At 41.5% G+C, this 125,555-nt stretch overlaps 3 protein-coding genes and 1 pseudogene across 8 annotated transcripts; 3 read left to right on the forward strand and 1 right to left on the reverse strand.

Moving 5' to 3' along the window:
* Positions 1 to 22,647: 22,647 nt before the first annotated feature.
* LOC122737236 (zinc finger protein 664-like) lies at positions 22,648 to 43,218 on the reverse strand. 6 transcript variants are annotated; one of them, XM_043979705.1, is made up of 7 exons: positions 42,978 to 43,218; positions 42,473 to 42,611; positions 39,772 to 39,848; positions 34,616 to 34,742; positions 33,625 to 33,726; positions 31,932 to 32,045; positions 22,648 to 27,102 (listed from the first exon to the last, which is right to left on the reverse strand). In XM_043979705.1, the coding sequence occupies exons 3-7, from the start codon at positions 39,802 to 39,804 to the stop codon at positions 25,985 to 25,987; spliced, it is 1,494 nt and encodes a 497-aa protein (XP_043835640.1). In that variant the 5' UTR covers positions 39,805 to 39,848; positions 42,473 to 42,611; positions 42,978 to 43,218; the 3' UTR covers positions 22,648 to 25,984. The 6 variants fall into 6 exon arrangements, with proteins under 6 accessions (XP_043835640.1, XP_043835642.1, XP_043835639.1 ...); XM_043979707.1 differs by having other exon boundaries at positions 34,616 to 34,785; XM_043979704.1 differs by lacking the exon at positions 42,473 to 42,611.
* Positions 43,219 to 46,959: 3,741 nt separating this feature from the next.
* LOC122738283 lies at positions 46,960 to 48,486 on the forward strand (annotated as a pseudogene).
* A 14,155-nt stretch (positions 48,487 to 62,641) lies between these two features.
* On the forward strand, positions 62,642 to 66,731 carry LOC122734773 (7-alpha-hydroxycholest-4-en-3-one 12-alpha-hydroxylase-like). Its single transcript, XM_043975856.1, has one exon. The coding sequence runs from the start codon at positions 62,672 to 62,674 to the stop codon at positions 64,193 to 64,195; it is 1,524 nt and encodes a 507-aa protein (XP_043831791.1). The 5' UTR covers positions 62,642 to 62,671; the 3' UTR covers positions 64,196 to 66,731.
* A 20,475-nt stretch (positions 66,732 to 87,206) lies between these two features.
* On the forward strand, positions 87,207 to 91,149 carry LOC122737383 (7-alpha-hydroxycholest-4-en-3-one 12-alpha-hydroxylase-like). Its single transcript, XM_043979882.1, has one exon. The coding sequence runs from the start codon at positions 87,239 to 87,241 to the stop codon at positions 88,760 to 88,762; it is 1,524 nt and encodes a 507-aa protein (XP_043835817.1). The 5' UTR covers positions 87,207 to 87,238; the 3' UTR covers positions 88,763 to 91,149.
* Positions 91,150 to 125,555: the final 34,406 nt, after the last annotated feature.

Here is a 125,555-nt window from a genome sequence, read left to right on the forward strand (position 1 = left end):
AGCCCAACCCACCTTAAAGGGACAGGGAGAGAAAACATTCTGCATGACCCCTTTGGTGTATCCTTACAAATTTGGGAAAAGGAGAAAAAAATTGAGCATGGGTAAAAAGAAACAAATGGTTTATTTGCAAGGGAAAGATTTAAGGTAACAGATCTCCTGATTAGTCCCTACCAGAGTGGTTTGGTCAGGAAGAAGTAATGTCTTATGGCTGTTTGTTTGCTTGTCTGTATGTGGTCGCTAGTCTGCTTGCTGTCTTGTGCATTTATGTCTGTCAAATGTTGTAATTGTGTTGTACAATATGTGGGGAATTTTTGGTTGTACCCCTGTAGCCTTTCAGAGTGATGGCCAGGCTCTGAAAGTAGGGGGAAGGGAAGTCTCTGACTTCTGGATATATTTACAGGTGTATGTCTACTTAAGAGTTTGAATTTGGAATTGGGATGTAAATTCTTTGCTAGGCATTCATAGCCTTAGATGAACATTGTAAAAACTGGTTTAAAAAAAAAAGAAAATGCTGCTACTTGGAAATCTTTTGTAGTGGAATTATTAAAAATCAGGAACTATTTGTAATGTGTAAAACTTTTAATGAAAAATGATCTCTAGTTGAGCATGACTTGTTGCTATGCTGCAAGAGAGCAGTGAGTGAGAGAGAGAATGGTTAGAAAATCTTAAGAAACTGTCCAGAGTATTTTAAATAATTGGTAAAAGCAGACAGAAAGAAAGCTGTGCTGTTTTATACTGACAGTGCAAAGAATTTGGAATCCTGAGAAAAAGAAAAGAAAAGAAAAGAAAAGAAAAGAAAAGAAAAGAAAAGAAAAGAAAAGAAAAGAAAAGAAAAGAAAAGAAAAGAAAAGAAAAGAAAAGAAAAGAAAAGAAAAGAAAAGAAAAGGGGGAGTATATTTAAGGTGCACTGCCCCTTTAAGTGTTCACCTGCCATTTCAAGGTTTGTGAATTCTGGAAGAAACCAAAGAGTAATTGAGTTTGATTAGGAAACTAAAATGCTGTTAGAGTACTGCTAAGTTTTAAAGTTACTTTTAAATTGGTGTATGTGTGGTAAAATTGGAAAAGCAATGGATGGTTTTAACAAAAATAGGTATAGCTGTTGTTTCCTCTAAAAGAGAGGAAAGCACTGGTATTAAGCTGGTAAATCATTACACAGAAAAAGACCTTCTAGACTTTTTAAAATTTGCAAACTTGCCAGAAAAGAGCTTATTACAAGGAATGGTTTTGTTGAGGATTTAAAAGGCTACTTATTGTATAGAAGTAATTTCTAATGATTGATCTTTACACCAGGATAAAGTTTAAACCCGAGAAGAAGGAAGGAAAAACAAAGTAACATGTGTGTGTGTGTGTCCTGGTAAATCATTTTTGCTCATTGCAATTTCATGAGAGTAGAGGTTTGCTATTAAAGATAAAATACTTTGGGACTGTAATTAATATTGTTTTGAGTTTTGAATTCAGGTATAATTGTTTGGATGGTTAAGCCAGTAATCCAAGTACTAGAGAGAATGCCACAAATCAATGCCACAAGAGGGAACGTGCTGCTTACAGGTGGAGGTATCTGGGAAAAAGCCGAGAGGACAATTTTGGACTCAATCTGAGGTAGGCTCCTTCTGGCTCATTGTGTTCCTACTGAACAGGAAATGTTTCCCCACCTGGCTATCCCTGAATTTGGCTGGTACTGTATGACTGGTGGTCACTTGTAACCTTTTTTTTTTTTTTTTTTTTTTAGTGAGGCAATTGGGGTTAAGTGACTTGCCCAGGGTCACACAGCTAGTAAGTGTTAAGTATCTGAGGCCAGATTTGAACTCAGGTACTCCTGACTCCAGGGCCGGTGCTCTATCCACTGCGCCATCTAGCTGCCCCGGTCACTTGTAACTTACCAAATGATGTGGGATGGAATTTAGGGTCAAATTGATCGTGAATCGTCCCAAAAGATTACAAGACTCAGTGACTCAGTTTCCCAAGTTTTATTGCAATACTGTGGGTGACCACAGGGAGAGAACCAGAATAGAGGAAAGATATCTTTCCAATAAGGAAAGGAAAGACTATATTTTTATAGTATGGATAAATTGATTATCAGTCTCATTATAATAATCTCCACCTTGGGGAGGTACAGGGGAGGGCTTATCTTAATTTGGAGTTCCTGGGGTCCTAAGCCAACTCCCAAGGTGGGTACCTTTTTCAGTGGAGGTGTGTTTTGGGGGTTGACACATCATAAGGTGAATCTGGGTACAAATTTGGCCTTTTCTGTGCATGTCTCTTTCTGATTCCCATGCTTAGTTTCAAAACATCTTCATTTTTCATTAGAATTTCTATACCCTGTCTTGTGTCTTATTGTTATATGACCTGACCCTTTATGGTCCTGTTATGGGTACTGATCACTATGGGTATGATAACCTAACATCCTGACTTGTAAGTTATCCATTAACTGGAGTCTGAATCCCTTTTAGAGCTAATATCTGAATTAGAGCTTGGACCTTAGGTTTTTCTATTAACCCCTTTTTTTGCCTCCTACATCACATCTATCAGTTGTTCTAGAGAAGGGGTTCTTAATCTGGGGTTCATGTTTTTAAAAATTATTTTGTTAATTCCATTTCAACATAATTTTTTTCGCAACTGTACTGTATTTTATTTTATGTATTTGAAAACATTATACTAGAAAAGGTTCATAGGCTACGCCATATTGCCAAAGGAGTCTGTGACAGGAAAAAAAGTTAAGAACCTCTCTTTTAGAGAGTGAGCCCCACCCAATCCTTTTCTTATTAAAAGAGATGTAGGGGGCAGCTAGGTGGTACAATGGATAAAGCACCAGCCCTGGATTCAGGAGGACCTGAGTTCAAATCCAGCCTCAGACACTTGACACTTACTAGCTGTGTGACCCTGGGTAAGTCACTTAACCCTCATTGCCCCGCCAAAAAAAAAAAAAAGGAGAGATATAGTTCCTGTATATCCCAGATCCCTTTTTCCTATGCAGACTATCACAAATTAACAATAGCAGTTGGCTGCTGATTACAGGCTTTATACAAAGGTCTCAAGGAGGTTTGTTTATATATCAGAAGAAAACACCAACAATATCTCCCTAATTTCCAATGGAAAACATCATCCTAGGTCACTTTCTGACATCTACTTAGAAGATGGGGTAGAAGATGGAGCAAGGGATTTTTCAGTAAGGTGAAAGACACAAAGCAAATGAGACTTGATGTGAGATGGAATTAAGGTCAAATTGATTGTGAGTTGTCCCAAAAGAATTACAAGACTCAGTGACTCAGTTTCCCAAGTTTTATTGCACTACTGTGGGTGAACACAGGGAGAGAACCAGAAAAGTGGAAAGGCATCTCTTGAATAGTGAAGGAAAAGATAGTTATATTTATAGTATGGATAAATTGATTATCAATCTCATTATAATAATCTCCACCTTAGGGAGGTACAGGGTAGGGCCTATCCTAATTTGGAATTCCTGGGGTCCTAAGCCAACCCCCGAGGAGGGGACCTTTTTCTGTGGAGGTGTGTTTTGAGGGTTTACACGTCATAAGGTGAACCTGGGGACAACAAACTTGGTCTTTTTTGCGCATATCACCTTTTGATTCCCATGTCTAGTTTAAAAATATTTTCATTTATCAGTTTGAATTTCTATGCCCTGTCTGTGTATCATCGTTATAGTTAAAATCTCTATGACCTGCCTCTTTATGTTCTTGTTATGGGTGCTGATTAATGTGGGTAAGGAGAACCTAGGCCCTGACTTGTATTAATGAAGACTCAAGTCTTAAGTTATCCATTAACTGGGGTCTGAATCCCTCTTAGAGCTCAGATCTAAATTAGAGCTTGGGTCTTAGGTTTTTTTCTGTTAACCCCTTTTTTTGCCTCCCACATCAAGACTGAAAAAGAGAGAAGGGGTTATGAGCTTCTGTTCATCCCAGAAATAAGGGTAATGGGGTAGATAATAATGATTATGGGAACCAGGAGGTTTGGTAGTATGATGAAATAATGGGATTTAGCAGATACTCAAAGACCCACCTGGAGATTAATCTATACTGATTGAATCAAGTGAGAGTGATTGACTGCTGATTAAGCCTACTTCAAGTTAATTGGATTGTAATCACACCTGGCTATCCCTTAAGAGGATATTTTTCTCAGAAGCTAGACTGTGAACTCAACTTGAGAACACCTTCAAAACCAATGGATTTGGATGATGCCAACCAATCAGCTTGAAGCTTGAAGTGTAAGGACTGCCTCTGTTCCAGAACTATAAAAAGCTTCCACAGTCAGCTTGCTGGAGAGTTCCTGATTAAAGCAGGCTAATGGAGGAGGACTTGAAGAAGGACCCAACCAGGCTGGAACTCTAGGCTAGATAGACCTTTTCTTAACTTTCTGAACTCCATGTTAATACCTGTATGCTTTAATAAATGTTTAATGCCCAAAGACTGGTGCTGAAGCTTCTAATTTAAGGCGATCACACAATATATATTTTACACATCACAGTAGAACCCTGATTGCTTACTGTAGCACCAGGCCAAAAGAACCTCGAAAAATTTTGAGTTTTAAAAAATTGAAAGGATGAGGTCAAGAGAGCTGGTCTGTGCTCACTCACCTATGCAGACATCTCTCAGGTTTTCTTCCTCCAAAGTTCGCTGTGGATCAATAATCTATGGCTTTTCCCCTCTCTCTAACTGGGTGATCATATTAGGTTTGGGAAATGCAAATACTATTTGAAGGGAGTGAAATGGAACAGGATGGTTAATTAAATCCAGGCAGAACTGATCCTACTAGCCATCCCAGCCCTGTGTCTGCAGAGTCCAGACAAGGAGAAAAGAGAAATACCCAGTGAGAGACTATGTATGAGGAAAGCCCAGAGCTTCTAGGAAAATACAGGCAGGACAAAAAGTTGTTAATTTCATTTAAGAGGAAATATAACTTTCTTCCCTTTTCCTGAAATGTTAGGAATTATAAAGCTTACATGTATATATGAGGATGCTGGAAAATGGGCTAGAGTTTCATCCCAGGGAAGAGAACTGCATGGAAAAGCCAAGGTCTGATAGAATCCAGGAATGCTCAGACAAGACAAAATGTGCAGAGAGCAAAAGTCCTCAAGAGTAGGACTTTCACTAAGAAAAAGGCAAGACACAAAAGTTCTGCCCTGTTACCCACAGGGTTCCAAGTAATCCCTGATTGGGGCTGTGGGTTTAGGGACCTCAGAGCCAGTATTCTGCTACATAATATCAGAAACTCCAAATCCCCAGAGGTACCCCAAAATGTAGATTTGGAGTCACAGTGTGGAGAACAGGCTTTACCCAAGGAGATATATTGCTATAGTTCTCCAGCATCACATGCTTGTATAATGCCTGCGGAACAGGGGTGAGAGCTTCCCACTCCTTCTGGGTGAAGTACACTGCCACATCTTCAAAAGTCACCAATTACTGAAATATAGTCCTTCTGCCTCAGGGACTATGCAGGGTTTAGTCCCTGCACCAGGGGGAAAAGCTGGCCACATAATAGAACATGGTGGGGAAATGTATATACATCCATGAGGACAAGGGGATTACATGTGGAGATGGCACAGAATGAAATTATACCATTCCTCCTCCACCACCACTGCCCCAAGGGGAGTGAATTTAGTTTAAATTTCCATTTTGCATTGGAAACAGTTCTCTGCTCTGCCACTTAACAGTTGTGGGACCTTCAGTGAGTTACCTCATCTCTCTGGGTCTTTGCCTTCTTCTCTGTAAACAGAAGGGGTTTGACTAGAAAACCTAATATCCATTTTTAGCTCCTAATGCCTATGATCCCATGACCCTACAAGAAAAACCCAAATAAGATCACGTGAAGAGTCGGACACAATTGAAAAACAACCGAATGACAATGACTCTAGAGAACAGTAGGGCCTCTTGGATACATTAGGTGCCCCAGATCTCAAGGTGACTCTTGCCTTGCTCTCCACATACCATCAGTTCAACCTTCTGGGGTAAAGCAAAATAAGTCTTCATCTTGCTTCTTGTATTTCTGTAGAAGTGGAGAGTTTCTCAGCTGCTACCATGTTTCTCTCTTCTTTCCCTCAGTATCTATTTCTTTTGTTTAGTCTGAACTCTTGTATTGTAAAAGTTTGGGGATTTGTGAGGTATATAATAAGCATGCTCATACTTCTTCTGGAGTTGCAAGGCCTTTATTAATTATAGGAGCACAATAGGTTTTAGGAGCATAAAAATAAACAATAATACAATCAATAACAATTCCAATCTCAACTATAGTAATAGAGACATACATCATCAAATCAGGGAAGCACCAACCTCTGGATTGCTAGCTGGGGAATCCCAAGGTTACAGCTTCCAGAGCCCTGACTGGGAAATCCTAGGCAGAGCATCCTCTCCACAGGTAAGATTCCAAAGACCACTTTCCCAGTGAAGACTTAAAAGATTTTCTGACCAAGAAGACATTAAGCCAATTCCTTGCATGACTAGTACACTAGAACTATTCTTTTTTTGTTTTTTTTTTTTTTGTGGGGCAATGAGGGTTAAGTGACTTGCCCAGGGTCACACAGCTAGTAAGTCTCAAGTGTCTGAGGTTGGATTTGAATCCTGAGGCTGGTGCTTTATCCCCTGTGTCACCTAGCTGCCCCTGCATGACTAGTACAAATGTTTGCTTTCTTCCTCAAGGGCTAGCCAAGCCTAAGGGAGAAGGACATCCTACTTGGATCAAGATTACCTATGTGTCCTGGAGAAGTTATCCCATTCCTGGAAAACTGTCCAAGATCGGTGAGGACCTTCAGGGAGAAAATCATCTTAATTAAACACAGTTACTTCAAGTTTATGTTCTCATGAACAGGGAAGATCTTCCTAACTTCATAATTTACCCTTCATTTGGTCTTAAGATCTGACATGTTCATAGGATAGGCTGTCAAAACTTTAGGAGTAAATCCATTATATAACTTTTTCATTTTGATATACATATAATAATTACAGAAACATAATATCAAAACTATAGCAAAATTAACATAGGGTTAGCTAATGCAGAGACATATTTTTGCATGTTTATAGATTTGAACAAGAAATCATACCAATGGTGATTAGTATCAGATGCTACCATAGGAAACATATTGATTAGTTTATTGGCAACTATGTGAGTTCTAATTTTATGTTGATTTAAAAATTTTTGATTCTCATGTAATAACTCTGGAGTTTTTGTAGATCGAGTTAGAATATGCACGAAGGATTGCAAAGACAAATATACAGAAGGGAGAGACAAGGGTTTAAGTGTCCATTTAAGGATGCATCATTGATTTGGTCAGGGGAAGAGTAAAAAGCATCACCCTGACAATGGAGAAAGTTAATTCTGTTTAGACATCCAGAAAATGGAGGGGTTTGATTTATTGAATTTAAGTTGTTTTGATTATTGGTGGTGACACATATGTGTTATGGTTCTACTTCATACAGCATAGTAAAATTAGAAACAGGATACAAAGTTAAGTCACAAAGATTAGAGGAATGATTTAACATACAGGGCTCCATCTGTTGGGTCATCATTCCACACACTCTCCTTTTATCACATTGTGTACAGTCAGACAACAAATGTGTATTGTTATAATTATCTACATAATCTCCTACAATATGTGGTAACACAAAGTAAGAATATAGTGTGTCAAGATAATGGAATGTGAGGGGTAGCTAGGTGGTGCAGTGGATAGAGCACTGGCCCTGGATTCAGGAGTACCTGAGTTCAAATCCGACCTCAGACACTTAACACTTACTAGCTGTGTGACCCTGGGCAAGTCACTTAACCCTAATTGCCTCACTAGAAAAAAAAAAGGGAATGTGGTAGGTAAGGGGATTTAGTAGATACTCAAAGGCCCACCTGGAGATTAATCTAAAGGATTGAATTAAGTGAGAGTGATTGACTGCTGATTAGCCTATTTCAAGTTAACTAGATTGTAAGCACATCTGGCTAGACCTTAAGAAGGCATTGTTCTCAGAAGCTAAAAACTTTGAACTTAACTCGGGACCACCTTCAAGTCCAGTGAGCCAATGGATTTGAATGATGCTAGCCAATCAGCTTGAAGAACCTCCCATTTCTGGGAGGAGAACATGAAGGAGGAAGTTGACGCTGACGGAGGACTTCTTCCTCTTGGGTTCCAGATATTGGCTTGGTGGCAGGGCTTCAAGTGGGTGATTAGGAAGGCTAGGATTTCCATGCTATAAGGAATCTGATCTCAATCTTTCTCTCTCTTTACTATCTTATATCTTTTAATAAACCTGTAAAAGCCTAAACTCTTTGTGAATTTATCAGTGATTTTAGCCAGTTTCTCCCCAAAACTGGGGGGACAGATTAGAACCCACATTTAGAATTTTAAAATACACAATAGTATAAAAGGTATCGCATGGAAATGACACATTATGGAAGAGGAATATACCTCATAATGAACAATTGATCCCACACAATATTTTTCAGGACAAGTGGAGGAGGTGGTCTCCAAAGAGACCCAATGTTCTTTTGGTATGTATGAACGAAACAATCTCCTCCACGTTTGGTTGTCTCTAGTCGATAAAAGTCTTTGTACATTTTCCTTCTGTATCAAACTATAAATGTTTTGTAAGGAGCATATAGTCCAGCTGAACGATGCAGAAACGTTACCATCTATGTGTAGACTAGCTAATAATGAAGAATTAAACAAACTCAGAAAATCTTTTTCATAGTTTAATGTGTTTTGGTGAGGTAGGACCATAGTGGGTAAGCACTGAGCACTTATTCTCAAGGGTTGAGATACATCTTGTCCAGCACTGCGCAGTCTGCTAGCCAGGACCTCAAGGTCTACTGAATTTCTTATACCCAAACCTGTTCCTGCTCCACCAAGTCAAGTATCATACCATTCTCTTTTTCTCTGATTACATTCTTGCAAATTTGGGAAGGAGATATTATAATGTAATACATGTTTCCGAAAGTTTTGAGTCAAGTTAGCACATGATTTCAGTACTCTGACTATACTGGGTTCTTCAACATTTTTAGGAGTCACTGCCATTACTCTGACATAATCCATCCACCATTGTGAATGGTTAATCTCAGTAAGAGTTCATACAGAACATTATATATGGCAAAGTATCATTTGATGATATAGTAAAATTGAACCCTTTACCCCTAGGGCTCAAAGAGGTATTACAGTTGATTCGAATATATTGTACTTGAGATCTTACATTAATCATAGGTTGAAATATAGAATCTTCATAAAAGCAACATGTTATATTTATCTGAGATGAAATAGAGAAGGACAGGTTTGTTCCTTTGATGAAGTGTCTTTCATAAATAGCAGATTTTCCTATCCAGTGTGATACCATTTGTCCCATGACAGTTACTTTGATGGTAAAACAAAAACGTTCACTAGTACAACGATCATCTTTCCAATTTTTTGATTGTTTTGTCCCAATATAATAATGTTCTGCTGGAATAGTTGAATTCTGGGGGTCCAAGAGGATGTGTCACTTATTGTCAGCAGGAGGATTCCTATAATATACTTTTCACAAGCAAACGATTGGCTTAATGTTAAGATTTTTATTTCATCTCATCCACTAAAAAGCTACAGCTACAGTATTGTTATCCCCCTTCTGCAATAATCCCCGAGGCCTTAGATCTGTTAATAGCATTAATCTTCACCCAAACCTTAGATTCCACTTTCATGTTTGTAGAGCCAAATCCTCCCAACATAGGGGTAGGTTCTACTGGGTTTTCCATTTCCTCTCACATTCCAATCCGACAAGGCACAATGACTATCTGTGCAATTCGAGTGTGTTCAAAGAACTGCACTGGCTCTAATCCCAAATTTTGTAGTACTACTACAATATCTCCTATATAATCTGAATCAATCACTCCTCCCAACACATGCAATCCTCATAGAGCTAGACTGGACTATGGTAATATATGCCCAAAACGATTCTTTGGTGTCTGTATCCCAATTCCAATATAGACTCTTTTAATTTTTTTAGGGTCAATACAAAATTCTTCTATACAATATAAGTCATATCCAGCTGACCTTAAAGTGCCACGATATGGGGGTTTTGCCCTAAGATCAACAATCTGCCCTTTCAAAGTGTTCTGAGTTCGAACCTGGATGTTGTACTGCCTCCCAATGGTCAATTATTTAATTGTTGTAAGGCAGTGAACAAAATTGTCTTTCCAATGTACGTAAGAATTTCCTAATTTTCTCAAATGTTCTTTAAGCAAGCCATTCATTCTTTCTATAAGTTCTGCTGCCTGAGGATAGTAAGGTATATGATATATCCATTCTATGCTGTTAATATACAATACCTTTCAATTTCCTTCCCTTTGAAATGTGGCCTGTTATCACTTTGAATCTGCATAGGAGGCCCATAATATAAAGTAATAAGATCCAGTGTCCTTAAAGTATTGTTTTGAGTGACATTTTTGTAGGGGCAAGCTACTAAAACTCCAGAATATGTATCCACACAAGTACAAAGATATCTGTATCCTTTGTCCATGGGTAGAGGACCTATATAGTCAATCTGGGCAGGTATCAATCCTTGTGCTAATTCTCCAGTAACTGTCCTAGGCACCACTCTGTCCTGATCTAATTGGCATATATTACACCCTCCTCTAACTGTTCATTACTGATAGAGGCAAAGGAATTCCTTTATCTTGTGCCTACCTGTAGCTGGCTTGGATTCCTAGATGTCCTGTGTTGTTGTGTACCCATTTGGCTGGAGCATAATCTTTCTCTTCTATTGCCCGTGTTTCCCCTTGTACCGTGGTAATCTTAGCAAGTTGATCCACATGGGCATTATACTCATGTTCCATCGAATTCACTGAAGAACGAGCATGTACCTGAAAACCTGAAAGGTTAGTGTTTTGTGACAGTTCCCAAATTTCCTCCCATAATTCTTTTCCCCATACTTCTCACCCATGAATTTCCCAATTCTTTTCTTTCCATATAGGCATCCAAGTAGTTAATCCATTTGCCACCGCCCAGGAATCAGTAAAAATATGACATTGTTTTCCATTTTCCTATTTAATAGCCTTACTGCTACTAACTCTGCTAATTGGCTGCTCCCTTTTTCCCCTGTACTCTCTAAAGTCACCTTGGTTACAGGGTTGTAAGAAACAGTCTTCCAGTGCCTAACTTGTCCTAAATACCATCAGGAAACCAAGCATGTTTCTTCTGTTCCTCAGTAAGGGTTGTATATCCTTGATTCCACTGGAGAGTTGAAGGTAATCTTATTTGAGAGGGAGGGACACTCAATTGGTCCAAACTCAGTTGGGCTACCTTTTCATGTAGTCTAGATATTCCATTTTTACCTGGTTTAGCTCGATTTAAAATATACCATTTCCACTTAATTATACTAGATTCTTGGGCATGACCTATTTTGTGGGAAGCAGGGGTTCCCATCACCCAAGACATTATGGGAATGCCTGGATCTAAGTATCACTTCATAATTTATGGTTAATTGTTTAGTCTCTACCAAAGCCCAGTAAACAGCTAACAATTGTTGTTCAAAAGGAGTATAGTGTTCTCCCAAAGAAGGTAATTTCCTGGACCAGAATTCTAAGGGAATATTCCTCCCCTGTTGTTTTTGCCATAAGCTCCAATTAGCATATCCATCCTGGGTGGACACCTGCACTTCAAATAGACCATCTTGCATTGGCCATAAATCTAAAGCAGATTGTATAGTGGCTTTTGCTTCCTCAAATGCCTGGCTTTGTTCTTCTCCCCAGGAGAATTCATACTTCTTTCTGGTAACCTTATACAAGGGTCTAAGATTTGTCCTAAATGAGGTATATGAGCCCTCTAATATCCAAATAATCCTATAAACTTTTGAACTTCTTTTTTGTTAGTGAGAGTCATAAAGTCAGCTATCTTCTGTCTAACTTTTGGTAGCATTTCCCTGTGACCTTCATTCCAAAATATACCTAAAAACTTTAGTTTGTGAGGTCCTTGTATTTTGGCAGGATTAATTTCCCACCCTTTATATTTCATATGATCAATTAATTTCTGTAAAGTGTCTTCCACTGTCTTCATATCTTTTCCTTTATCATTATAGTATCTATGTAATGAGTAATCTGTATATCTCTAATAGAAAATCCATCTAGGTGCTTAGCCACTGTGCTATGACATATAGTAGGATTATGTAAATACCCTTGAGGCAACCTTGTTGTTGTTGTTGTTTTGTGAGGCGATTGGGGTTAAGTGACTTTCCCAGGGTCACACAGCTAGTAAGTGTCAAGCGTCTGAGGTCGGATTTGAACTCAGGTCCTCCTGAATCCAGGGCTGGTGCTCTATTCGCTGCACCTCCTTGCTGCCCCGAGGCAACCTTGTAAAAGTGTACTGGCTCCCTTGCTAAGTGAATGCAAATGGATTCCACTGAGCTGGGTCTAGAGGTATCAGCCAAATCAATAATTGTATACCAATGACCTGGAAATTTCTGTATTTTTTCTATCAAAGTAATTGTATCGGGCAGCTAGGTGGTACAGTGGATAAAGCACCAGCCCTGGATTCAGGAGGACCTGAGTTCAAATCCGGCCTCAGACACTTGACACTTACTAGCTGTGTGACCCTGGGCAGGTCACTTAACCCTTACTGCCCTGTGCAAAAAAAAAAAAAAAAGTAATTGTATCTGGGACTGCTGCAAACAATGGAGGAGTTACTTTATTTAGTTGTCTATAATCTACTGCCATTCTCCAGGAGTTGTCTGATTTTTGGACTTGCCATACTGAATTATTCCATAGTTAATGCTAGGGTTAGGGCTAAGATTGGGGCAATAATGAATATTGAGACTGAGTGGTGGTAGGAATTAATACTCCAGCACCCACATATTCCTTTATTGTAGCAGCTCTTTATTCTTGTCCCCCAGGTATTCTATACTGTTTTAGGATGATAATTCTGGTGGGTATGGGAAGTCACAGGGGTCATATATACTTTTCCCACTAAAACTATATGAATATCAACCCTTCTAACTGCAAATTGGTATTTTCCATCAGGAAGAGACAAAGACATCCCCCTGAGAATATCTGTTCCAATTATATATTCTGGAATGGGAACTATCACCACTGAATATTCTTTCTTTGGTAACTGTGTAATTTTTATCATTATTTTTACCTGTCTAGCTTGAATTTCATTGCCCCCTAATCCTGTAACAATCATAGTTATTCCTGTTTTAAACTTGTTAGGATTGCCATTTATCAAGGAGGTTTCTGTCCCAGTATCTATTAAAGCTTTGGCAACAGTAGTTGATCCATTTTTCCAACATATCACAATGCCCATATGAGGTCTATAGTCTCTTCTCTTGATTTCTCTAATAGGTACCAGAGTTTGGCCATTATCCTATTCTCCTTTTAAATGTTCCAGATTTGCTAATATTTTAAAATTTAATTTAATTTTGTTTTTTGGGTTTTTTTTGCAGGACAATTAAGTGACCTGCCCAGGGTCACAGAGCTAGTGAGTGTCAAGTGTCTGAGTCTGGATTTGAACTCAGGGCCTCCTGAATCCAGGGCCAGTGCTTTATCCACTGCACCATCTAGCTGCTCAAATGTTCCAGATTTAGATAGATTTGATTGGAAGGGCAAACAGCTGAATCTTTGTCTATCAATTTTGACTATCTCCCAACTTCTTACTCTTGTACATTTGGTATAACTCATTTGTGGGCATTCCATCAATTCTGTCTTTATTTACTCCTGCTTTTAGAAGGGTGGCAAATAAGTCCCTTCTGGACATTCTATTATTAGAAGAACAGTTGCCCCCTTTATTGTAATCTCTACCTTTGTTCTGTTCCCAATCTCCTAAATTTCCCAACTGTGAGATTTTGTCTTGCACTTTTGCCAAAGGCTTTCCTTTTCTCCCTGACAACAAGGTTAATATCAAATGCTTATAAGCAGGGGGAGCAGTTTTTACTAGGATGTTTCTATGTGGGGCTCCCATCAGAGTCATGTGGGAGGTGTCAGCATTCCCTATCATAATAGTGGTTTTCATTATTTCCTCCTTAAGTGTCTGCATTCCATTTTTCAATGAATACCAGGTTCTATCTTCCCTGGGCCACATGGAATCTGTGGGTTATTGCTTATTACATCCTTCTACAGCTAATGGTAACAAATTAGTAGAGCCATACCTATTAGGCCCTCCCATCATACTAAAATCTCTGAATGCTTGCTGCACAAAAGGATTTTGGCTAATTCCCACACATTTCATGCAATCTATCCTATCAAGCCATATTCTCCCAGCTCCACTCTCACTAATTCTGACCATCCATGCAGTCAAAGGCTCTCCAGGTCTCTGTGTGAACCTAGATATTATATCAGTCACTGCCTGTTGTGTGAAGTCCTCAGTTACCTCCTTAAATACCTTGTTCCCATTCTGACTTCCTTCCTTCCTTCTAATTATAGGGCAGACATCAAAACCATTGTCAGGATACTTCCTTTCATGCCCCTTCTCTACCTTCTCATCTAGAGTGACACCCTCATCAGTATCATGCCAGATATCTCCATCCCATCTGTCTAGGTCCCATTCCGCTGTGACATTAGCTATTATAGCATGCACCTTCTTTTTATTCACTTTCCCTTTTCTCTCTCTATACTTAAACTGAGCCACCCATACTGTGGCTTTTTCAGCCACACTTTGATAATTCTAAGCTTGGTCCCACAAAATAAAGTTTTGACACTGTAGCATGGACATTTTCCCCTGTAATTCTGCTAATTCTTTTTCCATGGCTACCTTTTCTTCTATTAATTGTTCTCTATTTTTACACATAATTCTGTAAGTGGAGAGCAAAACCCATCCTCTTCTACAGATTCCTATCATTTCTTTCCCTTTTTCCACAAGGATGTTTTGCAAACAACTTAAGACATCAAGGGAGTTCCCTTTCTTTAACTTGGGATCCCACTTTTCACATGCCTCTGTCTGGTTATCCCATTACATTGAGAGGGAGGAATAAGGCACATCTCCCCAGCCTGGCACTTCCAGATCTGGGTGGGGCCACATAGCCGGCTAGCGCTTTCTTATTAAAGAGTGGCATTATATTGAGCAAATCCTGTTCATGATGCCAATTTGTATTGTAAAAGTTTTGGGATTTGTGAGGTATATAATGAGTACACACACTTCTTCTGGAGTTGCAAGGCCTTTATTAATTATAGGAGCGTGAGTTAGACAAGAACAATAGGTTTCAGGAGCATAAAAATAAAGAAACAATAATACAATAACAATTTCAATCACAACCACAGTAAGAGACATACACCAGCAAATCAGGGAAGCACCAACCTCTGGATTTCTAGCTGGGGAATCCCAGGGTTACAGCTTCCAGAGCCCCAACTGGGAAAGTCTTGAGCAGAGCATCCTCTCCACAGGTAAGATTCCAGAGACTACTTTTCCAGTGAAGAATTAAATACATTTTCAGACCAAGAAGACATTAAGCCAACCACTTGTGTGACTAGTACAGATGTTTGCTTTCTTCCTCAAGGGCCAGTCAAGCCCATGAGGGAGAAGGACATCCATCTTGGGTCAGGATCACCTATGTGTCCTGGAACAGTTAATCCGTTCCTGGAAAGCAGTCCAAGAGTGAGGATGGCCTTCAGGGAGAAAAAGAAACCTCTCAATCACCTTAACTCAAAGGGTCACTGCAAGTTTATATTCTCATAAATAGGGAAGATCTACCTAATGTCATAATTAACCCTTCAACTCTTCCAGCAAGAACCCTTTGGATAAACGAACACTGTACGGAGATAACTTCAGCACTGGGCCCAGGATTGACCAAGATCTCCCTCTGGATCTTGCAAGTCTCTTTTAAAAACCAATTTGCTTAAGGAAGGACAGAAAAAAAGCAAAACTGACCTCAGACCTTGATGTAGGAGGCAAAAAAAAAGGGCTTAATAGAAAAACCTAAGACCCAAGCTTTAATTCAGATATTAGCTCCAAAAGGGAGTTAGACCCCAGTTAATGAATAACTTACAAGTCAGGATGCTAAGTTCTTTTACTCACAGAAATCAGTACCCATAACAGGAACAGAGGGAAAGAGGCCATGGTGACCTTAGATAAAATTGACAGGCTATAGAAACTTAGACTAGAAATAAAAGAAAAATGAAGATATTTTGAAACTAGTCATGGGAAACAGAAAGAGACATGTGCAGAAAAGGCCAAATTTGTCCCCAGATTCACCTTATGACGTGTAAATCCCCAAAACACACCTCCACTGAAAAAGGTACCCGCCTCCGGGGTTGGTTTAGGACCCCAGGAACTCCAAATTAGGATAAGCCCTCCCCTGTACCTCCCCAAGGTGGAGAATATTATAATGAGTAGGACAGGCCTTCCCTTGTACCTCCTCAAGGTGGGGATTATTATAATGAGGCTGATAATCAATTTATCAATACTATAAATATAACTGTCTTTCCTTTCCTTACTGGAGAGATAACTTTCCACTATTCTGGTTCTCTCCCTGTGGTCACTCACAGTATTGCAATAAAACTTGGGAAACTGAGTCACTGAGGCTTGTAATCTTTTCGGACGACTCACAATCAATTTGACCCTAATTCAGCCCACGTCAACCTGACAGCCAGAAGCATGTCCACCACTGGCCGGGCTTCTGGGCTTGAGGAAGGGTCTGTAAAAGAGAAAAGTCACCTGGGGTGAGCTGAGGCTTGCACCGCCATCCACCTTCACAGTTCAGGTGGACATAAAGAGAAGCCCTGACCCACCCAACGAGAGAGCCTCAAAGGTGAGATGGATGGCACGGGGCAGGAAATGACCGGGGTGATGAGAAACTGCCCCAACTGCCTCAAGCCGAGACATACAAAACAGTTTCGGTGTCTACAAGTTCTAAGGTTTACAAAGCATTTTGCTCAGGACGATCTTTTGGGGACGGGGCGGGGGGTGGGGGGCAGATATTGTTGGCTCTGTTTTACAGATGAGGAAACTGAGGCTCCGAGAGGGAGCGTGGCTTCCCCAAGATCCACAGAGAGCCCGGATTCAAACGCACTTCACCGGAACGCCAATCCTGGGCTCCTTCCACGGTGACACGAGGTGCCAGCAGGCGAGAGAGGGCACGGCCTGCCCGGCCCAAGAGGAGGGGGCGGGGGGGCGGGGAAGACGCTCTCCTGGCAGCCCTCGGGCCAGCCCCGGTCCTTCTAGGAAGAAGGGAGCCCAGATAACGAAACAATTAATAGGAACATCTAGGCGGAACTAGCTGAAAGACCGCTGGGTGCCGGAAGCGGGACAAGGGGATGATTTCCGGTCGTTCAGGTTCTTGTCTCCTCTCTAGGAAGCCTTGGAGGACCAAGCATCTGGTGTAGAGGACGCAGACCTTTGTGGGTGGAGCCAGAGGGAGAGGCAAGTCTTCCTGGGAGGAAACTTTGGGTGAAGGAGACGAGGTCAGATGGAAGGGCGAGTTCAGCCAATGAGCCGTGGAGTTTGAATGAAGCATCCTCCACAGAATGGCAGCCCAAAGGGAATCTGGAGGACCAGAGTCCTGGAAGGCAAATAAGAGGAGAGGGAGACAAAGAGAAGACCACCACTTAGTTGGGGGAGGACCCAGTCAATGTTACCATCTCCAACTAGAGTACCTCCGCCACCCCCTTCCCGCATCCCAGAGGGACCTTATCACTTGTAGGCTTCACCTGGATATTCCACTTTATAAACATCCAACCCGTGAGTAACCACGTGTTGGTTTTGACCAGAATTGTGTCTATCGATTCCCTTTGTACTCTTTCCCTTTGTACTTGATCTATTCCTCTCATTCCTTTCACCCCAAGTATTCCTTCATCCCTTTTCTCTATTCCCACCGCTCTGGGAACAAACCTTTTTTTTGGTAATTCAGTCATTTCAGACTCATCTCGTTGTGACCCCATTTAAGGTTTTCTTGACAAAGAAACTGGAATGGCTTGTCATTTCCTTCTCCAGGTCATTTTACAGATAAGGAAACTAAGGTAAGCAGGGTTAAGTGACTTACTCAGGATCACACAGCTAGTAAGTGTCTGAGGCCAGATTTGAACTCAGGAAGACTGACACCAGGCCCAGCAATCTATCTACTGTGCCACCCAGATCTGTACCTTTCTGCTGAATACTAAGGAAATTACAAATCTCAAGACATAGTTCCTGCCATGATGGACCCTAGAGTTTATCAGGGGAACATGACACAAACACAGATTACTGCTATAATACACACATAGTTGTCCCAACGGTCTTAGTGCAGTGTTAAAGCATTACTACCGCATAACTAACCATTCCATATCAACTGCACACTAGCATAGCCTCACCCTGCATTTTGTCATTACAAGACACTACTCTAGCTCTGTGATCTCTAATTTGACACAGGCTATTTTCTTCCTTTCTATTCCTGTTCATTTAACTATACTTCCTAGGTTCTTCCTTTTCAGATCACTGCTTTATTTGGACCATTTGTCAGGATAAAGGAGCTTGAATATTGCCTCTATAATTATCTCTATGCAGCTCTGAGATATACATATCTAGTCTTCATCTTTTTCCTGAGTTTCAGGCTCAGGATATCACTATCTAGCCATCCCCTAGGAATCTTTTTTCTTTCTTTTTTTTTTTTCGGCAGGGCAATGAGGGTTAAGTGACTTGCCCAGGGTCACACAGCTAGCAAGAATCAAGTGTCTGAGGCCAGATTTGAACTCAGATCCTCCTGAATCTAGGACCAGTGCTTTATCCACTGTGCCACCTAGCTGCCCCCAATCCCCTAGGTATCTTGAACATGTTTAAAACAGAACTCTACTATTTTCCCCACAAAGCATCCCTTTTTCTAAGTGCCATATTTTTTGTTGATCATATCACATTCATATTCCCATGACCCAAAGTCATTCTTAATCTCAGAGTCATCATCAACTCTTCCTATGTTCTCGCTCCCCATAACCAATAGGTTGTGAAATATTAATAATTCTTTCTTCACACTATCCCTCAAGTCTCTTCCCTTCTCTTTTCTCACATGGCCAATCAAGCATAAAAAAGAAAAACAATTAAGAAAAAATACCCCGTACAGTAAACAAGGAGGCAGCAGGTAGCCTGGGAATACTACCTGCTAGCTTTGGAGTTGAGGACCCTGGCTCCAGATCCTGGCTGTCTTCACTATCTGCATGGACACAGTAAATCATCACCTAAATGCTCCACTGTAGAATGAAAAGCTTGAATTGGTTTCACTCTATAGTCCTTCCAAGCTCTGTATCTCTGATCCTATGATTTCTATGAGATTATTTATTTATTTATTTATTTTGGGGTTTGTGGGTTTTTTTTTTTGGTGAGGTAATTGGGGTTAAGTGACTTGCCCAAGGTCACACAGCTAGTAACTGTTAAGTGTCTGAGGCCGCATTTGAACTCAAGTCCTCCTGAATCCAGGGCCAGTACTTTATCCACTGCGCCACCTAGCTGCTCTTCTATGAGATAATTTAAATGTATAAAAAATTCTTTCCTTATAGTACTGGACCTCTCTTCTGAGAGGAGGGCCACTTCCTCATTTCAAAGAAAATTGAACCACTAAGAAGTTAGGTGACTTGACCCAGGTCACACAGTGAGCAAGTCAGTAGTGGCAGAGGCACTGTAAGTGTCTGGGTTTATGATCACAGCAACTCTGGTGGACCATCCCCCAAATCTGAATCTGCAGAGCCAGAGGAAGCTAAGGAAGCTTCAAGGAGAGGGTGGGGGAATGTCTCCCAGCATCTCTTACTCTGATCCTGCCTGGATCAGTCCCTTCTTTCCTTCCCAAATCATTGCAACTCCACTGGAGGTCAGTGTTGCATCATGGAGCTGTCCAATAGAACGCAGTACTTCAATAGTGTCTTAGAAAGCACCAGTAGCTGCCAGCCATCAATGAGAACAGTGAGCTGGTTAGAAGGTAGCAAGTGGCCTGTGGTTGGCCTGGTCTTGGTGATACTCCAAGCTCCTCTAAGTAGCTGCTTGCCTTTGGGTGATGCTGCATGACCCAGACAGTGACAACTAAATGAGATCTCTCTGAAAAGAAAAACAAATGCAGCTCCCACTAGAAAAAATTACATCAAATTATTGTATTTTTAAAACAACCTATTTAGAAGAAACCCACTTATTTTACAAGTTTATAGTAACTCAGGATAGGCAGGAAAACCAGAATGAAAAACAAACATAGTAAATTTTAACTCTTTAAGCTGGAGAGGAATTTAATTCAGATGGTCACTTTCCCTTCCTCTTTTCTACTTTCTCTCCAATCTTAGCCTATTCCTGACTAAGTTGGCAACCACTCATTAGATTTTAAATAGTATAGCTAGAATTTTAGCCCTCAAATAATGGAAAGTATTGGATTTGGAGTCACAGGACCTGAGTTCGAATGTATTACTCAGTACCTATAAGTAATCTTGGGCAAGTTACCAGATCTCTCTGGGCCTCAGTTTCATCTATAAAAATGAGTGGTTGAGATTAGGTGACCTCCAAGGATCTATGATACTTAGCAATGAAAGCTTGGTTAGGTCACTTGCTTTGTATCTATTTGTATTTATTTACTTTATATTTGTACTTTGTATCTTTAGAAGTACTTTGTTTCCTCCATTAGAATGTCTGAGCTTTGGAAGGAGGGATTATTTTTCTTTATACTGGTATTCTCAGTCTAGCACAGTGCTTAACACATAGTAGGCACTTGATACTTATTAAACTAACTGCTCAAGGTCACACAACTTCCGGGAATTATCTATCTACATAGAAATTATAATTAAATTCATAATGATTGAGGTCATTATAATACTTCTAATTCTAGAAAGTCGGAAAAGGACAAATCTCCATCCTGTCACTTTACAGATGAGGGAAACTGAGGGCCATGTTAATGGGATTCTAGGAAACAAAGCTAAGGCAAAGCACCAGTGAGACAGTATACCAATCAAAATTTTCAGGGTATTTATTTGGTGTTACAATCCCATAGCTATCTAGTACAATGTCTTTGTACATTGTAGTCACTTTTTTTTTTTAATGCAGGGCAATGAGGATTAAGTGACTTGCCCAGGGTTACACAGCTAGTAAGTGTCAAGTGTCTGAGGCTAGGTTTGAACTCAGGTCTTCCTGAATCCAGAACCAGTGCTTTATCCACTGTGCCATCTAGCTGCCCCCACTTAATGTTTAACTGAATTTTACAACATAAACTCAAATCCATCCTTATAGTTTCCAAAGGTGTTCCAACTTCCTAGATTATTTTGAAGTTGAGGAATACAGTTTTGAATTTGATTTGTATTTAAAGGATTTCTGTCTTTCCATGCTGTTTCTGACATTCCTTCCCTAGTGCCCTCAGTGTCTTCAATTGATTTGCATTGTTTCACTGAATTCTAGAAACTTAATATTTATTTGTCTTGAGGAAGTTTTGCCTATTCCCTGCAAGCATGAGTCTTATCTTTAGGCATCTTTAGTAATTCTCTATTCACTCAGGTATATTTAGTCATGATTGGTTGTATACAAATATTTCCCCATTTTCCTCTAACAACTTTTTTGGTCCTCTAAGTCAGTTCCACATTAATTATAAAGTTCAGTTTTTATACTGTCTTGATTAGCATTCACAATGAACTTTGTTTAGGACTACAATTACCAATCTTTTTTATATTACTGCTGTTCCTAAATTTTAACTGTCACAGGTAGTGGTCAAACACCTAGTTAGGACCATAACTCACATCCCTTGATTCCTACCTAGTTTATTCTCTTTCCCCCCTCTCCCTTTGCAACATGATGCCTTCCTAAAGAAGGGAACAGAGTGGGAAGAAAAGGGTAAAGAGAAACAGAAGGATTCAATTACCACCATGTCAGCCACTTCTGAATACGTAACTTTTTGTATTTTAAAAGCTTTTACTTATTTCATGTTCTTTGCAACTTAAGAAGACAATTGTGAACTTTACAACTTGTAAATATAAATGTTTTCTCCACAGGAAGTAGGTGGGGAGATATTATTTCTACTTGACTGACACTGATAAATTACTAAACAGATTGTAAACATGTTGATTTATTTCATGCTTTCTTCTGTAGCATAGGGGGCAAAAAGTAACACCAAACAATGGACTTATTATCTTGATTCACCCTCTTATCTCCCGAGGTTGAGGGAGTTTATGAATCAACCTATTGAGAAGTGTTAATCTTCTCTATAAAAATAGCAGTCAGGCCAGACAGGGGCCTCCCTGTATCTGGATGGTCACTCAGGTGAGCAGGTCAAGTCAATGAACAAGTATTAACATGCCCAGAGTTCAGAAAGGCTAGGGATAGGGATTAGACTTGTGATTTTCCTGATGCAGGGACTCCCCTACTAATACAGGTTGGCACCTTGCAAGTTCTAGTGTGAATAATAAAAATTATTATCATCATCTTAGATTTGCCTAGAACACTGAGAAGTGACTTGCCCATGGCTATATGGCCAAGGCCAAAGCCAGCAGGTTTCAGAGGTGGGACTTGAGTTCTAGTCTTCTTGGATTTGAGCCATCTCTACCTACTACTACATACTGCCTCTTGTGTGGTTCAGAACTGTTTTTAGTACTTTTCATCTTGGGCAGGTGTAAATCTGCACAGATTCAGACTAACCTAAATCAAAAAGTTTTGCAAAGCAAATAACCCATCAATTAATAAAGACAGCAATAGTTGACAGACCTTACCACCAAACACTGGATTCTTACATTAAGGGAAAACCAAGTAAGATATTATCTTAATATATATTAGCACAAATAAAGGAGTTCGAACAAATTCAAATAAATGTTTATTGAATGGCTAGTTCAAATTAAGAACTATTTTGGGCACTGTAGGTTAAAAGATATAACACTAATTTCAAAGAACTTCCTATCATCCTGTAGTCAGTAAATACTCAAAAATCTTGTTTTAAATAAGGCAATAAATATTTAAATAACACAATGAGTGGTACAGATGTGCCCCAGGATTTCAGAAATGGGAGAAATCAAAAGGACAGGAAAAACAGGGGAAAGCCTCAGGATAAAAGAGGTTTATATGGGTAACGTAGGGGCTAGATTATGGAGTTGTGAAAGCCAGGAGGAGGATTTGGACATAATTGCAGGTGGAGACTCCTCTCTTTCACTGACTCAGTGAAAAGGGCTTTTTTGTTTGTTTTTTAGTGGGGAGGTGACAGGTTGAATACAGCAGTGTTTTCTCTGCTGAAAGGGTGTAAAATGGAATGAGTATTGTTTAGCATGAGAGAAACTAAAATCTCCAAGATGAGAAGCTATGCATTAATCAAGGTATGGATTTTAAAGGTCTAGACTAGGTGGTAATAATGAGAAAAGGATCAGTTACAACCATCCTAATATGACATTGATGTAAAGGGAGGAATCAAAAGTGACTTTTGAGTCATGATCCTAAATGACAAGGGAAGTCATGGTAATAAGGTCAAAGAGCTGATTTAAGGGAAAATTAACTCTCTATCTTAAGTTTAAGACATATTGAACTTGAGGTGACGGTGGAACATTCAAGTAGAAATATCTAGGAAGCAGCTGGAGAGCTGGAATTGTAGCTCACATGAGATCACGCCTAAAGAGGGAGTCATTGACTAAGAGGAGGAATTTGAAACAGTGGAATTGGTTTGGGTCTCCAAGGGCATAAACAGACCAGAGCAAGGGATAGATTATCTGACTGGTTATAATATAACAATTAGAAAGCAAAAGCCATGATTCATCAAATTTCAAAGTTAGGTCAATATACTATGACAGAAGTTAAAGAGTAGTCAGTAGTATCAAAGTCTAAAGTTATGAAAAAAGAAAACCTGGAAGGACTATTGAATTTAGCAAGGGATCAACAGTAAAACTGAATGATGTTTTCAGCAGTGCTGGAGACTGGAACGAAGCAAGGAACTAAGAAATGATGAGGAAATGGAAGCATTGGGTTGGATGGAATTAGAGATGCTATTATCTTAGGTGAGGGCATACCATTTGGCACCAACCACTATAAGGTTTTGCCTTGCTGGTAAACTAGGACACTTGTATCCTCCTCCAAAGTATCCCTTTCATGGTCATTACTGGAGATAAATAATCATTTTCTAACTTTTCCTCTAGCTTTCATGTTGAGCCATACAACTTTCTATCTCCAGATTGCTAACACTTTTGGTTATATGTTCACTCTCCTTGCTTCCTTCCTGAGTACATCTATTGATCTCTCTCTCCATATATATCTTTCTTTTGGGGGGGGCAGGGCAATGAGGGTTAAGTGACTTGCCCAGGGTCACACAGCTAGTTAAGTGTCAAGTGTCTGAGGCTGGATTTGAACTCAGGTCCTCCTGAATCCAAGGCCAGTGCTTTATCCACCTAGCTGCCCCTGTTCATATATATCTTAAGAATCTGAAGCTCTTTCCTTTCAATCTTTTTCAAAAGAACCTTTTGAACTCATTTGCATAGTCCATAATAGTTACCCATAAGACAGTGAGCTTCTGTAAATCACCTAGACTCATTCCATAACCAAATAACACCATCAGTTTTTTTCCAGGTAGGAAGTTTTGTTCCTCTCTTAGGAGATCTGGCCACATTCCAAGTCCTGTCTGTATCTACAAGCTTTCTCCTTTTGAGGTCATTTCCTGGATGTTGCTAATGAGCAAAGCTGTCAATTAAAAGGCAGATTGCAGGAGTCCAGTGGTAAGAGGGAACTACATGAATTAAAGATTTCTTTATGCTATTTCATCAGGGTTACCTTTTATTTCAGGGGAATAATAGCAGCAAGAGGCCTAGAAAACTCACTGCTCCTTAGCTCTCATGTCCCTGTTCTAGCCTATTTCCCCATGGGAAAAACACAAAGTTCAGAAACAAGATCTTATTCCTTCCCTTTACCACAAGGGACAAAGGGATTAAATGCTTACTCTTTAGAGCTTTTTATCTAGTCCAATGGCAGGACCACAGCCATATATTTTATCTTGGTCACTGTTCAAGTTTTCCCTTTTGTACTTTGAGAAAGAATAATTATATGTTATCCCTGAAGAATAAACAAAATCTTTGGTAGTTTAAGGGCCAATTGTCTCAAAACTCAACTTTCTTGTCCCATATATTGCCTTTTCAGTTTGGGCACTCTTCAGCTACAGGGACGACTAGTTGACACTCACCACCTCAAGTGGTACTTGCTCCAACACATGGAGGCCTTATAATTGCTTTTAGTTTACAGAAAAAGAGTCTTTTTTTTTTTAAATAAAGATTCAGTCTCCAAACTTTCCGTTAGCTCCCAGCGACCGCCCTTAGGCACCTTCACAGATACCTTTACTGGTGTGCCTGAGACTGACTCAGTGGAAATAAAGTTGGGGTTGAAAGACAATTTTTCTATGTATTTGATACAGGATTTTTTCTGCAGTCTTTGAACCTCTGTCAAAAAGACAACTTCCTAAATGAAAATGCTGCTTTTGCTGCTACCTGCAACTACCAGGCAAGGAGTTGTTCTTAATAGCTTGAGGTTTTATCCTGTGGAGCACCAAAACGTTAAAATAATTTTAATGGAAATGAAAGATAGATCACACAATTCTCTTCTACAGCACATAGGACATAATTTAGCCTCTTCTGAATGGCTTCAGGTAATTATGCAAAATGTTACTGAACTGTGCTGTGCTAGAACGAAGTCTACCCCCTACTCAAGTGTGTAAGCCAGAGGGTTATTTGTCCCTAGGTTAAATGGCCTGCGACTGTCTTGTGTGAATCCATGTTAATCTCTTAGTTTTGCTCCATCTTGTTGTCAGCCGTCACATCCAGCTACTGCCTGATGCATTCCTTCCTTTCCTTCTAACTCCCCCTTGCAATTGGCTGTTTCAAATCTGACATGGGCTTGGAAGCCAAATAACCAAGCTTCTTGGAACTGTGTGTAAAATAGGAGTATACAGATTCCAAATGAATCTCCCCAATGAGTAAAGATGCATGATCTTTGTGATATCTGTTGTGGTTATTTAAGAGTTTAGCTAGTCTCTTAGCTGTGTTCCAAACTACTAAAAGATGCTGAATAGCTGAGTTTCATTACATGAGGCATTTTTATATGAACAGGTTCCCATTATTGGAACAACTCCGGCTTGATATTAACTCTGGTTACGCACACATCTTATCAAGCTTTCTTTGCAGTCACTATATTCAAAGACTTATCTGCAATATGGATTCTTTGATGCCGAATAAGGTTTGAGTTCTGGCCGAACCCTTTCCCACACTCACTGCACTCATAAGGCTTCTCTCCGGTATGAATTCTCTGATGTCGGATAAAATGTGAGCTTTGACTAAATGCTTTGCCACAATCTTTACATTCATAAGGTTTCTCTCCACTGTGGATTTTTGAATGCTGAATAAAGCCTGAGTTTCGACTGAATGCCTTCCCACATTCCTTACATTCATAAGGTTTCTCTCCAGTGTGAATTCTCTGGTGTTGAATGAAGTCTGAACTATTGCTAAAGCCCCTCCCACACTCCTTACATTCATAGGGCTTCTCCCCAGTGTGGATTCTTTGATGGTGAATAAGGTTTGAATTACAACTGAAGGCTTTCCCACAGTCACTGCATTCATATGGTTTCTCTCTGGTATGAATTCTCTGATGAATAGTATAACCTGTACTTTCGCTAAAGGCTTTCCCACACTCATGACATTCATAGGGTTTTTCACCTGTGTGGATCCTCCGATGCCGAATAAAAGCTGAATTTTTTCTAAATACAATTTCACACTCCTGACATTTATACTGTTTTTCTCTGATGTGAAATCGTTGATGTCGAATAAGGCTTGTGCTCCACCTGAAAGCTTTCTCACACTCATTACATTTGTAGGGTTTTTCCCCTGTGTGGATTCTTTGATGTCGAAAAAAGTCTGAACTTCGATGAAAAATTTTATCACATTCTTTACATAGGTAGGATCTATGCCTTCCAGCAACCCTTTGATATATGTCAGGGTATGTGCTGACACTGATGTCCTTTTCCAGTTTCTTATTCTTCTTACTTCTTTCCTCTATGAGGATTCTTTCATCCTTCACTACCCTCTGTAGAAACTCTTGCCTCATTCTCTCCCCTGTGGTATCTTCTTGTTGCCTATCGAATCTAACCTCTAATCCACAGCCATCTTGAAAGGTAGAACCCAGGAGAATGTCCCTCTGAAGTCTGTCTGATATCACTGTGTGAGAGTTTGTTTCTTTGAAAATTTCTTGTTTTGGACTTGGTTCTTCATACTCTGTTCTAGTCTCACCATCTGACATAAGAAAGAGAAAACAAACATTTGTTGAATTGAATTTTCAATACAAACATTGCCTGTTACCAGTGTTGGTATGGAGTGGGGTTGTGGATGGAACAGGATCAAGTAACACTAAGAGATCCAGAAAGATAGACAGCACTTGTGTCTACAAAAAATGGCTTAGTGACCATAGAGAATGAGAAGAGACAAGGAAGAGAAGGTTTCAAAATTTAGTAAAGGAGGGGGTGGCTAGGTGGCGCAGTGGAGAAAGCACCGGCCCTGGATTCAGGATTACCTGAGTTCAAATCTGACCTCAGACACTTGACACTTACTAGCTGTATGACCCTGGGCAAGCCACTTAACCCCCATTGCCCCACAAAAAAAAAAAATATTCAGTAAAGGAGTTGAGGCTAGAAGGAAGGGAAAATAGTAGAGAATCACAGAATCAAAGTGGAAGTTATAGATCAGCCTCCCTCAAAGAGCAGCTATAGAATTCAAGTGAGAAGTTATATATTTAAGCATCTACCACAGGACAGACATTCCAAGAAACAATTGGTGAATAACTCAAGAAGCTAGAATAAACTCTCTCCTAATGCAATAGAGAACCCACAGCTTCTCAAAGCAGCACATTCTACTTTTACGTAGCTCTAATGTTAGGACTTTTCACCTCTTGGTGGGAAAAGGGAACAAGTATTTATTAAGTGCTGTGTGCCAGGCATTGTGCTAAGTGCTTTACAAATTTTATCTCATTTGATTCTCATAACAACTCTGTGAGGTGGGTGCTATTATTATGCCCATTTTGTATTTGAGGAAACTGAGGCAGACACAGATTAAGTGACTTGCCTAAGGTTACACAACTAGGAAGTGTCTGTGGCCAGACATGAACTCGTCTTTTTGACTCCAGATGCAGTGCTTTATCAAATGAGCCACCAAGATGCCCTTTACCTGCTGCACCCTAACACAGTAGATGACAGGATCCAAAAGGGTCTTGACAACCTAGAGGATGAAGCTGAATCTGTTAAGATGAAATTCAGCAGGGATAAACATAAAGTCTTGTACTTGGCTACAAAAACATCAGCTCCTCTAGTGTAAGATAGGAGAGGTGTGGGTGTAGCAGTTCTCAAAAAGACCTGGGGGTTTTAGTAGACAAACTCAATAGAAGTCTAAGAGTGATGTGGCAACCCAAGAGTTAATGCAGGGGGCAGCTAGGTGGCACAGCGGATAAGGCACTGGCCCTGGATTCAGGAGGACCTGAGTTCAAATCTGACCTCAGACACTTGATACTTCCTAGATGTGTGACTCTGGGCAAGTCACTTAACCCTCACTGCCCCACAAAAGAAAGAAAGAGGGAGGGAGGGAGGGAGGGAGGGAGAGAGGAAGGAAGGAAGGAAGGAAGGAAGGAAGGAAGGAAGGAAGGAAGGAAGGAAGAAAGAAAGAAAGAAAGAAAGAAAGAAAGAAAGAAAGAAAGGAAGGAAGAAAGAAAGAAAGAAAGAAAGAAAGAAAGAAAGAAAGAAAGAAAGAAGTTAATGCCATGTTGGGTGATATTAAGAGAGATAGACTAGAGAGGTGATTGATAGTTCCATTATATATTTTATTTTTATTTTTATTTTTTTAGTGAGGCAAATGGGGTTAAATGACTTGCCTAGGGTCACACAGCTAGTAAGTGTTAAGTGTCTGAGGCCGGATTTGAACTCAGGTACTCCTGAATCCAGGGCTGGTGCTTTATCCACTGTGCCACCTAGCTGCCCCAGTTCCATTATATTTTAACCTCTTGGACTTTAATCTAGAATACTGTGTTCAGTTCTGGATAACATAGTCTAAGGGCACTGATAAACTACTAATCCAGCCCCAACATCTCTGCTGACCCTCAGATTTGCATCTATGATTGCTTGTTCGGCATCTTAAACTGCATGTCCCATAGCCATTTTAAATTCAACATGTCCAAAGCTAAACTCATTATCTTTTCCCCAAAATCCTTTTCTCTTCCTAATTTTCCTGTTATTGTTGAAGGGAACCGTCTTTCTCCCAGTCACCTATACTCACAACCTACATGCCATCCTTGACTCCTCCTTCTTATCCCCCATTTCCAGCCTGTTGCCAAGGTCTAACAAGTTCATCTTCATCATATCTCTTGCATGTGCCTCCTTCTCTCCTCTGACATTGCCAGTACCATGGTGCAGGCCCTCATCATCTCATACCTGGACTAGTCTTCTGGATAGTCTCCCTGCCACAAGTCTCTTCTCACTCCAATCTCTCCTCTATTCAGCTGTTGAAGTTATCTTACTAAAGTGTAGGTCTGATGATGTCATGCCCCTACTCAATTCAATTTCAGTCTCCCTAGCTCCTCCAGAGATTTAAAAATATAAAACTCTCTATTTAATGTTCAAAGCCCTCCACAACCTGGCCCCTTCCTACCTTTCTTACCTTACAACCCTTCATTGGATTCTGCATTCTACTGACATTTGCCTCCCTGCTATTCCTTGAATAAAACATTCTATCTCAATGCTGGATATTTCTACTCATGCCTAGAATGCTCTCCCCTTCTCATTTCTGCCTACTGGCTTCCTTTAAGTCCCAGATGAAATAATATCTTCTATAGGAATCTTTTCCTGATCCTTAATACTAGTGCCTTCTCTTTATTATTTCAAATTTATCTTGTCTATAGACTTTAGTACAAACAACCATGTTGTCTTTCTTACTGGGAGTTCCTCAAGAGCAGGTACTGTTTTCATATTCCTGGGACTTAGCACAGTGCTTAGCACATAATAGGTGCTTAATAAATGTTTATTGACTGGCCAGAGCAGGGCAACCAAGATGGTGAAGCAAACATCATATATACAGATCAGCTGAAGAAACTGGGAATGTTTCTCCTTCCCTCCCCAAGACAGCAAGCAATCTGATATAGGTTATACTGTACAATCATAATAAACAAATTTCCCCATTAATCATGTTGTGAAAGAAGAATCATAACAAAAGAGAAAAAACAAAAGAAAAGATAAAAAGAGTATGCTTTGATCTGCATTCAGACTCTATAGTTCTTTCTCTGCATGTGGATAGCATTTTGCATGATAAGTCTTTTGGAACTGTCTTGGATCGTTGTATTGCTGAGATGAGCTAAATCTATCATAGTTGATCACTGAACAATCAGGATGCATTTTCTATTTTTTTACCTTAAATGTTCCACTTTTTTTCTCATGAAAATTTTCCAATGTTCTGCAAATGTCCATAAATACAAGTTTATCTGATCAATGCAGTGATCAACCATGATTCCTGAGGGCTTATGATAAAGACCGCTACTCATCTCCTGAAGGAGAAGTGATGGACTAACATGTAGAACCAGACACACATTTTTGTACATGGTAAATATGAGAATTTCTTTTGCTTCATTATGCATATTTGTTACAGGTTTTGGAAGAATCTGAAAAGCAAAGTGATTAGGTGCACTTGGTTGAGTAACAAGCCCAAAACCTGGAGGCCTCTGCTTCTCTGTATCATAGATCATGACAACTTTATGGAACACTTCTTTAAGTATGCCCTGAGGTCTGTCTCATAGAAATTGTAAGGAATTCCACCAACACAAATTTTCTTTGATGTATTCTCTCTACTAGGACTTTTCTGTCTTTCCTTTGCTATGTTTATCTTGGCTGCATTTCTCATGTTCATGGTGTTCATGGCTTTGGGTCAATATTCTGGGCATCTATTTTATGTGCTCAGCTAGTCAGCGCTTCTAGTCCATCATCTCTCTATCTGGAGAGCCTGGAGCAGGTCTAATACTTCTTTCTATGCACAGGCCTGTAGAGAGAAGTCCTCTGGTCATGTCCCTCCCTGCTAAAGAATAGTCTTCAGTGGCTCCCTGATACCTCCTAAATGAAGTTTCAGTGCCTTAGCCTGGTAATTCAAAGTTCTGCACAGGCTGGCACTGCTTTTTCTCATGGTGCTGCCTTCCAGACAAAATTCCTTTTATGCAACCAGCAGACTTGGACCTCTGCTACTTTCTTTGCTCCTGCTGTTCTGTCTTCTCCTGCTCAAAGGCCACTTATGCCTCTTTAAACACTTGTCATGGTTTTTTATGTCTTGATAATTCTATTTCCACAAAACAAGTCTCCTTTGTAATATTGTATTTTATATCAGGCGTTTCTGTATGAAAGGGTCTGTAGGCTTTGCCAGCCTGCTAAAGGCAAAGTGAAGAATCCCTGCTGTTTACTATCATCTATGTTTGTGCCTTACCCTCCTACCAGAACGTAAGCTCAGTGAAGGAAGGGACATGTTTTATCCAAACTTGTTATCTCCCTGTTCTGTATGGTAACTGGCAGATAGTGGGCAATTAATAAATGTTTAACAAGTGAATGAAAATGCTGTTCAAGTAATTATTGAGAAGGGACTCAGTAATTACAAGTTGACTTACTGCTTAGTGGACAAAGAATGAAGACATGATAATAAACCAAGGCGACATACAAAAGGTAGTGGAGTAATGAGAAGATTGAGTATACTGGGTTATAAGGACTAAGTTCTGTACTGAGAGACCATAGACAGGTAACCAACTGAGGAGAGGGGAAAAGGATGGGAAGGAAATGGAATTTGTTGCTTTCACTTTTTCAGGGGCAATCTGCTTCCTTAGATAACTCTACTTTGCCCTGACAAGGAGAGCAATTTAATGTCACAGATGGACTTCTTTCAAATGAGTAACTAATTGAGAGTTTGGGGAATTTCTAGAGGTCTTTTCCACCCAGTAACTCAAACAACAGAATACCAGTGAAATGTTTCTATTGCATGTACATTTCTCAGCATTTTATAAATAATATGGACTGTGTGTAATAGGGAGGGAACTGACAGTTGCCCTTACTCACTGGAGCATATCTCTCTTAGATCCTCTTCATCCAGACTGCCCTGAAGATCCAGAAACCATGGCTCTTCCCTTTGGTCCAGATGGAAGATCATGGCAGTTTTTGAAAATGGAAATCCTGTTTGGGGCAAAGAGAGAAGCCGTTAAGTTAAAGGGAATGTAAGAAGTGGGTCCATTAGGAAAAGGGTAAAGATGGGAGAAGAAGCTAAAACACAGATAAGTGGAGAAACAAGTAGGAGACAGAGACATGAACCTAAAGGCATCCTGTATATGCTAGGAATATTGGGACAGAACCCTACCCAGGAGTTTAAAAAATTAACAAAGGTCTAATGATGATATGCGAACTGTTTACATAATCTATAAGGAAGTACTTCTCACAAGGTATCTTTGTGAGTTCTTTTCCAAGGAAGATCTAGTTCTTGAATGACTTCTATAATTACTTGTACAAAAAGCTAACCTGCTTATGTAGAAAAGTAACAAATGGGGCAGCTAGGTGGCACAGTGGATAAAAGCACTGGCCCTGGATTCAGGACAACCTGAGTTCAAATCCAGCCTCAGACACTTGACACTTACTAGCTGTGTGACCCTGGGCAAGTGACTTAACCCCAAATGCCTCACCAAAAAAAAAAAAAAAGGTAACAAATCAAAGAACCTGGCATATACCACATGATCAAATGAATAGTTGAGAAAACTGTGACTAAAGGGCTTCATAGAAGTATGAGCAAAAACAAAGAAATAAGAACAAAAAATACTGTCCTGATCCTGTCATAGGAAAGCAGGATGACTAGATTGTGTTATTAAGAACCATATGTTGGAAAAAAAAAAAGAACTATATGTTGCAGGCAGCTAGGTGGCACAGTGGATAAAGCACTGGCCCTGGATTCAGGAGAACCCGAGTTCAAATCTGGCTTCAGACACTTGATACTTACTAGCTGTGTGACCCTGGGGAAGTCACTAAACCCTCATTTCCCTGCAAAAACCTCCCACAAAAACAAAAACAACAAAAAAATAACTATATGTTTTATGATTTAAAAAAGGTACAAGCACTGTTGTTAGTTTTTGATCTTTGGTCACTTGGGTATGTATACTTGAGCTAATATATGGAGATATAACTAATAAAGAAATCTGCTCCCTGCCACCATATCTCAGATTTAAAGCTGTTGCCTCTGCCCATGTCCTAGGGACCAAGAGGTATTAATATATTGGGGCCACAGACACTGTACAGAATGATGCCAGCATCCCTTCAGTCCCCTGACCCTCACCAGCTCAATGTAATGAAAGAAAATGGAACAGGAGTGATAATGAATTAGGTCAAGGGACCCTAACCTTTTGTGTGTCATGAACCCCCTTTGGCAGTTTGACAAAGACCACAGATCTTTTCTCAGAATTATTTTTTAAAGCATAAAATATATAGGATCATCAAGGAAGCCAATTCTACGGAAATAGAGCTGTCAAAAGTATGTTATAAAAAAATAAGTTCATGGAGCCCAGATTTCAAGAACCTTTGAACTAGATGAATGGAAACAATAAACATTGAAGGAATGAGCAACAGGGAGGCTGAGGACCTGTCAGCAGGAGAATAAGACAATACAGATTTTTTTACATTTAAAAAAAAACTAAAAGGAAAATGAATGGGCATGTTCTTACTAAGCTGCATGTGCATACCCCCATAGGCTCCCACATACCCACACCCCTACCTTTTAGGCCCTCTCCATCTGGTGAAACCTGTGGATCCAGGCCCCATGGTTCTTCCCCTTGTTCCAGTTTAGAGATCACGGCAGGTTTGGGAAATGGAAATGCTGCTCAAGGGAACACAATGGGTCAGGACGGTAAATGGAATTATCCAGAACTGTCCCTGAATTCTATCTCAGTCTGGGCATACAGGGAAGAGAAGGGAATTAATTGCCCAGAAAAATTGTGAAGAAGGCACAGAGGCAAGTAAGGCAACCCGGAGGAACTAGGTCAGGCTTATACTCCCAGGAAGACTAAGCAGGGTCAGGGAGTCCTAGGTTTCAATCAAGAGGAAAGGGACATTTCTAAAGTTTTTTTTGGTCTGCTATGTTTTACACAACTGCACATGTCTAACTTTGATTAAATTGCTTGAGTTCTTAAGGGAGGGATAGGGAGGAAGGATGAGAATTTGGAACACAAAGTTTTAAAAAACGATGTTACAATTTGTTTTTACATAAATAAATAATTTTTTTTTTTTAAAGAGGAAAGAGGCAGCTAGGTAGCGCAGTAGATAAAGCACAGGTCCTTGATTCAGGAAGACCTGAGTTCAAATCCGACCTCAGACACTTGATACTTACTAGCTGTGTGACCCCTGGGCAAGTTACTTAAGCCTTATTCCTCCCCACCCCACCCCCACAAAAAAAAACAAACCCTAAAAACCAAACCAGTCAAGAGGAAAAATAATTCTGTGCCCTCTCAGACTTAGGATTTAGCATGGAGTGTCATCTACTTCCCACTTCAAACAGAACAAAGCTTTCCACAATAGGAAACAGTCTTGTTTAGGGTCAGAGGAACCCCAGGGCTCTCTCCAGTGGGAAATTCCTGAGAAAGGGGCAGGGGAATCTCAAAACCTAGAGTCATCACAGTGTTATTAAAGACTGCACAGCATGTAACAAGGAAGAAAATCAGGAAACTACAAAAGGAGGATTCTAAGTCAAAATGGGTCAGAAGCCTTACCCAAGGAGACTATGTTTCCATAATTCTCCAGCATCACATCCTTGTACAGGGCCCTCTGAGCAGGGGCCAGATCTGCCCATTCCTTCTGGGTAAAGTACACAGCCACATCCTCGAACATCACCGACTCCTGAAACAACAGATTCCTGCTGCCCCAGGGACAATCCCAGTTTCTGTGAGGTGCAAAATTTGTAGCATAAAGGACCAGAAAATGGGACCTGTTGGTATATACCATTCTAACCAGGTGTAAGGGCTGGGTATCACATAGTGAAGGAATATAAAAGTATAACCAGTGAAGTAGGAGAATGATTTGGTAAGCACTCCAGTCCCTTTATCTGGACTTTTGCTCTTTTTAAAAAATAAGTTTTTATTGTTCTCTTTTGTTTTTACATCATTTGTTTTTCAAGGTAGCCCTCCCAAGAGAGCCAAACCTCATAACAAAGGATAAAAAGAGGAAAAATGTCTTTTAAAAAATTAATCAAATGATCCCAAAAGTCTGAAATGATATGCAGTGTTCCATATTCAAAGCCTCCCACCTCTGCAAAAGAGCAGGGGGAGGAACCTTCTCATATATACTTCTTAGGCCCAAGGTTTGCTCATTAAAGTTTTATAGCATTCAGGTGTAATTATTTTCTTGCTGTTGTGTCCATTTTCATTTGTGGTAGTCATTGTATCATATATTGGTTTTCACTTGTATAGTGCTTAATGGTAAGCAAAACATTTTATTTTCCTGGGTCTGTTTACTTCATTTTGTATCAGTTCATTTAAGTATTCATCATATCCCACTGCATCTTTATAACAAAGTAATATTCTATTCTATTACTTTACCACAACTTGTTTAGCCATCTTCCAATTGATGGACATGTACTTTGTTTCTAGTTCTTTGCTACTACAGAAAGGGAGACTATAAAATATTTCGGTGCATATAGGACCTCTATTTTTGTCCTGACTTCCTTGGGGTACATGGCTAGCAGTGGAATTTTTGGTAGGTTTGGACATTTTAGTCACTTTCTTAGCTTAATTCCAAATTCCTTTCTATAATGGATATATTTAATCCAATTTTTTTTGCTCAGAACCCTAATTTCACCAAATTTATATAACCAGGCTTAGTTACTTCAGGGTTATCTCACTACCCCAGCCCTTAGAACTAAAACAAAGAAAGTTCAACAATTCAACTCAGGATCATTCTATTCTTCTCTTTCTCCATCCTGGTTCCTAGATGGCTGAACTCCTAGAAGAATGTGTATAGCTATCTGATACAAATTCATGCATTTTAGTTTCAATGGAGCTCTCATAGACATGAGTCTTGGTTGGCTCAGAAGGACTGAAGGCTGGACCAAGTGACATCACTTCTTGGTTGCCTGAAAACAAAGGGCCCCAAGGAGCTTCAGTTTCTCTAAGATATTTGGCAGGTGGACCACAAGGGAGAACTCAGAGGAAGGATAAACTCAGTTGAACTCATTCTTAATATATTTGTTGTATATCCTTCCCCTGCTATGGCTAAGTAAATCTCCTTTTTTAAACTACTGAATGATCCACAAGCATCTTACTTTCATCCCAACATTGGACCTAAACTATCAAGGGACTAGTATAACATCAGTCATCAATAATAAAAGCATATTTGTATTGCTTGCTACTGAGCCATATTCTAATCCTTGTCATTACCTCAGTGGACTGGTCCTACCCAATCAGGCCTATCTTCCTAACAACTGAACCCTAGTTCTAACACAATATTGGGGAGGGGGGAGAAATGGTATCATGAAAAGGGTCTTGGACTTGTAGTTGAGACCTAGTCTTAAATTCTGTCCTAATGCTTACTTGCTGTCTGACCACAGGCAAATCTCTTAACCATTACTTATTCAATGGAAATCAGAAACTTTCTTTTTTTTTTCCCCCTCAGCCTCCCTATCAGTAAAATTGGGAAGTGATTTATACATTACTTGCTTCAATAGGTCATTATAAGAAAAACACTTTGTAAGCCTTAAAACACACCAAAAAAATTGTCTTCTTAATCTCAAACAACTAGCCCTTGATATATTCTTTACAGTATCCAGCACTGCGCCTCACACAAAGTATCCTTTGTGTTAATGATGTCAATATGGGCCTGTTGAATGAGTGATTGAAAACAGCTTTCTCTTCTTTTTACCCTTATCAGATGACCTGGCCTTACTTTATGAGGGAAAGAAGACTGAAGCCACCTGGTAGGAGTCCCTTCATAAACACTAATATTCACCATAATGTAGCATTTTGTTACATCTCTATTCATAGTTTCCCTGTAGGCACACAGAAAAAAACCAGGTTCCATTTTTCTCTTCTGGATCTTGCTTCCCACAACTATCTACAACCTGCTCTGGCAGTTTGTAGTGTACAAAACTCCCTTACCCAAACAAGCTCACAGCCCATGTAGGCTATTGTTCTCATTCAACCAAAAGGTTCAGAGAGGTTGGACCTCTCCAGGGTCTCACGGGTAGTTAAGGGGCAGAGCAGGATTTAAACCCACATCCTAACTCCAAATCCATTACTCTTTCCTCTGTACCACAATGTTGTGTGAACTGTAGACCTGACAGAGAAGTAATCTCTGTCAGAGGAAGGTTCCATTTATCCCTCAGACCTGCCTGGATTTCTTTATATCCAGTTCATTCATATATTCATTTGACAAGAATTTCTTCATATTCGAACACTGAGGTTGCTACCAAGTAGTAGTAGTTAACAGCTATGACTCACATTTATCCAGCACTTGAAAGTAGAACTTCCCTAATAAGAACCCTGTAGGGTTGGACATTAAAGTTTTATTATCCTTATTTTATAGATGAGGAAACTGAGGTTCTGAGAGGTTGTGATTTATTCAAGGTCACCGCTAGGAAATGGCAGAGCTGGGAATCAAACCCAGGCCTGAGGACTCCAAATTAAGTTATCTATTACACCTTATTAGCAAGCCACATGGCTGCGGATAAATATAAAAGTACCAAGGCTTATCTCTTAAAAGATATATCAACATTAACATATCCAAATGAAAACTATACTTTTCAGGACAGTTGTCTGGAAAGACTCCAGTTATCCTAAGATGTTACCATTGATCGAACCCCTTATGATATTGCATTGGAACTATCTTTACAGCCAATTAGGAAGGCATATAAGAAAACCAGTCTCATCACTTTATAGCCACACTTTATTTATTTATTTAAACATAAATATACACATAACACACAAGAAAAGCCATATCACAACAAAAACTGAATCATCCAGCTTGATCACCCATCTTATGAACCAGGCTTTGCTTTAAGAAAGAAACAGTCTGATGTAGGGGCAAGCTTGATGGCCTGGCAGTCATGGTACCTGACTTGTTCACTAATTGGGTGACTGGGCAAATCTTCCCCTTTCTGGGCCTCACTCATCATTATTAAATAAACCAGTTGGATTAAGTTGTCTTCATAGACTCTTCCAGGTCTAAAATTCTAAGTGTCCAAGAAATGTGTTTTGGCTCTTTGTAAAAATCAAATCAACCTTCCAAGGAATCTGATAGTTTTTTACCTTCTTTCTTTGGGCTAACCATTATCTCTAACTAGTCAATGGCCCACTTAGAATGTTGGCAAACAAATAAATATAATATTCAAGATATACTCTGTCTAGGATAGAATACAGAAGAACTACCTCCCATTTACCTTATGTGTTATGGTTATTATTAACGAGGTCTTAAGTTGCATTAGACTGGGAGGGAGCACAGAGAATAGATAGGGAGAGAGCTGCAACACATTGCTGACTCAGATTTGTTTAAGCATAATCTCCCAGGTTATTTTTCCATATACAGCTGTCAATGATGTCTCCTATCCTATATTTATACAATTAATTTTTTAAAAGACCACTTAAATGCAGAACTTGACACGTATCCCTATGTAGTAGTAGCAGCCTGGTAGGCCTGGGTCCAGTTAGGGATGCTCTGTTCCTAAGGGGGACACTCTGACCATGGAGAAATACAGTTGATCAGCTTGCTGGGGTCAGTTAGAGATTACTCTTTCCTTGGGGAAGCAAAGTAGTTAATTAACCAGATAGTGGTTGGTCAAACAGATAATAAAGCAGACACATCAGGGACACCCAAAAAGCTGGGTGCCTTGAATTTGCAGCATGAGCTTAGTTGAAAGCCAGTCTTGTTTGCGATGTGATTAGGACCAGGTGGTGACAATAATCTCAAGTTAGAAATGTGGAATTTTTATTATTTGTGTATCCAAATAGCTAACATCAGCATTTTCCAAATAGCTGTAACTTTTCAGTCCTAAGTTTCTCCCTCCCGCCCCCCCCCCCCCTTCTCTCTTCTATAAAACTGTCATCTTCTCCTCTGTTCTGGGAGGTGGAGTTTAGACTTCTTCTCCCAGCCATACCTCTATGTGCTGACTGATTGTAAGGAACATGCCAGTGACCTGTACCTCCCCGGGGTAGAAGTTTAGACGACTTCTACTGGCCATACCTCTGTATGCCAAGTAATAAAAACTTTGATTTAAATTTTGATTGGATTGCGTGGGTGAGTAATTCTTTGACAGAGAAATATTTTCAGAACCAATTTAGCAGTAACACCTATAATTCAGTTTGTTGCTTCTGGCCCATTGTTCATAAGATTTATACCTAGAAGAGATATCAGAGTTGATCATATCCAAGCCCCTCCAGCATATAGAGGAAACTAAGCCCCAGAGAGGAGAAGGAACTGGCTCTAAGACACAATTAGTAAGTAGAACAATCAGAATTTGAAAACAGATCCTGACTCCAAAACCAACACTCTCACTTATCAGGATTGTGTAAATCTTGATCCACCTTATCAGTTATGCCATCCAGGTTTGGATCAATTATAAATTTAGTAAGTATGCCATCTGTATTTCCAGCCAAGTTACTGATAAGATAGAGGGGCTCTGCTTTGGAGGGGAACAAAGCACTGGTACCATTCACCTCTCTAATTGGTTCTCTACTCCCGTAACATACCCATCTCTTCTTTGTATTCAATTGTACTTTAAGCTAGAGTCCCTAATGAGAACACTGTTGGTAGATGCATGTGTGATCACTAGGCGCCTCCGGTTTGAGGCGGAGGATGCAACAGATTTGTTCCCTGGCTTCTGCATTATCTTATCTCCATCTTGGCTGGCTAGGAAAGGGCAGAATGAATCACAGCTCACCTGGGGCTTGGTTGTCAGGAGCACAGATGCCATGACTCCTGTGCTCCCCTATTTTGTAGGGGCAAGAACCTCAGGAGCTGAAAAAGGAAAGAGAGAAAGAGGTGATAGAAGTTACATCCTTAGGCCCATCTGTAATCCCCACCCAAATCAATCAATCAATCAATCAATCAATCAATCAATCAATCAATCAATCAATCTCTCTCTCTCTCTATCACACACACACACACACACACACACACACACACACACACACACACACACACACACACGAACGAACGCACTGTTCCCTAAGAGGACCAATGACAGGAGGGTGATGTCTTGATGTGCAAGTGAATTGTGCAAAGTCATCAGCCTTACTCTCTCATCCTGAGTCATCAAAATCCAGTGGTAAGACATAGGTTAGGTCAACTGGTGAAGGCCACAATGCAGTGGGAGACCTTGGCCTTTTTAAGGGAGGACTTTCCCAGGTCTCAGTTTGTCTGAGGCAACACCAATTCAGTAATTAAAAGCTAGGTAAGGGGGCAGCTAGATGGCCCTGGATTCAGGAGTACCTGAGTTCAAATCCAGCCTCAGACACTTAACACTTACTAGCTGTGTGACCCTGGGCAAATCACTTAACCCCAATTGCCTCACCAAAAACAAACAAAACAAACAAACAAACAAAAAAAGCTAGGTAAGAATGGAGGCAAAAGGGGCAGCTAGGTGGCGTAGTGGATAGAGCACTGGCCCTGGAGTCAGGAGGACCTGAGTTCAAATCTGACCTCAGACACTTAACACTTACTAGCTGTGTGACCCTGGGCAAGTCACTTAACTCCAATTGCCTCACCAAAAAAAAAAAAAAAAAAAAGAATGGAGGCAAAAGATGGCCTAACTTGTCTACACAAAAGAATCAATCTGGGAGGGGATGACCATCAGGGTTTCTGGCCAGAACATTCAGAGCCATCAAACAATGGAGTGAGGTTTGGGCTAGGACCTATAATTGGCTAATCAGAGAAGGCCAGAGTGTTTAGGATTTAAAGGCACAGTCAAGTAGATTCAAGGGATTCAAGATAAACCATTCACAAACTGCAATAAAGCAGAAGGGAAATAATTATCAATGCTCCCATGCCAATAGCTTTGCCTGGGGGACTAGAAAATAGAGACATAAGGTAAGGTACAAACGGACAAGATTGCCCACAGAAAGAATAGTTAAAAACAGTCATCAGTCCACAAAAAGCTATGAATTCCAAGGACTAAAAGGAAGAAATCCTGGAGAAGAAAGGGATAGGAGTATTCAGTCAACAGAGGATGATGAAGGGGACACAAGCTGCTTGCTAAAAAGCAACTAAGTGACTAACAGTGCTTGACCCATTGCTGTTAACTATAAAATTAGAGTTCTTTGAAAGGAAAAAAATATGTAAGCATATAAAGAAAAATAATTAGATGCAAAATTTTTTTAATGGGCCTGTAATTCCATTGGTTTAGGGAACTTCTTTTGAGCAAACAACTATTAATGTGAATCAGCACCTACTCAGCAACTCCTTCCTCAGAGTCTTCCAGACACAGAAACTGGTTCTCTATCGACTATGCCAAGCTGCCTTTACATAAAATTACCACATAAAAACACAAACCAATTTGCAAGAAATTTGTTATTTTTCTAAATGGTAAATATGATTTTCAGTCACAGAAAAATCAAATCACCAAAACAAATCCTGGAAAGGAAGTTAAAAATGGCAAACAAATATGAGAAGGTGAGAGGTCAGGTGGGCAAAGCACTGGGCCTGGAGTCAGAAAGACATAAGTTCATATCTAGCCTCAGATACTTAATGGTTGTGGCTGACCAAGTCACTTCACCTCAGTTTCCTCAACTATAAAATTAGGATCATAATAGCACCTACCTAAAAAGGTTGTCCTCAGTATCAAATGAGACAATATTTGTAAAGTGCCTAGCCCAGAAAAGGCTCTTGATTTTTGTTTCTTTCCCTTCCTTCTTCTTCTTTTTTTTTGGTGGGGCAATGAGGGTTAAGTGACTTGCCCAGGGTCACACAGCTAGTAAGTGTCAAGTGTCTGAGGCCAGAAATGAAGGCCTGGATTCTTCCTGAATCCAGGGCGGGTGTTTTTTCCACTGTGTCACCTAGCTCCCCCCAACCCCCCCTTTTCCTCTGATGAACCAGGGCCAAAGCCATGGACCCATGTCCTCTGAATGACTCCGGAGGAGAGAGTGAGGCTGATGATTTTGCTCAGATCTGCCTCACTTAAATCCAATGCACTTGCAAGTCATCACTCTCCTGATGTCATAAATCCTCTTCAAGAAGGAAGGAGGAAAAATTCCCAACTGATGGAGATTAACAATTATTGTGCCCTCCCCCACCTCCCTCCTTCAAGTTCTCATTATTCTCCTTAGGCAAACCCTCCCTTAGTAGCACGTGTTGAACATCCAAGAGATCTCCTACTTCTGCCTAAGCAGCAGACCCAGCAAGAACCATCTACAAATGCCCAGTAGAACCTGAGATTCCCTCCAAAAGTACAAATCTTTACGGCAGGGGAATCCTAGAAATCCCTTTCTGAATACGGTACCTAAGAGTTTTCTCCAGCCTCAGTAATGTGGGGCAGAGTCTATGGCCTTCGAAGTAAAACTCTTTTTAAGATTTAGGCAGTCAGGTGGCCTAGCGTTTTGCCTCAGTTTCCTAAACTGTAAAACGGGGCTGATAACAGCACCTACTTCTTAGCACAGTAGGTCGCTGCATACACGTTCCCTTAGGGAGGGGATTTAGGTAGTGGCTCGGGGTTTGCAGGTGCTCTTCTTGCTTTAACCTGCAGGCCCGGGACCAAGGGCATCCCCGCTCAGTGCACCCGGGCGCCTGGAGAAAGAAACCAAGCATCAGGCCCGCATTTGCTACTGGATGGGGCGGGGCGGTGTCACACCTATCTGAGCCTTAGAGAGGCTCTACGTCCCTCCCCCAATTCCCCAACCTTATTTATCCCGAACCTCTAGGACGTGGGCCAAAGTCTCTGACCGCGTGCGGTCTAGGAGGGCCGGCAGCACCGAGTGAGGCGGGGCTGGCGCGCCTCCCCAAGAGCCGGGGACCCCACTACGTTTGACCCGAGGCGGTAGGGCCTTCGCAGGAACTAGTGGCCGGGGCCGGGGGACCCCTCGGGGTCTCAGTCGAAGACCGTCACCGCCCCCCTACCCCCGCGCTGGCCCCCTCCGTCTCCGGGCCACTCACCGAGAAAGTCCGGGAGGGAGTCCTGAGGAGGCCGAGGCCGGGAAAGCCCGGCGCCCCCTCCGAAGGGCAGAATCTAGGAGGTTAGGAGAACAATGGCGGGCCAGGAAGCTAGTACGTCATCCGGCACCTTCCGCTTAGCACGAGCCCCCACCTCTAGGACGCGGGGAGGTCACGTCATCTCGGTGGTTTCTTTGTTCCGATTCCCCACCCCTCCTCCCCGAAGCCTAGGGAACCGGGGACGGGGGAGGGACGGCCGAGAATGAAAGTAGGAGGCGGGGTCAATTGTCCCATTGGGTGGGGAGGCGGAGGCTCACCCAATGAGCTTAGCGACAGGGTGGGCCTGCCTTTCCCCAACTTTGGGCGCACGGCTACTGGGAGTTAGTGACAGCTAGGTTAACAAAGTCATGCTACAACAACAATAAAGACTGTGAGTCCTAAAGTTCCGCAAATCTCTCTACCCGCATTATTTCACAAGATATCTACGGCAACCCAGGGAGGGAAGTAGCTAAATCTCATCGCCAACATTGATCCAAGGGTCGCATTCCTAGCGGTAGGCAGCAAGAGTAAAGACGCAGACTTTCCGAGTCTGAGTCGGGTGTTCCGACCCTGCCGAAGCACTTCTAGTTAACAAGCAGATCTGCACCCTTGGGTAATGATAAAGGATCCATTTTTTTTTTTTTTAAAGGAGGGGAACTGAATGTCCTGGCGAGTGAATGATTCTGCATCCGTTTACAAGGTGTTCATTGTAGGGAGGGAGCTAAATGTAGCAATTTGGAGTCCAGAGAAATCATGCATGGATGACAGGCAGTCATAGGGAATGGGAGTCCGTGCATTTAAGGAAATGTGGCGAGCCCTTTTGTTTGACTATAATCACATAAGGGATCAGAACCAGTAGGTGGAGTGAAGTGATCAAAATATATTTGTTAAAATGCTTCAGGTAGGCGAGCTATCAAATCTTTCAGAGAGTGATGTCAAGGACAATGAGAATTCACAGTTGGGGGGCAGCTAGGTGGCGAAGTGGATAAAGCACCGGCCCTGGATTCAGGAGGACCTGGGTTCAAATCTGACCTCATATACTTGACACTTACTAGCCGTGCGACCCAGGGCAAGTCACTTAACCCCCATTGCCCAGCAAGAAAAAGAAAAAGAAAAAGAAAACAAAAGAAAAAAAGAGAATTCACAGTTTATATTATTCCGGGCTGCATTTGTTCAAGCCTTTCCTCGTGTCAGAAGACTTGGGCTTGTTCTGTGTAACATTCTTCTCAATGATTTGGACAAAAGCTATCCAATTCATTTGTCAGAAGCGGACAGCTGGGGAAGCTGAGCAAGTTATATACAAACCATAGCAAAGCTTTCCTTATGCCAAATCGTGTTCCCTTCCGTGAGAAATGCTATATCCAGGTGGCAAAGAACCACGTGAGTACTGGATAGTGAGACAAATACATCAGTAACGTTGCTAGTGCCCAGGGTGAAGCATGTTGGCTCAGATCCTGATTTTGCTGAACTTGACCAAGAATGGTGTATAAAAGAGGGTGTATTTCTCTTCAAGGGAGCAAATATTTATTCTCTCTTTAAAGTTGACCTGAATTTCACCCAGTCTTATAAGCCATTATCAAGGTAAAGTTGTGTTTAATCATAACTCAGAGGCAGCTGGGGGGGGAAGCATCCAGGTGGTGAAGCATCCTGTATCCACGGAGAGAAAGAAATATTGGGATCTTATCAAGCACAATGAGGGCTCAGGGCTACACAGAAGAGATATTTTATTGGTTCTTATTTTTACAACCATTCCAAATTCAGGAAACAATGTGGATCAAGACTATCCATTTTGCTAGACACAAAATAGGCCAAGCAATTTCCGGTGAGGAGAAAGGTTGTGAGTTGGGAGCTTGTATTGCCTTACCAATGCTCATACCTGGATTACTTAAAATGCCTGCTGCCTTCAGTCCTACTCATTTGCTGCTAACACTGGAGAATATTGTGAAATTCTGCTGACTGAATCACTACAAATTTATGTTCTGTAATCTCAATTGGGTCATCACTGCAGCCAGGAAATCTCTTTAGACCTTAAGCCACTCCTGATCCCATGCACCACAGCAGCTTGTCTTAGACCTTTTCAGCTCTCCTCAAAACTCCTGTGATATTGCCCATTCTATCAGTTGAGAATTTGGCCTTGTATTTTACTGAAAAAATTGAACCCATTTGCCAAGAGCTTGCTCTTTTCTCCTTCTTCTCAACTAACATGTCTCAGATGCCATCCATCACTTTTGTCCACCCTCACTTCTATCTCATGTTTTTCTTGCCAAGGCAAATCCATCAGTGTGCTCAACTAATTGATTCCATTCCATACCATAATTAATTGAATACATTCCATAGCATCATCTCTAGCAGATGGTCCCCTATATCATCCCCACACTCTCATTCATTTGTAAATCTCTCCTGGTATACTGTCTGCTTCCCCACTGCCAACAAATATGCCCATGTCTCCCCCATCCTTAAAAAACCCTCACTTGAGAGCAATCTGGAACTGTGTCCAAATGGTTATATAACTATGCATACCCTTTGTTCAGCAATACCACTGCTATCACAAAGATTTTTTTTCAAAAGTGAAAAAAACAAACCTATTTGTAAACAAATCTTAATTGCCACTATTTTTGTGGTGGTTAAGTAGTGGAAATCAAGGGGTGCCCATTAACTGGGGGAATGGCTGAACAAATTGTGGTATATTATTGTAATGGAATACTATTGTGCTCTAAGGAATAATGAGAAGGCCGATTTCAGAAAAACCTGGAAAGTCTTACATAAACTCATGAAAAACAAAGTGAACAGAACGAGGCAAATATTGTACAGGTAACAGCAATATTATACAAAGATCAACTGTGAATGAGTTAGCTATTTTCAGCAATACAATGATTCAAGACAATTCCAAAGGACTCATGATGAAAAAATGCATTTCCCCTCCAGAGAAAGACCTGATGTCTGAATACAGACTAAACCATACTATTGTTCTTTATATTTCTTCCTTTTTTTCCTTGCTTCCTTCCTTTATAGCTTAGGGATCAAGTAGTTCTAGCTGTAGCCCCAGGGTATAACAGTGGCTACAGTACCAAGCCTGCAATGAGGAAGACATGAGTTCAAATCCAGCAGCAAACACTTGCTAGCTTTGTGATCCCAGTAGAGGCATTTAACTATGTTTACCTATATGTCCTCACCTTTAAAATGAGCTAGAAACCTCCTCAGAGAGATGGGGAGAAGAAAGAAGGAGGGATAAAATTTAGAACTAAAAACTTTAAATAAAAATGTTTATTTTTTAAAATAAATAAATAAAATGAGGTAGAGAAGGAAATGTCAAACCACTCCAGTAACTTTGCCAAGAAAATCCCAAGTAAGAGTCACAGAGTCAGACATGACTGAAGGAACTCAACAACAAATGCCATTTACAATGCAAACCTTTTAGGATCTCCCACCCCATTTCTCCTACATCATCTCCAGGAAAATAAGGACATTTTACCAGAAACCCTCAAAGACCCCTTCAGGCCCTGACCTTCTCTGCTGTATGTTCTAACTTCCTTCCAGCTCTGACAGTGTATCATGGGAAGATGAAAGGATGCTTGATTGAACAAAAATTGATTGTTATCCAGATTTGACTACTCCTTTCTGTACTTGCTGCTTCCCAAGGCCCTTTCCCCACACCCAAAAGCTAAACTACTTCTTAATTGCATTTTTGGCTTTCTTCCCTAAATATCTCCTAATCATGCCAGGCTCTTCTCCCTTCATCTGTCCTCAGGCTTCTGAGAACAGTAAGCTCAGCACAACAGTTGCTTTCTGGCCCAATTCCATGCAATAACTAACCTCCTGTACACAGGAACCAGCCAAGGTACAGGCAGCAGTGTCTTTCCTATGCTTATAAAAGGCTTTCATCATCAAAGAGCACTTTCAGTCTTCCCTGAGTGGCCAGAGAACACAGCTCCCTTGTGGTGTGGTGATGGCATTCTGGGCTTCTGTGTTTATTCTCTTGGTGAGCACTGTCCTGGTAGGGCTATACAGGCTGGGGGCCTTGTGTCAGAGGAGAGCCAGAGAGCCCCCTCTGGACAAAGGCCCCATCCCCTGGCTGGGCCATGGAAGGGACTTCAGTAAGGATCCCTCCAATTTCCTGAAGAGGATGCAAGAATGTCATGGGGACATCTTCACTGTTCAGATTGCTGGCAAATACATCACCTACATCACAGACCCCTTCTCTTTTGATGCCATCCTGAAGGAGAACAGAAGCAAGCTGGGTTTTGATGAGTTTGCATCTGAAATGGTGTTCAGAGTTTTGGGGTTCCTGAAATGGGAAGGTCAACAGAAGATTATCCATAATATCTTCTCAAAGTACATGATGGGGACTGGTCTAGTTGGTCTGACCCAGGCCATGACAGATTGTCTAAAGGTCCTAATGCTGGAACCTGATGCTACCATGAGTCCAGGAGCCCAGGAGTGGAAGCAGGAAGGGCTCTTTCAATACTGCTACAACATTGTCTTCAGAGGTGTATACCTGGCATTGTTTGGGAATATACCCACTAATGACAAGGGAGGCCATGCTCAGGATCTCCTGCAATCCCAGAAAGTCTTTGAGGAATTCAGGAAATTTGACATTCTCTTTCCCCAGGTATTTTACTCTGTGTTCCTGCTCAAGGAGAAGCAAGAAGTGAGGAGGTTCAAACACTTCTTCTGGGATCTTCTCTCTGCACAGAAGATCCTGGAGAAGGATAATGCGAGTGGATGGATCCTTTCCATTCAGCAGCGGCTGGCCGACCTGGGAGTGCCTGAGCTAGGACTCAGCCAATTTAACTTTGTACTGCTCTGGGCTGCCCAGGGCAACACAGGGGTTGTAGCCTTCTGGACCCTCCTCTTCCTCGTGAAGAATCCCAAAGCTCTGAAGGCTGTGAGAGAGGAGGCAGACAGAGTCCTCAGGAGAATGGGGCAGGAGGTGAGACCAGCTGGGGTGCCCATCAATGTTGACTATAGCATGCTGCAGCAGACCCCAGTGCTGGACAGTGTCATGGAGGAGACATTACGCTTGGTGGTTGCTCCTATCCTGATCAGGGCTGTCATGGAGGACATGATCCTGAAAATGGATGATGGCAGGGAGTATGCCCTCCGCCAGGGAGATTTAGTTCCCATAGTCCCCTACCTGTTCCTCAATATGGACCCAGAAATTTACCCAGACCCCTCTACATTCAAATATGACTGTTTTCTGAATCCTGATGGCAGCAGAAAAGTAGCTTTCTACAAGTAAGGGAGAAGGGTTAAATCACCTATTTTGGCATGGGGTGCTGGTACCTCCATCTGTCCTGGGAGGTTCTTTGCCCTCAATGAGATGAAGATGTCTGTGTTCTTGATGGTCACACAGTATGATATAGAGTTAGTTGATCAGGAGGTAAAGATCCCTTCAATGAATGTGAAGCGCTGGGGAACTGGTGCCATGCAACCAATTCATGATGTCCAGTTCCAGTATCAAATACACTTCTAGTTTGGTGGTGACAACTTTTGTAAAATCTCAAGGATTCCGTGGGGTACAATCACTACTTCCCCTTTCTAACAAACCTCTTGTTGTCCACAATCTCCTCTCCTATAACATGGATCTTGTCCTCACCACTCTACTAAACTGCTTTCCAATGCCTTTTCCAATCAACACATCCAATCCTCTTTTCTCAGGCTTCTTTCACTTGTCTGTAGCCTTGGATACTCCAGACTATGCCTTCTTTCTGGAGACTCCCTTCTTGCTGGGTTTCCTCTCTGACTCTTGCTTAATCTCCTGGATTGATTCTTTTTTCTGCTGTTGGGTAGAGGTTGCAGAGAGATTGAATACTAGGGGAAAACCCTCCACACATTTAGGACTGTCCCATGGCACAATGGGCTGCCTTGGACATAATGGGCACAGGGAGGGGTAGCATGGTGGGACAGTGGCAGTGAAGGTCAGCAGTCAAAGACTGGACAACTCCTTTTCTGGGGTGTTGTTCAGGGGATTCCTGCTGAAGTCCAAGTCAGACTAGCTGGCCTCTGAGGTCCCTTCCTGGCTCAGTTTCTAGGAGTGAACAGCCATTTGTAGGACATCTTGGTTCCTGTGACCCTGCTCTCTTCCTGTAACTGACTTTCCCTTCTCTGTGTCCTCTGCAGGCTCATTCTCTTCCTCCTGCTCCTGAGCTCCCAAGGCTCTGTGCTTGGTCTTCTATCCTTTCCCTTTACTTTCTCCCTTGACAGTCTCTTTCACACCAAGACTACAGTTAGAACCTCTATTCATATCATTCCAAGTCTGCATTCCAGATCAGGTTGTTGGTCAATTTCCTGTCCAGGATATTTGACTGCCTTTGTCTAGCTGCATCTTGATATCCCAATTGTACATATCCTCGACTAAAATCAACCCCAAACCTGAGTGCTTTCCCAACTTGTGCTTCTATCTGTTATTGGTACCAGTATCTTCCTAGGCACCCAGACTCTAAGTGTTGGAGTCATTTTTAAGTCCAACCTCTTCCTCTCTTGTCTTATTAGCCAGTCACTACCTAAGATTTTCCTCTCCAATCTCTCTGACGTCTGTCCAATTCTTTCTGTACCCACTCTCATAGCCCTGGATGTGTGGGGCATCACTTCTCAACTGGACTATTGCAGTGCTCTCCTGCCTAGTTTCCCTGTCCCACCACTCCCATTTGTATAGAATACCAGATTCATCTCCCTAGAGTAATTCTATGACACCATGACTCCCCAGTTCAAGGATATCCTATGTCTCCCATTGCCTATAGGATAAAGTCCAAGCCCCTTAACCCAGCAGTCAAGACCCCCAACATACAGGTGCCACTCTTTCTTAAGCACATTCTTTCCCCACACAGCTCCTGTGCATACTATCTTTTTCTTCTAATGTGAACCATTTACAGTTTGTCCAAGATGCTCCTCTGACTTGTGGCATAAGCAGAGCTTTGCTTCTGCATGGTGTAGCATAAAGAATATTGGCACTGGAATCAAAACACCAGGGCTCAGTCCCCAGCTTTGCTTGCTATAACTGGATATTTGAAGTCCTTTCACCTCTGTAAAGCTCAGCTTCCTCTCCCATAAAACAAGAGTGTCTGACTAGATGAACTCCCAGCCTTTCCAATTCTAAACCCCATCATACTCTGCTGAGAATACTCTTCCCCACATCTCTCTCTATTTAAATTTTATCCATTTTTGGATTCTGGGATGTGGTGGGGTTTTTCTGGTGTCCATTTTATCTCCAGCTGGAGGCTACACTCTCCTTGAGGATGCCTATGGAATTGTATCGAAGAGTAAGGAGTGGTAAGTATCCACTCAGTACTGTTTGGCCAGAGGGTGTCCTGCCTAATGGCCACAGGTTTTGGGGTTGACTTGGTTGTCCTCTCCCTGGAGAGGGATATTAGCATAGTTCACATTACCCTTTAACTCCATTGAACTAAGCTGGGAAATACTTTTTACAGCCAATATCCCTGATAAAGGCCTCATTTTTCAAAGACAGAAAGAACTGAGTCCAATTTATATGAGTACAAGTCATTCCCTATTGAGAAAAGGTCAAAGGATATGAACAGCTGATTTTCAGATGAAGAAATCAAAGCTACCTATAGTCCTATAAAAATGCTTTAAATAACTATTGAGTAGAGAGATGCAAATTAAAAGAACTCTGAGGTACCACCTCCTAGCCATCAGATTTGCTAATGTGACAGAAAAAGAAAATGGTCAGTGTTGTAATGGAGGTGGAAAAAGTAGGACACTAATGCACTCTCGGTGGAGTTGTGAGTTGCTCCAACCACTTTGGAGAGCAGCTTGGAAGTATGTCCAAAGGATAGAAAACTGTGTATATTCTTTCTTCCAGCAATATCACTACCAGATCTATATGCCAAAGAGATACAGAAAAAAGGAAAAACATAATGCCCGGACAATTTGTGGTATTTCATAGTCAAGGAATACAATTGTGCTATGATAAATGATGAACAGGCTGATGTAAAAAAAAAAAAAACCTGGAAAGACTTACATAAGCTCATGAAAAGTGAAGTGAGCAGAACCAGGAGAACACTGTAGACTGTAACAGCAATATTATAGGAAGACCAACTGTGAATGACTTAGCTCTTCTCAGCAATACAGTGATCCAAGGCAATTCCAAGACTCATGATGAAAAATGCTGTTTCCCTCCAGAGAATACAGAATGAAGCATACTGTTGTTTCTTTGTTTTCCCTGCCTTCTTCTTCCTCCTCCTTCCTTCCTTGCCTCCTCTCTACCTCCTTCCCTCCCTCCCTCTTTCTTTTGATGTTCATGTTTTCTTGCACAAAATAATGAATATAGAATTGTTTTATATGATTACATATGTATAATCTACATCAGATTATATACTGTGTCAAGAAAAGTGGAGGGGAGGAAAGGAGGGATAGAATTTAGAACTAAAAATTTGAAATAAACAATGAGTTTTAAGGATTGTGTTGACATGTAAGTGGAGGAAAAATAAAATATCATTTTAAAAAACCTCACTTGATCCATCCATCCCCACTAATTATCATCCCATATCTCTCCTCTATTTTGTGACAAATTTCTTGAGAAAGCCCTGTATGATAGGTGCTTCCATCCTTTTTTCTTTCATTCTTTTCTTAACACTGTACAATCTAGCTTTTGGCCTCAGTATTCAAACAAAATTGCTCTTTCCTAAGTTTCCAGTGACCTCTCAATTGTCCCATCTAATTGGCATCTCTGTAACTTTTGGCACTGTTGATCACTCTCTGAGTGGTTTTGCTAACAGAAGAGTAAGGGCCAGTCAAGAAAGTGTCACGGGTCATCCACCTGTTCCTGAGCCTTACACTCCTCTACCACAGATAATTACTAGACAGACATATTCCTAATTTTATATGAAACACAGGCTAACATTGGAAAACGAGGTAACATGTTTTTTTTTTTTCAGGACAACGAAGGTTAAGTGAGTTACCCAGGGTCACATAGCTAGTAAGTGTCAATTGTCTGAGGCTGGATTTGAACTCAGGTCCTCCTGAATCCAGGACTGGTGCTTCATCTACTGCACCACCTAGCTGCTCATCATGCACTTTTTAAGACTTCTCTGGCCTTCTTCAAAGTCCAGTCATGTTGGGAGGGAAAGTAGCCTGAGATTTCAAGGGTTGAGTGGCCAGTGGATATCTTTCAGCCTTTAGGAAGCCTCTGGGAGCAATTGGGAGGAATTATGATGGGAGCTTCACCTGCTTGAAAAATTGCCTATTGCACTCTTCCACTGGATCATTAATAGGACCACAACCTACCTTCGTGTAGACCTAAAATATCTTGTAAAGAGAGGTTTGACTAGTCTTGGAGCACCCCAAGTTTTACATGTAACCTGTGTCACCAAGGCCACTGAGGCATCATATTGGAATGCTGAAAGAGAAAATGGGGACCAGATTAAACAACTACTTGGTTAAGCTCTAGTTACTCTTTAGTTTTCTACAAGCCAGCTGGGTAAACTGTGAAGAAGTTAATGGACTCTGGACTTTTGAATTATGTTGTTGTGCTTACCTGCTGATTCTATATAGTGAGCCAGCCATTTTCTCTGGTTTGTCAACCTTCAATATAATTGTGTGGCAGGGATTTGGGACTAGGGTGGTGTGATGACAGTAGAGTCTATTCAAATTATCAGGGAACCCAAAGCTTTCTTTCCTTCTCCTTCCAAAAGTGGTTGTATTTGGAGGCATGTGAGGCAATGGCTCCCACACTGAATTACCATCATCACTGATAATTCCCATTTGCATAACACTTTGGGACTTAAGTCATTCACAATTGCTAATCAAATAGTACTGTTATCACTATGGACAATGTCCTCCCAGTTCTGCTCACTTCTGTATACAGCAGTTCATATGAGTCTTTCTAGGCTTTTCTGGGATCATCCTGTTTGTCATTTCCTATAGCACAACACCATTGCACTACAATTATATACTACAGCTTCTTCAGTCATTCCTCAATTGATGGACATTCCCTTGATTCCACATTCTTAGCCACCACAAAGAGTTGCTATAAATATTTTTTGTTCAATTTTCACTCTTTTCTCTTTTTCATGATTGCTATTGTTAACTGTGTCCCTGCCTCCTATTCCCTTCCCTATGGTATTTATTCTATTATCTATCTTCTTTCACCCTATTCCTCTTCAAAAGGGATTTGATTTCTTCTGTCCCCTCCCCCAATCTGCCCTCAGTTCATTTGCCCCTTGCTCTTTATCCCACTCCCCTCCTATTTTCTTGCAGGGTTAGATAGATTACTCCTACAATTGAGTGTGTATATTATTGCCTTCTTGAGCCACTTCTGATGAGATTAAGTCTTTGAGCTTTTCTTATGAATGTAAAGTTCATTTACTGCCCTGCTCATCCCCCATCTCTTCCCTCATTCCCTAAACCCTTTCCTGTTTCTTTCATGTGGGATGTCACTCCATGCTACCTCTGCCCTTCCCCTATCCCCAGTGCATTCCTCTCACCCCTCAATTTCCCCCTGAAGATGTCACCAAGGGGCAGCTAGGTGACACAGTGGACAAAGCATCCACCGTAGACCCAGGGGGACGCCAGCCAAAACTCAGCCTCAGACACAAGACACTAATCCACTGCATGCCCACAGGTATGTCTCCCAACTCCAATATTTTTATGGTTCTCTAGGGTCTTGTATTTGAAAGTCAAATTTTCCATTAAGTTCAGGTTTTTATCATCATGAATACCTGAAACTCCTCTTTTTCATTGAAGTTCCATTTATCCTCTGATAGATTATACTCAGTTTTGCTGGATACCTGATTCTTGCTTGTAATCCGAATTCCTTTGCCCTCTGGAATATCATTTGTCATGCACCCCTGCCCCTGTCCTTTAATGTAGAAGCTGCTAGATGTTTTGCTATCCTGACTGGGGCTCCACAGTACTCAATTTCTTCCTTTTTGGCAGCTTGCAATATTTTTTCTTTGACCTAGGAGCTCTGGAATTTGGCTATAATATTCCTGGGAGTTTTCCTTTTGGGTTCTCTTTCAGGAGGGGATCAGTGGATTCTTTCAATTTCTATTTTACCTTCTGCTTCCAGAATATCAAGGCAATTTCCCCTGACAAACTCTTGGAAGATGATATCGAAACTATTTCCTTGGTTATGGTTTTCAGGTACATCAATAATTTTCAAATTATCTCTACTGGAACTTTATTCAAGTTAGGCACGTTTCCTAAGAAGATATTTTGCATTGCCCTCTTTTAAAAATTCATTTGGATTTGCTTTATTGTGTCTTGGTTTCTCATAAAGTCACTGCCTTCCATTTGTTCAATCCTAAATCTTAGGCAATTATTTTCATCAGAAAGCTTTTCCACTTGGATTTTCAAGCTGTTGACTTTTTTCTCATGTCTTTCCTGCATCATCCTCATTTCTCTTTCCATTTTTCCTCTTCCTATCTAACTTTATCTTCAAAGTCCTTTTTGAGCACCTCTATGGCCTGAGACCAATTCATATTTTTCTTGGAAGTTTTAGATCTAGGGGTCCTAACATTGACATCTTCCTATAAGGGTTAACCTCTATCTTCTTTTTCACTAAAGAAACTTTCTATGGTCCTCACCTTTCTCTGTCTCTTTCTCTTGCCTTTCTTTTACTTGCCTTTTAGCTCCTTAAAGTGGGGCACTGTTTCCAGGCTGTACTATCTTAAGCTTCAGGAGGTCCCAGGGGTTATGATTAAAGAGGAACAGGTTCTTCACTAACCTGGCCTATTCCCTGGTTCATAGAAGACCCAGAACAACTTGCTAATTAACCATCTTTGTGTGCTATGGTTGTCAGCTCTGACGATCCAGTGCGCCTCCCCCACCTGGGCCACTGCTACTCAAGCCTACCTCCTGGCTGCCAGCAGGGGTGAAAAACCCAAGTTCTACCTCAGCACCAGGAGAGACCCCTGTAATCTCCTTCCTGCCAAGGGCTCAGCCTTCTCACCAGACAGTGAGTTTAGTTCCAGATGACAGTGGCGCTGTAGCTGATTCAGAGGCTCTGGGGGTCTCTTTCTCTGGCAAGGCATTTCTGGGACTGGATCTGTTTCAGGGTGACTGTGGGGTTGGACTCCACTCCTGTCTCAGCACAGCAGCTCTCTCCTCAGCACATTCTTTTGGGGATTTTGCTGCTCCAGGATTGTCCTATGGCATCATTTGGCACCTTGGGACTTAAAAAGTGCTTTCCCCAATGTAAAGCAGGGAATGGTCAATTGAGAATCAGAGGACCTGGGTCTGAATACTAGATGTGTTGTTGACTAGTGACCTAGTGCCAAGTTACTGCATCTCTCTGTACCTCAGATTCCTCATGTGTAAAATGAAGCCTCTGATCAGGTTATCCCATAGGCCTGTACCAATGGAGGTTGGGATTTTCATCTTTTCATCTGGACTTGCTTCTCAAGGGCAGCCCTTTATCTCTGGCACCTTCTTTATCATGCTCAAGTTGATACATTCAGCTGGGGTAATTATACTCTTTGAGAAAGGGCAGAAGCCTTTAATTTAGGATTGGCAGAAGACTCTCTAATTCTGCTCCTTTCTCTGGACTCTGAGGGTCTTTTGCACTACCTCCCAGGCATCAGGTGTCACAGCAGAGAAGCACAGCCCCTTGTACTCAAGGCTATGAGGTCTTTTATGAACCTTTTCTGAATGGAAATGAGGTCATCATAGTGAGAAATGTTTCTCTAGCTTATGGTAAACAACTAAATCCTCATCTCTGCCAGCTATGCCACAAGCAGGTAATATACATACATACATACTTACATATATATGTTTCAAACAGTCATAACCGTCTTCTTGGCCAGGAGGTTGGCATGTTATCATTCCCCAGTTACTAACTCCAAAGTTCTCCTGTTGGTTATTTGCCAATGAGCAAGTGAAACAGAGAACACAAAAGTAGACTTTGCCCTTGCTGTTTCTCAGCTGTTTGAGTCAATTCTGACTCTTCTGGAACCCATTTGGGCTCTTCTTGGCAAAGATCTGGGAGTACTTTGCCATTTCCTTCTCCAGAACATTTTATAGATGAGGAAACTGAGGCAAGTAAGGTTAAATGATTTGTCCAGGGTAACATAGCCCTGGCTAAGGACAAAGTTTTGGCAACAGCTTTTCTAAGGAGTTTTTCATAGGAAAGTAATTGATTTTTGTCTTTGCCTCTTTTTGATGTCAAAATTGTCAGTGTCTGAAAGGGCAATAACCTTACCCATGAGTTTGAAATCAGTAAATGATTTGAGGGAAAAGGGAGCAAAGCAACATTTTTTAAAAACTTAGGCATTTTATTTATTTTTATTATATTTTTTATTTAGAATTTTCCCCAAATTACATGTAAAAATAATTTTTTCACATTGAGTTATTAAAAACTTTATTTCAGGGTCAGCTAGGTGGCGTAGTGGATAAAGCACTGGCCTTGGATTCAGGAGTACCTGGAGTACCCAAGTTCAAATCCAACCTCAGACACTTGACACTTAACTAGCTGTGTGACCCTGGGCAAGTCACTTAACCCTCATTGCCCTGCAAAAAATCAAGAATTTAAAAAATTTTAAAAACCCTTTATTTCCCAAATTTTCTTCCTCCCTCCTTCCCCACCCTAAGAAATCAAGCAATTCCATTTAAGTTATACATGTGCAGCTTATGTAAAACATCTTCACATTGAAGAAAACAGACAAAATATCATTAGAACGAGGAACTAACAAAAAAAAATATGCTTCAATCTGTATTCAGATACCATCAGTTCTTTTCTTTGTAGATGGAATACATTTTTCACAAGTCTTTTCATAGCATCCTGCTCATCATTTCTTTCATAGTTACTATTGCAAACTGTTTTGCCCTACATCCTATTCCCTTCCCTTGATATTTACTCAATTTTCTATCTTCTTTCACCCTATCCTTCCTCAAAAGTATTTTCCTTTTCAGTGCCCCCTCCTCCAATCTGCCCTCTCTTCCTTCACTTCTCTCCCCTTATCCCCTTCACCTCCCACTTTCCTGCAGGGCAAGATATATTACTATGCCCACGTGCGTGTGTATGTTATTCCTTTGTTGAGCCAATTCTGATGAAAGTAAGGGACACTCCTTCCCCATCTTCCCCTCTACTTCATAAGCTTTTTCTTGTTGTTTTTTTTTTATGTAAGCTACTTTAGCCCATTCCAAGTCTCCCTCTACTCTTCTTCCAGTGCATTCCTCTTACCCCTTAACTTTGTTTTAAAGATGTCATCATGGGGCAGCTTGGTGACATAGTGGACAAAGCACCAGCCCTGGACCCAGGAGACCTTGAGCCCAAATCTGGCCCCAGACGTAAGCCACCCCAACCTGTTTGCCTCACAAAACCAAAAAAAAGTATAAACAAAAAAATGCTTTACAGATATCATTTCTTCATATGCAATTCACACATGTGCCCTCTATCTAAGTAAATTCCTTTCAGCTGCCCTAATACTGAGAAAATTCTTATGAGTTAGAGGTATTGGGGGTGCCTAGGTGTTACAGCAGATAAGGCAATGGCCCTAGATTCAGGGGACCCTAAGTTCAAATCTGGCCTCAGATACTTGACACTCACTATGTGTGTGACCCTGGGCAAGTCACTTAACCCTCATTGCCCCACCAAAAAAAAAATTATCATCTTCCCATTTACCAATGTAAACAGTTTAACCTTTTAACATCCCTCATGATTTCTTTTTCCTGTTTACCTTTTAAGGCTTCTCTAGGGTCTTGTATTTGAAAGTCAAATTTTCTATTCAGTTCAGGCCTGTTCTTCCCAAATACTTGAAAGTCCTCTTTTTCATTGAAGTCCCATTTTCCCCTGAAAGATGATCCCCAATTTTACTGGGTATGTGATTCTTGGTTGTAGCTCTCCTATGGCCTGAGTCCAACTTGTATTTTTCTTGGAAACTTTGGATGTAGGAGCCCTGATGTTGCTCTCCTCTTCTGAAGGTTCACCTAGTTCTCCCTTGTCAGCATAGGAACTTTCTATGGTCAGCATTTTTTTCTGTCTGTTCATTTTCCTAGCCTATTCCTTGACTTTTAACTCCTTCTTAAAGTGGGGCACTGCTTCCAGGATGCACTGTCCCAAGCTTCAAGGTGTCTAAGGTGGCATGATTTAAGGAGAGGCACGTTTATCACTCCCCTGTCCTGTGCTCTGGTCTGCAAGCAACCACAGGCCTGCTTGCCCTTTAAGCCAGAACAGAATCCCGTTTCAGTGTGGCTGCAAGCTCTGATGTGCCTGCACCCCTCTCCTGTCCTCAGTGCTAACAGAGATCCTTGTCAACTCCCCCTGGCCAACAGCTGGATACTCTCACCATCCATGAGCTGAGTTCTGGAAATAGATGCTGCCACAGCTCATTCCAAGGCTCCTAAAGCCAGTTTCTGTGGGGCAGCCTGCCTGGGGCAGTATTCTGTGCTGGCACAGACTGTCCAGGTCTGGGATCTACCCTCACCTCAGTACAACAGAACTTTTCTGCTGACCTTCTAAGCTATGTTTGGCTGGGAAATGATCCCATCCCACCCTTTTGTGGGTTCTGCTGCTTGAGGAATTGTCCTATAGCATTATTTGAAGGTACTTGGAGGGGTCTTGGGGGAGCTCAGCTGTCTTTCCTCCACCATCTTGGCTCTGCCCTGTGGGTGTCCACTTTTCCCCCTCTTTGTATCATAAGTATCTAACACAGGGCTTTGCGTAACATGGATACTCAGTCAATATGGGTTCATGATGGTTATGGAGACATAACTTCCCTTGAGGGGAGAGGAAAAGGAAAATTTGAGAACAGGACTTTCTTCTCTTGCTGTGTGGTTCTTTTGAAAAAATATAAATTAGTAATTTTATTTAAAGTTTTGTGGTCTGGATTCTATCCTTCTTTTCCTCCCTCCCGTCCTGAGACGGAATGCAATCAGATATAGGTTGTATATGTGAAATTATATAACATGTTTCCATTTTAGTCATTTTGTACAAGAAGACTGGAATAAAAGAAAGAAAGTGAGAAACTTGGTGAGTGGTTTTAGTTCCATCTCCTGCTGTGTCATTTCCTGCTTGATTTTTAGTCTTTGGAAACTCCAGTGGTTCTGATCTTCTTGTACACTACTCTTCCCCAACTCTATGATCCCACCCAACTGCCCTTCTCTGTGTTTCTCACAAAACCTACCATCTCCTACTAATCAGTCAATAAATTTTTAATGAGTGTCCACTGTGTGCCAGGAAGTTTGCTAAACACTTAGGATAAAAAGAGGCAAAAGTTAGTACTTGCCCTCAAGCTTCAAGGTGTCTAAGGTGGCATGATTTAAGGAGAGGCACGTTTATCACTCCCCTGTCCTGTGCTCTGGTCTGCAAGCAACCACAGGCCTGCTTGCCCTTTAAGCCAGAACAGAATCCTGTTTCACTGTGGCTTCAAGGACATCACAATTGAATGAGGGAGACAAGCAAGTAAATATGGACAACCTGGGAGACTCAAAAAATGATGGTGCCTTGGATAGAAATAAGGAAGTTTGGAAGAGGAAAGGGTTTTTGGGAAAAAGAATGAGTTCTGTTTTGGACATGCTGAATTTGAGATGCCTAAGGAAAGTTCACTCTGAGATATCCATCAGATAATGGGCAGATGGCATTAATGTTGGCCTTGACAATGAAAGGGGTTTTCACATAATCAGACTCAAGGAAAAGAGAAAATATTGGAGAATGTTAATCTTTTCTTCCTTCTTTCTTTCTTTCTTTTTCTTTCCTTTTTTCTTCCTTCCTCCTTCCCTCTTTACCTTCTTTCCTTCCTTTCTTTCTACCTTCCTTCCTTTCTTCCTCCCTCCCTCTGTAAGTCCCTTCCTTTCTTCTTTCCTTCCTTCTTTCCTGCCTCCCTCTCTCTTTCCTGCCCTTCCTTCCTTCAGTTACTTATTTCTTTTGACTAGGTAAAGGAGGCCTCACTTCTTACCAGCCTTAAACACAGATTGGGAATTAACTCAAGCAAAGGGAGACCTGGAACTTTAGCTTAAAAAGACCAGTCTCCCAGTGCATCCTAGGTCCTCCTAGGACAAACCACCACCACCAGCTACCATCTCAGTGACAAGGGGTCTAAAAGGAGAGGCAGATTCTGCTCATTCTCTTCTTCCCATTCTCCTAAATGCATTGCTTGGAACACCCTCTCTCTAGGACTTACCAGGTGCCTCTTCCACATACCCCATAGAAAGTTTGACTGTCACTAGAACATACAGCCACTAGAACAGTTAGCTATATAGAGGAACCTCAGTCACACAATAAGGCCCTAGCTGCCTCTTCTCCTTTGTGTTTTTTTGACTGAGCAAAGGGGACAAAAAGGAATCCTGAGATGGATGTTTCTAATATTGGAGATAAACTTATGGGTTCAAAACTTCAGAAGCTCCTGGATCCTGGGAGGATGACCACAGCTCCTGGCCTGATTTGCCAGAAAACCTTTGCTATGGAGGGAACCCATAGTTGTCCCAAACCTGATCTATATTGTACCTGGAGTATCTTTTGCTACTGCCTCTTTAAGGAGAGTCCAGACTTGAGGCAAAGCTAAGTTTGGAGTGATTATCCCTGGGCCTCTTGGGAGAGATGTTAGGAACCAGAGAGTTAGAGGACAAAATGGCTTACCTAGCTCCCAGACCTGAACCTTGTTCCACATGAGCAGGTCCAGAGGGAGAGTATGCATGCCTTCCCTGGGCTCAGCAGCAATTTGGGTTTAGTACACTTATTTTAAGCCTAAATCCTCTCTGCAACTTCTTCCCTGGAGTTTGTCAGCAATGTCTTGCATTTTATGTAAGTTGTGACCAGGCTTCATGAGATAACCTTGGTTATGGGAACGATAATAATGGTAACAACAACAGATACCATTTCTCTGTTCTTTGTACATTTTCAGCCTGTCTACACTGAGAGCAGCCAATCATGGAAGCTAAGTACATGGGAATAAGGTTTAGTAGGGGACTTGCCTGGCTTAATAGCCCAGTCCCTAGTTTCCAAAGGACAACCTCACCCCTTGTCTTTCTTAAAAGAAAATAAACTTGTTTTTAAGGTGAGCCACTGAGTCAAAGCCCCATTGGGAAGGGAATGAATAAACAGGCTTGTAACTGAGATGCCCAGAGCCTCTTTAATGTGAGTTAGGGAGAGGAACTGGAAAGAGGAAAGGGTACAGTCCCAGGTCCAAGTTCAAAACCCACCTTGAGCTGAAAAGGGGTTTCATGTCAGGTTGGCTGGCTGCAGCACCCTGTATAGGATTCTGGCTCCAAGGACCCTGGGGTTGAATTCCTGGTCCTGTGAGGAATTACCTCTGGCACCTGAAACGGAGGACAAACAACACAGACCACAGCCAAAAACAAGCCCATTTCCTGGAGCCAGGGGGGCAAGAGTCCCTGCCCTCTCTCTGGGTCAGTTCATGGTGGCTATAGCAGATAAGGATTGCTGAAAGGATAATGGGCAAAGAGAGAGTGAATGGCTCAGTTTCAGTAGTTTTAAAGGTGCAAGAAGCTAATCAATGGAACCAGTCCCATTCCATCCCTCAACTCCCCCAAGTAGTAGATGATGCAGTGGACTTGGTGCCCACAAAGGCATCTCTCTGTTAGATCTCGGCATGCCCAGGACAGCCCAGTTGGCATCCAGAACTGGGTGTTCTTCCCCTTGCTTCCTTTGTCCTTCAGACTGACTTCCTGTTAGTCCTTCAGGGTACATGGGGCAAAGGGCTGCTATAGTCACGCTGAGGTTTCCTGTCCACCATGTGGACAAGAGCAGTAGACATGGAGAGTTGGACTGTTGGGTTGTCAGTGGCTGCAATACATACTTGCTCCCTGGAGGGTGAATCTTACCCATGCCATCACAGCCTTGGTGCCATTTCTGTTGTTGTTGTCCATGGTAGGTTCCAGTGGCCATGGTCTTCTTCTGGCTTTGTCTCTCCAACCCTTTTAAAACCCTTGAGTTCAGGGGTAGCTAGGTGCCACAGTGGATAGAGCTCTAGGCCTGCAATCAGGAAGACCTGAGTTCAAATCCAGCCTCAGACATTTACTAGCTGTCTGACCTTGGTAAAGTCACTTCACTCTGTTTGTCTGCATCCTCACCTGTAAAATGAGCTGGAGAAGGAAATGGCCATGCACTCCAGTATCTTTGCCAAGAAAACACCAAGTGGAGTCACAAAGTGTCATATATAACTGAAGGGACTCAAGACCAACAACAAATGTCACTTATCTGGAAACCTTTTAGGTTCTTCCAATCCATTTCTCCTACATCATCTCCAGGAAAATAAGGACATTTTACCAGAAATCCTCAAAGACCCCTTCAGACTCTGACCTTCTCGGCTGTATGTTCTAACTTCCTTCCAGCTCTGACAGTGTATCGTGGGAGGATGAGGGGATGCTTGATTGAATAATAATTGATTGTTATCCAGCTACCACTACTCCTTTCTGTACTTGCTGCTTCCCAAGGCCCTTTCCCCACACCCAAAAGCTAAACTACTACTTAATTGCATTATTGGCTTTCCTCCCTAAATATCTCCTAATCATGCCAGGCTCTTCTCCCTTCATCTGTCCTCAGGCTTCTGAGAACAGTAAGCTCAGCACAACAGTTGTTCTCTGGCCCAACTCCATGTAATAACTAACCTCCTGTACACAGTTAAGAACTGACCGAGGTACAGGCAGCAGTGTCTTTCCTATGCTTATAAAAGGCTTTCATCATCAAAGAGCACTTTCAGTCTTCCCTGAGTGGCCAGAGAACACAGTTCCCTTGTGGTGTGGTGATGGCATTCTGGGCTTCTGTGTTTATTCTCTTGGTGAGCATTGTCCTGGTAGGGCTATACAGGCTGGGGGCCTTGCGTCAGAGGAGAGCCAGAGAGCCCCCTCTGGACAAAGGCCCCATCCCCTGGCTGGGCCATGGAAGGGACTTCAGTAAGGATCCCTCCAATTTCTTGAAGAGGATGCAAGAACGTCATGGGGACATCTTCACTGTTCAGATTGCTGGCAGATACATCACCTACGTCACAGACCCCTTTTCCTTTGATGCCATCCTGAAGGAGAAAAGAAGCAAGCTGGACTTTGATGAGTTTGCATCTGAAATGGTGTTCAGAGTTTTTGGCTTCCTAAAATGGGAAGGTCAACAGAAGATTATGCACAATACCTCGTCAAAGCACTTAATGGGGACTGGTCTAGTTGGTCTGACCCAGGCCATGATGGATAGTCTAAAGATCCTGCTGGAATCTGATGTTACCATGAGCCCAGGAGCCCAGGAGTGGAAGCAGGCAGGGCTCTTTCAATACTGCTACAACATTGTCTTCAGAGCTGGTTACCTGGTATTATTTGGGAACGTCTCCACTAATGACAAGGCGGGCCATGCTCAGGAGCTCCTGCAAACCCAGAAAGTCTTTGAGGAATTCAGGAAATTTGACATTCTCTTTCCCCAGGCATTTTACTCTGTGCTCACATCCAAGGAGAAGCAAGAAGTGAGGAGGCTCAAACGCTTCTTCTGGGATCTTCTCTCTGCACAGAAGATCCTGGAGAAGGATAATGTGAGTGGATGGATCCTTTCCATTCAGCAGCAGCTGGCTGACCTGGGAATGCCTGAGCTAGGGCTGAGCCAATTTAACTTTGTACTGCTCTGGGCTGCCCAGGGCAACACAGGGGTTGTAGCCTTCTGGACCCTCCTCTTCCTCATGAAGAATCCCAAAGCTCTGAAGGCTGTGAGGGAGGAGGCAGAAAGAGTCCTCAGGAGAATGGGGCAGGAGGTGAGACCAGCTGGGGTGCCCATCAATGTTGACTATAGCATGCTGCAGCAGACCCCAGTGCTGGACAGTGTCATGGAGGAGACATTACGCTTGGTGGTTGCTCCTGTCCTGAGCAGGGTTGTCATGGAGGACATGATCCTGAAAATGCATGATGGCAGGGAGTATGCCCTCCGCCAGGGAGATTTAGTTTCCATAGTCCCCTACCTGTTCCTCAATATGGACCCAGAAATTTACCCAGACCCCTCTACATTCAAATATGACCGTTTTCTGAATCCTGATGGCAGCAGAAAAGTAGCTTTCTACAAGCAAGGGAGAAGGGTTAAATCACCTATTTTGGCATGGGGTGCTGGTACCTCCATCTGTCCTGGGAGGTTCTTTGCCCTCAATGAGATGAAGATGTTTGTGTTCTTGATGATCACACAGTATGATATAGAGTTAGTTGATCAGGAGGTAAAGATCCCTTCAATGAATGTGAAGCGCTGGGGAACTGGTGCCATGCAACCAATTCATGATGTCCAGTTCCAGTATCGAATACACTTCTAGTTTGGTGGTGACAACTTTTGTAAAATCTCAAGGATTCCGTGGGGTACAGTCACTACCTCCCCTTTCTAACGAACCTCTTGTTGTCCACAATCTCCTCTCCTATAACATGGATCTTGTCCTCACCACTCTACTAAACTGCTCTCCAATGCCTTTTCCAATCAACACATCCAATCCTCTTTTCTCAGGCTTCTTTCACTTGTCTGTAGCCTTGGATACTCCTGACTATGCCTTCTTTCTGAAGACTCCCTTCTTGCTGGGTTTCCTTTCTGACTCTTGCTTAATCTCCTGGATTGATTCTTTTTTCTGCTGTTGGGTAGAGGTTGCAGAGAGATTGAATACTAAGGGAAAATCCTCCACACAGTTAGGACTGTCCCATGGCACAATGGGCTGCCTTGGACACAGTGGGCACAGGGAGGGGTAGCATGGTGGGACAGTGGCAGTGAAGGTCAGCAGTCAAAGACTGGACAACTCCTTTTCTGGGGTGTTGTTCAGGGGATTCCTGCTGAAGTCCAAGTCAGACTAGCTGGCCTCTGAGGTCCCTTCCTGGCTCAGTTTCTAGGAGTGAACAGCCATTTGTAGGACATCTTGGTTCCTGTGACCCTGCTCTCTTCCTGTAACTGACTTTCCCTTCTCTGTGTCCTCTGCAGGCTCATTCTCTTCCTCCTGCTCCTGAGCTCCCAAGGCTCTGTACTTGGTTTTCTATCCTTTCCCTTTACTTTCTCCCTTGACAGTCTCTGTCACACCAAGACTACAGTTAGAACCTCTATTCATATCATTCCAAGTCTGCATTCCAGATCAGGTTGTTGGTCATTTTCCTGTCCAGGATATTTGACTGCCTTTGTCTAGCTGCATCTTGATATCCCAATTGTACATATCCTCGACTAAAATCATCCCCAAACCTGAGTCCTTTCCCAACTTGTGCTTCTATCTGTTATTGATACCAATATCTTTCTAGGGACCCAGACTCTAAGTGTTGGAGTAATTTTTAAGTCCAACCTCTTCCTTTCTTGTCTTATTAGCCAGTCACTACCTAAGATTTTCCTCTCCAATCTCTCTGACATCTGTCCAATTTTTTCTGTGCCCACTGTCATAGCCCTGGATGTGTGGGGCATCACTTCTCATCTGAACTATTGCAATGCTCTCCTGCCTAGTTTCCCTGTCCCACCACTCCCATTTGTATAGAATACCAGATTCATCTCCCTAGAGTAATTCTATGACACCATGACTCCCCAGTTCAAGGATATCCTATGTCTCCCATTGCCTATAGGATAAAGTCCAAGCCCCTTAACCCAGCAGTCAAGACCCCCAACATACAGGTGCCACTCTTTCTTAAGCACATTCTTTTCCCACACAGCTCCTGTGCGTACTATCTTTTTCTTCTAATGTGGACCATTTACAGTTTGTCCAAGATGCTCCTCTGACTTGTGGCATAAGCAGAGCTTTGCTTCTGCATGGTGTAGCATAAAGAATATTGGCATTGGAATCAAAACACCAGGGCTCAGTCCCCAGCTTTGCTTGCTATAACTGGATATTTGAAGTCCTTTCACCTCTGTAAGGCTCAGCTTCCTCTCCCATAAATCAAGTGTGTCTGACTGGATGAGCTCCCAGCATTTCCAATTCTAAACCCCATCATACTCTGCTGAGAATACTCTTCCCCACATCTCTCTCTATTTACATTTTATCCATTTTTGGATTCTGGTATATGGTATTTTTTTCTGGTGTCCATTTTATCTCCAGCTGGAGGCTACACTCTCCTTGAGGATGCCTATGGAATTGAATCAAAGAGTAAGGAGTGGTAAGTATCCACTCTGTACTGTTTGGCCAGAGGGTGTCCTGCCTAATGGCCACAGGTTTTGGGGTTGACTTGGTTGTCCTCTCCCTGGAGAGGGATATTAGCATGGCTCACGTTACTCTTTAACACCATTCAACTAAGCTGGGAAATAATTTTTACAGCCAATATCCCTAATAAAGGCCTCATTCCTCAAATATAGAAGGAACTGAGTCCAATTTATAAGAGTACAAGTCATTCCCAATTGAGAAAAGGTCAAAGGATATGAACAGCCAATTTTCAGATGAAGAAATCAAAGCTACCTATAGTCCTATAAAAATACTTTAAATAACTATTGAGTAGAGAGATGCAAATTAAAAGACCTCTGAGGTACCACCTCCTAGCGATCAGATTTGCTAATGTGACAGAAAAGGAAAATGGTCAATGTTGTAAGGGAGGTGGAAAAGGTGGGACACTAATGCACTTTCGGTGGAGTTGTGAGTTGCTCCAACCACTTTGGAGAGCACCTTGGAAGTATGTCCAAAGGATAGACAACTTCCAGCAATATCACTACCAGATCTATATGCCAAAGAGATACAAAAAAAAGGAAAAACAAAATGGCCGGACAATTTGTGGTATTTGATAGTCAAGGAATACAATTGTGCTATGAGAAATGATGAATAGACTGATGTAAAATAAAACCTGGAAAGACTTACATAAGCTCATGAAAAGTGAAGTGAGCAGAACCAGGAGGACACTGTAGACTGTAACAGCAATATTGTAGGAAGACCAACTGTGAATGAGTTAGCTCTTCTCAGCAATACAGTGATCCAAGGCAATTCCAAGACTCATGATGAAAAATGCTGTTTCCCTCCAGAGAAGCAACTGATGTCTGAATACAGAATGAAGCATACTGTTGTTTTTTTCTTTCTTTCTTTTCCTGCCTTCTTCTTCCTCCTCCTTCCTTCCTTGCCTCCTCTCTCCCTCCCTCCCTCCCTCCCTCTTTCTTTTGATGTTCATGTTTTCTTGCACAAAATAACGAATATAGAATTGTTTCATATGATTACATATGTATAACCTACATCAGATTATATACTGTGTCAAGAAAAGTGGAGGGGAGGAAAGGAGGGATAGAATTTAGAACTAAAAATTTGAAATAAACAATGAGTTTTAAGGATTGTGTTGACATGTAAGTGGAGGAAAAATAAAATATCATTTTAAAAAACCTCACTTGATCCATCCATCCCCACTAATTATCATCCCATATCTCTCCTCTATTTTGTGACAAATTTCTTGAGAAAGCCCTGTATGATAGGTGCTTCCAACCTTTTTTCTTTCATTCTTTTCTTAACACTGTACAATCTAGCTTTTGGCCTCAGTATTCAAACAAAACTGCTCTTTCCTAAGTTTCCAGTGACCTCTCAATTGTCCCATCTAATTGGCATCTCTGTAACTTTTGGCACTGTTGATCACTCTCTGAGTGGATCTGCTCACAGAAGAGTAAGGGCCAGTCAAGAAAGTGTCACGGGTCACCCACCTGTTCCTGAGCCTTACACTCCTCTACCACAGATAATTACGAGACAGACATATTCCTAATTTTATATCAAACACAGGCTAACATTGGAAAACCAGGTAGCATGGTTTTTTTTTTCAGGACAATGAAGCTTAAGTGAGTTACCCAGGATCACATAGCTAGTAAGTGTCAATTGTCTGAGGCTGGATTTGAACTCAGGTCCTCCTGAATCCAGGACTGGTGCTTCATCTACTGCACCACCTAACTGCCCATCATGCACGTTTTAAGACTTCTCTGGCCTTCTTCAAAGTCCAGTCATGTTGGGAGGGAAAGTAGCCTGAGATTTCAAGGGTTGAGTGGCCAGTGGATATCTTTCAGCCTTTAGGAAGCCTCTGGGAGCAATTGGGAGGAATTATGATGGGAGCTTCACCTGCTTGAAAAATTGCCTATTGCACTCTTCCACTGGATCATTAATAGGACCACAACCTACCTTTGTGCAGACCTAAAGTATCTTGTAAAGAGAGGTTTGACTATTCTTGGAGTACCCCAAGTTTTACATGTAACCTGTGTCACCAAGGCCACTGAGGCATCATATTAGAATGCTGAAAGAGAAAATGGGGACCAGATTAAACAACTACTTGGTTAAGCTCTAGTTACTCTTTAGTTTTCTACAAGCCAGCTGGGTAAACTGTGAAGAAGTTAATGGACTCTGGACTTTTGAATTATGTTGTTGTGCTTACCTGCTGATTCTATATAGTGAGCCAGCCATTTTCTCTGGTTTGTCAGCCTTCAATATAGTTGTGTGGCAGGGATTTAGGACTAGGGTGATGGGATGACAGTAGAATCTATTCAGATTATCAGGGAACCCAAAGCTTTCTTTCCTTCTCCTTCCAAAAGTGGTTGTATTTGGAGGCATGTGAGGCAATGGCTCCCACACTGAATTACCATCATCACTGATAATTCCCATTTGCATAACACTTTGGGACTTAAGTCATTCACAATTGCTAATCAAATAGTACTGCTATCACTATGGACAATGTCCTCCCAGTTCTGCTCACTTCTGTATACAGCAGTTCATATGAGTCTTTCCAGGCTTTTCTGGGATCATCCTGTTTGTCATTTCCTATAGCACAACACCATTGCACTACAATTATATACTACAGCTTCTTCAGTCATTCCTCAATTGATGGACATTCCCTTGATTCCACATTCTTAGCCACCACAAAGAGTTGCTATAAATATTTTTTGTTCAATTTTCACTCTTTTCTCTTTTTCATGATTTCTATTGTTAACTGTGTCCCTGCCTCCTATTCCCTTCCCTATGGTATTTATTCTATTATCTATCTTCTTTCACCCTATCCCTCTTCAAAAGGGATTTGATTTCTTTTGTACCCTCTCCCAATCTGCCCTCAGTTCATTTGCCCCTTGCTCTTTATCCCACTCCCCTCCTATTTTCTTGCAGGGTTAGATAGATTACTCCTACAATTGAATGTGTATATTATTGCCTTCTTGAGCCACTTCTAATGAGATTAAGTCTTTGAGCCTATTCTTATGAATGTAAAGTTTATTTACTGCCCTGCTCCTCCCCCATCTCTTCCCTCATTCCCTAAACACTTTCCTGTTTCTTTCATGTGGGATGTCACTCCATGCTACCTCTTCCCTTCCCCTATCCCCAGTGCATTCCTCTCACCCCTCAATTTCACCCTGAAGATGTCACCAAGGGGCAGCTAGGTGACACAGTGGACAAAGCATCCACCGTAGACCCAGGGGGACCCCAGCCAAAACTCAGCCTCAGACACAAGACATTAATCCACTGCATGCCCACAGGTATGTCTCCCAACTCCAATATTTTTATGGTTCTCTAGGGTCTTGTATTTGAAAGTCAAATTTTCCATTAAGTTCTGGGTCTTTTTTATCATGAATACTCCTCTTTTTCATTGAAGTCCTGTTTTTTCCTCTGATAGATTATACTCAGTTTTGCTGGATACCTGATTCTTGCTTGTAATCTCAATTCCTTTGCCCTCTGGAATATCATATGTCATGCACCCCTGCCCCTGTCCTTTAATGTAGAAGCTGCTAGATGTTTTGCTATCCTGACTGGGGCTCCACAGTACTCAATTTCTTCCTTTTTGGCAGCTTGCAATATTTTTTCTTTGACCTAGGAGCTCTGGAATTTGGCTATAATATTCCTGGGAGTTTTCCTTTTGGGTTCTCTTTCAGGAGGGGATCAGTGGATTCTTTCAATTTCTATTTTACCTTCTGCTTCTAGAATATCAAGGCAATTTCCCCTGACAATCTCTTGGAAGATGATATCCAAACTCTTTCCTTGGTTATGGTTTTCAGGTACATCAATAATTTTCAAATTATCTGTCCTGGAACTTTATTCAAGTTTGCCACGTTTCCTAAGAAGATATTTTGCATTTCCCTCTTTTTAAAATTCATTTGGATTTGCTTTATTGTGTCTCGGTTTCTCATAAAGTCATTGCCTTCCATTTGTTCAATCCTAATTCTTAGGCAATTATTTTCTTCAGAGAGCTTTTCTACTTGGATTTTCAAGCTGTTGACTTTTTTTCTCATGTCTTTCCTGCATCATCCTCATTTCTCTTTCTATTTTTTCCTCTTCCTATCTAACTTTATCTTCAGTTCTTTTTGAGCACCTCTATGGCCTGAGACCAATTCATATTTTTCTTGGAAGCTTTAGATTTAGGAGCCCTGACATTGACATCTTCCTATAAGGGTTAACCTCTATCTTCCTTTTCACTAAAGAAACTTTCAATGGTCTTCAGCTTTCTCTGTCTGCTCATCTTGCCTTTCTTTTACTTGCCTTTTAGCTCCTTAAAGTGGGGCACTGTTTCCAGGCTGTACTATCTTAAGCTTCAGGAGGTCCCAGGGGTTATGATTAAAGAGGAACAGGTTCTTCACTCACCTGGCCTATTCCCTGGTTCATAGAAGACCCAGAACAACTTGCTAATTAACCATCTTTGTGTGCTATGGTTGTCAGCTCTGACGATCCAGTGCGCCTCCCCCACCTGGGCCACTGCTACTCAAGCCTACCTCCTGGCTGCCAGCAGGGGTGAAAAACCCAAGTTCTACCTCAGCACCAGGAGAGACCCCTGTAATCTCCTTCCTGCCAAGGGCTCAGCCTTCTCACCAGACAGTGAGTTTAGTTCCAGATGACAGTGGCGCTGTAGTTGATTCAGAGGCTCTGGGGGTTTCTTTCTCTGGTGAGGCCTTTCTGGGACTGGATCTGTGTCAGGGTGACTGTGGGGTTGGGCTCCACTCCTGTCTCAGCACAGCAGCTCTCTCCTCAGCACATTCTTTTGGGGATTTTGCTGCTCCAGGATTGTCCTATGGCATCATTTGGCACCTTGGGACTTAAAAAGTGCTTTCCCCAATGTAAAGCAGGGAATGGTCAATTGAGAATCAGAGGACCTGGGTCTGAATACTAGATGTGTTGTTGACTGGCTATGTGACCTAGTGCCAAGTTACTGCATCTCTCTGTACCTCAGATTCCTCATGTGTAAAATGAAGCCTCTGATCAGGTTATCCCATAGGCCTATTCCAATAGAGGCTGGGATTTTCATCTTTTCAGTTGGACTTGCTTCTCAAGGGTAGCTCTTTGTCTCTGGCACCTCCTTTATCATGCTCAAGTTGATACATTCAGCTGGGGTAATTATACTCTTTGAGAAAGGGCAGAAGCCTTTAATTTAGGATTGGCAGAAGACTCTCTAATTCTGCTCCTTTCTCTGGACTCTGAGGGTCTTTTGCACTACCTCCCAGGCATCAGGTGTCACAGCAGAGAAGCACAGCCCCTTGTACTCAAGGCTATGAGGTCTTTTATGAACCTTTTCTGAATGGAAATGAGGTCATCATAGTGAGAAATGTTTCTCTAGCTTATGGTAAACAACTAAATCCTCATCTCTGCCAGCTATGCCACAAGCAGGTAATATACATACATACATACTTACATATATATGTTTCAAACAGTCATAACCGTCTTCTTGGCCAGGAGGTTGGCATGTCATCATTCCCCAGTTACTAACTCCAAAGTTCTCCTGTTGGTTATTTGCCAATGAGCAAGTGAAACAGAGAACACAAAAGTAGACTTTGCCCTTGCTGTTTCTCAGCTGTTTGAGTCAATTCTGACTCTTCTGGAACCCATTTGGGCTCTTCTTGGCAAAGATCTGGGAGTACTTTGCCATTTCCTTCTCCAGAACATTTTATAGATGAGGAAACTGAGGCAAGTAAGGTTAAATGATTTGTCCAGGGTAACATAGCCCTGGCTAAGGACAAAGTTTTGGCAACAGCTTTTCTAAGGAGTTTTTCATAGGAAAGTAATTGATTTTTGTCTTTGCCTCTTTTTGATGTCAAAATTGTCAGTGTCTGAAAGGGCAATAACCTTACCCATGAGTTTGAAATCAGTAAATGATTTGAGGGAAAAGGGAGCAAAGCAACATTTTTTAAAAACTTAGGCATTTTATTTATTTTTATTATATTTTTTATTTAGAATTTTCCCCAAATTACATGTAAAAATAATTTTTTCACATTGAGTTATTAAAAACTTTATTTCAGGGTCAGCTAGGTGGCGTAGTGGATAAAGCACTGGCCTTGGATTCAGGAGTACCTGGAGTACCCAAGTTCAAATCCAACCTCAGACACTTGACACTTAACTAGCTGTGTGACCCTGGGCAAGTCACTTAACCCTCATTGCCCTGCAAAAAATCAAGAATTTAAAAAATTTTAAAAACCCTTTATTTCCCAAATTTTCTTCCTCCCTCCTTCCCCACCCTAAGAAATCAAGCAATTCCATTTAAGTTATACATGTGCAGCTTATGTAAAACATCTTCACATTGAAGAAAACAGACAAAATATCATTAGAATGAGGAACTAACAAAAAAAATATGCTTCAATCTGTATTCAGATACCATCAGTTCTTTTCTTTGTAGATGGAATACATTTTTCACAAGTCTTTTCATAGCATCCTGCTCATCATTTCTTTCATAGTTACTATTGCAAACTGTTTTGCCCTACATCCTATTCCCTTCCCTTGATATTTACTCAATTTTCTATCTTCTTTCACCCTATCCTTCCTCAAAAGTATTTTCCTTTTCAGTGCCCCCTCCTCCAATCTGCCCTCTCTTCCTTCACTTCTCTCCCCTTATCCCCTTCACCTCCCACTTTCCTGCAGGGCAAGATATATTACTATGCCCACGTGCGTGTGTATGTTATTCCTTTGTTGAGCCAATTCTGATGAAAGTAAGGGACACTCCTTCCCCATCTTCCCCTCTACTTCATAAGCTTTTTCTTGTTGTTTTTTTTTTATGTAAGCTACTTTAGCCCATTCCAAGTCTCCCTCTACTCTTCTTCCAGTGCATTCCTCTTACCCCTTAACTTTGTTTTAAAGATGTCATCATGGGGCAGCTTGGTGACATAGTGGACAAAGCACCAGCCCTGGACCCAAGAGACCTTGAGCCCAAATCTGGCCCCAGACGTAAGCCACCCCAACCTGTTTGCCTCACAAAACCAAAAAAAGTATAAACAAAAAAATGCTTCATAGATATCATTTCTCCATATGCAATTCACACATGTGCCCTCTATCTAAGTAAATTCCTTTCAGCTGCCCTAATACTGAGAAAATTCTTATGAGTTAGAAGTATTGGGGGTACCTAGGTGTTACAGCAGATAAGGCACTGGCCCTAGATTCAGGGGACCCTAAGTTCAAATCTGGCCTCAGATACTTGACACTCACTATGTGTGTGACCCTGGGCAAGTTACATAACCCTCATTGCCCCACCAAAAAAAATTATCACCTTCCTATTTACTAATGTAAACAGTTTAACCTTTTAACATCCCTCATGATTTCTTTTTCCTGTTTACCTTTTTTTTTTTTTTTTTTAGTGAGGCAATTGGGGTTAAGTGACTTGCCCAGGGTCACACAGCTAGTAAGTGTTAAGTGTCTGAGGCCGGATTTGAACTCAGGTACTCCTGACTCCAGGGCCGGTGCTCTATCCACTGCGCCACCTAGCTGCCCCTTCCTGTTTACCTTTTAAGGCTTCTCTAGGGTCTTGTATTTGAAAGTCAAATTTTCTATTCAGTTCAGGCCTGTTCTTCCCAAATACTTGAAAGTCCTCTTTTTCATTGAAGTCCCATTTTCCCCTGAAAGATGATCCCCAATTTTGCTGGGTATGTGATTCTTGGTTGTAGCTCTCCTATGGCCTGAGTCCAACTTGTATTTTTCTTGGAAACTTTGGATGTAGGAGCCCTGATGTTGCTCTCCTTTTCTGAAGGTTCACCTAGTTCTTCCTTGTCAGCATAGGAACTTTCTATGGTCAGCATTTTTTTTCTGTCTGTTCATTTTCCTAGCCTATTCCTTGACTTTTAACTCCTTCTTAAAGTGGGGCACTGCTTCCAGGATGCACTGTCCCAAGCTTCAAGGTGTCTAAGGTGGCATGATTTAAGGAGAGGCACGTTTATCACTCCCCTGTCCTGTGCTCTGGTCTGCAAGCAACCACAGGCCTGCTTGCCCTTTAAGCCAGAACAGAATCCCGTTTCAGTGTGGCTGCAAGCTCTGATGTGCCTGCACACCTCTCCTGTCCTCAGTGCTAACAGAGATCCCTGTCATCTCCCGCTGGCCAACAGCTGGACACTCTCACCATCCATGAGCTGAGTTCCGGAAATAGATGCTGCCACAGCTCATTCCAAGGCTCCTAAGGCCAGTTTCTGTGGAGCAGCCTGCCTGGGGCTGGATTTTGTGCTGGCACAGACTGTACAGGTCTGGTCTCCACTCTTAGCCCCGGTACAACAGACCTTTTCCACTGACCTTCTAAGCTATCTTTGGCTTTTGTGGGTTCTGCTGCTTGAGGAATTGTCCTATGGCATTATTTGAAGGTATTTGGAGGGGTCCTGGGGGAGCTCAGCTGTCTTTCCTCCACCATCTTGGCTCTGCCCTGTGTGTGTTCAATTTTCCCCCTCTTTGTATCATAAGTATCTAACACAGCGCTTCGCACAACATGGATACTCAGTCAATATGGGTTCATGATGGTTATGGAGACATAACTTCCCTTGAGGGGAGAGGAAGAGGAAAATTTGAGAACAGGACTTTCTTCTCTTGCTGTGTGTTTTTTTTGAAAAAATATAAATTAGTAATTTTATTTAAAGTTTTGTGGTCTGGATTCTATCCTTCTTTTCCTCCCTCCTGTCCTGAGATGGAATGCAATCAGATATAGATTGTACATGTGAAATTATATAACATATTTCCATTTTAGTCATTTTGTACGAGAAGACTGGAATAAAAGAAAGGAAAGAATGAAAGAAAGTGAGAAACTTGGTGAGTGGTTTTAGTTCCATCTCCTGCTGTGTCATTTCCCGCTTGATTTTTAGCCTTTGGAAACTCCAGTGGTTCTGATCTTCTTGTACACTACTCTTCCCCATCTCTATGATCCCACCCAACTGCCCTTCTCTGTGTTTCTCACAAAACCCACCATCTCCTACTAATCAGTCAATAAATTTTTAATGGGTGTCCACTGTGTGCCAGGAAGTTTGCTAAACTCTGGGGATAAAAAGAGGCAAAAGTCAGTGCTTGCCCTCAAGGACATCACAATTGAATGAGGGAGACAAGCAAGTAAATATGGACAACCTGGGAGACTCAAAAAATGATGGTGCCTTGGATAGCAATAAGGAGTTTGGAAGAGGAAAAGGTTTTTGGGAAAAAGAATAAGTTCTGTTTTGGACATGCTGAATTTGAGATGCCTAAGGAAAGTTCATTTTGAGATATCCATCAGATAATGGGCAGATGGCATTAATGTTGGCCTTGACAATGAAAGGGGTTTTCACATAATCAGACTCAAGGAAAAGAGAAAATATTGGAGAATGTCAATCTTTCCTTCCTTCTTTCTTTCTTTCTTTTTCTTTCCTTTTTTCTTCCTTCCTCCTTCCCTCTTTACCTTCTTTCCTTCCTTTCTTCCTCCCTCTGTAAGTCCCTTCCTTTCTTCTTTCCTTCCTTCTTTCCTGCCTCCCTCTCTCTTTCCCGCCCTTCCTTCCTTCAGTTACTTATTTCTTTTGACTAGGTAAAGGAGGCCTCACTTCTTACCAGCCTTAAACACAGATTGGGAATTAACTCAAGCAAAAGGAGACCTGGAACTTTAGCTTAAAAAGACCAGTCTCCCAGTGCATCCTAGGTCCTCCTAGGACAAACCACCACCACCACCACCAGCTACCATCTCAGTGACAAGGGGTCTAAAAGGAGAGGCAGATTCTGCTCATTCTCTTCTTCCCATTCTCCTAAATGCATTGCTTGGAACACCCTCTCTCTAGGACTTACCAGGTGCCTCTTCCACATACCCCATAGAAAGTTTGACTGTCACTAGAACATACAGCCACTTGAACAGTTAACTGTATAGAGGAACCTCAGTCACACAATAAGGCCCTAGCTGCCTCTTCTCCTTTGTGGGTTTTTTTTTGTTTTTTGTTTTTTGTTTTTTTTTTAGTGAGGCAATTGGGGTTAAGTGACTTGCCCAGGGTCACACAGCTAGTAAGTGTTAAGTGTCTGAGGCCGGATTTGAACTCAGGTACTCCTGACTCCAGGGCCGGTGCTCTATCTACTGTGCCACCTAGCTGCCCCTTCCTTTGTGTTTTTTTTGACTGAGCAAAGGGGACTAAAAAGGAACCCTGAGATGGATGTTTCTAATATTGGAGATAACCTTATGGGTTCAAAACTTCAGAAGCTCCTGGATCCTGGGAGGATGACCACAGCTCCTGGCCTGGCTTGCCAGAAAACCTTTGCTATGGAGGGAACCCATAGTTGTCCCACACCTGATCTATATTGTACCTGGAGTATCTTTTGCTACTGCCTCTTTAAGGAGAGTCCAGACTTGAGGCAAAGCTAAGTTTGGAGTGATTATCCCTGGGCCTCTTGGGAGAGATGTTAGGAACCAGAGAGTTAGAGGACAAAGTAGCTTACCTAGCTCCAAGACCTGCACCTTGTTCCACATGAGCGGGTCCAGAGGGAGAATATGCATGCCTTCCCTTCCCTGGGCTCAGCAGAAATTTAGGGTTAGTACCCTTATTTTAAGCCTAAATCCTCTCTGCAACTTCTTCCCTGGAGTTTGTCAGCAATGTCTTGCATTTTATGTAAGTTGTGACCAGGCTTCATGAGATAACCCTGGTTATGGGAACGATAATAATGGTAACAACAACAGATACCATTTCTCTGTGCTTTGTACATTTTCAGCCTGTCTACACTGAGAGCAGCCAATCATGGAAGCTAAGTACATGGGAATAAGGTTTAGTAGGGGACTTGCCTGGCTTAATAGCCCAGTCCCTAGTTTCCAAAGGACAACCTCACCCCTTGTCTTTCTTAAAAGAAAATAAACTTGTTTTTAAGGTGAGCCACTGAGTCAAAGCCCCATTGGGAAGGGAATGAATAAACAGGCCTGTAACTGAGATGCCCAGAGCCTCTTTAAGGTGAGTTAGGGAGAGGAACTGGAAAGAGGAAAGGATACAGTCCCAGGTCCAAGTTCAAAACCCACCTTGAGCTGAAAAGAGGTTTCATGTCAGGTTGGCTGGCTGCAGCACCCTGTATAGGATTCTGGCTCCAAGGACCCTGGGGTTGAATTCCTGGTCCTGTGAGGAATTACCTCTGGCACCTGAAACTGAGGACAAACAACACAGACCATAGCCAAAAACAAGCCCATTTCCTGGAGCCAGGGGGGCAAGAGTCCCTGCTCTCTCTCTCTGGGTCAGTTCATGGTGGCTATAGCAGATAAGGATTGCTGAAAGGATAATGGGCAAAGAGAGAGTGAATGGCTCAGTTTCAGTAGTTTTAAAGGTGCAAGCAGCTAATCAACGGAACCAATCCCATTCCATCCCTCAACTCCCCCAAGTAGTAGATGATGCAGTGGACTTGGTGCCCACAAAGGCATCTCTCTGTTAGATCTCGGCATGCCCAGGACAGCCCAGTTGGCATCCAGAACTGGGTGTTCTTCCCCTTGCTTCCTTTGTCCTTCAGACTGACTTCTTGTTAGTCCTTCAGGGTATATGGGGCAAAGGGCTGCTATAGTCACACTGAGGTTTCCTGTCCACCATGTGGACAAGAGCAGTAGACATGGAGAGTTGGACTGTTGGGTTGTCAGTGGCTGCAATACATACTTGCTCTCTGGAGGGTGAATCCTACCCATCCCATCAAAGCCTTGGTGCCATTTCTGTTGTTGTTGTCCATGGTAGGTTCCAGTGGCCATGGTCTTCTTCTGGCTTTGTCTCTCCAACCCTTTCAAAACCCTTGAGTTCAGGGGTAGCTAGGTGTCACAGTGGATAGAACTCCAGGACTGGAATCAGGAAGACCTGAGTTCCAATCGAGCCTCAGATATTGTGTAATTTAAGATTCTAAATGTGGATTCTAATGTGTTCCCCCAGTATGGGGGAAACTGACTAAAAATCACTGATAAAACGAGTTTAGGTTTTTAACGGTTTATTGGAAAATAGAAAGAAAAGGATTGAGAACAGAATTCTAACAGCCTAGCATTCCTATCTTTCCTCAAATTTCCTGTGAAGTCCTCTGCCACCACCACCATCAAGTCCGGAAGCCAAAAAAAAGGCCCGCACTCTCTGCGCAGGCTCCCTTTCCTCCTTCCTGTCTCCTCCCAGACCATAGGAGGCTCCTCCAGTTGATTGGCTGGTAGACTTGATAGACAGCACCCATGAGCAAACGTCATTTCCTGACGCCAAGGAAAAGCCACAATGCCTCTGAGGCATTTTCCTCATGGTGGAGCTCTCCACAGCAAGTCTCCAGTAGGTGGCGTCATTCCAATCATTACAGTCCCCCCTGTTGTTCCTCAAGAAACAAAATGTTTCCTTGACGGAACAGTAAAAAGAATATAATAACTATTGCTAACTAATAATATGTGAACAATAATATAGAAAAGGAAGAGAGGAACGTTTTGTCCAGAGGGGCGATTTTTTTTTTTTTTTTTGTCCTCATGAACCGACGCTTTGACATTAGTCTTGCAAAGGGAGGGCCTCTGCAGAGGGTACATGTTACAGATGATGTATATTATAACAGAAAGGAGATAGTAAAAACTAACAAAGCAAAACAGTTCATATAAAGTCTCTGAGTTCTCTTGTCTTCTTGAAGTGGTAAGATGTCATCAGGAGGAAACTGGATTCTGGTCTGGAAAACTGGATTCTGGACTCTGGTCTGGAAAGCTGGATTCTCTTCTTTAACTGTTTGAATTGCTGTATTTTTACTAAACTTTAGCATAGCATTGTCAATGATCAAATTAATAAATTCCATTACATTCCTTCCTTTATATGGTTAGACTTGTAATAGAGGGTTGAGGTAGTTATGCAATGTGTAACACTTTTTACCACCATGTGTCTGGATCAAAGCCAAATTTAGTATGTGTTCATGACACCTGAAAATGTTATGGAAAGGTTATCATACCATATCTCATGGTTCCGAGACAGCCAGTGATTGTGCTAGGCCACAGGTGAGTTCAACTGAGTGAGATAAAAAGATAATTAAGTTCAGTTAAATTAGGTTAAATTAGGAGGGAGAGAGGATGAATACTGGACTGTGCCTAGTAATTATGCTCTACATAGTCACCATTATAAGCAAACAATGGACTTATGTATACCTGTCTCTCCTTTTGTTGCACATATATTCTCTCCAGGGCCTGCATCAGAGTTCACAGCAAATTAGTCTCTGAAATTATAAGTTTCCATACTTCCAAAATCTCATTAATTTCACCAAAGACAGTATGATGGTAAAAATGCGTGCTATGCTGCATAACTGAGAATATATTAGTGATATATACAATAATTCCAAACCATACCCAGAGTATAATGACATATAAATAATAAACGAATGTAAATAGCTGATTACATTAGACATTATTACATAATCTTCTTTTAGCAAGTAAACCACATCATCTTATACATGAATTCTCTAGTATAACAGTAGCAGATACTTAAAGTGATGATTAATTTTTCAAAAAGAAATAAGATTTCAATATTCAATGTTTTCAGTGAGGTATCAAGCAATAGGGTTCAATAACCCTTTCTGGTCTTTTTTAGTTAAACAGAACAACATAAAAGAGAAAGGAGAAAAAAAAATAAAACAAAACTCATTAGAACTCATGGTTCTCTCAAAAAGAAAGAGTAAAAAAAAAAATTCTGGTAACTTCTGAGGCCCGATAGCCTCACCCACAGCATATACTTAAAATGTCTTTGAATAATCACTTAGTTTATAAAATTTAGTTTTAAAAAAAAGCAAAAGAAACAAAAGTCAAGAAACAAAGCAAAACCAAAAATAAAAAACAAAAGATTCGCTAAGCATCCTTTTGTGCTCTTAAAGAACTTAAAGGTGTGGTGAATTCCAGGTTTTTTAGTGCCTTTCAAAAGTCAAAACAAAACAAAACAAAAAAACCAAAAAGAATTTAAAAAAAAATAGTTGAGGTGGGCCAGAAAACTAGGCCATGTGCTCCAGTGCTTTTGCCTGTAGAAGGAAATGCTTGTTAAATTATAAGGTATTTAAACTGCTAGAGTTTGGGGTATGCCACATTGTTTTAACTGGTTCCCCAATTCTCTGCAAGCCAAAGTGGCGGGGGTTTCTGAATTGTCATTGATCTTTCTAATGCTGTCATAATGTTCTTTATGGTAGAAAATGTGGAGTTCTCTAGCATCAGTTTTGTCTGTGCCACTGATTTTCAATAAAGGCTGATTTAATTGATGAACCACAACATTCAGCTGATGCTGCTTAGCAAATGCTACAATTGTATCATTTCCTCCCCACTTTCCAAATTTCTTTAATTCATCAACATATTCTTCAAAAGGGGAGTCATTTACTATAAAAGACTCAAACTCTTGTCTATGGTTAATCATATAAGAAGCAGCTTCTTGTCTGTGTCTGAGATGATTTCTACAGTGACCTTCTAGCTGGTCTGCTAAAGCCCTAAAAAGGCAATTTCTGTCTCCTCATACTTTAGGAAGACTGAGTCCCAAAGCATTTAACTGATCAGTGGGATTATCAAATGGGAACTGCCTATTTCCTCTGAACTCTCTTTGCTCTTTAACAGTTGCTGTCGTTAGGGTTTTTAGCTTTTTAGCGTCTACCTCAGGTCTATCTGAAATCTCTTCACCTATGAATGGTGCAGGCTTTACATGAGAGCAATGAATCCATGAGTCTTTTTCACCAATTTTAATGGCAGTAGGAGTTGTCAATAATACCTGAAAAGGTCCTTCCCAGGCAGGTTGGGTTCCACTGTTTCCCTGAAAATTCTTTACATATATTTTATCTCCTGGGTTGAAGTTATGCAATGAAAAGTCTAATGGGCCTGCCTGGACCACAGCTCCTGCCTCATGGAGTTCACGTAGCCTGGTCTGTAATTCCTGTATATAGGAGGCAACAGAAGTATCACCTCCCACCAGTGATGTATAAACTGGGGAAAAAGTTTTAGCTTGGATAGGAGGGTGACCAAAAAGCATTTCATAAGGAGATATATGAAGTTCTCCTCTTGGTCTACTTCGTAGATAGAATAATGCCAATGGTAGAACATCAGGCCATTTCAAATGGGTTTCAGTACATAATTTGCCAATCATACTCTTAAGCTCTTTATTCATATGTTCAACTTGGCCTGAACTTTGTGGATGGTAGGGCGTGTGGAATTTTGGAGTCACTCCCAAGATAGAGTAGATTTGGGATAAAATCGAATCAGTGAAATGTGTGCCTTTGTCAGAATCGATGCGGGCTGGTGGGCCAAAACGAGGTACTATCTCTTTAAGAAGAATTTTGGCAACAAAGGCAGCTGTGGCTCGGGGGCTGGGAAAGGCCTCCACCCACTGAGTGAGCTGATCAACTATAACAAGGCAAAATTTATAATGTCCTGCTTTTGGCATAGTAATATAATCAATTTGTAAGTGCTCAAAAGGTGTATATGCTAGAGGACACCCTCCATAAGCTTTGGCCTTAAAAGCATACTGATTATAAGACTGACATGTGGAACAGCCCGAGCAGATTCGAGATGCTGTGTTAGTCACACCTGGTGCTATCCAGGTTCTCTTAATAGAGTCTACAATGCCTTGTGTACCAAAATGGCCTTTTCTGTGAACAGAGAGACATACCTGGTGGTAGAATTTCCGGGGAAGAAGTGGCTTACCTTCCGGAGACACCCAGATGCCATTGATGTGTTTCGCCTTAAATTTCTTTTTCCACTTTTCTACTTCAGAATCGTCATAGGTTAGGTTGGAAGGAATATCCTCAGAAAGTGAAAGGTTAAATACATGTTCAGGAGCTTCTAATGCAGCAAGCTTGGCTGCAGAATCGGCTCGTGCATTTCCCTTTGAAACAGGATCAGTATTCCCTGTGTGGGCAGGGCAATGTACAACGGCTAGGGAAGAAGGCAGTTTCAGGGCATCTAAGAGGTCCTTGATAAGGTCCCCATTGGCAATAGCCTTGCCCGAGGATGTTAGGAAGCCTCGTTGACGCCAAATCATACCAATAAAGTGGCATATGCCAAAGCCATATTTCGAGTCAGTAAAAATGGTGGCACTCTTATCTTTGGCTATATTACAGGCCTGTGTAAGAGCCACAAGTTCAGCAGCCTGTGCACTAAAATGGCAAGGCAGAGAAGCTGCCCAGAGGGTGTCATAATCAGAAACTACAGCAGCTCCAGTAAAACGGGTTCCCTCTCTCATAAATGAGGAACCATCTGTATAGAGGACAAGATCAGGATTTTCTAAAGGTGTATCAAAAAGATCATCACGGGGTTTTTCAGCCATATCAACTAAAGAAGCACAGTCATGCAACAGTTCCCCCGAGAATGGTAAATTAGGGAGTAGTGTTGCTGGATTAAGAACTGTGCAGCGTTTTAAAGTGATATTCTCATTACCTAACAGGGTTATTTCATACTTAGCCAGCCTTTGATCTGAAAAGGCTTGTGTCCTGTGACGTAGTAAGAGAGCCTCCACTTCATGAGGGCATTGCACAGTTAGAGGGTTACCTAGGACCAAATCAGAGGCTTTTTCTACCAAAAGGGCTGTGGCCGCCACTGCTCTAAGGCAAGGTGGCACTCCAGCAGCTACAGGGTCCAGCTGAGTTGAATAGTAGGCTATTAGGGCATTGGTTAGGCCCCAGTGACTGAGTCAGGACTCCAGAAGCCACCCCCCTTTGTTCATGCACAAAGAGAGTGAAAGGCTTACTATAATCTGGTAGTCCTAGGGCAGGTGCTGATAACAAGGCCCGTTTTAATTCTTTTATGGCTGAGAGATGCTGGGGATCCAACTGTAAAATGTCTGGAACAGAACTTTTTGTAAGAGCTATGAGAGGTTTAGTCATTTCACCAAAAGAGGGTATCCATTGTCTACAGTACCCAGCTGCTCCCAGAATGGCTCTTAATTGCTTCTTAGTAGAGGGGGCAGAAAGTTGTTGAATGGCCTGGACTCTCTTAGAAGAGACAGAGCGAGTTCCAGCAGCCAAAATAAATCCTAAATATTCTACCTGGGGCAAACACCATTGTACCTTTGTCTTGGAAACCTTGTGTCCTCTCTTGTGCAGCTCCAGCAGTAAGTGACGGCTATCTTCCTGACAAATTTCAGCATTAGGAGAGGCCAAAAGTAAGTCATCAACATATTGTACTAGTGTGGAGCCTTTAAAGGTAATGGAGGCCAGATCCTGCTGTAAAATTTGGGAAAATAATGTAGGACTGTCTACAAATCCCTGTGGGAGTCTAGTCCAGGTCCACTGTCTATTTTTCCAGGTAAAAGTAAATAAATATTGGAAGTCCTCATGTACTGGTATGGAGAAAAAGGCAGAGCAGAGGTCTACCACTGTGAAACATGTAGATTCATAGGGAATGGAAGAAAGTATGGTAGAAGGGGAAGCCAATATAGCATGTCTAGGGATAACATAATTATTAATTGCTCTAAGATCTTGCACAAAACGATAAACAGGTTTACCATCTGGCCCAGGCTTGGGTTTTTTAACTGGCAAAATGGGAGTATTGCATGGAGAGTGATGACATGGAATAATAATACCCTGGCTTTTCAAAGCCTCAATTATAGGTGTGATCCCTTCTATTGCTTCCCTAGACAATGGATACTGTGGAATGGAGGGGGGTGGTCCCCCTTAACTTTAAAGGTAACAGGCATGGCAGACTTAAGGAGCCCCACCTCATTAGGGGATGAGGCCCATAAAGACTCAGGAATGTCAGAGGGGTTTTTGGATACCTCCCCTGCTGTTCCTTGAGCTTCTGTAAGTAAAATTGGTAATAAATGAACAGTATCCTCTGGCAATTGTAGGGAGACAGCCCCATCTGGAGCACAAGATATGGTTGCTCTAAGCTTACAAAGGAGATCACGACCTAATAAATTTACAGGGGCATCAGGCATGAGTAAAAATGAATGTTCTACTGTTAAGGGCCCCATAGATACCATGCGAGGATTCAATTTTGCCACTCTCTGGCTCTTTCCTGAGACTCCTACTACATTCAAAAATCCTACAGGTCTATACCCAGCATCTGGTTTGCTTATTAATACTGATTTAGAAGCTCCTGTGTCTAGTAAACAGTCATAATACGTGTCCCCTACTTTGAGGGTCACATGAGGTTCATTACTCTGGGGAGGTGAATGAACTGGCACAAGTGCATTCAAAAAATCCAGATCTGGGAATATGTTGCTTTCATTATCTTTGTTCCATTCCTCCCCTTCCTCTTGTCAATCCTGTGCCCCCCTTTGAGGGAGTCCATGGTTACCCTGATTCTGGTTCTGTCCTTCTGTTCCTCCCTGATAGGGTCTACGGTTATCCTGATACTGTCTCTTTGTATCCCCCTGAAAAGATTTATATCCATTTTGATTCTGCCTGTAATAAGGGTTATAATTACTCTGGTTGTTTCCCTTCTGATAAAAGTTTCCAAAATTATTTCGATTTCCCCCAAAGAATTCCTCAAGGCTCTCGGTCATTGTCCTCTTAAGGTCTTGTTTTCTAGTTCTACATTCCCTCAAGAAGTGTTCTTGTTTTTTGCAGTACTCACAAAATTTAGGGGGTTGATAACGATTTTCAATTTTCCAGTTTCTCTGCCCTGTTGTTTCCTGTACTGGAGCTAAAATGTCCTGTCTGTTCCTTTCTTCTCTCTCATTTCCTTCGTAAATATATGTTGCTATTTCTTTAAGTCTGTCAGGACTCAAACTATTCCACCCAGGACATTGCTTTTTAAAATATTTCCGAATTTCTGGTAATGACTGGTTTACAAAATGAGAGCAGATAATATGGGCGTCTCTACTGTCTAATGGGTCTAGTCTAGCATATTGCCTGGCATACTTACACAGCCTGTCATAAAATCTATTAGGTCTCTCATCAGGTCCCTGAACTATATCTATAAATTTTTGCCAGTTATCAGTCTTTCTAATACAGGATTCCATTGCCTTCATCAATGTTTCCCTTGCATCTTTCAACATATCAAAATGCTCAGGGTTATTGGGGTCCCAGTCAGGGTCTTGAATAGGCCACCCAATATCAACCTTTCCCGTGGCTTCCAGGCTGTTTGCTGCAGCTACTATATCTGCTCTTTCTCCTGGGGACAATATTATTTCCATAAGGTCAGTAACATCATTCCAAGTGGGCTGATATGCTCTAAAAATTGCTCTAAACTGCCTGATAACTGCTGTGGGATCTTCATCAAATTTAGGAGTGCTTTGTCCCCATAAAGCCAAATCCTTGGGTGTAAAAGGTGTGTATTGTCTGAGCTTACGTATAGTACCTTTTTGACCATGGGCGAGGATCTCTTGAAGGGGAAAAATTTTTACTTTCTCTGTCTCCTCTACAGGGGAATCATTTCTTTCTTTCTTTATTTGTTTGTTTGGCATGGAGGGTGAGGGAATAAGAGTTGGGTCATTTGGAATTTCAGTCTGAATGGCCTTGGATTTAGTTGTTCTATTGGGCGTTTCGGTTTGGCAGGCCATGTCTGTCTGCCAGTCTATCATTTCAGTTTGGGTGGCAGACTCAGATGTAAACTGGGGCCTGGATTTTCCTTGTTTTATATTGTTAGTATGATAATTTTCACTTGCTCTGGCCCAGATTTTCCAATAACGTAAATGTTCAGGTGGACATCTACTTAGGGTTCTTTGCAAATGCCTCAATGTTTGGGGATCAAATGACCCATATTTGGGCCATTCTTCCTGTAATTCCTCATGCCACATAAAACACAGTCTGATAAGCTCTCCTCTGGTCATGGTTGTATTTAGTCTAAGTTTTCCCTCATTCAAATCCATAAGTAGCTTTCCTAATGGGGAATCCCAGGGAATCATCTTTGTTCTAACATTATCTAGGGCATGCCAAATTCTCCATACCACACCACAAAGCCCCACAAAACCACAAAGAGTAATAAAAATATATTCAAATTCAAGCTGGCCAACATCTTTGATTAGTGAAGGTAAAGCTAGAAAAGGGGTACTGAGGATGTTTAAAAGATCCATTTGAAATTTAAAACAGCCTATACTTGGTAGTTCTTTCCAATTTAAGGGGACAAGGGAGGGGAAACCTTACCCAATCAGAAGATCAGAAGATGAACGTTCGGTTTTCCTTATCGTGGTCAGCCAAACTGTGTAATTTAAGATTCTAAATGTGGATTCTAATGTGTTCCCCCAGTATGGGGGAAACTGACTAAAAATCACTGATAAAACAAGTTTAGGTTTTTAACGGTTTATTGGAAAATAGAAAGAAAAGGATTGAGAACAGAATTCTAACAGCCTGGCATTCCTATCTTTCCTCAAATTTCCTGTGAAGTCCTCTGCCGCCACCACCATCAAGTCCGGAAGCCAAAAAAAAGGCCCGCGCTCTCTGCGCAGGCTCCCTTTCCTCCTTCCTGTCTCCTCCCAGACCATAGGAGGCTCCTCCAGTTGATTGGCTGGTAGACTTGATAGACAGCACCCATGAGCAAACGTCATTTCCTGACGCCAAGGAAAAGCCACAATGCCTCTGAGGCATTTTCCTCATGGTGGAGCTCTCCACAGCAAGTCTCCAGTAGGTGGCGTCATTCCAATCATTACAATATTTACTAGCTGTCTGACCCTGGTAAAATCACTTCACTCTATCTGCATCCTCACCTTTAAAATGAGCTGGAGAAGGAAATGGCCATGCACTCCAGTATCTTTGCCAAGAAAACACCAAGTGGAGTCACAAAGTGTCATATATAACTGAAGGGACTCAAGACCAACAACAAATGTCACTTATCTGGAAACCTTTTAGATTCTTCCAATCCATTTCTCCTACATCATCTCCAGGAAAATAAGGACATTTTACCAGAAATCCTCAAAGACCCCTTCAGACTCTGACCTTTTCTGCTGTATGTTCTAACTTCCTTTCAGCTCTGACAGTGTATCGTGGGAGGATGAGGGGATGCTTGATTGAATAATAATTGATTGTTATCCAGCTACCACTACTCCTTTCTGTACTTGCTGCTTCCCAAGGCCCTTTCCCCACACCCAAAAGCTAAACTACTACTTAATTGCATTATTGGCTTTCCTCCCTAAATATCTCCTAATCATGCCAGGCTCTTCTCCCTTCATCTGTCCTCAGGCTTCTGAGAACAGTAAGCTCAGCACAACAGTCGTTCTCTGGCCCAACTCCATGTAATAACTAACCTCCTGTACACAGGAACCAGCCAAGGTACAGGCAGCAGTGTCTTTCCTATGCTTATAAAAGGCTTTCATCATCAAAGAGCACTTTCAGTCTTCCCTGAGTGGCCAGAGAACACAGTTCCCTTGTGGTGTGGTAATGGCATTCTGGGCTTCTGTGTTTATTCTCTTGGTGAGCATTGTCCTGGTAGGGCTATACAGGCTGGGGGCCTTGCGTCAGAGGAGAGCCAGAGAGCCCCCTCTGGACAAAGGCCCCATCCCCTGGCTGGGCCATGGAAGGGACTTCAGTAAGGATCCCTCCAATTTCTTGAAGAGGATGCAAGAACGTCATGGGGACATCTTCACTGTTCAGATTGCTGGCAGATACATCACCTACGTCACAGACCCCTTTTCCTTTGATGCCATCCTGAAGGAGAAAAGAAGCAAGCTGGACTTTGATGAGTTTGCATCTGAAATGGTATTCAGAGTTTTTGGCTTCTTGAAATGGGAAGGTCAACAGAAGATTATGCACAATACCTCGTCAAAGCACTTAATGGGGACTGGTCTAGTTGGTCTGACCCAGGCCATGATGGATAGTCTAAAGATCCTGCTGGAATCTGATGTTACCATGAGCCCAGGAGCCCAGGAGTGGAAGCAGGCAGGGCTCTTTCAATACTGCTACAACATTGTCTTCAGAGCTGGTTACCAGGTATTATTTGGGAACATCCCCACTAATGATAAGGCAGGCCATGCTCAGGAGCTCCTGCAATCCCAGAAAGTCTTTGAGGAATTCAGGAAATTTGACATTCTCTTTCCCCAGGCATTTTACTCTGTGCTCCTGCCCAAGGAGAAGCAAGAAGTGAGGAGGCTCAAACACTTCTTCTGGGATCTTCTCTCTGCACAGAAGATCCTGGAGAAGGATAATGTGAGTGGATGGATCCTTTCCATTCAGCAGCAGCTGGCTGACCTGGGAATGCCTGAGCTAGGGCTGAGCCAATTTAACTTTGTACTTCTCTGGGCTGCCCAGGGCAACACAGGGGTTGTAGCCTTCTGGACCCTCCTCTTCCTCATGAAGAATCCCAAAGCTCTGAAGGCTGTGAGAGAGGAGGCAGAAAGAGTCCTCAGGAGAATGGGGCAGGAGGTGAGACCAGGTGGGGTGCCCATCAATGTTGACTATAGCATGCTGCAGCAGACCCCAGTGCTGGACAGTGTCATGGAGGAGACATTACGCTTGGTGGTTGCTCCTATCCTGATCAGGGCTGTCATGGAGGACATGATCCTGAAAATGGATGATGGCAGGGAGTATGTCCTCCGCCAGGGAGATTTAGTTGCTATCTTCCCCTATCTCTTCCTCCATATGGACCCAGAAATCTACCCAGACCCCACTACATTCAAATATGACCGTTTCCTGAACCCTGATGGCAGCAGAAAAGTAGCTTTCTACAAGCAAGGGAGAAGGGTTAAATCGCCCGTGTTGCCATGGGGTGCTGGTACCTCCATCTGTCCTGGGAGGTTCTTTGCCCTCAATGAGATGAAGATGTTTGTGTTCTTGATGGTCACACAGTATGATATAGAGTTAGTTGATCAGGAGGTAAAGATCCCTTCAATAAATGTGAAGCGCTGGGGAATTGGTGCCATGCAGCCAATTCATGATGTCCAGTTCCAGTATCGAATACACTTCTAGTTTGGTGGTGACAACTTTTGTAAAATCTCAAGGATTCCGTGAGGTACAGTCACTACCTCCCCTTTCTAACGAACCTCTTGTTGTCCACAATCTCCTCTCCTATAACATGGATCTTGTCCTCACCACTCTACTAAACTGCTCTCCAATGCCTTTTCCAATCAACACATCCAATCCTCTTTTCTCAGGCTTCTTTCACTTGTCTGTAGCCTTGGATACTCCTGACTATGCCTTCTTTCTGAAGACTCCCTTCTTTCTGGGTTTCCTCTCTGACTCTTGCTTAATCTCCTGGATTGATTCTTTTTCTGCTATTGGGTAGAGGTTGCAGAGAGATTGAATACTAAGGGAAAATCCTCCACACAGTTAGGACTGTCCCATGGCACAATGGGCTGCCTTGGACACAGTGGGCACAGGGAGGGGTAGCATGGTGGGACAGTGGCAGTGAAGGTCAGCAGTCAAAGACTGGACAACTCCTTTTCTGGGGTGTTGTTCAGGGGACTGAACTTCCTGCTGAAGTCCAAGTCAGACTAGCTGGCCTCTGAGGTCCCTTCCTGGCTCAGTTTCTAGGAGTGAACAGCCATTTGTAGGACATCTTGGTTCCTGTGACCCTGCTCTCTTCCTGTAACTGACTTTCCCTTCTCTGTGTCCTCTGCAGGCTCATTCTCTTCCTCCTGCTCCTGAGCTCCCAAGGCTCTGTGCTTGGTCTTCTATCCTTTCCCTTTACTTTCTCCCTTGACAGTCTCTTTCACACCAAGACTACAGTTAGAACCTCTATTCATATCATTCCAAGTCTGCATTCCAGATCAGGTTGTTGGTCATTTTCCTGTCCAGGATATTTGACTGCCTTTGTCTAGCTGCATCTTGATATCCCAATTATACATATCCTTGACTAAAATCATCCTCAAACCTGAGTCCTTTCCCAACTTGTGCTTCTATCTGTTATTGATACCAATATCTTCCCAGGGACCCAGACTCTAAGTGTTGGAGTCATTTTTAAGTCCAACCTCTTCCTCTCTTGTCTTATTAGCCAGTCACTACCTAAGATTTTCCTCTCCAATCTCTCTACGTCTGTCCAATTCTTTCTGTACCCACTCTCATAGCCCTGGATGTGTGGGGCATCACTTCTCATCTGGACTATTGCAGTGCTCTCCTGCCTAGTTTCCCTGTCCCACCACTCCAATTTCTATAGAATACCAGATTCATCTCCCTAGAGTAATTCTATGACACCATGACTCCCCAGTTCAAGGATATCCTATGTCTCCCATTGCCTATAGGATAAAGTCCAAGCCCCTTAACCCAGCAGTCAAGACCCCCAACATACAGGTGCCACTCTTTCTTAAGTACATTCTTTCCCCACACAGCTCCTGTGCATACTATCTTTTTCTTCTAATGTGAACCATTTACAGTTTGTCCAAGATGCTCCTCTGACTTGTGGCATAAGCAGAGCTTTGCTTCTGCATGGTGTAGCATAAAGAATATTGGCACTGGAATCAAAACACCAGGGCTCAGTCCCCAGCTTTGCTTGCTATAACTGGATATTTGAAGTCCTTTCACCTCTGTAAGGCTCAGCTTCCTCTCCCATAAAACAAGAGTGTCTGACTAGATGAGCTCCCAGCCTTTCCAATTCTAAAAACCATCATACTCTGCTGAGAATACTCTTCCCCACATCTCTCTCTATTTAAATTTTATCCATTTTTGGATTCTGGGATATGGTGGGGTTTTTCTGGTGTCCATTTTATCTCCAACTGGAGGCTACACTCTCCTTGAGGATGCCTATGGAATTGTATCGAAGAGTAAGGAGTGGTAAGTATCCACTCAGTACTGTTTGGCCAGAGGGTGTCCTGCCTAATGGCCACAGGTTTTGGGGTTGACTTGGTTGTCCTCTCCCTGGAGAGGGATATTAGCATAGTTCACATTACCCTTTAACACCATTCAACTAAGCTGGGAAATACTTTTTACAGCCAATATCCCTGATAAAGGCCTCATTTCTCAAAGACAGAAAGAACTGAGTCCAATTTATATGAGTACAAGTCGTTCCGTATTGAGAAAAGGTCAAAGGATATGAACAGCTGATTTTTAGATGAAGAAATCAAAGCTACCTATAGTCCTATAAAAATGCTTTAAATAACTATTGAGTAGAGAGATGCAAATTAAAAGAACTCTGAGGTACCACCTCCTAGCCATCAGATTTGCTAATGTGACAGAAAAGGAAAATGGTCAGTGTTGTAAGGGAGGTGGAAAAAGTGGGACACTAATGCACTTTCGGTGGAGTTGTGAGTTGCTCCAACCACTTTGGAGAGCAGCTTGGAAGTATGTCCAAAGGATAGAAAACTGTGTATATTCTTTCTTCCAGCAATATCACTACCAGATCTATATGCCAAAGAGATACAGAAAAAAGGAAAAACAAAATGGCCGGACAATTTGTGGTATTTGATAGTGTGGTAAAAAAATATGAAAGTTTTTTAACAGTCGGTTAGGATAACTGAAAGATGCCAGTTTTTTTTTAAGAACCACCCGTTCGGGGAGGAGACCAACGGCATGAGCTACGCACGCCAGTCCGCCTGCTGCACACATCAGACTGCCTGCTAGCACTCCACTTCCGGGGTGTGAGCTTAAAAGTCAAGGAGAGAACCGAAGTGGGAGTTTTTTCCTGCTCTGCTGGTCTCCTGACTGCGGTGCACAGACAGTCTCTCTCTCCCCAAAGGTGGCCTTCTCTTTTGGTGAGTTTTATAAGGAATATAGACTAAGCTTAGACTTAAGATGATTTGTATTATGTTTCTGCTTTCCTATCCTTCTAATCAACATCACCTTGTGACTACCATACAATAAATGGTCTATCTAGAAAACCAGAAGCTTCTTCCATTTACTAGTCTGGGAGATAAATTAAGGGAAAGGTTAAAGAGGGGAGATTTATGATCTAATATCCAATTTTAAATCTCACAGTTTGGTGACCCTGAAGGGACCTTAAGGACCCTCCCACCCTCCCTAGTTTGGCCACAAGCCAGCTAATTTGGTGGATTTTCCAAATACCCCCCCTCCCCCATGGACTTTCCCTTTGTCTAATCTCCCTTAAAGACTTTAAGCCTCTAAAAGCCTTGTTTTAAAGGAAAAAGCCAGTTCAGTTTAAAATGTGATTGAATATGTCATTTTCCCTTTGGTTTTTTCATTTTTTTGCATTGGAGCGTGTTGGGGTACCATACTGTCCAAACTTAGACATCTAGTTTACTCGGTATTCCTTCATTGTGTTATCGATCTCCTCCTCACTCACACAGCAAAATCTTTTTGATATAATGGTATGAGTGTAACTGTCTCCACTGAAAATGTGTTTAATATTAGTAGGAATTTTATTCCTGCAGTTGAAATAAATTGTAATACCATACTCACAATAGTTCACATGACTATAACTCTCATTATGGGTATTATCATGGTTGTAATGTGGAAAGAGATTAAAGGTAGACCATGTGGCAAGAGAGACACTAAGATGGCTCCCTCTGCTGAAGGTAACCCAGCCCCACCACGTGGTGAGGGAGACGCTAAGATAGCTCCCCCTACTGGAGGTAACCCAGTTATAGAAACATATATTGGCCAGTCTTTAGAATCAAATCAGCTGAAACTACTTCCCTTGCAGGAAGATATAGAACTTAATAAAAAGGGAGTGTCACTTCAGATTAGAAAATATCACCCCTTTACAGCAACTGACTTGAGCTCATGGAAAACAATCTTCCCTAGTTTTGAGAAACATCCAAATGGTGTAGTTTCACAGTTAAGGACTATATTTAATATATATCAACCCACTTGGGCTGATGTTACTTGCCTTATGGAAACTTTACTGTCCCCAACTTAGATTACAGATATTATCTCAGCAGGAAATGCCCTTATTGCGAAGGGTAAGGCTGATGAGGAATGGCCTCTAAAGGATCCAGAGAGGAATTATAATAATGACAGGGATTTCCAAAGATTAAAAGATGCTAGGGAAACACTTCTGAAGGGAATGGAATTATGCTCTATAAAACCCGAAAACTGGACGAAATTTATGAGCACATTTCAGAAGGCTAATGAAAGACCAAGCGATTTTACGATAGGCTTTGTGAGACCGCCAGGCAATACACCAGATTAGATCCAATTGATTCAAAAGATTCTTATATTATTCTCAACATGTTTATTTGTAATTCACTGCCAGAAGTACGTAAATATTTTCTGACCCAATGTCCAGATTGGAGGAGCTTAACAGCTGATAGACTTAAGGAACTTGCAAATTATGTCTTTGACTCACGTGAGACAGGTCCAGATCACCCCAAACAGAGCATTCTGGCACCGGTGATTCCTAGTCAGCCATGTGAACACCAGAACAAGGGCACTAAGGTGTGTTGTTCCTGTCAGCCATGTGAACACTGGAACAAGGATACTAAGGTATGTTGTTACTGTCATAAGGAGGGGCATGAATTGAGAGAATGTAGGACTTGGAGAAGAAATTCTAATTCTAATTACAGGCGAAATCAAAATAGAAATAGATCTTTTCGGAGGAATACAGAAAGGCAGTACCAGAATAATGGTAACCAAGGTCACTCTCAGAGGAGGGCACAGGATTGATGGGGTCTTGGGGAGGAATGGAACATAGATAATGAAAGCCATATATTCCCAGATCCAGATTTTTTGAATGCCCTTGTACCAGTCCATTCACCTCCCCAGAGTAAAGAACCACATGTCACCCTAAAAGTGGGGGAGACTTATTATGATTGTCTGCTAGACACAGGAGCCTCTAAATCAGTATTAGTAAGCAAACCAGATGTTGGGTGTAGACCTGTAGGATTTTTGAATGTAGTAGGAGTCTCAGGAAAGAGCCAGAGAGTGGCAAAATTGAATCCTCGCATGGTATCTATGGGGCCCTTAACAGTAGAACATTCATTTTTACTCATGCCTGATGCCCCTGTAAATTTATTAGGTCGTGATCTCCTTTGCAAGCTTAGAGCAACCATATCTTGTGTTCCAGATGGGGCTGTCTCCCTACAATTGCCAGAGGATACTGTTCATTTATTACCAATTTTACTTACAGAAGCTCAAGGAACAGCAGGGGAGGTATCCAAAAACCCCTCTGACATTCCTGAGTCTTTATGGGCCTCATCCCCTAATGAGGTGGGGCTCCTTAAGTCTGCCATGCCTGTTACCTTTAAAGTTAAGGGGGACCACCCCCCTCCATTCCACAGTATCCATTGTCTAGGGAAGCAATAGAAGGGATCACCCCTATAATTGAGGCTTTGAAAAGCCAGGGTATTATTATTCCATGTCATTACTCTCCATGCAATACTCCCATTTTGCCAGTTAAAAAACCCAAGCCTGGGCCAGATGGTAAACCTGTTTATCGTTTTGTGCAAGATCTTAGAGCGATTAATAATTATGTTATTCCTAGACATTCTATAGTCGCAAACCCGGCTATGATAATTTCATCAATTCCCTATGAATCTCCATGTTTCACAGTGGTAGACCTTTGCTCTGCCTTTTTCTCCATACCAGTACATGAGGACTTCCAATATTTATTTGCTTTTACCTGGAAAAATAGACAGTGGACCTGGACTAGACTCTCACAGGGATTTGTAGACAGTCCCACATTATTTTCCCAAATTTTACAGCAGGATCTGGCCTCCATTACCTTTAAAGGCTCCACACTAGTACAATATGTTGATGACTTACTTTTGGCCTCTCCTAATGCTGAAATTTGTCAGGAAGACAGCCGTCACTTACTGTTGGAGCTGCACAAGAGAGGACACAAGGTTTCCAAGTCAAAGGTACAATGGTGTTTGCCCCAGGTAGAATATTTAGGATTTATTTTGGCTGCTGGAACTCGCTCTGTCTCTTCTAAGCGAGTCCAGGCCATTCAACAACTCTCTGCCCCCACTACTAAGAGGCAGTTGAGAGCCATTCTGGGAGCAGCCGGGTACTGTAGACAATGGATACCCTCTTTTGGTGAAATGACTAAACCTCTCATAGCTCTAACAAAAAGTTCTGTCCCAGACATTTTACAATTGGATCCTCAGCATCTCTCAGCCATAAAAGAATTAAAACGGGCCTTGTTATCAGCACCTGCCCTAGGACTACCAGATTATAGTAAGCCTTTCACTCTCTTTGTGCATGAACAAAGGGGGGTGGCTTCTGGAGTCCTGACTCAGTCACTGGGGCCTAACCAACGCCCTAATAGCCTACTATTCAACTCAGCTGGACCCTGTAGCTGCTGGAGTGCCACCTTGCCTTAGAGCAGTGGCGGCCACAGCCCTTTTGGTAGAAAAAGCCTCTGATTTGGTCCTAGGTAACCCTCTAACTGTGCAATGCCCTCATGAAGTGGAGGCTCTCTTACTACGTCACAGGACACAAGCCTTTTCAGATCAAAGGCTGGCTAAGTATGAAATAACCCTGTTAGGTAATGAGAATATCACTTTAAAACGCTGCACAGTTCTTAATCCAGCAACACTACTCCCTAACTTACCATTCTCGGGGGAACCATTGCACGACTGTGCTTCTTTAGTTGATATGGCTGAAAAACCCCGTGATGATCTTTTTGATACACCTTTAGAAAATCCTGATCTTGTCCTCTATACAGATGGTTCCTCATTTATGAGAGAGGGAACCCGTTTTACTGGAGCTGCTGTAGTTTCTGATTATGACACCCTCTGGGCAGCTTCTCTGCCTTGCCATTTTAGTGCACAGGCTGCTGAACTTGTGGCTCTTACACAGGCCTGTAATATAGCCAAAGATAAGAGTGCCACCATTTTTACTGACTCGAAATATGGCTTTGGCATATGCCACTTTATTGGTATGATTTGGCGTCAACGAGGCTTCCTAACATCCTCGGGCAAGGCTATTGCCAATGGGGACCTTATCAAGGACCTCTTAGATGCCCTGAAACTGCCTTCTTCCCTAGCCGTTGTACATTGCCCTGCCCACACAGGGAATAGTGATCCTGTTTCAAAGGGAAATGCACGAGCCGATTCTGCAGCCAAGCTTGCTGCATTAGAAGCTCCTGAACATGTATTTAACCTTTCACCTTCTGAGGATATTCCTTCCAACCTAACCTATGATGATTCTGAAGTAGAAAAGTGGAAAAAGAAATTTAAGGCGAAACACATCAATGGCATCTGGGTGTCTCCGGAAGGTAAGCCACTTCTTCCCCGGAAATTCTACCACCAGGTATGTCTCTCTGTTCACAGAAAAGGCCATTTTGGTACACAAGGCATTGTAGACTCTATTAAGAGAACCTGGATAGCACCAGGTGTGACTAACACAGCATCTCGAATCTGCTCGGGCTGTTCCACATGTCAGTCTTATAATCAGTATGCTTTTAAGGCCAAAGCTTATGGAGGGTGTCCTCTAGCATATACACCTTTTGAGCACTTACAAATTGATTATATTACTATGCCAAAAGCAGGACATTATAAATTTTGCCTTGTTATAGTTGATCAGCTCACTCAGTGGGTGGAGGCCTTTCCCAGCCCCCGAGCCACAGCTGCCTTTGTTGCCAAAATTCTTCTTAAAGAGATAGTACCTCGTTTTGGCCCACCAGCCCGCATCGATTCTGACAAAGGCACACATTTCACTGATTCGATTTTATCCCAAATCTACTCTATCTTGGGAGTGACTCCAAAATTCCACACGCCCTACCATCCACAAAGTTCAGGCCAAGTTGAACGTATGAATAAAGAGCTTAAGAGTATGATTGGCAAATTATGTACTGAAACCCATTTGAAATGGCCTGATGTTCTACCATTGGCATTATTCTATCTATGAAGTAGACCAAGAGGAGAACTTCATATATCTCCTTATGAAATGCTTTTTGGTCACCCTCCTATCTAAGCTAAAACTTTTTCCCCAGTTTATACATCACTGGTGGGAGGTGATACTTCTGTTGCCTCCTATATACAGGAATTACAGACCAGGCTACGTGAACTCCATGAGGCAGGAGCTGTGGTCCAGGCAGGCCCATTAGACTTTTCATTGCATAACTTCAACCCAGGAGATAAAATATATGTAAAGAATTTTCAGAGAAACAGTGGAACCCAACCTGCCTGGGAAGGACCTTTTCAGGTATTATTGACAACTCCTACTGCCATTAAAATTGGTGGAAAAGACTCATGGATTCATTGCTCTCATGTAAAGCCTGCACCATTCATAGGTGAAGAGATTTCAGATAGACCTGAGGTAGACGCTAAAGAGCTAAAAACCCTAACGATAGCAACTGTTAAAGAGCAAAGAGAGTTCAGAGGAAATAGGCAGTTCCCATTTGATAATCCCACTGATCAGTTAAATGCTTTGGGACTCAGTCTTCCTAAAGTATGAGGAGACAGAAATTGCCTTTTTAGGGCTTTAGCAGACCAGCTAGAAGGTCACTGTAGAAATCATCTCAGACATAGACAAGAAGCTGCTTTTTACATGATTAACCATAGACAAGAGTTTGAGTCTTTTAGAGTAAATGACTCCCCTTTTGAAGAATATGTTGATGAATTAAAGAAATTTGGAAAGTGGGGAGGAAATGATACAATTGTAGCATTTGCTAAGCAGCATCAGCTGAATGTGGTAGTTCATCAGTTAAATCAGCCTTTATTGAAAATCAGTGGCACAGACAAAACTGATGCTAGAGAACTCCACATTTTCTACCATAAAGAACATTATGACAGCATTAGAAAGATCAATGACAATTCAGAAACCCCTGCCACTTTGGCATGAAGAGAATTGGGGAACCAGTTAAAACAATGTGGCATACCCCAAACTCTAGCAGCTTAAATACCTTAAAATTTAATAAGCATTTCCTTCTACAGGCAAAAGCACTGAAGCATATGGCCTAGTTTTCTGGCCCACCTCAATTTCTCCCACCCTTTCCCTACCCTATACCTATTTTTTTCTAATCCTTTTTGTTTTTGTTTTTGTTTTGTTTTGACTTTTGAAAGGCACTGAAAAGACCTGGAATTCACCACACCTTTAAGTTCTTCAAGAGCACAAAAGGGTGCTTAGCAAATCTTTTGCTTTTTATTTTTGGTTTTTGGTTTTGCTTTGTTTTTTTGACTTTTGTTTCTTTTGCTTTTCTTTAAAACTAAACTAAGTGACTTTTCAAAGACATTTTAAGTATATGCTGTGGGTGAGGCCATTGGGCCTCAGAAGCTAACAGAATTCTTTTTTTTTACTCTTTCTTTTTGAGAGAGGGTTACTAAACCCTATTGCTTGATACTTCACTGAAAACATTGAATATTGAATCTTGCTAATTGAAGTCTTATTTCTTTTTGATGAATTAATCACCACTTTAAGTATCTGCTACTGTTATACTAGAGAATTCATGTATAAGATGATGTGGTCTACTTGCTAAAAGAAGATTATGTAATAATGTCTAAAAGAAGATTATGTAACAATGTCTAATATAATCAGCTATTTATATTCGTTTATTATTTATATATCATTATACCCTGGGTATGGTTTGGAATTATTGCATATATCACTAATATGTTCTCAGTTATGCAGCATAGTACGCATTTCTACCATCATACTGTCTTTGGTGAAATTAATGAAATTTCGGAAGTATGGAAACTTATCATTTCAGAGACTAACTTGCTGTGAACTCTGATGCAGGCCCTGGAGAAAATATATGTGCAACAAAAGGAGAGACAGGTATACATAAGTCCATGGTTTGCTTATGATGGTGACTATGTAGAGTACAATTACTAGGCACAGTCCAGTATTCATCCTCTCTCCCTCCTAATTTAACTTAATTTAACTGAACTTATTTATCTATTTATCTCACTCAGTTGATCTCACCTGTAGCCTAGCACAATCACTGGCTGTCTCTGAACCATGAGATATGGTATGATAACCTTTCCATAACATTTTCAGGTGTCATGAACACATACTAAATTTGACTTTGATCCAGACACATGGTGGTAAAAAGTGTTACTGATTGCATAACTACCTCAACCCTCTATTAGAAGTCTAAGGATATAAAGGAGGGAATGTAATGGAATTTATTAATTTGATCATGGACAATGCTATGCTAAGGTTTAGTAAAAAATACAGCAATTCAAACAGTTAAAGAAGATAATCCAGCTTTCCAGACCAGAGTCCAGAATCCAGCTTTCCAGACCAGAGTCCAGAATCCAGTTTTCCAGACCAGAATCCAGTTTCCTCCTGATGACATCTTACCACTTCAAGAAGACAAGAGAACTCAGAGACTGTATATGAACTGTTTTGCTTTATTAGTTTTTACTATCTCCCTTCTGTTATAATATATACTATCTGTAACATGTGCTCTCTGCAGAGGCTCTCCCTTTGCAAGACTAATGTCAAAGCATCAGTTCATGAGGACAAAAAAAATCGCCCCTCTGGACAAAACGTTCCTCTCTTCCTTTTCTATATTGTTGTTCACATATTATTAGTTAGCAATAGTTATTATATTCTTTTTACTGTTCCATCAAGGAAACATTCTGTTTCTTGAGGAAGCAAAGGGGGGAAATGTGGTAAAAAAATATGAAAGTTTTTTAACAGTCGGTTAGGATAACTGAAAGATGCCAGTTTTTTTTTTAAGGACCACCCTTTCGGGGAGGAGATCAATGGCATGAGGTACGCACGCCAGTCCGCCTGCTGTGCACATCAGACTGCCTGCTAGCACTCAACTTCCGGGGTGCAAGCTTAAAAGGCAAGGAGGGAACAGAAGTGGGAGTTTTTTCCTGCTCTGCTGGTCTCCTGATTGCGGTGCACAGACAGTCTCTCTCTCCCCAAAGGTGGCCTTCTCTTTTGGTGAGTTTCATACGGAATATAGACTAAGCTTAGACTTAAGACGATTTGTATTGTGTTTCTACTCTCCTATCCTTCTAATCAACATCACCTTGTGACTACCATACAATAAATGGTCTATCTAGAAAACCAGAAGCTTCTTCCATTTACTAGTCTGGGAGATAAATTAAGGGAAAGGTTAAAGAGGGGAGATTTATGATCTAATATCCAATTTTAAATCTCACAATAGTCAAGGAATACAATTGTGCTATGATAAATGATGAACAGGCTGATATAAAAAAAAACCCTGGAAAGTCTTACATTAGCTCATGAAAAGTGAAGTGAGAAGAACCAAGAGAACACTGTAGACTGTAACAGCAATATTATAGGAAGACCAACTGTGAATAACTTAGCTCTTCTCAGCAATACAGTGATCCAAGGCGATTCCAAGACTCTTGATGGAAAATGTTGTTTCCCTTCAGAGAAGGAACTGATGTCTGAATACAGAATGAAGCATACTGTTGTTTCTTTCTTTCTTTGTTTTCCCTGCCTTCTTCTTCCTCCTCCTTCCTTCCTTGCCTCCTCTCTCCCTCCTTCCCTCCCTCCCTCTTTCTTTTGATGTTCATGTTTTCTTGCACAAAATAACGAATATAGAATTGTTTCATATGATTACATATGTATAACCTACATCAGATTATATACTGTGTCAAGAAAAGTGGAGGGGAGGAAAGGAGGGATAGAATTTAGAACTAAAAATGTGAAATAAACAATGAGTTTTAAAGATGGTGTTGACATGTAAGTGGAGGAAAAATAAAATATCATTTTAAAAAACCTCACTTGATCCATCCATGCCCTATAATTATCATCCCATATCTCTCCTCTATTTTGTGACAAATTTCTTGAGAAAGCCCTGTATGATAGGTGCTTCCATCCTTTTTTCTTTCATTCTTTTCTTAACACTGTACAATCTAGCTTTTGTCCTTAGTATTCAAACAAAATTGCACTTTCCTAAGTTTCCAGTGACCTCTCAATTGTCCCATCTAATTGGCATCTCTATAACTTTTGGCACTGTTGATCACTCTCTGAGTGGATCTGCTCACAGAAGAGTAGGAGCCAGTCAAGAAAGTGTCATGGGTCACTCACCTGTTCCTGAGCTTTACACTCCTCTACCACAGATAATTACTAGACAGACATATTCCTAATTTTATATCAAACACAGGCTAACATTGGAAAACCAGGTAGCATGTTTTTTATTTAGGACAATGAAGGTTAAGTGAGTTACCCAGGGTCACATAGCTAGTAAGTGTCAATTGTCTGAGGCTGGATTTGAACTCAGGTCCTCCTGAATCCAGGACTGGTGCTTCATCTACTGCACCACCTAGCTGCTCATCATGCACTTTTTAAGACTTCTCTGGCCTTCTTCAAAGTCCAGTCATGTTGGGAGGGAAAGTAGCCTGAGATTTCAAGGGTTGAGTGGCCAGTGGATATCTTTCAGCCTTTAGGAAGCCTCTGGGAGCAATTGGGAGGAATTATGATGGGAGCTTCACCTGCTTGAAAAATTGCCTATTGCACTTTTCCACTGGATCATTAATAGGACCACAACCTACCTTTGTGCAGACCTAAAGTATCTTGTAAAGAGAGGTTTGACTATTCTTGGAGTACCCCAAGTTTTACATGTAACCTGTGTCACCAAGGCCACTGAGGCATCATATTAGAATGCTGAAAGAGAAAATGGGGACCAGATTAAACAACTACTTGGTTAAGCTTTACTTACTCTTTAGTTTTCTACAAGCCAGCTGGGTAAACTGTGAAGAAGTTAATGGACTCTGGGCTTTTGAATTATGTTGTTGTCCTTACCTGCTGATTCTATATAGTGAGCCAGCCATTTTCTCTGGTTTGTCAGCCTTCAATATAGTTGTGTGGCAGGGATTTGGGACTAGGGTGGTGTGATGATAGTAGAATCTATTCAACCCAAAGCTTTCTTTCCTTCTCCTTCCAAAAGTGGTTGTATTTGGAGGCATGTGAGGCAATGGCTCCCACACTGAATTACCATCATCACTGATAATTCCCATTTGCATAACACTTTGGGACTTAAGTCATTCACAATTGCTAATCAAATAGTACTGCTATCACTATGGACAATGTCCTCCCAGTTCTGCTCACTTCACTATACATCAGTTCATATGAGTCTTTCCACGCTTTTCTGGGATCATCCTATTTGTCATTTCCTATAGTACAATACCATTACACTACAATTATATACTACAGCTTCTTCAGTCATTCCTCAATTGATGGACATTCCCTTGATTCCACATTCTTAGCCACCACAAAGAGTTGCTATAAATATTTTTTGTTCAATTTTCACTCTTTTCTCTTTTTCATGATTGCTATTGTTAACTGTGTCCTTGCCTCCTATTCCCTTCCCTATGGTATTTATTCTATTATCTATCTTCTTTCACCCTATTCCTCTTCAAAAGGGATTTGATTTCTTTTGTACCCTCTCCCAATCTGCCCTCAGTTCATTTGCCCCTTGCTCTTTATCCCACTCCCCTCCTATTTTCTTGCAGGGTTAGATAGATTACTCCTACAATTGAGTGTGTATATTATTGCCTTCTTGAGCCACTTCTGATGAGATTAAGTCTTTGAGCCTATTCTTATGAATGTAAAGTTCATTTACTGCCCTGCTCCTCCCCCATCTCTTCCCTCATTCCCTAAACCCTTTCCTGTTTCTTTCATGTGGGATGTCACTCCATGCTACCTCTGCCCTTCCCCTATCCCCAGTGCATTCCTCTAACCCCTCAATTTTCCCCTAAAGATGTCACCAAGGGACAGCTAGGTGACACAGTGGACAAAGCATCCACCGTAGACCCAGGGGGATGCCAGCCAAAACTCAGCCTCAGACACAAGACATTAATCCACTACATGCCCACAGGTATGTCTCCCAACTCCAATATTTTTATGGTTCTCTAGGGTCTTGTATTTGAAAGTCAAATTTTCCATTAAGTTCAGGTTTTTTTCATCATGAATACCTGAAACTCCTCTTTTTCATTGAAGTCCCGTTTTTTCCTCTGATAGATTATACTCAGTTTTGCTGGATACCTGATTCTTGCTTGTAATCCCAATTCCTTTGCCCTCTGGAATATCATATGTCATGCACCCCTGCCCCTGTCCTTTAATGTAGAAGCTGCTAGATGTTTTGCTATCCTGACTGTGGCTCCACAGTACTCAGTTTCTTCCTTTTTGGCAGCTGGCAATATTTTCTCTTTGACCTAGGAGCTCTGGAATTTGGCTATAATATTCCTGGGAGTTTTCCTTTTGGGTTCTCTTTCAGGAGGGGATCAGTGGATTCTTTCAATTTCTATTTTACCTTCTGCTTCTAGAATATCAAGGCAATTTCCCCTGACAAACTCTTGGAAAATGATATCCAAACTCTTTCCTTGATCTCTACTGGAACTTTATTCAAGTTTGGCATGTTTCCTAAGAAGATATTTCGCATTGCCCTCTTTTAAAAATTCATTTGGATTTGCTTTATTGTGTCTTGGTTTCTCATAAAGTCACTGCCTTCCATTTGTTCAATCCTAATTCTTAGGCAATTATTTTCATCAGAAAGCTTTTCCACTTGGATTTTCAAGCTGTTGACTTTTTTCTCATGTCTTTCCTGCATCATCCTCATTTCTCTTTCCATTTTTCCTCTTCCTATCTAACTTCATCTTCAAAGTCCTTTTTGAGCACTTCTATGGCCTGAGACCAATTCATATTTTTCTTGGAAGCTTTAGATTTAGGGACCCTGACATTGACATCTTTCTATAAGGGTTAACCTCTATCTTCTTTTTCACTAAAGAAACTTTCTATGGTCCTCACCTTTCTCTGTCTCTTTATCTTGCCTTTCAGCTCCCTAAAGTGGGGCATTGTTTCCAGGCTGTACTATCTTAAGCTTCAGGAGGTCCCAGGGGTTATGATTAAAGAGGAGCAGGTTCTTCACTCACCTGGCCTATTCCCTGGTTCATAGAAGACCCAGAACAACTTGCTAATTAACCATCTTTGTGTGCTATGGTTGTCAGCTCTGACGATCCAGTGCGCCTCCCCTACCTGGGCCACTGCTACTCAAGCCTACCTCCTGGCTGCCAGCAGGGGTGAAAAACCCAAGTTCTACCTCAGCACCAGGAGAGACCCCTGTAATCTCCTTCCTGCCAAGGGCTCAGCCTTCTCACCAGACAGTGAGTTTAGTTCCAGATGACAGTGGCGCTGTAGTTGATTCAGAGGCTCTGGGGGTCTCTTTCTCTGGTGAGGCCTTTCTGGGACTGGATCTGTGTCAGGGTGACTGTGGGGTTGGGCTCCACTCCTGTCTCAGCACAGCAGCTCTCTCCTCAGCACATTCTTTTGGGGATTTTGCTGCTCCAGGATTGTCCTATGGCATCATTTGGCACCTTGGGACTTAAAAAGTGCTTTCCCCAATGTAAAGCAGGGAATGGTCAATTGAGAATCAGAGGACCTGGGTCTGAATACTAGATGTGTTGTTGACTGGCTATGTGACCTAGTGCCAAGTTACTGCATCTCTCTGTACCTCAGATTCCTCATGTGTAAAATGAAGCCTTTGATCAGGTTATCCCATAGGCCTGTACCAATGGAGGTTGGGATTTTCATCTTTTCAGTTGGACTTGCTTCTCAAGGGCAGCCCTTTGTCTCTGGCACCTCCTTTATCATGCTCAAGCTGATGCATTCAGCTGGGGTAATTATACTCTTTGAGAAAGGGCAGAAGCCTTTAATTTAGGATTGGCAGAAGACTCTCTAATTCTGCTCCTTTCTCTGGACTCTGAGGGTGTTTTGCACTACCTCCCAGGCATCAGGTGTCACAGCAGAGAAGCACAGCCCCTTGTACTCAAGGCTATGAGGTCTTTTATGAACCTTTTCTGAATGGAAATGAGGTCATCATAGTGAGAAATGTTTCTCTAGCTTATGGTAAACAACTAAATCCTCATCTCTGCCAGCTATGCCACAAGCAGGTAATATACATACACACATACATACATACATACATACATACATACATACATACATATGTATGTATGTTTCAAACAGTCATAACCGTCTTCTTGGCCAGGAGGTTGGCATGTCATTATTCCCCAGTTACTAACTCCAAAGTTCTCCTGTTGGTTATTTGCCAATGAGCAAGTGAAACAGAGAACACAAAAGTAGACTTTGCCCTTGTTGTTTTTCATCTCTTTGAGTCAATTCTGACTCTTCTGGAACCCATTTGGGCTCTTCTCGGCAAAGATCTGGGAGTACTTTGCCATTTCCTTCTCCAGAACATTTTATAGATGAGGAAACTGAGGCAAGTAAGGTTAAATGATTTGTCCAGGGTAACATAGCCCTGGCTAAGGACAAAGTTTTGGCAACAGCTTTTCTAAGGAGTTTTTCATAGGAAAGTAATTGATTTTTGTCTTTGCCTCTTTTTGATGTCAAAATTGTCAGTGTCTGAAAGGGCAACAACCTTACCCATGAATTTGAAATCAGTAAATGATTTGAGGGAAAAGGGAGCAAAGCAACATTTTTTAAAAACTTAGGCATTTTATTTATTTTTATTATATTTTTTATTTAGAATTTTCCCCAAATTACATGTAAAAATAATTTTTTCATATTGAGTTATTAAAAACTTTATTTCCCAAATTTTCTTCCTCCCTCCTTCCCCACCCTAAGAAATCAAGCAATTCCATATAAGTTATACGTGTGCAGTTTATGTAAAACATCTTCACATTGAAGAAAACAGATAAAATATCATTAGAATGAGGAACTTAACAAAACTGACTCAGTTTTTAGGAGTTAACAGCCATTTGTAGGACATCTTGGTTCTCTTCCTCCTGCCCCTGAGCTCCCAAGGCTCTGTCCTTCTATTCTTTCCATTTACTTTCTCCCTTGATAGTCTCTTTCACACCAAGACTTCAGTTAGAACCTTTATTCACATCATTCCAAGTCTGCATTCCAGATCATGGTGTTCGTCAACTTCTAGTCTAGGATATTTGACTGCCTTTGTCTATCTGCATCTTGATATCCCAATTGTATACATCCTAGACTGAAATCATCCCCAAAGCTGAGTCCTTCCCCAACTTGTGCTTCTATCTGTTATTGGCACCAACATCTTCCCAGGCACCCAGACTCTAAGTGTTAGAGTCATTTTTAAGTCCAACCTCTCTTGTCTTATTAGCCAGTCACTACCTAAGATTTTCCTCTCCAATCTCTCTGACATCTGTCCAATTCTTTCTGTGCCCACTGTCATAGCCCTGGATGTGTGGGGCATCACTTCTCATCTGGACTATTGCAATGCTCTCCTGCCTAGTTTCCCTGTCCCACCACTCCCATTTCTATAGGCTACCAGATTCATCTCCCTAAAGGAATTTATGACACCATAACTCCCCAGTTCAAGGATATCCTATGTCTCCCATTGCCTATAGGATAAGGTCCAAGCCCCTTAACCCGGGTCAAGACCCCCAACAGACAGGTGCCACTCTTTCTTAAGCACATTCTTCTCCCATACAGCTCTTGTATGTACTATCTTTTTCCTCTAACGTGGACCATTTGCAGTTTGTCCAAGATGATCTGGCTTGTTGCATAAGTAGAGCATTTTTATGCATGGTATACTATAAGGAACATTGGACTTGGAATCCAAACACCAGGGTTCAATTCCCAGCTTTGCTTGTTGTAACTGGATATTTGAAATCCTTTGACCTCTGTAAGACTCAGCTTTCTCTTCCATAAAATGAGAGAGTCTGACTATGTGAGCTCTCATCCCTTCCAGTTCCAACCCCCACCACAGTCTATTGAGAATACTCTTCCCCACATCTCTCCCTATTTAAATTTTATCCATTTTTAGATTCTGGTATATGTTTTATCTCCAGCTGGAGGCTACACTCTCCTTGAGGATGCCTATAGAATGGCATCAAAGTGTAAGGAGTGGTCAATATCCACCCAACTCTATTTCGCCAAAGAGTGCCCTGCCTGATGGCCACAGGTTTTGGGGTTGACTTGGCTGTTCTATCCCTGGAGAGGGATATTAGCATAGCTCATATTACCCTTTAACATCATTCAACTAAGCTGGGAAATAATTTTTACAGCCAATATCTCTGATAAAGGCCTCATTTCTCAAATATAGAAGGAACTGAGTCCAATTTATAAGAATACCAGTCATTCCCCATTGAGAAAAGGTCAAAGGATATGAACAGCTGATTTTCAGATGAAGAAATCAAAACTACCTATAGTCCTATAAAAATGCTCTAAATAACTATTGAGTAGAGAGATGCAAATTAAAAGAACTCTGAGGTACCACCTCCTAGCGATCAGATTTGCTAATGTGACAGAAAAGGAAAATGGTCAATGTTGTAAGGGAGGTGGCAAAAGTGGGACACTAATGCACTCTTGGTGGAGTTGTGAGTTGCTCCCAATACTTTGGAGAGCAGCTTGGAAGTATGTCCAAAGGGGAGCATACTGTGTATACTCTTTCTTCCAGCAATATCACTACTAGATCTGTATGCCAAAGAGATCCATAGAAAGGGAAAAAAAATGGATGAACAGTTTGTGGTATTTGATAATCCTGGAATACTATTGTCCTATGAGAAATGTTGAACAGGCTGATGTAAAAAAAAAAACCTGGAAAGACTTACATAAACTCATGAAATGTGAAGTGAGAAAAACCAGGAGAACATTGTATACTGTAACAGCAATATTATAGGAAGATCAACCGTGAATGAGTTAGCTCTTCTCAGCAATACAGTGATCCAAGGCAATTCCAAAAGACTCATGATGAAAAATGCTGTTTCCCTCCAGAGAAGGAACTGATGTGTCAATACAGAATGAAGCATTCTATTGTTTTTTTCTTTCTTTTTCTGCTTTCTTCCTCCTTCTCCTCCTCCTTTTTTCCTTTATTCCTTTTATTCTCCCTTCTTTCCTGCCTTGCTTCCTTCCTTCCTTTCTTGCCTTCTCTCTCTCTCTCTGTGTCTTTTGATGTTCATGTTTTCTTGCACAAAGTAACTAATATTTAAATGTTTCATACTATTGCTTATGTATAACCTACATCAGATTATGTACTATGTCAAGAAAAGTGGAGGGGAGGAAAGGAGGTATAGAATTTAGAACTAAAATTTTTTAAAAAACCAATGATTTTAAGCATTTTTTTGTGGGGCAATTGGGGTTAAGTGACTTGCCCAGGGTCACACAGCTAGTATGTGTTAAGTATCTGAGGCAAGATTTGAACTCAGGTCCTCCTGAATCCAGGGCCAGTGCTCTATCCACTGCACCACCTAGCTGCCCCCAAACCAATGATTTATAAGGATTGTTTTGACATGTAAGTGGAGGAAAAATAAAATATTATTTTAAAAAACCTCACTTTATCCATCCATCCCCACTAGTTATCATCCCATATCTCTCCTCTATTTTGTGACAAACTCCTTGAGAAAGCCACGTACAATAGGTGCTTCCATCTTTTTTTATTTCATTCTGTTCTTAATGCCATACAATCTAGCTTTTATACTCAGTATTAAAACAAATCTGCTCTTTCCAAAGTTTCCAGTGACCTCTCAATTGTCCCATTTAATGGTCTTTTTTCATTTCTCATTCTTCTTGGCCTCTCTGCATCCTTTGGCACTGTTGATCACTCTCTGAGTGGTTCTGCTCACAAAAGAGTAGGGGTCAGTCAAGGAAGAGTAACAGGTCATGCACCTGTTCCTGAGCCTTATACCCCTCTACCACAGATAATTACTAGATAGTAATATTCCTAATTTTAAGTCAAACCTAGGCTAACATTGAAAACCAGGTAGCATTTTTTTTTTCAGGACAATGAAGGTTAAGTGAGTTACCGAGGGTCACACAGCTAGTAAGTGTCCAGTGTCTGAGACCAAATTTGAACTCAGATCCTCCTGAATACATGGCTGGTGCTTCATCTACTGCACCACCTAGCTGCCCCATCATGGGCCTTTTAAGACTTCCCTGGACTTCTTCAAAGTTCAGTCATGTTGGGAAGGAAAGTAGCCTGAGATTTCAAGGGTTGGGTGGCCATTGGATATCTTTCAGCCTTTAGGAAACCTCTGGGAGCAACTGGGAGCAACTATGATGGGATTGTCACCTGGTGGAAAAATTATCTACTGCACTCTTCCACTGGATCACAACCTACCTTTGTGTAGACCTAAAGTATCTTATAAAGAGAGGTGTGACTATTCTTGGAGTACCCCAATTTTACATGTAACCTGTGTCACCAAGGCCACTGAGGCATCATATTAGAATGTTGAAAGAGGAATTGGGGACCAGATTAAAAAACTACTTGGTTAATCTCTAGTTCTCTTTAATTTTCTACAAGCCCGCTGGGCAAACTATGAAGAGGTTAATTGACTCTGGACTTTTGAATTATGTTGTTGTCCTTACCAGCTGACTATATTTAGTGAGCCATTTTCTCTGGTTTGTCAGCCTTCAATATAGTTGTGTGGCAGGGATTTGGGACCAGGTTGGTCTAATGGCAGTAGAGTCTATTCAAATTATCAGGGAACCCAAAGCTTTCTTTCCTTCTCCTTCCAAAAGTAGTTGTATTTGGAGGCATGTGAGTCAATGGCTCCCACAATGAATTACCATCATCACTAATAATTCCCGTTTCCACAACACTTTGGGACTTAAAAGTGCTTTCCCCAGTGTAAAGCAGAGAATGGTCAATTGAGATTCAGAGGGCCTGGGTCTGAATACTAGATTTGTTGTTGACTAGCTATGTGACCTAGAGCCAGGTTACTGCATCTCTTTGCTCCTGTTTCCTCACGTGTAAAATGAAGCCTTTGATAGGTCATTCCACTGGCCTATTCCAATGGAGGTTGGGGTTTTCATCTTTTCAGTTGGACTCGCTCCTCAAGCGCAGCTCTTTGTCTCTGGCACTTCCTATGTCGTTCTCAAGTTGATTCATTCAGTTGAAGAAATTATACTCTTTGAGAAAGTGCAGAAGGCTTTAATTTAGGATTGGCAGAAGACTCTCTAATTCTGCTCCTTTCTCTGGACTCTGAGGGTCTTTTGCACTACCTCCCAGGCATCAGGTGTCACAGCAGAGAAACACAGCCCCTTGTACTCAAGGCTATGAGGTCCTTTTATGAACCTTTTCTGGATGGGAATGAGGTCATCATAGTGAGAAATGTTTCTCTAGCTTATGGTAAAAAACTAAATCCTCATCTCTACCAGCTAGGTTACAAGCATGTAATATACATACATACATACATTTCAAACAATCATAACTGTCTTCTTGGCCAGGATGTTGGCATGTCATCCTTCCCCAGTTACTAACTCCAAGTTTCTCCTGTTGGTCATATGAGCAAGTGAAACAGAGAACACAAAAGTAGACTTTGCCCTTGTTGTTGTTCAGCTCTTTGAGTCAATTCTGACTCTTCTTGACCCCATTTGGGCTCTTCCTGGCAAAGATCTGGGAGTACTTTGCCATTTCCTTCTCCAGCACATTTTACAGATGAGGAAACCGAGGCAAACAGGGTTAAATGATTTGCCCAGGGTGACATAGCCCTGGCTAAGGGCAAAGTTTGGGCAACTGCTTTTCAAAAGAGTTTTTCATAGGGAAGTCTCCCATTGGTTTTTGTCTTTGCCTCTTTTTGATGTCAAAATTGTCAAAGTCTGAAAGGGCAAGACCTTTCCCTAAGGATACGCCCTCAACAAATTATCTGAGGAAAAAACGGGCAAAGCAGCATTGAAGCTGACTCTTCCTAATCTCTCCGAATCTCCTGAATGCTTGGCTAGAATGCATTCTCCTCTAATATCCACTTCAATTAATTCTTGTCCTTCTTCAAGAGATCCTCATGTACCACATTTTACATGAAGCTGGGGAAGCCTCTCTGCCCTCCTTCCTAGACCACCTTTTATTTTGTAACTGTATATTTATTCTGTATAGACTTATTGATATGTTATTTTTCCCTTGCTAGCATGTATGCTCTTTTAGATCAGAGATTCTTTTATTCTTTGTATCCCCAGTGCCTAGCATGGTGCCTGGCACATGGTTGATCCTTAACTGCTTGTTACTTGATTGATTGATTGATTGATTGATTGATTGATATTATAGAGAGGATTCCTTTCTAGGTACAGGTTGGAGGAGATGCCTGAAGAGGTTCCCCATTAAATCTGAAATTCTGTGATCTTTTCCCTCTTTATATCATAAGCATCTAACACAGGATAACATGGATACTCAGTCAATCTGGGTTCATTAGGGTTGTGGAGACATAACTTCCCTTGAGGGAAGAGGAAAAGGAAAGATAGAGGAGAACAGGACTTTCTTCTCTTGATGTGTGGTTCTTTTTAAAAAAATAGTATTTTTATTTACAGTTTTGAATTCCAAATTCTGTCCCTCCCTCTCTCCCTCCCTTCTTGAGATGATATGCAATCAGATATAGGTTGTACATGTGCAATTATGTAAGATATTTCCATATGTCATCTTGTAAAGAAGACTTGAATAAAAGAAAAAAAGAAAGAAAAAAGTGACAAAATTGCTGTGTGGTTCTAATTCCATTTCTTTTGTGTAATTTCCTGCTTAATTTCCAGCCTTTGGAAACTCCAGTGGTTCTGATCTTCTTAAACACTCCTCCTCCCACATTTTGTGATCCTACCTAACTGCCCTTCTCTGTGTTTCACACACAACTGTCCATCTCTTGCCAGTCAGTCAATAAACATTTATTAAGAGCCTACTGTGTGCCAGCCAGTGTACTAAACACTGGGAATTAAAAGAAGGCAAAAGACAGTCCCTGCCCTCAAGGAGCTCACAATGGAATGAGGGAGACAAGCAAGCAAATATGGACAACCTGGGAGGCTGAAAAAATGATGGTACCTTGGATAGAAATAAGGGAGTTTGGAAGAGGAGAGGGTTTTGAGGGGGAAAGAATGAGCTCTGTTTGGGGCATGCTTAGCTTGAGATGCCCAAGGAACACATCCGGTGTGAGATATCTATCAGGCAATAGGCAGATGACAGAATGGATTAATACTGGCCTTGTCAAGGAAAGGGGTTTTCACATAATCAGACTCAAGGAAAGGAGGAAAGATTGGAGGATGCCAGGAGTTTTTGAGATGAAGAGAAGAGAGAGTTCATGGCAAGTGGCCTCAGTTCTCTGAGTAAAGTCCACTACAAGCCATAATACAATTACAGCATTCAGCCTTTCAAGGAGAAATATTGTACTCCCTCCAGAAACATCCTGTTTCACTTTTGGATAGATCTAAATTTTAGTTATAATGGGCACAAACAGGCGAGCCCTCCTCATCTGTTGGGTCATATGTATTCTAGTTTAGCACTAAAGGGCTTGGTATTTTGTCCTTTGTTTTTCCCCATGTTAGTGGCAAGGGCTTTAAAAGGAGAGACAGATTCTGTTCTTTCTCTTCTTCCCATTCTCTTAAATGCATTGCTTGGAACACCCTCTCTCTGGGACTTCCCACGTGCCTCTTCCCTATTCCCAACAGAAAAGTTGACTGCTCACATATAGCCACCAAACAGGTGCTTGTACAGAGGAAACTCGATCACACATTAAGGCCCTGGCTGCCTCTTCACCTTTGTGTTTCTTTGACTGAACATAGATGATTAAAAAGGAATCCTGAAAAAAAAAAAAAAGGAAGACGGTGGGGGGGAGGGGGTGCAGCTATGTGGTGCAGTGGATAGAGCACTGGCCCTGGATTCAGGAGGACCTGAGTTCAAATCTGGCCTCAGACCCTTGACACTAACTGTGTGACCCTGGGCAAGTCACTTAACCCCAATTGCCTCACCAAAAAAAAAAAAAAAAACATTTAAAAAAAAAAGAAAGGAAGAAAGAAAGAAAGGAATCCTGCGATGGATGTTTCCAATATTGGCGGTAACCTTAAGAGTTCAAAACATCAGGAGCTCCTGAATCCTAGGAGGATAAACACAGCTTCTGCCCCACTTGCCAGAAGACCTGGACTTTGAGGGAATTATTTGGAGAAAAGCTAAGTGCTTCATGTTTTAATGTTCTAGTATCCAGCTCCTGGGAGAATTTTTTTTTCTTTGTTTTCGTAGGGCAATGAGGGTTAAGTGATTTGCCCAGGGTCACACAGCTAGTTAAGTGTCAAGTGTCTGAGGCCGGATTTGAACTCAGGTCCTCCTGAATCCAAGGCCAGTGATTTATCCACTGTGCCACCTAGCTGACCCCGAGAATATTATAATAATAGTTATGCTACTGCTTCCTGTTTAAGTCTATCAATATGTGCTTCCATGTTTTTAAGCATTCCTTTTGTATGGAGGGAATTCATAGTTGTCTCATACCTGATCTATAATATACCTAGAATATCTTTATCTACTCCCTCTTTAAGGAGAGATCAGACTTGAGCCAAAAATCAAGCTTGGAGTGATTTTCCTTGGGCCTCTTGGGGGAGGTATAAGGAACCAGAGAGTTAGAGGATAAAATGGCTTAACTAGCTCCCCAGGCCTGAACCTGGGTCTCCATGAGTGGATCCAGAGAGAGAGAGTGCATACGCCTTCACTTCCATGGGTTCAGTGACAATTTTGTGTCATTATATTAATATTTTTTGCAGGGCAATGAGGATTAAGTGACTTGCCCATGGTCACACAGCTAGTAAGTGTCAAGTGTCTGAGACTGGATTTGAACTCAGGTCCTCCTGAATCCAAGGCCGGTGTTTATCCACTGCACCACCTAGCTGCCCCCATTAAATTGATATTAAACTAAAATCCTCTCTGCAGTTTCTGTCCTGGAGCTCCTGGTTCTCCTGAGGTGATTGTCAGTGATGTATTTCATTTTATTTAAATTGTGCCTGGGCTCCCTGAGATGACCCTGGTTATGGGAATGATAATAATGATAACAACAACAGATCCCATTTCTCTGTGCTTTGTTCATCTGTCTACATCCTGATAGGAATAGTGTGTCTGCCTCAGTTGGCAGGATACATTAATCAAGTCCTGGGGCCGTCTTCCCCCTATCTCCACCATTCCTTCCTTTTTCCTGCTGAGTTAACAGTTGACCAGTAGAGCACGTTTCTCTCAGATAAGAACAGACTACGTAATCCAAACCCTAAAAGCTTATTCCCACTCCCCCAAATTTCCCTTCCTTTTCTCTGCTGAGTCAACAGAGGTTTTCTAAAGTTAGAGAACAAAGGATTGTAAAATCTCAGGGTCTAGTGCTCCCATGGGGTGGGGGCAGCATTGGTGCCACATTGGGGGGGGTGTGGTCTGCATGTTTAGAAGTGATGTGAAGAATGTGAACCCAGATGGGGGAGGGACCTTGAGTTAGATCTAGGATAAAAGAGAGGACTTCACTGGAACAAATCGCATTACCTCCCACCACCAAAGGGGTGCTTGCCCGTTCTTGTAAGACTGAGAATAAATGGCCTACCTGCTTTGCACCAGACCAGGGGTTCTGCCTCAGTTTACCTGTTTCTTACAATCCTATCTCCCTTTTCCATCTTCTTATCTCATTCCACTCCCATGACAGTGGAATAGAAAGAATTCTGGCCTTTGCAGTCACATGATTTGAATTTTATTTCCCATTTTGCTCTCTGTGTGACCTCAGTTACATTAAACTCTATGGTCTTCAGTTTGTGTGTCTGTAAAATGTGGGTTGAACACTTTTTTTGTTGCTGTTGTTTGGCTTGGGGTGGACTAGGTCACCTTTAAAGTTCCTTTTCGCTCTAGATATCTGAACCTGATTCTTACTCTCAGCTAGATGGCAACCAATACTTGATAAGGTCTTAACTGCAGATTTTTCTTGACAATAACTAAAATATTAGGCAGCCTGATAAGCAATTCAATTAAAAAAACACTGATTAAGTAATGGAACCAAGATGCTGGATCAGAGGCAGCTGCCTAGCTAACCTCATCCAACATTCCTCTTCAGAAACTTTAAAATAACACCTTGAATCAAATTTTGGAGCAGTAGAGTAAACAAAAGGTCAGGGTGAGACATTTTCTAGCATAAGAAAACTTTGGAGGTGTGAAGAAAACCTGTAGGGTAAACAGAACAGCTGGGAATAGAGACAGCTAGAAATTAATGGTCCTAGCAGAGGTTCCCAGGAGTGTTTCTTGGGGTTAAGGGATGATTAGAAATTGCTAGTCAGAACAGGGTAGGGGTCCCAGAGTTTCCCAGGGATTGACAGTAGCAATCCATTATTGATCACCATGAGTCCCAACATCTTCCAACTACACCCTGTCAGAGCTGGAGGGGAATTTAGGACACAGAACTGATGAGGTCAGAGCCAGAAGGAGTCTTTGAGACTCTCTGGTAAAAACCCTCTTATTGGGGCAGTTAGGTGGCTCAGTGGATAGGGTACTGGCTCTGGAATCATGAGCACCCGAGTTCAAATTCAGTCTGAGACACTTGACACTTACTAGCTATGTGACCCTGGGCAAGTCACTTAACCCTGATTGCTTCACCAAAAACAAACAAACAAACAAAAAGAACCCTCTTATTTTCATGGACATGATTTTGAATGGAGAGACTGAGGTTGGGAAAACGTAAAAGTTTTGCAAATGAGTGGCATTTGTGGTTATTGTTGAGTTTTTGTGTGTGACTCCATTTGGGGTTTTTCTTGGCAAAGATACTGGAGTGGTTTACCATTTCCTTGTTCAGTTCATTTTTCATATCAGGTAACTGAGGCAAACAGAGGGTAGGAGCTATATAAATGTTACTTATGACTATGATTATTACTAAGGAGGCTAAAGTAAAAAAGAAACGTTCCTTGTATACCAAAATATTCATAGAACCATTATTATGGTAGCAAAACTCTGAAAACAAAGTGGGTGCCTATAGGATGGGGAATGGCTGAACAAACTGTGGCATGTCAATCTGTAAAGTGTGTGTGTGTGTGTGTGTGTGTGTGTGTGTGTGTGTGCCTGTTGCCTATGTAGGTTATGTGTAAATGTGGCTCACAAGGAGGCTAGAAGGAAGTAACTCGCACAAGGTTTCATAGACATTAAGTAACAGAATAATAATTTTTAACAAAACAAATTTCTGTCATAAAGCGTTTTATTATTTTCTAGTTACATGTAGAGATAGTTTTTAACATTTGTTTTTATAAGATTTCTAGTTTCAAATTTTTCTCCCTCCCTCTCCTCCCTCCTCTCCCTCCCCCCTCCCCAAGACAGCAAGCACTCTGATATAGGTTATATATGTACAATCACATTAAACATATTTCTACATTAGTCATGCTATGAAAGAAGAATCAGAGCAACAGGGAAAAACTTCAAAAAAGGAAAACAAAAAAGTAGAAATAGCATGGCTCAATCTGCATCGAGAATCCACAGTTCTTTTTTTGTTTGTTTTTTGGGGTTTGGGTTTTTTTGTTTGGTTGGTTTTTTTTTTTTTTGAGAGCATTTTCCATCATGAGTCCTTTGGAACTATCTTGGACCATTGTATTGCTAAGAAGAGTCAAGCCTATCACAGTTGATCAACACACAATGTTATTGATACTGTGTACAATGTTCTCCTGCTTCTGCTCATCTCACTCAGCATCAGTTCATGTAAGTTCTTCCAGGTTTCTTTGAAATACACCTGCTCATCATTGATCCAATTGATTTTTTAAAAAACTTTGTATTCTAAATTTTCTTCCTCCCTCCCTCCTCAACCCTCCCTATGGATTAAAGCAATTCAATTTGTCATACATGTGCAGTTATGCCAAGCATCTTCACATTAGTCAAGTTGTGAAAGAAAATAAACAGAATAACTTTAGAAAGAGGAACTAACAAATAAAATTTTACTTCAATCTGTATTCAAATACCATCAGTTCTTCCTCTGTTGATGGTTTGCATTTTTCACACGTCCTTCTGTTGGCAGCCTGCTCATCATTTCTTTCACAGTTACTATTGCTAACTGTATTACCTCCGTCCTATCCCCTCCCCTTGATAATTATTCTATTTTCTATCATCTTTCACCCTATCCCTCCTCAAAAGTGTTTTGCTTTTAACTGCCCCCTGCCCCAATCTACCCTCCTTTCTTTTACCTCTTCCCCCTTTCCTCCTTCCCCTCCCACTTTCCCTCAGGGCAAAATATATTACTATACCTACTTAAGTGTTTATGTTATTCCTTCTTTGAGCCAATTCTGGTGAAAGTAAGGCTCACTCATTCCCCCACTCCTTCCCCATTTTCCCCTCTACTCCATAAGCTTTTTCTTGTTTCTTTTATGTGAGCTACTTTACACCCTTCCACCTCTCCCTTTTCCTTTCTTCCAGTGCATTTCTCTTACATCTTAATTTTATTTTAAAGATGTCATCATGGGGCAGCTTGGTGACATAGTGGACAAAGCACCAGCACTGGACCCAAGAGGCCCCGAGCCCAAATCCAGCCCCAGATATAAGCCACTCCACCCTGCCTGCCCCACAAAAAAAAAGGATAAATGCTTTACAGATATCATCCCTTCATATTCAATTTACACCTATGCCCTCTGTCTAAGTATATTCCTTTCAGCTGCCCTAATACTGAGAAAGTTCTAAGAGTTGGAAGTATTATTTTCTCATTTAAGAATGTAAACAGCTTAATCTTTTAATGTCCCTTATGATTTCTTTTTCCTGTTTACCTTTTTTATGCTTCTCTAGGGTCTTGTATTTGAAAGTCAAATTTTCTATTCAGTTCAGGTCTTTTCATCACAAATACCTGAAAGACCTCTTTTTCATTGAAGTCCCATTTTTCCCCTGAAACATCATACTCAGTTTTGCTGGGTAGGTGATTTTAGGTTGTAGTCCCAGTTCCTTTGCCCTCTGGAATATCACATTCCATTCCCTATGGTCCTTTAATGTAGAAGCTGCTAGATCTTGTCTTATCCTGACTGTAGCTCCACAGTACTTCAATTGTTTATTTTTAGCTGCTTGCAATATTTTCTCCTTGACTTGGGATCTCTAGAATTTGGCTATAATATTCCTGGAAGTCTTCCTTTTGGCATCTCTTTCTAGAGGTGATTGAAGGATTCTTTCTTTCTTCCTTTCTTTTTTGGTGAGGCAGTTGGGGTTAAGTGACTTGCCCAGGGTCACACAACTAGTAAGTGTCAAGTGTCTGAGGCTGGATTTGAATTCAGGTCTTCCTGAATCCAGGGCCAGTGCTTTATCCGCTGTGCCACCTAGCTGCCCCTGATGGATTCTTTCAATTTCTTTTTTTTTTTTAAGTGAGGCAATTGGGGTTAAGTGACTTGCCCAGGGTCACACAGCTAGTAAGTGTTAAGTGTCTGAGGCCGGATTTGAACCCAGGTACTCCTGACTCCAGGGCCAGTGCTCTATCCACTGCGCCACCTAGCTGCCCCGGATTCTTTCAATTTCCATTTTACCTTCTGCTTCTAGAATATCAGGGCAATTTTCCCTGACCATTTCTTGGAAGATGATGTCTAGGCTCTTATTTTGGTCATGGTTTTCAGGTAATCCAGTGATTTTTAAATTATCTCTCCTTGATCTGTTTTCCAGGTCAGCTGCTTTTCCAAGGAGATATTTCATATTGCCCACTTTTTTTTATTCAATTGAATTTGCTTTCCTGTGTCTTGGATTCTCATAAAGTCACTAGCTTCTATTTGTTCAATCCTAATTCTAAGGCAATTATTTTCTTCAGAGAACTTTTGTATCTCCTTTCCCATTTGGCTTTTCAAGCTATTGATTTTTTTTTCACATGACTCTCCTGTATCACTCTCATTTCTCTTTCCATTCTTTCCTCCATCTCTCTAAATCTTCCTTCTATCTCTCCTACTTCCTCTTCAAAGTTCCTTTTGAGTGCTTCCATGGCTTAGGATCAATTCATATTTTTCTTGGAAGCTTTGGATATCGGAGCTTTGACTTTTTTATTATCTTCTTCTGAGGGTGTATTCTGGTCTACCCCTCCCCCAAAGAAGCTGTCTATTGTCTGCTGTTTTCTTTGCTGACTCATCTCAATCCTGAAGCATATGTCTGATTGAAATCTGATTCTCTATGGTCAGGAGTTTGGCGTACCTGTGCCCCTTCCCCACTGGCCCACCCCCACTTGATTTGGCCCACTCTGTTCAAAACCAGGGTGCTTTGCCCGAACTCCAGCAGAAACTACAGCCACTTCACCCTGGCCACCCCCTCACCAATCTGCTAGCCTAGCCTCAGAAGAAGCCACTGGCACTGAAGACTCAAAGGCATGGTAGGTGCAGTCCATTCCTGGCTGGGCCCGGGCCAAGGGCTGAGCTCCTCTATCAGCCTGATCAGCAGGTGATCCCAATTGCCTTCTTTGGCTGGAAAATAGTCTCATTCTGTTCTTTTTTTTTTTTAGTGAGGCAATTGGGGTTAAGTGACTTGCCCAGGTCACACAGCTAGTAAGTGTTAAGTGTCTGAGGCTGGATTTGAATTCAGGTACTCCTGACTCCAGGGTCAGTGCTCTATCCACTGTGCCACCTAGCTGCCCTTGTTCTGTTCTTAAGTGAGTTAGGCTGCTCAGGAGTTTTTTTATGGCATTATTTGGGAGTGAGTGGATGAGTTTATCAGGAGCTTGTGGAAGTCACACCCTCTCCTCTGCCATCTTGGCTCTGTCTCCTCCAGAATAATGATTTGAAGCATTTTCCTCAGACTCAGATCCCCCTGCTAATTGAAGCCCTCTACTAGAGTCCCATAGCTGGGAAGAGACAAAAATATATAGCTAGTAACAGATGTCAAGGCTAAATACTTAGTTGTTAGTTGTTTGGAATATAGAAAGGACTAAAATAAATCTTATACCTGCATCTTACTATAGTAACTCAGATGCACTCCAGTATTAGCCTATAAGATAGGGGTTTAGTATTGTGTTCATACTGCTAATTTAACATGATTATAGAAATTTGTCATAAAAAAGGACATAACTATGTCGATTACAGGCAAAAGTTATGCAGGTGGTCAACTGTATTGAGCCAGGCTTAAAATCAGACAGGTGGGATATTTTCCATTTCATGTGTCTTATTGGGGAAATTGAATCAGAAACCTCAGCCTTTGTCAATAGTTGTTCTTCCAGCCTTTTCCACGATAACTCCACCTGCAGTTTATGGATATAAAACCCCATAAAGTTGCTGGCATCATGGATCATTGGCTCAGGAACATTCCTTGATGATCATACCTGGAGTCAGACTCAGAATTATATTCATTAACAGTCCCATAAAGCTCTTAAATAACAGGTTCCAATAATCAGAGTTTCAGGTGGGTTTAGCTCTCAAGAATCACATATACTGGATAACAGTGGATGCTTTTTATTCCTATTTCCTCCTGTAACTCATTCACCTTCACTTTCAAAAATTTAAATGCTATACCACTTGGTGCATTTATGTTAAGCATAGATATGACTTCATCATCTATGGTACCTTTCAGCAAGATACAGTTCCCTGAGAAAGAAAATTATAGACCAATTTCCCTAATGAATATTGATGCTAAAATCTTAAATAAGATATCAGCAAGGAGATTACAGCAAGTGATCACCAGGATAATACCCTATGACCAGGTGGGATTTATACCAGGAATGCAGGGCTGGTTTAACATTAGGAAAACTATTAACATAATCAACCACATCAATAAGAAAACTAACCAAAATCATATGATTATCTCAATAGATGCAGAGAAAGCTTTTGACAAAATACAGCACCCATTCCTAATAAAAACACTAGAGAGCTTAGGAATAGGCGGAGCTTTCCTTAAAATAGTAAGCAGCATCTACCTAAAACCATCAGCAAGCATTATATGTAATGGAGATAAGTCAGAGACCTTCCCGATAAGATCAGGGGTGAAACAGGGATATGTATTATCATCTCTATTATTCAATATTGTACTAGAAATGTTAGCGTTAGCAATCAGAGAAGAAAAAGGAATTAAAGCAATTAGAATAGGCAAGAAGGAAACAAAACTATCACACTTTGCAGATGACATGATGGTATATTTAGAGAATCCTAGAGAATCAACTCAAAAATTACTTGAAACAATTAAAAACTTTAGCAAAGTAGCAGGATATAAAATAAATCCACATAAACCATCAGCATTTCTATACATGACCAACAAAATCCAGCAGCAAGAGATAGAAAGAGAAATTCCATATAAAGTAACGGTAGACAATATAAAATATTTGGGAGTCTACTTGCCAAGACAAACCCAGGAACTCTATGAACACAATTACCAAACACTTTTCACACAAATCAAATCAGATCTAAATAATTAGAAAGATATAAATTGCTCATGGATAGGCAGAGCTAATATAGTAAAAATTACAATTATACCTAAATTAATTTACTTATTCAGTGCCATGCTAATCAAACTACCTAAAAATTACTTTATAGAGCTAGAAAAAATAATAACAAAATTCATCTGGAAAAACAAAAAGTCAAGAATACCAAGGAAAATAATGAAAAAAATGCACAGGAATGTGGGTTAGCTGTACCAAATCTGGAGCTTTACTAGAAAGCAGCAGTCATCAAAACTATCTGGTACTGGCTAAGAAATAGAGTGGAGGATCAGTGGAATAGGCTAGGCATAGGAGACACAATAGTAAATGGCATTAGTAATGTAGTGTTTGATAAACCCAAAGACTCCAGCTTCTGGGATAGGAACTCAGTATTTGACAAAAACTGCCAGGAAAACTGGAAGATAGTATGGCAGAAATTAGGCATAGACCAACATCTTATACCTTATACTAAAATAAGGTCAAAATGGGTACATGATTTAGACATAAGAGGTGATAGGTAAATTGGGAGAGAAAGGAATAGTCTACCTTTCAGATCTTTGGTAAGGGGAACAGTTTATGACCAAACAAAAGATAGAGAATATTATGAAATGCAAAATGGATGATTTTTATTACATTAAATTAAAAAGGTTTTGTACAAACAGAAGCAATGCATCCAAAATTAGAAGGGATGCAGAAAACTGGGAAACAATTTTTATGGCCAACACTTCTGATAAAGGCCTCATTTCTAAAATATATAGGGAACTAAATCAAATTTATAAGAATCCAAGTCATTCCCCAATTGAGAAATGGTCAAAGGATATGAACAGGGGGCAGCTAGATGGCACAGTAGATAAAGCACCGGCCCTGGATTCAGGAGTACCTGAGTTCAAATCCGGCCTCAGACACTTAACACTTACTAGCTGTGTGACCCTGGGCAAGTCACTTAACCCCAACTGCCTCACCAAGAAGAAAAAAAAAAGAGAGAGATACAAAGGATATGAACAGGCAGTTTTCTGATGAAGAAATCAAAGCTATCTCTTCCCATATGAAAAAAATGTTCTAAATCACTATTGATTAGAGAGATGCAAATTAAAACAATTCTCAGGTACCACCTGACACCTGTCAGATTGGCTAATATGACAAAAAAAAGGAAAATAATAAATGTTGGAGAAGCTGTGGAAAAATTGGAACACTAATGCATTATTGGTGGAGCTGTGAACTGATCCAACCATTCTGGAGAGCAATTTGGAATTATGCCCAAAGGGCTATAAGACTGCATACCCTTTGACCCAGCAATACCACTGTTGGGTCTTTTTCCTAAGGAGATCATAGAAAAGAGAAAAGGACCCACATGTTCAAAAATATTTATAGCTGCTCTTTTTGTGGTGGCAAGGAATTGGAAATTGAGGGGCTGCCCATCAACTAGGGAATGGCTGAACAAGTTGTGGTATATGAATGTAATGGAATTCTATTGTGCTGTGAGAAACGATGAGCAGGAGAAGTTCAGAGAAATCTGGAAGGACTTGCATGAACTGATGATGAGTGAGATGAGCAGAACCAGAAGAACATTATACACAGTATCATCAACATTGTGTGTTGATCAACTGTGATGGACTGGATTCTTCTCACCAATACAATGGTACAAGAGAGTTCCAGAGTACTCATGATGGAAAAGGCTCTCCAAATCCAGAAAAAAAAGAACTATGGAATATGGATGCTGGTTGAACCATACTATTTCTTTTGTTTTTGGTGCTGTTGTTTTTCTATTTTGAGGTTTTTCCTTATTTCTCTGATTCTTCATGACTGCATGACTGCATGACTGATGCAGAAATGTTTAATGTTGTTATGTATATGTATATGTGTGTATATATGTATATGTGTGTGTGTATATATATGTGTGTGTGTGTGTGTGTATAAAAACCTATTGTTTGCTGTCTGGGGGAGGGGGGAGGGGAGGAGGGAGGAAAAAAATTTGAAATTTGAAATCTTTGGTAAACAAATGCTGAAAGCTATCTCTACATGTAACTGGAAAATAATAAAATACTTTTATTTTTAAAAAAGATATAGTTTCCTTCTTTATCTCTTTTAATTAGATCTATTTTTGCTTTTGCTTTGTCTGAAATCATGATTGCTTCTATTTGCTTCAGCTGAAGAATAATAGATTCTGTTCTAGCCCTCTACCTTTATTCTGTGTCCATTTCTCTGCTTCAAATGTGTTTCTTGTAAATAACATATTGTGGGGCAGCTAGATGGTGCAGTGGATAGAGCACCAGCCCTGGAGTCAGGAGGACCTGAGTTCAAATGTGGCCTCAGACATTTGACACTTACTAGCTGTGTGACCTTGGGCAAGTCACTTAACACCAATTGCCTCACCAAAACCAAACCAAAACAAAACACCTATTGTAGGATTTTTGTTTTTAATCCATTCTGTTATTTGCTTTGGTTTAATGGGTGAGTTCATCCCATTCACATTTATAGTTATGATAACTTTTTATTTCCACCCATGCTATTTTTCACTTGTTTATCCCTTCCTCTTTCTTACCCTGCCCCCTTCTCTCCTCACAAGTGTTTTACTTCTGGTTTCTGCCTACCGTAATATCCTCTCCCTTTTATCTGTCTCCCCTCTCCCTTCTATTATCCCAGGCCCCTTTTTATTTCCTTATAGAATAAGATAGATTTCTATATCCAACTGAGTGTGTGTTATTTCCTCTTTAAGCCAATTTTGATGAGAGTAAGGTTTAAGCTTTTTCTGCCAGCCCCGCCCCCTCATCTTTCCCTCCATTATAATAGTTCTTTCATGCCTGTTTTATGTGGAACAGTTTACCCCATTCAATATCCTCCCCTCATTTTGGGGGTTATCATCCCATCAAAGTCATCTTATGACCTCACTCTTTGTCTACCTATATTCCTTCTAATTACTCTTATAAGTAATAAAGTTGTTAAGGCTTACAAATATTATCTTGTCATATAGAAAAATTTAACCTTATTGAATTTTTTTATTTTTTTAACCTTTTTTCGTTTCCCTTGAGTCTTATATTTGGAGGTCAAATTTCTTATTCATCTATGATCAGAAATGCTTGGAAGTCCTTCATTTCATTAAATATCCATTTCCTGCCTGAAGTTTATATTCAATTTTACTGGGTAGGTGATTTTTGGTTGTAAACCTAACTCCATTGCCTTCTGGTATATCATATTCCAAATCCTGTGGTTCTTTAATGTGGAAGCTGCCAAATTTCATGTAATCCTGACTGTGGCTCCACAAATATTTGAATTGTTTCTTTTTGGCTGCTTGCAATACTTTTCCCTTGATCTGTGTGTGAGTTCTGAAATTTGGCTATGATGTTCCTGGGAGTTTTCATTTTAGGATCTCTTTTAGGAGGTGATTGATGGATTCTTTCAATTTCTGTTTTGCCTTCTGGTTTTACAACCAGATATGTATCAGGGCAGTTTTCTTTGATAATTTCTTTAAATATATTTTCCAGGCTTTTTTTTGTTCACGGCTTTAATGTAGTCTAATAATTCTTATATTATCTCTTCTGGATCTATTTTCTAGATCAGTTGTTTTTTCAATGAGAAATTTGACATTTTCTTCTAGTTTTCTACTTTTTAAATTTTGTTTTATCATATTTTAATATCTCATAGAGTCATTAGTTTCCATTTTTCAATTCTAATTTTCAAAGAATTATGTTCTTCAGTGGCCTAAGTACTTCTTTTTCCATTAGGCTAATTCTGGTTTTTAGGTTATTTTCCTCAGTAAATTTTTGTTTATCTTTTCCCATGCTATTGACTCTTTTTTCATGATTCTCTTGGATTACTCTGATTTCTTTTCCAAATTTTTCCTCTACTTCGCTTTTTTTTTTTTTTTGGCGGGGCAATGGGGGTTAAGTGACTTGCCCAGGGTCACACAGCTCGTAAGTGTCAAGTGTCTGAGGCCGGATTTGAACTCAGGTACTCCTGAATCCAGGGCCGGTGCTTTATCCACTGCGCCACCTAGCCGCCCCCCTCTAATTTGCTTTTTAAAGGCCTTTTTGAGCTCTTCCAGGAATTCTTTTTTGGCCTGAGACCAAATTGCATTTGTCTTTGAAGTTTTTACCTGTAGCCATTTGGGACTATTGTCCTCTAAGTTTATGCCTTTATCTTCCCTATCATAATAATAACTGTCTATAGTCAAACTTTTTATTTTATTTTATGTTTTTCTCATTTTTATGACTCTTTTTTGTGACTTGCTATTTTAATGTGAGAGTTGAGTTCTAGTCCTACACTGTCCCAAGTATTTGTATTGGGGCTCTGGGTCTTACTGGCAGGTTTCACTGGACTTCAGGGCTTAGCTGCTTGCTTTCTCTGAAGGGTAAGCTTCCCTTCTGTCTTGTATTGGGGAGCGGGTCCTCCCTGTTAGCCTCCCCTTGGTGTGGGGTTTAACTGTTGGTCTTCTTCAGGAGTGGGATCTTGCAGCTGGGTTGCTATGTTAACAGGGCCTCTTTATTAGTAGGCCCTAGAGGAGTAATTGTATTGCAAATTTGCCCAAGGATTGGGGCCCTCTGCCACTGGGTTGTTATATAAACAGGGTCTTTCTGACTGTAGGCCCCAGGGGCAGGATCTTGCCATTGGCCAGCCTCAGGGTGGGGCTTCACTACTGGTCAGTAGTGGGGTGAAGGCCTCCCTGCTTCTGAAGGCTTCTGCTGGGGGTGGAATCAATGGGGTGGGATCTTGCTGTGCATCTCTGACTGCTCACTTGCCTAAGTGGTTGCTAATTTGCAGGAGGGCAGAACCTCACCGTGGATTGCCCCAGACTTCAAGCCTTGCTGCAGGCCCCCTGCTGTGAGGGTGGCTGCTGCTGCCGCTGCCCCCACCCTTGGACTTCAATCCTCTCCCACCCAGGTAAGACAGACCTTTCCTGCTGATCTGGTAAGCTTCTTCCT

This window comes from Dromiciops gliroides, chromosome 1, assembly GCF_019393635.1.
Source record: "Dromiciops gliroides isolate mDroGli1 chromosome 1, mDroGli1.pri, whole genome shotgun sequence".
NCBI classification, from domain to species: Eukaryota; Metazoa; Chordata; class Mammalia; order Microbiotheria; family Microbiotheriidae; genus Dromiciops; species Dromiciops gliroides.

Coding starts and splice junctions, on each gene's coding strand:
- LOC122737236 (XM_043979704.1), bottom strand. CDS start 39,804: ATGGCATCTGTGCTCCTGACAACCAAGCCCCAG. Junction 33,727..34,615: donor TGGAAACATAGTCTCCTTGG/GTAAGGCTTCTG, acceptor TCCCTTGAGCAG/CATTTCCATTTCCCAAACCT. Junction 32,046..33,624: donor AGATGGAGAGGGCCTAAAAG/GTAGGGGTGTGG, acceptor TGCCCCAAACAG/GATTTCCATTTTCAAAAACT.
- LOC122737383 (XM_043979882.1), top strand. CDS start 87,239: ATGGCATTCTGGGCTTCTGTGTTTATTCTCTTGGTGAGCATTGTCCTG.
- LOC122734773 (XM_043975856.1), top strand. CDS start 62,672: ATGGCATTCTGGGCTTCTGTGTTTATTCTCTTGGTGAGCATTGTCCTG.